Raw genomic sequence first — 144179 nt, 5'->3', positions numbered from 1 at the left:
TCATACATTTCTTTTATACAAAGGGGGGTCGACTGATAGATCCAGCACTGAGATTATTTAAGAGCAAAGTAGTCCCTCACTTCCTATATGGAGCTGAAGTGTGGGGTTGGAAGGAAGACATTCTAACCAGCCTTGAGGTAATCTAAAACCAGTTCTTGAGACGGATTTTGGCTTTACCCAAAGGCGTTCCTGCCGCCCTGATGAGGGCCAAAACAGGACCCCCCTCCCTTAGAGCGCGGGTACACCTTGCAGTTTTAAAATACTGGAAAAGGATCAAATTTTCCAGTTCTGACTCCTTAAGTTGCCAATTAGTAAATTACTTACTATCCAAAGACCCCACATGGCCTGGCTTTATATCCACCATTTGCCAAAGGTATACCATCCCAGATCACCTGTTAGGGGTCTCAGCCAACAACCTCCCACTTAAGGAGTGGATCTATAAGTCAGATGCAGTGATGGATTGGCTATCAATATCAAAATCTAAGGCAGCTCCTTGGTATAAACTAATCAAATTTGACCATTCAAGATCTCCCTTCCTAGCCGGTATTTCTCATTACAACCTCAGAGTGTCTTTCACTGCTCTGCACTTCCAGATGATGCAGACAGCTCTTTTGGCAGGGCATTATTCTCACACCCCTATGGAACATCGCACCTGCATTTGTGGATTACCTACAATGGAGAACCTTTCCCACTACCTACTTTATTGTCCATTATATAGTGTACCCAGAGCTAAATTTTTGGCTAGAATCATATCAGTGACAAACACATACTCTGAAATTGAGAAGATTGTGTTTTTGTTATCTGACACTGATAATCATGTGTCCTATAGAGTCTCCTAGTTCGCACTCACGGCCAAAAAGATAAGATCTAAGGTGGTACTGAATGAGGCTGCTTCGTGATCCCTGGGATAGCTTGGCAAACTGTATTGTTTTAAATAATTTTAGTAATTTATATAAACTGCGATAAGGGACTTAATTGGTTATTAGTCAATGTCTGGTGAATTGTGACGGCCTATGGCTATAGACAATAAACTCTTTTGACTATTAAGCTTAAGAACTATTTTGAAACCAATACACTTATAAAAACTCTGCACCCACAATGCTTATGTATTTATAAATAAATTCTACTTTTGTTTAAGAAAAAAAATCCCCTTTTTACCTCACAACTACTCTCATGCATTGACCTTTCTGTCAAACTACTATCTATAACAAAGCCAAAGGGAGCTCTGACTCTCAAAAATTCATACCCTGGAAATCTAGTTGGTCTTTAAGGTGCTACTGGAACCGAATCTTGCTCTTCTACTACAGACCAACATGGCTACCCGCCTGAAAGCCTTCCTGTATTTACCATTTATACTGAGGAAGTCTAAGGCAAAAGCCTTTGATGGCATCGGAAACCTTTTGAGGGAGTCAGAAATTATACAATCACAAAAGGGAACGTGTTTTGGAGGTAAAAGGCTGGGTAAAGTAGAGAACATCTGAAGCTCTGTGTGAGTGGGGATTTGTGGGGGGAAGAGTGTGACTAGGCCCTTCCTGAATATATAGTAACATAAGGAGGAACTGAAATGAAGGTTCAAATCAAAGATTTAAAAAGCTAAGTAAAAAATTTACATTACATTACAGAAGAACTCCAGGCCCCTCTTGGAGGTTGATAACTTTTAGGCCACACTTCAGCCTTCTCCTGCTGATGACCAAATTGACTGCTCTTCAAGTGTCATTCATCACTTGTAGCTTGGCCCTCTGACAGAGAACAGAGAGAAGGCAGAAGCGCTCAATGCCTATGTTGCCTCAGTATTCTCCCTGAAGGACAGGACAAGCCCACCTAGAGATGGTAGTAGGTAAGGCTTGGCATCAGGGTTGCTGGTTGACGTTAGCAGAGTTGTTGAGAAACATCTAGCTGCGCTGGAAGTGTACAAATCCTCTGGGCCAGATGGGGTACACCTCAAGAGTGCTTAAAGAACTTTCAAAAGACCTTGCAGACCCTTTGTAGATCATCTTCCAGGCCTCTTGGAGATCAGGTGATATGCAGGAAGAGGAGGGCAAAAAGTTATCCCAATCTTCAAGAAAGGGAAAAAAGGATGATCCGGGGATCTACAGGCCAGGCAGCCTGACCTCTGTCAGAGGGAAGATACTGAAGTAGATATTAAAGGCATCAATCTGCAAGTTTCTTACAGGGAAGTCAGCACAGATTTGTCCCCCAACAGGTCTGGCCAAATCAACTTCATCTCCTTCTACAACCAAGTGACAGGCTTACTGGATTGTGGGAATGCTGTTGTTGTAGTTTCTTTGGATTTCAGTAAAGCTTTTGACAAGGTTCCTTATGATGTTTTGATGAGCAAACTGGAGGATTGAGGACTGGAATCTAAGATGGACTGGACCCTCGCAGTTGATAACACAGGAGAAATTTTGCATCTGCTGATATTCCATGACCTTTTGCTTCCCAGGTAGAGATTATTAGAGCCATTTCACTAACTCTTAAACTTTGAACATAGAAATAAAACAACATTTCCCTTTGTCTCCCCCCCCACTCACACCTCACAGACTTAACCCATACATCATCTGAAACAAAACACATGACGTAATTGAGTAATATAGTTTATACAGTTACGCCCTTCTGAGCGCACTGATTTTAGTGAACTTGGAAGGGTGTAACTCTTTAAGATTCCTAATTTTATTATAACAGTTTTATTCTTCCAATAAGTTCCTTTGGGCATAGTTTCATGGAAAGTTGTATACATATCTTACAACTGAATATGTAAATAAAACAAATCATTCAGGACATTTTTTAAAAAGCTGTGTGAAGTATTAATATAGTTAAAGTACTGAAAAGAAACTTGGTTTTATGCAGGGGTCATTTCGTAGAAAAAGAGCTGGAGGAACTCATTAGTATATGCCATGTCCCTTGCCATCACCGGCAGTGTGTCATTAGCATAACTGATTTGCATATGCCATACCCCCTGATATCACCTATCCTGGCTGTTTTGGACCCAATCCTGGCCATTCAGGGCAGAAATTGGGCCCAAAATGGCAAAAAAGGGCTGAAAATGGCCGAAAAGGGGCCCCAAATGGTCAGGATCGGGCTGCTGCTGAGTGGAAGAGTGATCCACCACCCATCAGAGGCCTGATCCTGGCCGTTTTGGCCCCAATCCAGGCTGAAACAGGCCCAAAATAGCCGAGAGTCAGGTGGGTGGGGCCACCTGACATGTGACCTCTTTGGGGAACTGCCGGAACTGCGTTCCTGCACATTCCCCCTCGAAATGAGCCCTGCTTTTATGTACAAGTTATGTACAACTGCTTAAAGTCACACATAGAGGAGAGACCAGTGGGACCAAATTCTAGGAGTCTTTGTCAACCTAGGGAACCATGGAACAAATTAAGTCATGTGATTTATTTTCAGATGATGTTTGTTAGGTGTATGCGATGTGGAATAGGGAAGGGATGGGAATTATTATCTGGGGTCCTGTTAGGGTTGCTAACCTCCAAGTAGAGCCTGGAGTTCTCCCAAAATTAAAATGATTTCCAGACTGTAGAGATCCATTCCCCTAGAGGAAATGGCAGCTTCAGAGGGTGGACTGTGTTGTGAATCTGCCTGAGCTGGACTTGGGAGCAGATTCCTTGGATGATGACCAATAAGAGCCAGAACCCATCCTAAGGGATGACCAGGAAGCCCAGGCAACAGCCGACACAACAGGACCCTCTCCTGACCCAGAGCCTCTTCCAGACCCAGGGCACCTGGATCCTGAGACCTCATTCGAAGGATTTAGCCCTGGGGGGTTACCAGCTTGCCAGTGGAGATGGGGGATCCCCTGCTTCTAGCCTCTAGTCCTATACCTCCCACCTGGCTGGCGGGGGGCAGGGACAGGAATGAGCCTAGAACCTCCAGCATGCTCTAATGTCATTCCCAGTGCTATGTAAAAGCAACGGGTTGCTTGTGGGGCTGATTTGGTTTAAATGGCCTGCAATCTAGTATTTGGGGGTTGATACCAGAAAATACCTTACTGTGAGTATTCAGTTCCTCATGATATTCCTAAAAAACTTGTTGTGGGCCAGTCAGGGCACAGCAGTGTTGAGGGCTCCTCAAGAGAAGAGCAGCCTTGCGTACTAGCCCTGAACCAGGCACCAGGCACCAGAAAGCAAGCTGACGAGCTGCAGGCTTGTCAGGACCAACAGCCAGCAGCTGAGGCAGAGCCACCAATGCCCTCCCGCCCTGAGGCAACAGGTAAATCTGAGTTGCTCATTCCTAGCCCTCCAGCATCGCCCACACCTTTGGCGTGCCAGAGACAAAGGCAAAGAGCTAGCCTGCAGGAGAATATCAAAGCACACGCCTCCTGGCCAGATGCCAGCTGCTTGCTGATAGTGATGAGGAGTAGCCCCAGGATCACTCCCGAGCAGCTGGCTGCAAGCTTAGCCCTCTGGTGCCTGGCTATAAAACTCCCTGACTGTTGCATTGGAGCCTGCTGTAGGCCTGTAACATTCAGACTGTGCCCTGACTCTGCTTTCATCTAGCCTTTGAACTTGCCGGTAACTGACCTTTGGACCTCCTTACTCTGCATTTTGGACTGCCTCTTGGACCAAGCTACCACTGGCTTTTGGACTATATGCTTTGGACCTAGGACTGGACCTTGGCTACACTACAGGAACTAGCCCCTTGCCTGTGCCCTTCAAGTTCTGTGAACTTGGCCTGCACCGCCCGAGCTTGGAACCCTTTTGCTGGTTCAGTGAGGAACCAATTTGTTTCCGACTGGGGCTTCTTCATTACACACTTTGATCCTTCCTCCTGTCCAATGGTCAGGCCATATGCATGATCCAAACCATCAAACATGAGTTCAAAAAAATTTAATAGCTGGTTTGGCTTTACTTAGTTTGAGAAACACTCCTATTTCAGGTCTTGAATATGCCCCTGCACAGCGCCTGATGGGAAGGCTTTTTCCTCAATGCTCTGCCAGCTCATAAGCAACACTGACACCCAGATTACTAACAGATGTTCATCAGAAGTTCAAGAATCTCCAGTGTCAACAAAAGAACTACTATGATAAGCAAGCTGTGAGTCTTCTACCCCTACAAAAGGGGGAGAGTGTGTGAATGGAGACACATGCAGGATGGATATTACCATCAGTCACAGAAACAAGGGCTGAACCACATTTTTATATAGTAAAAAAACCAAACAGAAATGTATATAGCAGGAATAGGAGGCATCTGAGAAAATATTGTTTCCCAGTACCTGCGGAACCTGAGCAACACCAGGACAGGCCTCTGATGAATTTCATGACCAGCAAGAATATGAAGATGGCTACATTCCAGGTATGATTCCAAAACCTGTTGACACGCCCAGCTGAGGGAGTACAGGCAAATAGTGGGAGAGTGGTCAATTTGCCTACTGGGTTCAAGACTACGTGATGGGTTAGTAGTAGTAAAGGTGAACCCCATTGGTGAATCAAGTGCTAATAATCTCTGGCTCAATACTTGGTAATGTTTGAATTGTGCTGAGTCCATACCCCAAATTAAAGAAGGGGTGTATGGTGTATTTATTGTACACATTGCAATGGAACAGTCTGTTCTCCGTCTGATATTTGTATAAACTGGTTTAGTGTCATGCAGTGGAGTCCCTGCTGGTGAGTTCTTTTAGACTGCATAAGCTTCGTATCCTGAAATCAGAATATGTAACTTCTTGCTAATAAAGGGATGTTATTTAGAACACATTTAAACACATTTATATTCCACCTTTCATCTGAGTCACTCTGGTCAGCTTACACTGTACTCTTCCTCCCCTATTTTATTCTCCTAAGACTCCTGTACAGTAGCCTGAACTAAACAGTAGTGATTAGCTGTTCCTCAAATTTGTTAAAACATGCATTTTAGCAGATGGAATGCAGTCTCTTTAATAACTCATATTCTTTATGTCATTTTTGGCCAGCCAGATCTTTAAAGGAAAGACTTGAAAATATAGCCAAATAAATGAATTAAACCAGAGAAATCAGTTAAATGGAATCACATTTAGGAAATAACATTCAGTGCAATCCTAAGAAGAGTTACTTCCATTCAAACTGATTGATTTTAGTGGGCTTAGAGATTATCACCTCTTCTGTCTCACCAGGAACACTTTTTACATCGAACAGAGGCATTCAGACAATTATCTTCTTTACTTTAGACTGCAACCCTAAACAGATTTTCTAGGGAGTAGTATTTAGTGTATAGGTCTGCTTAGGATTGTCTGTAAGTACTGTTAAACTCAGTAGAACATTAATTAAAAATAAATAAGTATAACATCATACTGGATATGTGCTTACTTTGCTTGGGACCAGATCTATACTCATAAAATTAAATATAGAAATTACAGATGCTTTTGTTTTGCATAGATGTCAGAAATGATAGTTTTCAAGGTTATACTACTTTGCTAGAAAACCATCTATTTCTCAAAGCAATGACTTGGTCAAAAATATACATTACTGAAATACAGTTTTGGGGCTAGGAAACTCTTGGGTGTACTATTGGGCCACCTGATATTATGCCAAGAAGTGATAACTGGCAGTGAGGGTTTGCTATTAATACAAATATTGTAGAAAGAAATTCGGCAAAAATAAACATGTACAATCCTAAGAAGGATTTCAACCTTTTAAGCATATTGGCTTCAATCTACTTGTAAGCTACAGGTTTGCTTAGGATTGCACTGTAAATGCATTAAAGAGTATTTACTGATACACCTAACACCATTCAAGCTAATTTTTCGCCATCTCACAAAAATAGAAAAGGATTACCAGCACTCGAGGATAAATTGTGCAGGATTCTCTATGTATAATTTAATACTGCTCTCTGCTGGTCAGCTTCAGTTTTTCCAAATGGCTTTATTATAACTTGTCATTTTCAGCTATTTTATTTTTAGGTAATACATTTCCTAATAAATAAAACTATAGCATGTATTTATTTAAAATCACATAATATCAAGGGGGGGAAATTGGAGGTACAGTATATTTTTAAAAAATCATCAGAACTCATATATAACGTTGTACAGATTCCCACCAATTCTACCCTCCCTTTGCAGATCTCCAGTAGGCTGCTCCTGAAAGCCCACTCGCTCTTTCTCTGGCTGAGTGGGACAGGCCAGAGCCTGAGGATCAGGACATGGGACAGCAATCCCCCCCCCCCAAGTCCTGGTACTCAGTGAATACCATCTCAGAAAATGGCCTTCATGAGACTCATACAGGACACTGACATAACAGGTCTTTTTTCAAGCTGTAGTTAAGAAGCTAAAGTCCTAAACCTTTATTAGGCTATTGCTTAATGAGCTAGACTGCTACAGGTTGCCACTTTTCCTGTTGGGGTAAACAACACCTTAATTAGTTTAAACTATTCAAGAAGGATCATGTTAGAGCCTCCTATTTGGCTAATATCCTTTCCCACAACCATAGAATAGCCTTTACCTCAATTTGAATTCAAATGATGCCAGCAGCGCTGTTAACTAGACACTACTCTAAAACTCCTCAAGCCCTTAGCTATTGCATTTGTGGAACATGAGTCGTAGACAAAGCCGGCGCGCCCATTGAGGCCAGGTAGGCGGTGGCATCAGGCGCGGGGTGCCAGAGGGAGCGCCAGAGGCAGCACGGGGTGCGGGAGTGCGTGCCACAAAGCAGCAGCCTCCTATCCCTCCCGCCCCGCGCTGCTGCCAGCACAAGCCCCCAGCCAGGCGCAGCTGCCGTGGGCAGGCATCTGCGGCGGCGCAGGCAACCGAGCGGGAAAGCTCGGAGGCCGCCCGTCACAGCAATTGGGCCGGCGGCGGAGTGCGTGCTCCCGTGATGACGTCACACATGACATCATCATGCAGGCTGGTGCGCACATGCTTGCACGTGCACAGTGGGGGGCACCTGGCTGGCTGCGAGCGCTGCAAACCCTTGTGCCGCCCCTGGTTGTAGAAGATCTACCACACTACTTATTATCTTGTTCTCTTTATGTAGAGCCAAGGACTAAATTTCTTGCAGAGCTTTTATTGGATATAAACTTTTCTTCAGATTCAGAGAAGCTGCTTTTTCTCCTCACAGACACTGATCCATTTGTTTCTTAAAGAGTGTCACTTTTTGCTTCAACAGCCAAAAAAATTCAGTCTAGAGCTGTATCCAGAAAAACAATGCTTTTATTTAATCAGCAATTCCTGGTTAGATCATTTTAATTGTTGATATTTGTATATATGATTAATCATTGATACTTGTGTATATTATTCACCAATTTATGTCAGATTGTTTTATGTCTTTGAATTGTAACGGCCTTTGGCCATAGATAATAAACTCTATTACTACTAAACACCTTAATCATTAAACTAGCGTGCTGTTCAGTGTAAAGATACCGCTTGGAGAAAAGGATAGTATTAATGAGTCATCAACACTTTTCTCTTTGCTGCAGATTCTTTTTTGAGCAATCAGCTGAGCTCCTTCTGCCTAGAATCTCAAGCAGCTCCGTTTATAGGCAAGAGAAAGCTAGAAGCTGCTAACAGCAGCCAGGTGTAATTTTTGGATTTGAGAGCAACAGCAAAATACGGTTTTTGGAATCCACCTCAACTATTTATTGAGGTGAGAGATCTCTGTCTTTTGGTGCTACACCTCTGAAGATGCCAGCCACAGCTGCTGGCGAAACATCAGGAACTACAATACCAAGACCACGGCAATACAGCCCGGAAAACCCACAACAACCATCGTTCTCTGGCCGTGAAAGCCTTCGACAATACAACTATTTATTTGTTTGTTTAAAATAGATCTATCCCAAATTTCCACACTGCATGCTCAAGGTCCCCAAACTGCAGCTTAATAGTACAGTTTTGCATGGAAGTCCAGTTTGTAGTCCCTTAGTTTAGAGGGTGATACTCAGGAGCTACATGTAATTCTTTGACGCATCACCTGTCACTCCTCTGAGCATTGCTTCCCAGTGTGGCACCTGCCATATGTTCCAGGGAAGTGAGCAAGGTCAGTGCTCTGTAGGAGTTGTTGGCAGGTGGTTTCCACCTTGAAACAGATGCTGCAGGGACTGGAAGACCAGTAAGTTGCAAGCCTCCTGAACTCACATCCCAGCACCCGGGCTGCTGTCAAGGGGAGAGCAAGCTGGCCACGGTGTGGTGTTTTCTCTCTCCTTTTTCCCCAGCCACCCCTGCAGTCCTCTGGGAGCCTTGGAAATCTTAATGCTTTTACCAGAGCTGCTGAACATCATGCTGAAGAGAGACTGAGGGCGAAGCTACAAGTGATGAATGACACTTGAACGGCAAGTGTATTTCCCCCCGTTCACTTGCGCTCCACTCAATCCACTTGCCGTTCAAGTGTTATTCGTCACTTGTAGCTTGGCCCACAGAAGGCAGAGAGGAAAGCGCTACCCATCACTTCAGGTACACAAGAGCTGGCTAAGGATCAATGAGTGGTGGGGACAGCCTTACATGCCCAGAAGTACTTTGGCTGTTTAATAGATTATACTGCCATAGAGTCCACCCTCCAAAGCAACCATTTTCTCAAGGGGGACTGATTTCTAGTCTGCAGAGCAGTTGTAATTCCAGGAGATCCCCGGGCCCCACCTGGAGGTTGGTAACCCTTAACACATAACATCTTTAACAAGGGTGAGTAAAATATAAAGAAAACAATGCACAGTCCTTGCAAACTACCATCACCCAAACCTCATTCTTGAACTTTGGAGGAAAAATTCTGCAGTTTTGAAGTGTCCACAAAAAATAGCTTTTTGCCTAACCTTGCTGGGAGGGCTTCCTAAATGAATCCATTTCTTGATAGCATTATATGACAGAAAACTCCTTTTTAAAAAGTTTATATATTCAAGATATTTTTGTACCCACATTGTAGGAAGCAGATACCCCTGAACTCCTCCTCTGGGCACTGATAACAGCCACCACAGATCTACTAGGCACTAGGATGGTGCCTTTTCTGTTTATTTCTGAGACTTTTTAGTCTCCAGATTCATTCTGAGGTTGTACCCACGGGCAACTAGTAACTCCAGGCACAGGCTAGAACAAAATATCTTTTAGTTTATTGAATACAAATTATGAAGAGTGTTGCTGAGCATAAAGTATTCTAGTTCAGGCAATAGACAAGAAAAACAAACCTTTTCTATTGCTAGCTAACAGCCATCTGTCTAAAAACACTTTAAAGCTTCTCTGATGTAGCTGATAGGTTCTCACCATTAGATCTGGTAAAGGAGTCCATTTCCATGCCACGCAAGTTGATGCATATTGATGGCATAGAAGCATTCTTCTCTCACACATGATAGCAAAGGAATGATGCCTTAGAGAGGGGAACTGTGTGCAGCAGGGAGCCATCTTTTCAGGCCTGCTGATGTCACGTGTGGCAGAATAAGCATTAAATGCAAGGATTACCAACTGCTGCATCCAGAAAGAGGCAGGTAGAGGGTTAAAAACAATTGCCTGAAGGGAGAATAATTGGCATGCTGCTCCCCCCTCTCCGTGATTGGCCAGTGAGAAGGTAATGAATTGGAGCTGACAGGATTGTCAGAGGGAGATGAAGCTCGGAATCTGACCAGGGAGGATCAGACTGAGAGCAGAACTACAAGTGACAAAAGGCACAGATTGGACACTTGTCTGCTTCCCTCAAGTTTTGATGGGAAATGCAGGCATCCTAGTCCTGCAGCTTGGCTCCCTGACTGCTGTCCAGTGGACTTTTCAACTGTCACTTGTCCAACATTCCACCAAGCTGCCTACATTTCCCATCAAAACTTGAGGGAAGCTGACAAGTGTCCAATCTGTGCCTTTTGTCACTTGTGGTTCTGCTCTCAGATTCCTCTGTGTGAGGAAAGGAAGAGAAAAGTTAGCCCTTACTGTGACATCTTACGGTTGATAAAAAGCTGAAGAACTAAAATAGGAAAGCCAGCACTAATTTTAATGAGACAGGATAGAACTGGGAGTGTGTGGTTGGCAGAGGAAGTGGATAGTAAAAGGAGACTCCCCTTCAGCCAAAAGAACAGGGTTTGTATTTAGTGGAAGAATAATTCCTGCCCAGTGTCTGCAAAGGGGGTTTGGACTCTGGAGTAAAAGGAAAAGAGTGCTGAGTATGGAAGTCTGCACACCTAAGCTGTTAAGAGTCTCTTTCCACGAGACACCTCGGCACGTGTTCATCAAGTAGGGAGACACAATGTTAGCCAGGTAGAGTAGTTTAAAAAGACAGAACTAGTGGAGATGGCTCCTCAGAAGGTTTGTTAATTTCATCTTCTCCTCCCCAAAGACTCTGTCAATTTCACCTCTCCATTTTAAAATGGAGCTGTGGGATCACAACTAGAGGGTAGCAAGGAATGCAAATAGGCTGGAGCTGCCTTTCAGAGCCGGGCTTGGACCTGGAGAGGTTATAATGGGCTGAAGTTTCCCTTCTGGGTTTTACAGCCTCTTCACACAGCTCCAGTGAATAGCAAAGCCTTTGCCCTGCCGCCAGCTCTGTCTTTTTAAATGACCCTTCCCAGCTAACACTGCATCTCCCATCACGTTGTGTCAGATGTCTCATGTAGAGAGACTCTAAGTCAATGAAGGAACTTTGCTATAAGTAACTTAAGTCTGAAAACACCAACCTCTCACATCTAAGAACCGAAATATTTGAAACTATGCTTTAAAAAGACTATTGTGTTAGTGGTCAGACTTGCCTCCATAATATTAGAGGGTTTATGATTAAAATTATGCTATAAGCCCCTTCCCTGAACATGCTTCAAGCACTAAAACAACTGCCCAGCAGGCAGAAAACATGGGAGCCAGATCCCAGCCAGGATATGAAATGTGCAAACATGGGGAATGACAGGCAAGGCCAGCTCACTCCCTCCCATGTCCCGGAGGCATGCTAAGATGGTTTTTCGGCTTATTGTCCAATTTCGGAGAGAGTTCACCAGCTCTTTGTCTTAGTCCGGAGACAACTTCTCAATCCTTTGTCCTATCCCAGGGACAACCACTCTTTGTTTTTGAGGTAGGAGATGCAATCTTTCCCCTGGGTAGGATCCATGGTATAAAATAGACTGCCCCTCTGCTATAAGCTGTGTGCATGCTTTGGATCCAGCATCTACCCTCGTACTTCCGTTTGAGTCCTTCTGCCTTGAAACGCAGGCCGCTCAATGCTCCTCCTCTCTCCCAGATGTCTGGATGGTAAATATCACCCCATCCCTCAAACTCTATCCAACTTTCACCGCTGCTTTCTAGTTAGCTCTGAATGCGTGTTGTGTGTGTTTTGCATGGCATTGATCTTTGTTATTTTTAATAAAAAACCCTATTTGGTTGAAACATCTGTCTGGTTATTGAAGAGTTCTCTAGCTGGGACAATAGTTGTAGAAATTGGTAGAAATCCCCTGGTTACTCCCTCTCGCTGCCTTCTCCTTGCTGCTAATTCCCCCCAACTCGCAAGGAGACTTTCCCTTTGGGTAACAATTGTGCCTCATGCTAGTGAAGTATTCTGATCAACAAACAAACATTTACCTCAGTTTTCATTTTCCTATCTATCTTCATATCAACCCTGCTGTTGAATAAATCTGCTGTTATCTTTTTGAACTGGCCTTCAGTGCCATTTTATTTTAAAGGAGCATGGGCTTGTGCTCTTCCTCTACTTAAACTTGGGCTGGGTAATAATCCAACTCTCTCTCTCTTTCTCTTTCTCTCTCTCTCCCCCCCCCCCCACACATACTGGACACACACATACTGGAAGTATGGGTCAACAGGAACTCTAAGGGCCAAGCTACAAGTGACGAACAACACTTGAACGGCAAGTGGATTGAGTGGAGAGCAAGTGGAGGGCAAGAGAACAGGGAGGAATACACTTGCCATTCAAGTGTCATTCATCACTTGTAGTTTGGCTCTAAATTACACTCAAATACATGCTACCTAGACCTTTCCAGCCCTAGTAAACAGTCTTGCCGGTTTTGGAGGGAAAATCTACCTCACAGTGGGGAAGTGAGTGGGGCCTTTATGTTATATCACACTATCAATCAAGAGCCAATCAGGGCTCGTTTGCTTAATTGGCATTGCTTGCAGTGTGAAATTGGAGAGTGAAGAAAGGAAGGGTGAGAGCCAGTCTGTCAAGTCCAAATCTCTTGAGAACCATCAAAAGCCTACAGGTGTTGGAAATTAACAGGCAAGTACATTTTTTCTCAGATAGGCTGGAACCAGGCCTGCAACAGCTTACAGCCTGAACCAAAGTTCAGTGACATTAACCAAGATCTTAAATGTTGAATAGGCTTGTTCGTTACACAGTTCTCCAGCAAAATTCCCCCAAATGGCTCATACCAAAACACAAACATAAAATATAATGATAACGAGTTAAAATAAATAAATTAAATAGCTGCACAAAACCACATTGAAATATTTTAGTTTTGTCAGAGGTCAGTTAAACTACATTGATCAAAATAGCAACATGAAACTATTTTGGATAACTATCACTACAAATCCAAACAAATTATCTAAGCACCAAGGGCATAGAAATGGACTGTACCTACATTTGGTGACTTCCCTCATTTTCATTCTCTCTCTGACATACTATAGGAGTAAAACAAGAAACCTAAGTCAACATATGAAGGAAATCCACAAAAAGTATGGGACAGGATTTGATCTTCACCAAGACTTCCATAACTCAGCTTCAAGCCAGTAATGTTTATATCTTTTCCACAGAAATGAATGGATTGTACAACTTATGACTACTCAAAAGTAATTCCTGATAAATTCAATGGGAATAGTAGGATGATGGAAGGTTGCAATACACATAAAAAGCATGATCTAAAGTGAAGCATATTTAAGAAATGCAATTCTCTTTGGCCAGATTGTATCCTAAAGAAAGAGAGTCTATCAAAACAGACATAGGTTGATTCCACACACCTTGTATAATGCACTTTCAATGCACTTTAGCAATGGTTTGGAAGTGGATTTTTTGTTTCACACATGAAAAATTCAGTTCCAAATGATCTCTAAAGAGGATTGGAAGTGCGTTATCCAACGTGTGTGGAATCATTGGCTTGGAGTAATAGTCCAAATTTGTTCCTTGCACCTTGAGACAGATAAAGGAGTCTTAAACTCTTCTACTTACAGAGATATAGCAGAAAGTAGTAAACCTACTCTTCCAGTGTTCTGGCCAATTACAGCCAAGTTCTCAAAAGTACTGTTGGTGCACTGATTGAGAAGCATAAACAATTTAAAATTTATTTTTTAAAATTAATTTTAATATTATTCAATTAAATACATTTTTCTATGTATTTTACCCGTTTTACATTCTCTCTCTCTCTCTCTCTCACACACACACACATACATGCACACGCACACGCACACACACACATATTTTACTGAATATGTATTTTTTGGTTATAATTTACCAAAGCCCTTTGGAAAACCTAGTTTGATTATAAGTACAAATATACTGTTAATTTTTGTGGGTTTTACAAGAGAATCCTTTATGGTAGATAAGGATCCATTAGTAGTTTACGGAAAACATCTGAGTGGTTCATTAGCTGCATATATTGCTCTTGATCCAGACCTTGGAGTGTTCTTCAGAGATATGAGCAAGTGTGCTTCTAACTTAATGCAATGAAAGGGGAAGTTGGGTGGCCACGTATCCCTTTGCATTCATCAAATTTTATCTTCCACCCATTGAAGTTAATTGGTGGCACATTAGAATCCTCACGCTCACAAAGAATAACTAGACTTTGGTGCCTTGGTATTGACCATAACATTTGAAGGAAAATGAAAGTTTAGACTGACAGATTAGGCTGACAGTTAGCTCCTTCACAAATGGATGGCAGTCTTCCTTTGAAGAAGGTCTACGCATATGTGTAGAAATTAACTGTAACACTGTATTTAACAGGGATGTACATTTGGTTGAGACATAATATTTGGATACGGGTCGAGATGAGGTAAGAGCAAATCTAATATTTCAATATATTCAGATTTGAATCTGGTTCTTCCAGATACCATTCTGACATTTGAATCACTGCACCACATTTACATTATTATTTTATTTTCTGGATCAAATGGAAAAATAAGACCAAATTCACACAGTCTACCTAAAGCATTTTTCATCTTTTCTCTTGCACTTGGTGTGCAGATGTGAAAAACAGGAAGACAATTAAAAATGCACTTGTATGAGGTTTATAGATTAACTGACAATTGTGCAGAATAATGCTTTTAATCACATTTCATCTTTCATGTACTTTACTGTGGCTGAGCTATGTTGGCCTAACTTAATCTATTATATTTTTGTATGCAATATATGAACAGTAAAATAAGAATTTAGCTTTTACTTGCATCTGGGTCTTGTTTTTAACATTTTCAAAGCAAAATCTTTGGTTGTTATGGAATCAGAGAAGGTTCCTCCTCCCCAAATGGCCAAATGTATAAATACTATACTTTCATAAACTCAATTTTGTTCGACGTGAATGCTTTATTCCCACATTGTAACTCAGACGTGACAATCTGCCTTTTTTTTGGAAATAGACAGAATGGTTGCTAAGCATGTGAGCACTCTGGTGTCCACAAGATGGCGATATAGATCTTCTTACTGAACAAATGTGGGCGCATAATCTGTGGGCACATGAGTGTCATACAGTTCTTCCACTCTTACTCATTGCTGCCACTAAAATTTGTTAATTTTCCTTTGTTTGGATTGTGGCTGTTAATGTTGACAAGGGAACACCTGCAAAGGTAGTAGAAGCCAATTAATCTTTGTTCAGTTAGCAAAATAATAAGCTACTTGATGATTACCTAGGTTTTGCTGTTTTCCTACAACAAATTGGCTCTTCTCTGAAGCTGCTGAATTTTTATTTGTTTTTGCTTTGCATTTGGTTTGGACAAGAGTTGCAGAACTTGAGTCTCAGGATGCACATGCTGTTTAGATCTTAACAACCAACTGGGTTTACAGCAGCCAGTAAGTAGCTGGCAGTATTGCGGTAACAAAGGAAAGGGGGCGTCATTAAACACCAGGGTGCAAGGCCAAGCCCCAAAAAAGAGTGATGAAATGTTCCTATGGCATCCCCAGTTTTGTAAATGCATACTATAAAAATCCACAAAACACATTTTGAAAACTTCTCTGCTGTTATTAGTCAGAGAACCTACATGTGTTTTGATCTGAAAAATTCCTGGGAAGAAGGGTTTTTTTTTTAAAAAAAAAAATCCATTGGGGATTTTTTATAGCTCACGTTGGGAGGAGGCAAAGGATATTTCACAGTAAAAAATTTATTGTACCTTTTAGGACTTCATACATGTCAGATTCTTTGATGCTAAAGAGCTAGATGTGTTCTGTGTGATTTTTATCCAACCAAAACAAATGTCATTATTGGGGGAATGTTGTAGTATCCTCTAAGGTGTGATAAGTAGGGTGATCTTACCTATCTTGCACTAGATAGGATCTACCCTAAAAATATTTTGAAACACTGAGAAAAACACAGCATTCTTATCAGATTTCCAAGTGGGTGAAAATAAACCAGTATTGGCTGATATGGAGTACTGGTAAGCAGGTAGCCAAAGTGGTACCTCCCATCTTCTGCTTCAAGCCCCACCCCCACCCCTAGATCTGTAAGAAATTCAAATTAAATTTCAGTCCAATCCTACATTATAAAGCCTCGATGTCTGCCGCCTTGGGGACCCTATTTGGGTGGAAAGGCAGCATATAAATATTTTAAATAAATAAATAAAACATTTCACTTTGATATTGTATTGCCGTAACTACTGAAAATAAACAAAGTTGTTTCAGTATTAGATAACATCGATTTTATTTCATTTTTTATTTAAGAAGACTACAAATTTGGAAAAGGCACAGAAGAATTCTGCGTCTTTTATGCAGCAATGCTAATATCTTAAAGTAACAAATCAAAGCAAGTGCAGACAGAAAATTATGCTATTGTCCAGAATTTCAGATTCAAAATGATCCTTCTGGTGTGACTTCATAAAAGTCATTGGACTTTAGTTTAGTCATACCAGTAGGGTGCACTCCTGATCCTACAGAAGAATGATGATATTCATGCAGCAACCTGACCTGTCTAATCTGGAAACATGCAACACATGATATATATATATATCTGGCTGGCATCTGGATTATGAGTCAGCAGATGATACAGTCAGATATTTATGACACCTCCATTTACCACCCCTTGACAGAACAGTGCTAAATATCATATCGCTTGATCGAAAAGTCATTTGCAGTAAATTACTTTGAGCGGGTTACCTCTCAGTGTAACGTTTAGGCTATATGAGCAAAGCTTGCATAAGGGAGTGATTTACAGTAGGATTAAGGGGTTGTGTTTCCTTCACGTTGTCTCCAGAGTCGAAAGCTTCTTCACATGACTATTTGAGCCTGTGACTGCTGCAGTTTTGGGTTGATTTTTCATTGTGCTGCCCACAGAGCTAATCCATGCATGGGAAAGCTGCACACCACATGCTGAACCCATTGCAGATGGCTTTTTGCAAGCAGCCACAACTGCAGTTTTCTGAGAGGCTGTAAAGGTATGTGAGAAACTGGTTCAGTCTCCAGTCAGCCAACATTGAGCAGCAAAGGGTATTTTTTTGGTTTTGTATAACAATGCAGCTCTGGCAGCATGAATGGAAGTCAGCATGAAGTGACTACACACGTAAACTCTGATGGGCTCAAAGAGCCATGAAGCAGCCTTTATGCTCTCAACTGTGTTCCAGAATGGACTAACCATGCTAAGTAAGCTATAGACTAGACAGTACAGTGTTTCACAAAGGCACCACATGGTTAGAGCTTCAGATGGCAAACCGCATGGTGCAGGCACATTTTAACCACATGGAAGGCTGAGGTCTTGAAGGAAACTGCACCCCCCCACACACACACCCCACTTTCAATGGGGTCCAGCTGACATTCTTGGATTCATTTAAGAACTTAGAAGTTATACTGGACACTGCATTCTATCGTCTAGCTTGGAAGTTGACTTGGCTGATGTGGCCATGGTTAATTCAAGGCTAGATTACTATAATATACTCTACATGGGTCTTCCTGTGAAGTCAGCTCAGAAACTCCAATTGGTACAGACCATGGTAGGTTAGTTACTAGCAGGCGCCAGCCTAACTTGGATGTTACAACTATCCTGTAGTCACTCCATTAGCTACTGATCAGTTACCAGGCTCAATTCAAAGTACTGGTTATGACCTACAAGGCCCTTCATGGTCTAGGACTCACATATCTGTGGAACCACCTCACCTACTATACTGTGTCAGCTTCTTTCAATTAAACATAATCTTTTGAATGTTCCTCCATGCAAATTGGTAAAATAGGCAATGGAATTGAACTGTAATGTGACAGAATGGTCTAGAAGGGTGCTGCCATATGGAATTAGGGAGTAGACACTGCATTGCCTTGTAGCTTTCTAATCCCACAATTTGCATTGCTCACACTGTGCTGGCCTGGGCAGTTTGCTGTTCACATTGTCTTTTAATTTTGTATTCTTAATCCTAGTGCATTGCTATTGGCATTCAGTTTTGTATTCCTAGCTTTACTGCTTTGTTCATTCTACATCCTGTGTCTGCCTGTGCTCCACAGTATTTCACACTGTCTTTTTTGAGCTTGTTCACACTGTACTTTTAAACCAGTTTCAAAATGGTTTGTCATGTTTCCCATCAATGGAATCTTGGATCATACAGTTCTGTGAAGGAACTGGGAGAGCGCTTGAAGAATTTATCAGGGTCTACACATGGAACCTCATTTATAAATTTACACAAATGCAGTCACACTTTAAACATCATTAAACTAAGAGAACTCCTTTTAAACTCCAGCCTTTTTATGATGTCTTATTATGAGCGTTGAAAGTCCATTCCAAACATGAATATGTGTTATTCACTGAATATCTTATTCAGCTACAGTTATGCAATCACTTCCAAAAAAATCAACGATGCAGTATAAAATGACTTAAATAATATCTATTTTTTAAATTTTAGAATGATGTTAAATCCTAGGCTCCTGACTAGTATTTCCACTGGTGCAAGAATATCTGCTCATGGGAGTGCTATTTTCCTGCCATGGTAACCCAAAATTCTCCCCCAAATTTATTTAATTTATACTCCACTTTTCTCCCTAACGGTGACCCAAAGTTACTCACATCATTCTCTCTGCCGTTTTATCATCACAACAACCCTGTGAGGTAGGTTAGGCCGAGTGTGTGTGACTGGCCCAAGGTCACCCAGCGACCTACCACGGCAGACTGTGGATCTGAACCTGATTCTCTCAGATCCTAGTCCCATGCTCTAATCACACTGCACCATATTGTTCTGGTTGGGTCAAGCCAGCCTGCTTCTACTTCATCATTTCATTTATGGGCTCAGTTCAAGGGGTTAGTTTAAATTTCTGAGTAGCCTCAGTCTTAAGTACCTCAGCAAGTGTCTCCTCCTATATGAATCGCCCCATTGTTGAAGATTGACTAAGAAAGGCTTATTTTGTGTTCTGTAGTTCATGAACAAAACCAAAGCAGGGACTCTTCTGTAGTGTTCCTGGAGGTATGGAATGACCTTTCTCTTGGGAAATAAATTTTGTTTCTTTGGTTATCCTTTTGAAAGCCACTAAAAATGTCCTTTTTTTGATTTGTGCTGGAATTTTCAAATTTTCTAACTTTGTTGCTGTGCCTTCTGCTGATTCAGTTACTTCTTTATGATGTTTTGAAGCTGTTGGTTCTAATTTATATGATCTGAAGAGAAACCAGAGTATTGCTGCGTGCTGTATCTGAACAACCCCAGAGCAAATAACTGATACTCATTTGTAACTAAATGCCAGCATGTTCATCGGGGTGTTTACGAATGAAGTATATGCCACTATGTCCAGGTAAAAAGTCGTTTCTTCCTCACTGCTGAAAATGTAGTGTACACGTTTAAAAACGTATCTCCTACTGTACAGACATGGCTAAATGTTGTTCAAATATCTGTAAGAAGGTAAAGGCATTTTTTTTTCTTCTCACCAGACTGCTAGATTTCAGCTCTCACCTCATAACTATAAATAATAGCTCTGGGATTACTTTTGTTGGAGACAGAGAATGACAGGAAAGACAGGGATGAGGAAAATCCTTTAATTTTTTTCTCTTTTCTTGTGTCACTGGCAAATTACAGCTCTGTTGTGGTCAGTGGTAGGATGTGCAGAGTAGTGTTTGAGATTCCATAAGAGCCTGTTTTGGATTTGAAGCAGACTAGTATCATGTGTGGTTCAATGGACTATGAGGTTGGCAATGATGGCTACAAAACAAGTGGAACAATGGGGAAAATGATTTTGTCCTGTAATTAACAACATGCAGAAACTAACAACAGACCCACCCACAAACCTCTCTCAATGGTTTTAAAAATGTATGCTCATAGAGACATATAGATGACATCTGCGGGGGCAGAAGTCAAACGGTACGTCTTTCTCCCTACTCTCAAAAAGAACCACTGGATACATTTTGACTACAGAGAACTTTAGCTGCATAAAGGGTCTTTAAATGCTAATGTTTGTGGAGGGAATACAATACCACTGTGGCTTTTTCATAGCGTATTTGCAGAAAAGGACAAACAATAAAAAGGTTCCTATAGTAAAAAGAAGTTGGCCTGTATCTCAGGTTTTTTTTTTTTAAACTTGCCATTTCCTCCCTCCCCCTGTATAATCCCCATGTCTGTTTTTATTTATGGAACCTGGTAATATGTCCTTTTAAAAAGTAGAGTTTTACTCATCTGACTTCATTGCCCCAGTTTTGATCTTTTCAGAGGTGCAATGAGAATTCCAAAACCACATGATTCTCATACTATTGAGCCACGGTTTATTGTTTTTAAATTTTTTAAAAATATAATTTTATGAATTATGATATCCCATTATACAAGGTAGTCCTCACTTTATGCTTTGAATTGCAATGGAAACTAAGCATATGGAGTAACCAATGAACACCTACAATGCTGGGCCGATTCCAGACGACTAACCTTAAATCGCTCCATGCCGCCCTCTTCCGGATCGCGACGGGGAAAATGCGAAATATCGCGTTTCCTCGCGCGAGTTTTGCGCGACGACGCGCAAAACTCGCGCGAGGAAATGCGATATTTCGCATTTTCCCCGTCGCGATCCGGAAGAGGGCGGCATGGAGCGATTTAAGGTTAGTCGTCTGGAATCGGCCCTGCTCACATGGACAGGCATTTTTTTTTTTTTGCCTTGCAAAGACTATGCACTTGACAATTTTCATTGGCTGGAAATGCTAGAAATTCGACCCAGAGCCTTCTACATGCAAATCATGTGCATGATTTGCACGGAGCTACAACAGACATCTGTTCCAGGACTGGGGCAGCAGATGGCGAGAGAGTGTCAGTGGCAACAGGAAACTTCTGTTTGTGTAGTAGTTAAGGTTGCCAGTTCCAGGGTGAAAAATTCCTGAAGATTTGAGTGCAGAGCCTGGGGAGAATGGAGTTTGGGAAAGGAAGGGAACTGAGCAGGGATGGGATGCTGTAAACACCACAAAAACTGCCATTTTCTCCAGGTGATCTGATCTCTATAGTCTGGAGATCAGTTGTAATTCCAGGAGACCTTCAGGGCCCACCTAAAGACTGGAAGCCCTTGGGGTGGTGTGTGTGGAAATAAGTCCAGAGGCTGCAAAGAGTGACTGAACCAGTTCCTAACACTGTTGTGATGGACCAGACTGGCTCTAGCTTCTGCCTCTCATGAGAGTCAGCCAATGGGAGTGGGTGGAATGCTGGGCCAGGATTTGAGACGCTGCTAAAAGAGGCAGCAGAAAGAAAACTGCTGAAAACTGCAGAAAGAAAAGATACCAACATCTTTTCCACACTGTGACACTGAGAGATCTCTGTCTTTTGGTGCTACACCTCTGAATATGCCAGCCACAGCTGCTGGCGAAACGTCAGGAACTACAATGCCAAGACCACGGCAATACACCCCGGAAAATCCACAAGAACCAGAAAGACAACTGGCTCTTAACCTGTCCTTTTATATTGAAACCTTCCCTATTTAACCCCAGTATAGTTTTTAGTTTTAAAATCTGTTCATTCCTATGTTGCTTCGTGTTTTTGTTTTGTTTAGCCCTGGCTGGCTTGAGATCATTAGCTGAGGGGAAATATTTAACACACATTAAATGGGTCTAGTGAATTAAGGTGCCATCTTATGTATAGGGAAAGGATCCCCTGAGTTCCCTTTTCCCCAATAGCCCTGGGTTGCAGCTGAGTGAGGGGAACCGGCTACCTGTGTGGTAGAGCCTCTGAAAGAGGAGAGAGGAGACCCTGTGTGGATTTAGGTCAGGGATCTCTGCTTGCTGCAGTGGAGGCTAGAAAGGTGGCAGATGACAGTGGACTCCTGGCCTTTACTTGCCAGAGGAGCCCTACACCTGTGAAGGGAGGTTTGGGGTGGGTGGCAAGGAGTGTGGAAGACCTGTGTCTGTCTCATTGCCATTATCACTGTATTCCAGTTATAATGTATTTTTTCAGAGAAATGCTTACATTCTTCTATCTAATCAATATTAAAGAATATTCCACTTTCCCAGGTTTCTCTTTAATAGATTGTGAATTCCGCCTTATTCTCAATGTATCGACCCACAGAACACCAATGACCTGTATGTGCTTCTCATTCTCATTCCTGCCTAGTGTTACCAGATCCCTACACTCTCTCATCGGGAGGGACCTGGCACTTACCAGCACAACAATGTCACTTCTAGGAGTGATGTTGTCATGCTTGTTGGGAGTGTGCATGCAGCGCATGTTCCTGAGGGGGCCTGCTGATGGCAAGCAACCTCTGGGAGCTTGCCACTTTCCGTCTATCTTGGGCGATTGGCTGGCATGGGGGCAAAACCCCGGGAGTTTGCCTGCTACTGGTGGGCACCTGGGAACCCTAAGACCAAAAAGTACTAGCAGAAAGCTGACTGTAGTCTTCATTACAGATTTTATTTATTTATTTGATTTGATTTATATCCCGCCCTCCCCACGAATGGGCTCAGGGCGGCTCACATCATCATTAAAACACAATAAATTAATAGTCAACTTTAAAAACAGATTTAAAAACTTGTATTAAAATACTCCAGAACCATTATACATAGGCTACTTTGGATACTAATAAAAGACCTGCATAGGTCATAGCTGTGGGTAAAATGCATAGCATTTGAATTTGAAACTCTTTTCACATTCAGACAAATCTGGGGGACTTTAACTTACAGAAATATGCTAACCAACATTCACTCTAGGACTTCAATGAAGAGAACATCCATCTTACTACATATTTTATCAAGACAGATGAAGATACATAATTAAGACAAATAGGAGCTGAAATATCATGAGGCCTGTGCAGTCTTTTCTCATTTAACCCAAATTAGGCTATTCTCCTGAACAATATTAACTAAACTACATAACAGAAAAGAGTCCAGTAGCACCTTTAAGACTAACCAACTTTACTGTAACATAAGCTTTCGAGAACTACAGTTCTCTTCGTCAGATGCCTGGAGGGTATGAAGAAACTGGTCAGATATATATAGGTGGTGAGGGGAGGGGGGAGTAGGTGCAATCAGTAGCATCTGATAATCGGATCAGTTTGCTTCTGATAATGAAATCAGTTACTTCTGATAATGAGATAACCGTTCATAGTCTCTATTCAAGCCACGTCTGACTGAGTCAAATTTACATATGAATTCCAATTCAGCAGCTTCCTGTTGGATTTTGTTTTTGAAAGGTTTCTGTTGAACTACAGTGACAGTCCTTGATGGAATGTCCTGATAGATTGAAGTGTTCTCCCACTGTTTTCTGGATGTTGCCATTTTTGATGTCAGACTTGTGTCCATTTATTCTTTTGCGCAGAAGTTGGTTGGTTTGTCCAATGTACAGAACAGATGGACATTGTTGACACATGAGGGCATATATCACGTTGGAGGATGAGCAGCTGTAAGAGCCAGAGATAGTGTAGTTGATGCCATTGGGTCCTGTAATTGTATTCCCTGGGTAGATATAGGGGCAGAGCTGGCATCTGGGTCTGTTGCAGGGCCTGGTACCTGTGCTGGTGACTCTGCTGGCTGATTCATGATTGTGAGTGAGAAGTTGTTTAAGGTTGAGGGGCCGTCTGTAGGCAAGGAAAGGTCTTCCACCCAGGACTTCTGAGAGAGAGGCATCATTTTCCTGGATGGGTTGTAGATCACTGATGATACGTTGGATGGGTTTGAGCTGGGAACTATAGGTGACAACCAGTGGAGTTCTGTTGTTAGTTCCTTTAAGTTTGTCCTGGAGCAGGCTGTTTCTGGGTACAAGTCTGGCCCTGTCGATTTGTTTCCTCGCTTCATTTGGTGGGTACTGTAGCCCCAAAAACACTTGTTTTAAATCCCTTAAGTGGAAGTCCCGATCAAGAGCATTGGAGCAGATACAATTGTAACGTAAGGCTTGGCTGTAGACAATCAACCGAGAGGTATGTTTAGGGTGGTAGTTGGAGGCATGTAGATATGAGTATTGGTTGGTGGGTTTCTGGTATAAGGTGGTATTTATCTGTCCATTATGTAGTTGTACAGTGGTGTCCAGGAAGTGTACCTGTTGTGTAGAGTGGTCCAGGCTCAGGTTGATAGTTGGGTGAAAGTTGTTGAAGCCCTGATGAAATCTCTCAAGGGCTTCCTTCCCATGGGTCCAAATGATGAAGATGTCATCCAAGAATCTTAAGTACAGGAGTGGTTTCAGTGGATGGGAGCTGAGGAAGTGTTGCTCCAAATCTGTCATGAATATGTTAGCATATTGTGGTGCCATGCATGTGCCCATGGTTGTGCCATTAACCTGTAGATATAGATAGATATAAGAAGTAAGTGTGAGTAGGGGCAAAGTGGCAAAGTGGCATAGTTCTGGTCTCAAACTTGAATGTCTACAGACTGAAATCTTTCAGCTATTTTTGTTTTAATATTAGATTGCTGGTTGACTACAGTTTTTCTTTGTTTCTTTTTTCCCCACAGGAACCAAGAGCTGGTTATTTTGTGGAAAAATATAACACATATTTCCCATCCATGTGTTGTCAAGATGAATTTCAGATGAGAAATGCCCATTCAGTTTGTACAATGTCATTCCCGACTGGTTCATACTAATGACAAGAAAATGGTTTTCAAACACTTTCATATAGGATGGTTATAATTATTTGTCTGTGAAATGATGGATTCCAAATTTTTGAATAACTTTTTAGTATGCTGTTTTTAAAAATAATATACTTCTGAAGTGGTTAAATCAGGGGAAAACAACATACCCAGTCCATCAAGACTTTTCCTTTTGGCCTCCATGTGGTGACCCAACCACAAGCTGGTGTTTGCGAGGGGAAAGTTTTCTAAGGGAAAGGCCTTGGTGAGATAGATATTCTCTGCAGACATTACATTTTCTACTTGTGATGATTTGACACATACATTCTTCCTTCAACTAACTTGTTTTTTCATCAACGCATTACCTACACCATATGTATTATTTTGCATGTGATGCCAAAATCTCTCGAGAAATGTCACAATATATTCCAATTGTTTTATAATTGCTGTTAAATTATCTTCCTACCTCTTTCTTCACATCAACCTTCTTTTTCCTTTTCTATAAAGATAATTTCACATAAGAAAATATTGTAGAGAATCTCTTCCACCTGAGAGGTGGATGAGGGCAGGGGAGATGGGTTCTGTTGTCCAGAGAGACTTACCCCATACTCAGCTTGAAAAGCAGTGCTCTACCCGATATATATGAGACTGTTGCTTTTTATGGCAGTATGTATAATGCTGTTTGATACTTTATGCCATATTGTATTATTATATGATTTGTTCATAATGGATCCAAAGGTGTCCTTGCCACTCATGAAAGAACATTCCATTCACTGAAGGACTTGTTCTTCAACCCAGAAGAAGTCTTCTGTTACTGTAAGATATTTATCTATGAATGGGGTGAGCCCTTCCATGAACAGAAGACTCTGCCAGTTTGGTGTAGTGGTTAAGAGTGTGGGACTCGAATCTGGAGAACCGAGTTTGATTCCCCACTCCTTCACTTGAAATCAGCTGGGTGACCTTGGGTCAGTCACAGCTTCTAGGAGCTTTCTCAGCCCCACCCACTTCACAGGGTGATTGTTGTTGTGGGGATAATAATAGCATACTTTGTAAACTGCTCTGAGTGGGTGTTAAGCCAACCTGAAGGGCAGTATATAAATCAAATTTATATTGCTGTTGTTTTTGTTACCATGAACTGCAGTTATGTCTGTGAGTGGCATTCTGCTAAACGTGGAGCATTCCTCTGATACAAGGAGCCTTGTCCTGGTGCAAGGAATTATCCACTACCAGAGGACTCCTTGTTTTGAGGAAGGATCCACCTCAACCACACACGTGAAGCTGCCTTATACTGAATCAGACCATCGCTCTACCAAGGACAGTGTTGTCTATTCAATTAGGGGTATTTCACATCACTTACTGCCTAGTGCTTTTAACTGGAGATGCCAGGGGTTGAACCTGGGCCTTCTGCCCTCAAAGGAGGAGCTCTTCCACTGAGCCACAGCCCCTCCCCAATCAGAGACTTTGATCCAATATTTTGTAAGCCACACATGAAGAAAGCATCATATAAATTAATAAATAATAAAACATCAATCACAGACATTCTTTAAACTGTTCCCATGTTTTCTTAATTAAGGAAGGGTGTAACTGCTTAAAGTTGCCCTGTTAGAGCTTTTAAAATCACGTGCATACAGGCTCAGCTGTATGTGTCAGCAGCAGTTATAGAGGCATTGGCTGGGTGCAGTGCAGGAAGTATGTGTTAACCCTTTCATTCCATGCCAATTCCCCTATTCAATTTGTGTTCCTAGAGCTGCTGTTGCTCTGCAGGAGAAAAACATAGATGTGAGTATCCACCTGCTTATTTGTATATTTTCCCTCTCCAGGGCATACAGTAGCTCCCAGGGTGTTATATTGTGTATGTTCATGCGCAGGGCTCATTTGGAGCCGGAACACACAGGAACGGCGTTCCGGTAGGTCTAAAAAGAGGTCACGTGGGTTTTGGCCCCGCCCACGTGATTTCCTCTGAGTGCAGGCCGAGTGGTGCTGGGCTCCAAAGGAACAGTAAGCTGCTTGGATTCATTCTGCCCTGCTCTTTTACTTTCATTTGTGACTGGGGGGGGGGAGAGAGAGAAAGTGAATGCCGAGTGGTGCTGCGCTCCAAAGGAACGCAAGCTGCTTGGAATTCATGCTGCTTTATTTTCATTTGTGACTTGAGAGAGTGAGTGCGTGAGTGCAAGCAGGGCGGGCTCTCCAGAGGAGGGTAAGCTGCTTTGAGTTCATTCTGCTTTAAGGAAATACCTGGAGACTTTTGCAGAAAGGGGCCTGAGGGGTGGATGTTGCCTTCTGACACACTTCCGGTGATGTCAGGGGGTGTGGCATATGCTAATGAGTTATGCTAATGAGTTCCTGTAGTTCTTTTTATAGGAAATGACCCCTGTTCATGTGTACATGATTTGCATAGAGATGATAGTGCAGGGGAAATGGTTAAATCCTTATACCTCATGCTTATCCCAGGTGCCTGACCACAATTAACACTTCTTAATCAAGACACACAACATTAGAAGCAATCTTAAGTTATCAAATGCTAGAAATTAACAAATTAAGCCCCACAATTGCCCTTTGTCACCTATGTGTTATATCAGTCTGTGTTCCAGCTCAAATGACTCACACGACACCTGTCTTGGGTTAGAAAATGGCCACAACTTTATTGATTACAGCTAGATGGAGCACTGGCCTGGCATCTGGGCACGGATCCCCGTTGGCATTGGAAGGCCATCCTGCCGACCGATGCATCTTCCGCCAGTCCCGTGCTGGCCCAACACAGCAAGTGTCATCCCCCACCAGCACATACCAGGCGGCCTTCTCCTTCCAATCCGTCAGGGTGAGCAGACCCGTAGCCCACTCACCCTGTTGGGATCCGGCCCAATGCCACAAACCCGCCAAACCCATAAAGTTGTGACAGTCTTCACTCCCTTCCATTGAGCGGAGGGTGGGTGGGAAATGCACTGCTCCTGCCGAAGTCCTGGGAGGAATGGTGTCTACCACACCGCTGACCGGACGTGGGCTGGGCACTCCTCCCCATCCTGGGTGTGATGCCTCCACTGCATCCTTCCCCGACGGTGACAACTCTGCATGCTGGTGAGTCAGCGAGCTCCTTTTGTCACCTATGTGTTATATCAGTCTGCGTTCCGGCTCAAATGACTCACACGACACCTGTCTTGGGTTAGAAAATGGCCACAACTTTATCGATTACAGCTAGATGGAGCACTGGCCCGGCATCTGGGCACGGATCCCCGTTGGCATCGGAGGGCCATCCTGCCGACTGATGCATCTTCCGCCAGTCCCGTGCTGGCCCAACACAGCAAGTGTCATCCCCCGCCAGCACATGCCAGGAGGTCTTCTCCTTCCAATCCATCGGGGTGAGCAGACCCATGGCCCACTCACCCTGTTGGGATCCAGCCCAATGCCACAAACCCGCCAAACCCATAAAGTTGTGACAGTCTTCACTCCCTTCCATTGAGCGGAGGGTGGGTGGGAAATGCACTGCTCCTGCCGAAGTCCTGGGAGGAATGGTGTCTACCACGCTGCTGACCGGACATGGGCTGGGCACTCCTCCCCATCCTGGGTGTGATGCCTCCACTGCATCCTTCCCCGATGGTGACAACTCTGCATGCTGGTGAGTCAGCGAGCTCCTTTTGTCACCTATGTGTTATATCAGTCTGCGTTCCAGCTCAAATGACCTACACGACACCTGTCTTGGGTTAGAAAATGGCCACAACTTTATCGATTACAGCTAGATGGAGCACTGGCCTGGCATCTGGGCACGGATCCCCGTTGGCATTGGAAGGCCATCCTGCCGACCGATGCATCTTCCGCCAGTCCCGTGCTGGCCCAACACAGCAAGTGTCATCCCCCACCAGCACATACCAGGCGGCCTTCTCCTTCCAATCCGTCAGGGTGAGCAGACCCGTAGCCCACTCACCCTGTTGGGATCCGGCCCAATGCCACAAACCCGCCAAACCCATAAAGTTGTGACAGTCTTCACTCCCTTCCATTGAGCGGAGGGTGGGTGGGAAATGCACTGCTCCTGCCGAAGTCCTGGGAGGCGGTCTTCTCCTTCCAATCTGTCAGGGTGAGCAGACCCATGGCCCACTCACCCTGTTGGGATCCAGCCCAATGCCACAAACCCGCCACTGGAGGAGAGCTGGAGGCCCGACTCCCGCCAAAGCTCCAACTGCTGCAACCAACAAAGTTGGAGCCACTTCCTTCCCCTAGGGTCCCCGATGTAGATGACCAGAGGAAGGCAAAAATCCCAAGGGGCCCCGGCCAATCTGGCCCCTTGTAGGAAAAATTCCTTCCTGGCCCCCACAGGCGACCGGCTCAAATAGCCCTGGGAATCTCCACCAGGATGCCCAAGGGGGCCCACTGCCTCCCTCTGGCTCCAGGCTCACGCTGCGCTGCTCGTCCCGACGGCACCGTCTGTCCTTTCCCGTCACGCCCAGGGGGATGGCCCATCTTCGACTAGCATCCCAGTGCTGGTGCATTCATTCCTGATGGCAAAATCAAAAAGAGTCCAGTAGCACCTTTGAGACTAACCAACTTTATTGTAGCATAAGCTTTCGAGAATCACAGTTCTCTTCGTCAGATGCATGGAGGGCAAGAAGCAACTGGTCAGATATAGAGGAGGAGAGGGGAGGGGGGAGAGGGGAGGGCGGAGTAGATGCAAACAGCTCCTTCTGATATGGAGATCAGTTTGCTTCTGTAAAGGAAATCAGTTACCTTTGATAATGAGATAACCATTCATAGTCCCTATTCAGTCCCAGCGTGACAGAGTCAAATTTACATATGAATTCCAATTCAGCAGCTTCCTGTTGGATTTTGTTTTTGAAAGGTTTCTGTTGAACTACAGTGACCTTTAAGTCTTTGATGGAATGTCCTGGTAGATTGAAGTGTTCTCCCACCGGTTTCTGGATGTTGCCATTTCTAAAGTCAGATTTGTGTCCATTTATTCTTTTGCGTAGAGGTTGGCTGGTTTGTCCAATGTACAGAGCAGATGGACATTGTTGGCACATGAGGGCATATATCACATTGGAGGATGAGCAGCTGTAAGAGCCAGAGACCGTGTAGTTGACGCCGACTACGCCTGGGCAGCCCCTGGCCAATCGCTTCTGCAGTCTGCAAGTGACCCCGCTGCAGCTGCTGGTGCCATGCCTGCGTGTGGAACAAGCAGTGTTAATTAATTTACTTCTGGCATGACCCCCAAATGCTCAAAGGCCACCAGCACCCATGCTCAGGAGGCCACCGGCCAATTGCCGCTGTTGTCTGCAAGCCATCCCACCGCGGCCGCAGATGCCATGACTGCAAGTGGAACAAACAGCGTTAATGCATTTCCTTATGCCATGACTCCCAAGTGCTCAGGAAGTCACTGGCACTAATGCTCGGGAGACCGGCCCAGGTGCTCAGGAGGCCACCATGCCTGCAACTGGAACAAACTGCATTAGTGCATTCACTTTTGCCCTGCCCCATAAATGTTCCGGCGACCGCCTGCCACTCGCCACCGCTATCTTCAGGCAACCTGCCTTGGCTGCTGCTGCCATGCCTGCAACTGGAAGAAACAGCATTAGTGCCTTCACTTTTCACATAAGAAATACCCTTAAGGACTCAGAATGGTTGTCTGCAGATCTTAGTGTTTGCTGAAAGGCCAATTCACTCAGATTTTCTCATTCCCCGCCTGCCCCAAACAAAACTCGTATGCGTCTAGTTTACACCATGCATTCAGACTTCAGATTCTCATTGCCATACCTAGTTATTTCCTCCTGCTCCCCTGGTCTGATCTACTGAAAGTATCCCATTGTCAATCACACATGGTGCTTGTTAGCACTTCATTGCTCTTATTTACAAGGCTCGCTTTTTGGCTAGTTAGTTGAGTGTTGTCAATGAAAACAGTCTCTTGTTATATACAATGATGGAGTCACTTTCAGAAAAGATGCCACAGACAGAATACCAAAGACTCTGGCAGCAAATCATTTGAGTTGCAACTTGTTTTCAATGTGTCTACCACATTTTCTGTACCTGCTTTTGGTTTATTGTAAACCTGATTTTTTTTAGAACATGGTTTGAGTGCAATAGCGTCTTTGTGAGTCAAAGCTCACTTTGTCAGATAAGCATTAACTCACAAAACATTATATCCAGGAAAAATGTGTTGGTCTTGTTGCTATTGAACTCATATTTTGTTGTACAACTATGGACCAAAAAGGCTATCCACCTGAATCCATATTTTTAAAAACAGTGTTATACAATATACCTTCCCAGTATACTGACTGTGATTAGATTCTCACATTTAGGTCTTTTTAGATGACATTTTCTCACTCAATATATGCAACAGAGTATCAACAGTGAGAAAGATGGACTATAAATGAATAAATATATAATTAATCCAAAGCAGAGTTATACCTAAGGGTGCCAACTTCCAAGTACGGCCTGGAGATTTCCTTGACTTAGCTGATCTCCAGACTACAGAGATCAGTTCTCCAGGAGAAAATGGCCGTTTTGAAGGATGGACACTATGGCATTGCACTCGTTGAGATCCCTCCTCAGGCTCCACACTTAGATCTTCAGGAATTCCCAAATCTGGAGCTGGCAGTTCTAGTGATGCCCTTCTAAGTTCATTGCTGTCAATGGGCTTAGAAGAGTCTAACTGTGTTTTGTATTGTGCTATGTGTAGAAGTCACACTAAGAGCCATGGGTTAACAGACAAGGACCAAGAACTTTTTGATTCCTGCCCTTCAACTCATATCAAAGGTCAGGCCCAGGCTAAATCTATGATATCACAGGTGAATTAGAATTCACAACGTTCCTTAACCCATCCATTCATCTGCCACTTTGTGACCTTTTAATATTTTTAATGTCACAAAATAATAATAAAATAATACAAACAATACATTAATTTTAGCTTTTTAGAAACTTAATATCTCCACATACCACTAAAGATCCTATTGGACAACAGCAGAATTCATACAACTGCCCTTGCTTGTGCCTTTTTGAGGCATTTTTACATTTTTAAAGGCCAATTTATTATTTTTAATAATAAATTATTTCCTTGTTTAGCTTTTAGGGTAGGGTTGCCAGGTCCCCTGACCACCCCAGCAGGAGATTGGAGGCCTGGCACCTAGCTTGCCTTCTTCCCCTTCATGCATGTGTTCCTGGGCCCAGGAAGTGACATCATCATGCAGGCCAGGGCCACCCAAGGAGCACTCTTGCACTCCGCGGGGGGGGGGGGGGCGGACCCGATCCAGGCTGGATTGGGCCTGAAACAGCCTGGAATGAGCAGCTGCTGCATGGGGGAGCACTCTCCCGCCCGGCAGTGGCCTGGCTATTTTTGGCCATTTGGGGCCAAAAACAGGCCCCAAATGGCCAAGACGGTTCAGAAACAGCCACGATTGGGCCCAAATTGGCCTGGAATGGGCTGCTGCCACGCGGGGGAACCCCACCTGGCAGTGGCCTGATCCTGGCTGTTTTGAACATGAATTGGGCCGAAATGGGCTAGGGTTGCCAGTCCGCCACTGGGAGCAGGGGATCCCGTTCCCACCCCCCACCCCCACTTACCTGGCCGGCATGGGTGGCACGGGCCTCACTGGTGTGGTTGCTGTGCTTCCTCATTTTCTTATCCCCTATATCTGAAGGCTTCCTCTGTTCCATTTTTTTAACAGAAGTTTTACATAAGTGTATACATCTAATATGCAACTCCAGCAGAATTGCTGTATCCCATTGTCCCTGATTTGAGTTTCTCTTTCATCAATGCACTAAGACTGTTCCTTAGCGTGCCTGGATAGGGAAAAGGGCTCTATTCAAGTTAAACTGATACATGTGGGAATAAAGAGATGAAAAGTGGCCCACTGGCAGCAGGTGGCCCAGGCAGTTAAAGGGAATCACGCACCCCTTTGGCTGTTTGTTCATATGCCCACCTTCAGAAATATCCAGATTTTTCCAGCTGTCTGAATATCTTGCAGTTTAGTTATGAATCTTTCACAATGTCAGGTTACTTTCAGCACCAGAAGGGTTCAGCTTTTCTTTATAAGATGCAGGAAAGCCTTACAAGAGATGAAAGCAGTTGCAAGTGCACAGGCATGATAAACAAAGCACTGGAGAGCTGTCAGTTAGCTTTGAAACAGTCTTTGTAGGGTTCCATCCTTCCCCTACCCCCACTTTCCCATGCATTCACTTTAAAGGACACTTTTGCATGGACTGCAAGTCCCTCATTTGAGTGAAGCTTCCAATCTATTTCCCTGCCTTCCATCACATCATATGGCAGAACCATCATTGCAGTTTTGAAGGGGAGCTACATGTGCCTAATACTCCCAATAACCCATGGCCATGACTTCATTTAGTATCCCCACTCCTCCTGTCCCAGACTAGCTGCAGTGCAGGAAGCAACAATTCCAGGACCTCTTGGTTTTATTTCTGCACTTCTTGTTTAGTACAGAAGTTCTTAACCCAGCACTAGAGATGCTGCTGTCTGGATACATGCTTAAAATGCTCTTATTTTATTCCTTGATCTTCTCACTACATTTTATAATGCTAAGTTTTCTCATCAGTTTCTGCAGCCTGAAACAAAATGTCTCCAATTTTTTGTTGATTAAGGGTACTCAGTAAACTTGGGGCTATCAGAGGTTGCATCCAGATATCACAATAAAGGGGGCCCACTCCAACTTTCTAGCAAGCCATGTTGCAGCTGGGAGGCAAGGTGCAAGGCTGGATCCTTCAGTGGTGTGGCAGCCATCATTGTTGGAGGCTGGCTGTGGAGGCCTCTCAAGCTCTCTATTGACCACCCTATTGGGGCACACAGATGAAGGGTGGAGCCTGGCTGCTGGGCTCACAGCCTTCACCAGGTCTCATCACCATCCCACATTGGGTTTGGCAGCGAAACAGTCAACCGCCCTCCTATACTGTGGCGAGCTATGGCTGATGTTTGTATGTCACAACTTTGGGAGCATTAAGTAGGCATTGGGTCAGATCCACTGGAGTGAGTCTGCACCAGCTAGGTGGGATCCCTTTAAAGTATCTGGAGGGGAAGCTGAAGGCTATGTGCCTGGCTTGGTGGCCATTGTCAGGCTTCACCCTGAGTGGTAGGAAATTGCCAGGCAGTGCCCTGGGTGGGGTGCTACACCTCTTGCTGTCAGGCTATGGATGACAGGATACAGCAGATAGATCCCTGGACCATTGCAGCAAGACACAAGTTCTTGGTCAAATGGCTTTTATTCAGAAATCAGATCATTTCCATATACAGGTCCATAGGACTACTTAGAAGCAAAGTAGACATCTAAGCAGCAAGAGCAGAAGTTGATAGGAATGACATCATGTGAGAGAAACTTCTCTTTTAACATTTGAGTTTATTCCTTTCCCCCCTCCTAACCATAAACAAGACTTTGGTGCTCTCCTGGTGTGAGAACATTTCACATATTTGTGATATTAAGTTGAGTTACTAGGAAGCAAGACATAGTACCATCCGGGAATGCACACAAGGCCATAAACACTGGAAGCTGTTACAGTCCAACAGATAAACACCTGTGGAAGTCTGAGAAATAGTTATGATACTAGCAAAGTGATATTGAGTTACAGCAGGATACATTTTGCTCAGCACAATAGAATCAAAATTGGCATGGATGGGGCTCAGACATGACACCTGCTATCCCATATATGGTGCCCAGCAGGTAAGCTGGAGGTAGGGATCCCAGGTCCCCTAGTGGAGGCAGGGGATTACCTGCTCCCACCCTCCGCCCCCCACCATCACTCACCTGGCTGGCGGGGGGAGGCAGGTGTTACCAGAACTGCTATTTTATAGGGAAATTAGCACGCAGTCTGGATTAAGTTAGTGCGGATCTTAACCAATGTATACCAGAGTCCATACTTCCGGATTACTCATGCAATAAAGAGGCAAGGACTAATCAGTACAAACTGTGTTTACTAAGGTGTTGTGTAAGCCTACAATGGCACATACAAACAAGGTACATAGAAGGAATAGGAAATAAAGAGTAGAAAAATAGAGCCGGTTGCATTAGCAGGACGCCCACTTGAGATCAAAGAAGTGGGGCGATACGTTACCTGATCTTGGCGAGAAGCAGAGAAGCAGCAGCGAAGTGGGGTGATATCCAGTGCCTGCACTAGATATGCAGAGTGATGGTCGGGGGTCAGGAGAGGAATGGCACATGCCTCATGGCAGGGAGAGCCTGCTTAAGTACCCAAAAATGTACCCTGAGGTGAGGGCCTTCCATGTGGTTCTCAGGAGGGGAAACAAAAACTTAATGGTTCTATAACTATTGCTAATGGGCCACTTTAGGGTCTGAATGTATGAGTGTGACACCTTGGGAAGAGGGGACAAAAGAGGGGAGGGGAGTGCTGGGCGGGTTGATCAAGCCTGCCAGGAAGCTGGAGTTGTCTTGATGACATCTGCTCTGGAATGTGGTGGTTGTATTGAAACTCGTCCATTAGGTGTTCTGGACAGCCAGCACGTAGCTTCCATCTCAGGGTGGCTTCCAGCAATATGCATAGCAAGGTGAGGCTGGGCTCCGTGGAAGTGACAGGAGCCTGGTCTGGCGATGGCAGCCTCAGAGCAAACTGTCTTTGCTGCCTGGGAATATGGCTTCTTCCTTAGCACGTCTTGTGGGCTTGCTAGCAGGCTGCCTAGTGGCGAGGGTAGACCCAGTGACCATCCTACAAGGAAACTCCTGCGGGAAGTGACCAGAGGGTGCCTGGTCAGGCTCGTGGAGGGTCCCTCCAGCTGGCACTGTGCTGCTAGTGGCATGGCTCTGGGCCCAGGTGAGGTAGGTGTCCAAGGAGGCAGGAAACAGGCACAGGTAACAGTCCATAACAGCAGCGAGGCAGGAAGTAGGCATGGACAATGCTGTCCTTAACAGAGTCTTTTGGCAGAGCCTCAAACAGCAAGGCAGGAAACTGGCAGAGTTCAGAGTGGGCTCCATAACAGGAAAAAGGGGGGGGGGTCCCTGGCAACACAGGGGAATAAGCCTCCCTAGCATGTTGTTATGGCACCATGACGATGTCACTCCTGGGAATGATGTCATTGTGCCACCCCAGGAACACATCTGCCCTTCACAGTGGGCTGATTTAGGCTCCAAATAGGCTACATCTGTCCCATTTGGGGCCCAAATCAGCCTACTGTGAAGTGTGGGTGCACTCTTGGACCCTGTGCAATGTCATCACTTCCTCCGTGTGCGAAGATCTCACTTCCTGCAAGCATGAAGACAACAGCCATGGTGAGTGCTAGGTCCCCCCTGGTAACCCTAGCTGGGAGTATATCATTGAACGGCAGATGGGCCATTTGATTCTGTGGACCTGTGCTGTATGCTGCACCAATAGTCCAATGTCTGTAATCAATAAAATTGTGGCCAATTTTCTCCCAAAGTACATGAGTAAGTGTCTTATTTGTCTGCAGTGCTAGCTTCAGACATGCCAGTACAGCTGCTGATAAATTGTTATGTAGGTCCCAGAAACCTAACTAAAGGATTCCATGGTTGGGCCATTAGCAGAGTCTACCATTTGGCATAGGAAGCATGATTATAAGTGGTTGTGAGCTGGTTCTGCTGGTTGGTGTGCGTGCAGGAATGAAAATAATAAATCATATGCTTGCTTTATATTTAGAAAAGAAATGAGAGTTCTTTATTGTAGGAACTCCATACTCTGATAGGAAAAAAGGAGAGATAGATCCATGACTACCTATCTAGTCTAAGGATGGGCATGGATGGCAAGAGAAGGAGAGAGGTGTTGCCTGGAACAATGCCAGGAAGAGAAGAAGTGAGAGGAGCAGAAAATTCTTAGAATAGCAATCTATTTATTTATTTATTTAATCACATTTCTAGACTGCCCTCCCCGTCAGACAGGCTCAGGGCGGTTTAACAACAGCTTAAAACAGTAAAAACATTATAAAAACATTAAAACATCATATCAAAACAATTAAAATTGGCAGGTATAAAATATTAAAATACAGCATTGTCCTGCATGGGTGGTGGAAGGTCTTCAGTGGTATGGCCAGCGAGAGGACAGCCTAGCCCCCACCAAATGCCTGGGGGAACATCTCCGTCTTGCAGGCCCGGCGGAAAGATAACAAATCCTGCTGGGCCCTAGTTTCCTCAGACAGAGAGTTCCACCAGGTTGGAGCCAGAACGGAGAAGGCCCTGGCTCTGGTAGAGGCCAGGCAGACCTCCCTGGGGCCAGGGACCATCAGCAAGTTCTTAGTAGCTGATTGAAGTGACCTCCAGGGAACATATGGGGAGAGGCGGTCCCGAAGGTATGCTGGGCCCAGTCCACATAGGGCTTTATAGGTCAGCTCCAAAACCTTGAACCGGACCTGGTACTCAACCGGTAATCAGTGCAGCTGACGGAGGATAGGTGTTATATGAGCCATGACTGCTGCTCTGGCAACCACCTGCGCAGCTGCATTCTGAACCAGCCGCAGTTTCCGGATCAAGCCCAAGGGAAGCCCTGCGTAGAGTGAGTTGCAGTAGTCTAATCTGGAGGTGACCGTTGCCTGGATCACTGTTGTAAGGTCATGGGTCGATAGGTAAGGGACAAGTTGTCGAGCCTGTCTTAGATAGAAGAAAGAGCATCTACCAACCGCTGTGACCTGTGCCTCCATAGACAAGGAAGCATCCAGGACCACCCCCACCTCGAATCTCCACATCGGAAAGGTGGTGGACCAACAGGTCATGATCGACCGTGTTGAATGCTGCTGATAGATCTAACAATATCAGCAGCGCCGACCCACCTTGATCCAGCTGTCTACGAAGATCATCCATCAGGGCGACCAGCAATGTCTCCATCCCATGTCCCGGACGGAAGCCCGACTGGAAAGGATCTAGGGATGAGGAATCATTCAGGAAGACCTGCAGCTGCTCTACCACCACCCGCTCAATCACCTTACCCAGGAATGGGAGGTTCAAAACTGGGTGGTAACTGACCGGGTCGGTAGGGTCCAAAGATGTTTTTTTCAGGAGAGGCCTAACCACAGCTTCCTTCAACGCTTCCGAGAAGATCCCAGAGCTCAGAAACATGTTGACAATGGCCTCCAGGGCATCCTGTAGCTCATCTACACTGGCCTTCACCAGCCATGAAGGGCACGGGTCCAAGGAGCATGTGGTAGGCCTAACTGCTTACAGGATCCTGTCAATCTCATCCCCAGAGAGTGGACTGAAATGGTCTAATATCATCCCAGAAGGCAGCCAAGGGGCCTCCAGTTTGCACACTGTATCAATTGTGGCTGGGAGATCACGGCGGAGCGACAAGATTTTATCAGCAAAAATCCAGAGGAGTTAGCCGTGTTAGTCTGTAGTAGCAAAATCAAAAAGAGTCCAGTAGCACCTTTAAGACTAACCAATTTTATTATAGCATAAGCTTTCGAGAATCAAGTTCTCTTCGTCAGATGCCTGATCAAAACTGGGCAGATACAGAAGAGGAGGGGGAAAGAGAGGGAAGGAGGGGAGCATAAATCACAAGAAGGCAGAATGCAATTAGCATAGAGGCAATCAAAACATTCCTTTGCTTGGAAATGTAAACATTTCCTTTTGGTGTGCAGTCAGTTTGTAGCAGTGAAGGTATCCAATTCCTATGTAGTATAAGTCTTCGGTAACCACAGCTCTCCCTGCCAGTTGCATCTGACAAAGAGAACTGTGGTCCCCGAAAGCTCACACCAGGTGTCACTGGGCTCCCCCAGATCACGCCTCTGTAAAGAGAATCTGTTACCTGTGGTAATGTGATAACCATTCATAGTCTCTATTCAGTCCCCGCTTGACAGAGTCAAATTTGCATATGAATTCCAATTTAGCAGCCTCCCGTTGGATTTTGTTTTTGAAAGGTTTCTGTTGAACCACAGCGACCTTTAAGTCTTTGGTGGAATGTCCTGGTAGATTGAAATGTTCTCCCACTGGTTTTTGGACGTTTCCATTTCTAATGTCAGATTTGTGTCCATTTATTCTTTTGCGTAGAGGTTGGCTGGTTTGTCCAATGTACAGAGCAGAGGGACATTGTTGGCACATGAGGGCATATATCAGATTGGAGGATGAGCAGCTGTAAGAGCCAGAGACAGTGTAGTTGATGCCATTGGGTCCTGTAATTGTATTCCCTGGGTAGATATAGGGGCAGAGCTGGCATCTGGGTCTGTTGCAGGGCTTGGTACCTGTGCTGGTGACTCTGCTGGCCGACCTTTCCTTGCCTACAGACAGCCCCCCAATCTTAAACGACTTCTCACTTACAGTCATGAATCGGCCATGATCAGTCATGATTTTGTATCAGCAAAAAAACTCCCAAAAGCCTCACACCTAATATCCAAATTTGAATTTTGACGGTCCCCTCTTGATAAGGAGACCAAAGACCGAACCACATTGAACAGTTTTGCTGGGCGTGAGCTAGTAGATGCAGTGGAGGCTGCACAGAACTCTTTCTTTGTAGCCTTCACTGCTATCTCATAGGCCTTCATAAACGTCCTATAAGATGCTCTTGCCTCTTCGTCACAAGTTCGCCGCCACACTCGCTTTAGCTGTCTCAGCTCCTGCTTCTTCCGACATAGCTCCTCTGTATACCAGGGAGCTAGTTTGGTACAGGGGCGGAGAGGGCGACGGGGGGCAATTTCATTGATGGCTTGCCAGTCTTCCACCAGCTCGTCCAATGAGCCGCCAGGGAGCATCGGATCCCACAGAGCATTCTGGAAACCAATTGGATCCATAAGTCTCCGTGGGCGAGCATAAATAAGCTCACTGCCCTTGCAGGGGGGAGGTGGGATATCCAGCCGAGCCTTCAGGACCACGTGGTCTGACCATGGCACCAACTCAGTTGTTTCTAGCACCACATCCATCCCCATCCCAGCGTGTGGCCTTCTTGATGTGCAGGGGCCGAAACAATCTGGGAAAGTCCAAGTGCAGCCATGGAGGACACCAGGTTCACAGCCCGACTAGAGGCGTCATCGTCAGCATGGACGTTTAAGTCACCCAATACCAATAGTTTTGAGTGCTCCAAGGCCCATCCAGCCGCCACCTCTAGCAGATGTGGCAGGGCATCTGCTGGTGTGCTGGGCAGCCAGTACACCACACAGATGGCCAAACTTTCCTCGGCACCCCACACTAGACCCACACTGTCAATGCTGGAGATCTCTGGGATGGGGAGTGGCCTGAAGGAGAAAGACTCTCGGAAAAGAATCGCCACCCCTTCCCCCCCGGCCTCCTGTTCGGGACTGATGAAGGACTGAGAACCCAGGTGGGACTAGTTCATTCAGGGCAACCGTCTCACCCTCCCTCACCCAGGTCTCAGTCACGCATACCAGGTCCACATCATTTGCCACAAAATAATCGTGCAATGTTCTGGTCTTATTATTTATGGACCTGGCATTACACAACATCAGTGTTGAAGGGGGGCTATATTTCCTAGCTCCACACTCAACATGCCTCAGGATGGGACGCAGGTTAGAAGGACATCGAGCCTCACCATATCTCCGTGTCCTTCTCATCCTTCCCTGGGTCCCACCGCCATACCTCCCTCGTCCCCAGAGGACCGGGATCTCTGGCCCCATGCTGACCACTCTCCACGTCCACCACTCTGCTGCTCACACCGCTTGTCCAAGCTACTAGCTCTCTTCAATTGCAATGCTAATCACAGTATACAGTCATTAATCAGTGGGGAGTGCCCTATCAAAATTCAGACCAATGCTTCTCTGCCCATCAATTAATACTATTATGTCTGGGTTCTGAACCACAGCCACATTTAATTCTATGGGTGGAACTACAATACCCCCCAGCCAATATCCTTTCCCACCCAACAAGTTTTACATCAATTCAAATTCCCTACCCAATCATACCTACGACTATATTAATTTTTTTTTCTTTTATAAATTTGCAATATTAAATTAAGGCCGCTGTACAAGGAGTATGACCTATACTATATAAAGCAATCAGCAATTAGTTGCTGTGTGCCAGTGGCTTCCCAGCACTCAATAATTCTTCTTATAGATGGGTCTAAAACCTTAAACAGTTCAATAGCTCTGCAGCCCTCCCCCACCCCCAGTACTTCAACAAGTCTGATAATAAAGTGCTTTACACAGTCCCATTCATAGTTTCTCAACCCTCCCTCAATAACTCCTGCAGCTCTAACCCGTTCTTATTTTCTCCCAGAGAGAATGCCACCAGTATCTTTGTAGCTTTTGGGGGTCTCCGCACATTCCAGGGACTCTCAAGAGTCTCTTTTAGGGCTTCAGTGTCTCCAGCAACCTTCAGCGGCCTCGGCAGTCCCTGGATATTTCCTGGATGCCTTCGGCCCTCCTCGGCAGTCCTTGGGCACCTTCGATAACTCCAGGCCCTGCCCCCGCAGTCAGGCACTGTCAGCCACTCTGCAGGCCTCCCGATAGCAGGTAGTCGCTCTCTCTCCAGCCTCAGCCTACATATCAAAGGACAGTCAGAACAGTAAACAGAGTGCCCATCTGAATTTCCATCAGAAATCAATAAATAACAGTTTGGGAGGATTTCTTCAGAGGAATCATTTATGAAGCTGACATTCCTAAAGTACTGGAAAAAAACCTTACAGCTGTGGAATCTTGATCTATTTCCTTCCAGCAGAGAAGACCTTCCTTATACTCATATCTTCTTGGCTAAGCAGCTGCTAAAGTTGGGGGTGCTCATCAGAGCATGGTTTGTGAATTCAAACATCACATTAAATTGCAATGAGTACAAATCAGTCAGCTACAAACCTGTGAAGTTGTTTGGTGCCAATCAAAAATACCAAGTATTTTGGACCATCTGTATTCAGATCTCATAAATAACCAAGCTTTGATTAAGTTTGAAGTGATACCTGAATAGAGGCTGAGAATTCCTGGACTATTCCTAGTAGAGTGAAGGTACGGGTATTTGATAATGTGTCCTTGAGTATGGTAAACATTGAGCAAAGTTCCTGGGGCAATGGAGCACAGAGATGTAAGGGGAAGGTTCAGTTGCTCTCATCCAGGTGCCCCTTTTGATATTAAATTAGATTTCATTACTTCCCCCCAACACACTGGTTGCCCCATGCTGCCTCATTTGCTCCACAGATATGCCATGGTTGCATGTGGATTTTAGGCTTTGAAGCATACCAAGTGCACGTCTTCCCATTATCAATGCTAGTGCAGGTGTGTCCCGACTCTCTGGCAACAGGGATGCTGTCTAGTGCAACCCCTCTTTCTCTACCATGGCTTTTCCAGCAGCTTTTTGCAGGAAGTTTCAAAAAGAAAAAAAGAGCTATGCTATGCATGGCTATTCTGAGAGGGAATTTTGGCTCCAAGCACTTTTCTTCCTACTCCTTGCAATGACTCTTTATATCTAAGAGGGTAAAAGGCAGCAGGGGTGGAGGACATAGAGCTGTAGCTTAGTAGGCATATGATGTTTCATGACAGCATAGAATGGATTTCCCACTGAAATCAACAAATAACAGTTTGGGAGAATTTCTTCAGAAAAATCATTTGTGATGCTGACAGTTCAAAAGTTCTGGAAAAAAAACCTTACAGTCCTTACAGTCAATGAGCTCCAGTAAAAATAATGGGTTCTGGAAACTCTCTCATGGAGTGTCTGGACGAACCCTTAGAATAGCTCATTTATTTGATGATGTTAATTTATTAATCATATCAAATACTTTTGTTGAGTTTGCTTTGAAGCGCACCACAACTTTCTTTGAGTTTTCAGACAAAATATGGTCAAAGCACAATGTATCAGAAGCAAGGTTCTGTCTGTCTGTCTGTCTGTCTGTCTGTATTTATATTCTGCCCTTCTCACTGAGACTGAAGGCAGATTACATAGTGTGAGATTAGTACAATTAGTGGCAAGGACAAGGGCACGCATTTCCATAAACAATGTCATAGGGTAAATGAATACAGTTTCAAGAACATTTCCATAAACAATGTCATGGGGTAAAAGAATATAAGTTTACAAAGATATAGTATTAGCAAGGATCCAATATGGGGTTGAGGAGTTGCTGAAACAGAACATAATCTATTCTAGGATTTACATTGAACAACATAAAGCACAGGTAGGATATAGGAGTACATATTTAAAGCAACAGATAAGATATAAGGCAACATAATAGTGAAATCTATAGTTTCTAACTCATTAGTGAAACATCTGGGATACCTTTCCTACAATACCACCCTCTTAGCTGAGAAAAAAGGCATTTTGAATAATTCAGTTTTGCATTGTTTGTGGAATGCCAGGAGGGTGGGGGCTCTCCTGACCTCCTCAGGCAGGCAGTTCTATAGGGCAGGGGCCACCACAGAGAAAGCCCGTGTACGGGCTGCTGTTGATTTTGCCCATGTACAGGCTAGCACCTGCAAGAGACCCTGTTCAGATGAGTGAAATTGCCGTGGAGGGACATAGGGAAACAAGCAGTCCCATAGGTATGCTGGACCAAGGTCGTGAAGGGCTGTGTATGTAATAACCATTACCTTGAACTGAGCACGGTAACTGATAGGTAGCCAATGGCGTGTCTGTAAGATGGAAGTGATGTTCAAGCTCCTTCTCGCTCCTGATAATAGTCTAGCCGCAGCATTTTGCTCCAATTGAAGCCTCCTAGTTAACTTAGATGGGAGACCAATGTATAATGCATTACAATTGTCAAGTTTTGATGTTACCATAGCATGGATCCAGGTGGCCAGGTCAGCTGTGTCGAGATAAGAAGTCATTTTCCAGGCTAGAGTGAGGTTGTAGTAAGTGTTTTTTGCAACTTCGGTATTTTTAACTGAATACTGAATCTTAATTGCACATCTATAACTGGCATAGCATTCAAAGTTGCCAGGCACTCTCTAATCCAGGCACTGACTACTGTGGAGTTTGATGTGAGGAATACATATGGTAAGTTGTCCTTATGTTAAGTTTTATCTTCTGGGCATAAATAAATTTTCATAGCTGTTGTAGCTGGCAGTGAATAGTGTCCAATGGGCACAGAGTAAGATCTGATGTGTGATGTGTTCAGGTCATTAATTCAATAGTAATTTCCTTTGGTTTCAATAACAAGCACATACCTCCATCACCACCCTGGGGGGATGAAATTCTTGGGGATTGTATCACACATGCAAGAGAGTCTTCCTGTCTTCCAAATTGAAGCCCAATAAGACAAGCCTTTCTTTTCTAGATGCAGTGAAAGGTGCAACATATTTTCACCTCTAACATACCTACCATAAAACTGGAGTGAGGTTTTGGGCTTAGACTAAACATCTCTCCTCCCCACTATCTCCCATGCTGCCATTGGTGGCAAGAAAGCATTTCAGGATTGCTTTGTGGGCCCTGGAGATCTCATGAAATTACAACTGACCTCCAGACTACAGAGCCCAGTTCCCCTGAAGAAAATGGCTGCTTTGAAGGGTATGGCTGCTTTGGGCATGGCATTATAACTGAGGTCCCTCCCCTCCCCAAACTCCATCCTCAAGAGGCTCTACTCTTCAAATCCAAGTAATTTTCAAAAATGTGTTGGTAACTCTATGGTTTTTGCGCACCACATCAGGCTCATACCCAATATCTGCAGGTGCACCCAATAGCTGCATTGCAACAGGCAAGCAGCACTGCTGGTTATATAGAATGACAGCTTCCCCAAGTAAGCCGCAATGTGATTTGGAACAATGCTATGAATGAAAGTGCAGATCATGCATGGGACAACTTTGGTTATGTTTCCTGGTGTGTCAATGGGCCTAAAAGGCCTAATTACATGATACATTGACCTTGTAACCCCCCTCTTCAACCTCGTTGGCACTGGGAGTTCTATTAGGGTTGTCATATGTCATATGCACCACTACATCACTTCTCGGGAGCCAATCTACATCACTTCCAGGTTTTCGCCGGAAGTGACATGTCACCAACATGTTTTCTTTAATTCTCCCATTGCCCCTTGCAGTGGGCAAGGACAATGGTCCTGTTACAGCAGGAGGCCTTGTAGCCATTAGTCCTGTGCTCACTCAGAACTTGAGGACACTCTCCTCCTCCCCTCCTCCTAGTTATCACCACAACAAAAAGTTAACCTCTATCCCTCACCTAAATAAGCTTTGTACTCCTATCAAGAATCACCTAGAGGCACAATAAATGACTACTAAATCATTTCAATAAAATTTCTATCTGCCCTGGCACCTGAGAGTTGTTGAGCCCTGACTTAAGCCTTACCTCAGCACCATTTTCTGTACCTGAAATAACCATGGAAGTTGTTGGGGAAATTTGCATGTAGCTTATGAGTACACACATAGCCCCTCAGTGCTCACATGTTACTCCCAAAGAGCAAAGAGCTGTTTCAGATCAAAAAAGTGTACAGAAGCGGGGGTGGGGATGGGGGGGAGCAGGCTTAAGTTCCTCTCCTCACGTCCTGTGGTCTGAATCAGGACTAGAGATGGGCACGAATCCAATTATGACCCAAAAAAACCGCATGGACCAGGCCGGTTCAGGGTTTGTGAACCATGGCTCATGGAGGCTTCTTTCTATGAACTTCCACAAACTGGTTACTGGTTCAGGTTCATTTGGGTTGTATTGGGAAAGGGACAATTTAAATGGCCATTTCCATGAGGAAATGGCCATTTAAACTTTTCCTGCAGCTTCCAAGCGGCAGGTCCCTTTAAACGACCCACAAACTCCAGCCCCAGCCCCCCCAGCCTCAGCCCCACATTTACCTTGATGACTCCTGCAGCCCGCAGCCTCCTCCTCCCGTGAGGCGCGGCAAGGCCGATTTCAGTCTCCTCCACCCCTGCACAGGCCCGCAGAGGGATGGAGGAGGCCGAAAATGGCCTTGCTGCCCCTCAAATGGCTGCTGCGGGGAATTCAGTTCTGGTTATGGAAGTGCTAGTACCTGTCTGGTCAACAGGATCTAGGACAGACCTAAGAGGGGTACATGATGACAATGTATTGTGTACTAAAGCTCTTAGGAACATAGCTCCACCTTCACTGTCCCTTCTGCCCTCCCCGCTGCTCTGAGGAAACAGAAATGTATACAGGGCACAAGGAAATGTGATCTGCAAGCACAGTGCAGTGGCTAAGATTAGAAAATGGCCACAAAAACAATTAGCTTAGTCAGTTTAGATCCAAAGGTTGGAGAACATTTTATTCAGATTAGCTACCCTTTTTATTAATTACTTTCTGAATGCACACACATACTACTTGCACACAGCCACAGCAGCTGGATTCATTTGGATTGGGGCCATCAGTTGCAAATGTGTTATAAATGGTTCACTGTATCCATTTACACATAGCCAAAAAATGATGTTTATGAATAAGTATCAGTTTTACAAGTATTATTAGCAATAATAAGTATTATTATTTGACTGGTGGTCAAATTCCTTCTTGTATCTTTGGATGTGGAATGAAAGTAGTAGTAGTAGTAGTAGCAGCAGCAGCAGCAGCAGCAGCCAGTTTGGTGTAGTGGCTAAGAGTGCTAGGACTCTAATCTGGAGAACCAGGTTTGATTCTTAACTTCTCCACTTGAAGCCAGCTGGGTGACCTTGGGTCAGTCAGCTTCTCGGAGCTCTCTCAGCCCCACCTACCTCACAGGGTGATTGTTGTCAGGATAATAATAACACACTTTGTAAACCACTCTGAGTGGGCATTAAGTTGTCCTGAAGGGCGGTATATAAATTGAATGTTATTATAATAATATTATTATCAATAATAATAACAACCTTATTACTATTATTACTACTGCTGCTGCTGCTGCTGCTACTATTATTATATACTTATATGCTTATACACTGCTCTTCAGGACAGATTAGTGCTACACTCAGAGCGGTTAACAAGTCAATATTATTATGTGTGATCCTACTTTAAACATAAAGAATTTAAAGATATTTGTTTTTAAATTATGAAGCTGCTACTAAATCTAAGGCAGTAAATATTTCACAAATATGACTGCCTGGAAATATGATCTATTACGTTTTTAAAACATCCCAGACAAATATCTTTCAAACGGTTTAATTCCCACTCCTCATCCTTTTAATTGAGTGTTCCATACAGACTCTAGAATACATTTTCAATGGACTTCTAAAAACTCCTGAGTTCAGTCACATCTTCTCTTCATGAGATATTTTACTGCAACCATCTATGGCACGAAATGCAGGAGAATAATCAAAACTAGCAATGCCAAACTATCGCCTTTTGATTTATGCATGTTGAATGACTGAAATCTATAGATAATGTCCTAAATTAACTTTTTCAGAATCTTGAAACATTTGTTTTTCTTGATGGGCCCTTATAAAAATGATATCACTCATACCACACTCCTATGTGCCTTCCTTTATAATTCTTGGAGTTCAAGGAGGCTGTTTTACATCAGTTTTAAATTTCTTTTTATCTCTGTTTGCTGACATTTTAACTCCCTATGAAATGCTAGATAAAGCTGTGTTTGCAGAAGATTGGCAGCCTCAAGAGGAAGTTCAGTCTGCGGCATCTGCCCACCATCTTGCTGTGCAGATGCTAATTACCTTGACGTGCAAATTTGCCAGAAAGACGTTATTAAAGTATTTCCAAGGGCATGATCTATTTCCTTCCATAGCAATGTTGAAAATTATCTGACAGGCCTCTAGCTTTGAATGCATCTGGCTTATTTTTGAGTTATGCTCAACCAAACAGTGTTCCAAGTTATGAACCAAGCTTTGTTCGTTTGGCTTTGAAGCATCTGTAACATTCATGCAGCTAAGGACTGCTTCACACATGATTAAATTCACACATTGATCTCACTTTTGTGTATAAAATTGCATGACCTTGTGTGTACATCATTATGTTGGGTGAATGCACATACCACATGTATTGGCTGACAATAGGGACTTCCTGCTATATCCTCCCTCAAATGTTTGATGATATGCCTACAAAATTTATTAGAATGGCATGTGTCCAACCTTGCAATGGAGGATCCTTCATACTAAGGATCCTCCCTCGACTTTTGGGGTCTTCTGTTGGAGGAAGACTGTTTAGGAGGAAGGTTTCAAACCTTGCTCAATAGAATGGTAAGATACATGCCAATGAATGAAATACCTATGTAGGAATTTTGTCATGTGTGAGGTGATCATCAAGACTGGGTCTAATTCAGAAGTCTTATGTGATGCCATATGCTGTACAACAGGTATTACTGGATTAGAAAATGAATATTAATTGCTGGCTAGTATTACCATCATCTTTAAAACTTTTAAAGGAGTGCCCTTCCTTTTTTAAAAGTATTAATGAGGCCTGCAGAAACCAGAAAAATAAATGCAACATAGAAAATAAAACTCATATGTTTTCCTTTCAAGAAATCCAGTGCCGTGCTTTACCAATTTTAATATTTGTTTACCTGAATGTTGATACAGTTTACTAGACAATTTACCAAGCCACAAGGAAAGGTGGTGAATAAACATTTTACTTAATAAATAAGTATAATTGATAAATAAAAGTTTATATTACTGGCCAAGGAAGTTGCAAAATAAGGAAGTTACAATACAGGGTCATTGTAACTTCTTAATTTGTCTCACATTGTTTATCATGCATGAATATAACTAGACTCATTTATGACAATTTTTTCTTCAGAAATCTTTGTTTGAGTCAAGTTTCATCTCAGGAATCCTTCACTGAATTTCCCAGGCATTTGGGAGTGGGGTGGGGAATTGATTTGCCCAGTAATCTCAAAAAAGGACGTCCCCATACCTGCCAAGCCAATGGAATGCCAGCTGTGCATGAGTGCTTTTTTGATGTTGATGCTTTGATATTGCCATGGATACCTGCCAACATGGGAGCAGCGCAATGCTGCAAGATTATATCTGCTTGGTTGCAGGATTAATGATAACAAGTAGCTTCTGATATGTGCCCCTTTGCATGTGTGTATACATGTATATAAAACATCTTTTTTCTAGAACATTGAGAAAACCACATTGTTCAAACCTTACCTTGCACTGATAATTATAATGGCCCCTAGTCCTAACAATGACCTAACATTAACCCAAAGAATATCAGCGTACAACATTCTCTTGAGCCTACCAAACTATGCTCCCCAAACAAAACTCTGAGGTCCTATCTCTTTCAGTCAGACCTTTGCCCACAATCCATTACCAGAGATTTGAACAGTGTTAGGATCTACTTCCTGTAACATGTAGTTCTGCACTTAATTATTAAGAAGGAAAGGATAGAAGAAAAATTCTCTCATCAAAGTCCTAGAGTGAGAAGAAAGGTTGTGTGGTAGCTTTGCCAGTTGTGTGTCCATCAAAATCCCTGCACGTCTGGTTTAGAGATGGTATAATATTCGTGTTCATGGTTCTTCTTTGAAGGAATCTGTCATCCTTCCATCTCTTCTGTATAGTTCTTCAGTGTATTGTTTTCATATTTACTTTACTTTGTCCTGATCAGATAACTTTATCTCCATGTTGATCTTTCAGCATCGCTAACTGTGGTTTGAATTTCCCTTTGCTTTCCTGGATCTTGTGGAATAGATCTCTTGTTCTTCCTTTAACAAGTGTCATACAATTTTTTAAAAAAGGGTTCAGAGGGGATCCAGGAAGTTACAGGCCAGTTAGCCTAATGTCTGTTCCAGGAGCATCAGTAGAAACAGTTACTAAAAATTGGTTTATTAAGTACACAGGGAGGAACAAAGCCTGCTGAGGGAAAATGTACGTGGCTTCTGCAAAGGGAAGCCCTACTTCACCAAGCATTTGGAATTCTTTGAGCAGGTTAAAAGCATGTTGATAAGGATAATCCAGTATACATTTTATACTTGGACTTCCAAAAGGGTTCTTTGGTATTTTACCTAAGATTCCTGAATAAGCTTAGGAATCATGAGATCAGAGGATGGGTCCTCTCATGGAATAAAAAAGTTAAACAACAGGAAGCAGTAGGAAAAACTGGACAGTTCTCGCAATGGAGAGAAGTGAGCAGTTGAATCTCAAAAAGATCAGCATTAGTCTCAGTGCTATTTAATTTGTTCATAAATAATGTGGAATTGAAGGGGACCAGTGTAATGGCCATGCTTGTGGACACTGAGATTATTTAGGAGGGCGAATAGTAGTAGTAAAGAGGTCCAAGGATCTCACTAAATTGGCAACAATGTGGAAAATGAAGTTCAGTGCAGGTAGATGTAAAGTGATACACACTACTGCAACTGCCAAACATAAGATTATATTACGAAGCAATTTGTCTGACTTGGTTAAAAGACTGGATAACGCTAAAAGACCGTAAACTGCTGGCCTTGGAGGGACACAAAAAATTGTTTGGATGGCATGCCTATTTGTGGTATGATAAAGTTAAAGTGGACTCTATGTTTTTGCATCACTATATTAGAAGAAGCCTTTTCACAATCTGGAAGAAATATAAGAATTACATGGAAAGTGGCATCCCCTCATGGGTGGTACCATACAAAGTAATAGATCCGAGAGCTGTCTATAATGAACAACAATATTTAACTTATAAAGAGATAATGTCGATGGAACATAGAATACTAAAAATAAAGACACAAGAAGAGTTATCTCCTCACTATGGATAGTTTCAATATAGGCAAATCAGGGATCTTTACAACTCGGACTGTTAAAAGAGAGGAATAAGACTGAAAAACTCAGAGTTAGAAGAAGTGATTTTACAAGAAGGTAAAAAAGATATTTTGAAAATATACAAAATACTTTTAAAATGGTATACGGAAGACGAGACAGTTAAAGTCCAGATGGTGTAATGGGCAATAAACTTTCATAAAGAAATAACAATGGAATCATGGGAACACTTGTGGAAAAACACTTTGAAGATTTCAACTTGTACCAATATTAAAGAGAATGTATACAAAATTATGTATAGGTAGTATTTAATGCCTAAGAAGATTGCGCTTGGAAATACAAATATGTCAGACAAATGCTGGAAATGTAAAAAGCATGAAGGATCATTGTATCATATGTGGTGGACTTGTGAGGTAGCTAAGCAATACTGGGGAGATATAATAGAAATAATTAATGAGGTTTTGCAAACCCAAATAAATAAGAACCCAGAATTGCTGCTACTGAACTTGGGAATGGAAGATGTTCCAATGCAGTATAGAACATTGCTATTTTACATGACTACAGCAGCAAGACTTTTGTATGCGCAGAAATGGAAAGTGCAAGAAATACCAACTATAGAAGATTGGATTTACAAATTGTTGTACATGGCAGAAATGGATAAAATGACAAGAAAACTGAAAGATCTGGATCCAGGAGAATATTTTGCAGACTGGGGGAAACTGAAACAATATTTAGAAAAAAAATGGGATGTGAAAGGAGAACTGTGGCAGTTTGAAAATTATTAATTTGTGATTTTATAATGGGGAGAGGGAAGTAACTTTACCATTAATGGGGAAATTTAGTCATTAATTAATCTAAGCGAACACTATTATTAAGAAGATTGTATTAAAAATAGATAGGTTAAACAGTTAAGAATAGAATGGATATATTAGAGAATCTGAGATACAGAATAATTTGAACATGCTTAGAATAAGGGATACAATATATATAAGATTTAGAAGACTATAGTTAAAAATAATTTAAACGATAAGATGGGTTAAGGGTTGGAAAGCTGTTGGAAGTCAATAAGGAGGGGGGAAGGGTGGGGTTTGTTATAATTTAGGTAATATGGGGAATTTATGTAAAATTTATATACTCACCAATAAAAATAAAAAAAAAAGAAACTCAAGGCTTTACTTTAATGACAGGCTGATGGGAGTCTACACTGATCAAGACTGAGACAGAAAGAAATCTGAAGGTTGTACTGGATAGTTTAATGAAAATGGTCATTCATTGTATTGCAATGGTGAAAAATGACTTGTACTTTGTCCCCTGTGCCTGGTCTCAGGTTACAAAGGGGGATGTAATATAGAAAGGTAAGGAGTGGACATGTATACCCCACTTTTCTGCTCTACTAATGCGATCTCTTTGATCTGTAGATTGCTACTTTCAGGGAACTTCCTTCTGTTTTCTCTCCCACTTGCATACATGCATGCTCACACACATACTCCGACTTGCCACTATGGAGGATACGGGACTTGTCTCCTGCATCCACTGGCATCCTAGCTTAGATAAATATAGGCCGTTCCCACACGACTTACCTGAACCCGGAACACTGCGCAGCATACCAAAAAAACCGCGGAAGATCGCGTTTTCTCTCACGAGTTTTGTGCAACGTTGCGCAACATTGCGCAAAACTCGCGAGAGAAAACGCGATCTTCCGCATTTTTTTCGGCATGCTGCGTAGCGTTCCGGGTTCAGGTAAGCCGTGTGGGAATGGCCTAAATTAATTTTTATTTCTCCTCTTTCCTATCCTGAGAGGAATTCCTAGAATAAAAGGACCTTTATTTTCCTTACTAAAGCAAATGGGCTCTGTGTAAGTGTATTGCCTCATTAGCATGCATTCACCCACTAAACTGTGCTCATAAAGCTGCTCTGCTTCTAATCTGCTCTGCTTCCAAACTTCATATTGAGGATCATCAGGAAAGGAACTGAAAACAAAATGGCAAGTATTATGATGCTCCTATTGATCTATAGGAACCTCATTTGAGGGATTAGTGTATAAAGTTCTAGTTGTCATATTTCAAAAAGGGTGTTACAGAGGTGAAGAAAGCACAGAAGGATTGAAGTTCTTTTCCTATAACAAAAGGTTAAAGAGTTTTCTGCTTTTTAGTTTAGAAAAAATACCGAGCGAAGAAGTGATAAAGATTTATAAAATTATGCATGTAGTAGAGAAAGTGGATAAAGAGAATTTTTTTCTCCTTCTCCCAAATTACTAGAACTTATGGACACCCACTGAAGATGATGGACAACAGATTCAGGACAGCCAAAGGACATACTTCTTTACTTAATGAGTAAGTAAAATGTGGAATCTACTACCAGTGCATATAGTGATGGCTATGAGCACAGATGGCTTTAAAAGGGGTTAGACAGATTCAGGGAGAATAGGTCTATCAATGGCTACTAAATAGTAACTAAAGAGAACCTCCTTTGTCAAAGGTGGCAGAACTGAATATCCGTGCCAGAAGGCAACATTAGGGACTGTGGCTGCTATGTGAAATAGGTGGCTGAACTAGATAGTCTACTGGCCAGATTCAGAAGTGCTCTTTTGTGTTTCATGTTTTTACATTAATTCTTGTGTTGCAAAATATCTCCTTCAGCCCAATCTATCAGTAAAACAGAACTTATTCTATACAGTTGAAATGTGATCCCTTGGGTGAGAATACAACCTCTGATAAATTCATACCAACTGGATGGTGGAGAAAATGACATCTAGAAATGAATTTGCATTTAGTTGTGTATAATACTACAATCTTCCCCTCAAATGTAGCAAGCAGAATCCCATGACTGAAGTGTATAATTCCTGAGAAGTTCATCCCAATTAAATGGCAAACAAAAAGTTATATCTGGAAATGTGTTTCCCATTGAAATTAATGGAAAGAAAAAAACATAATGAAAATTAACACATATAATAATTAATAAATGAAAACAAACTATATTTCTTACAGGTTAAATAAAATAAATACAATCTAAGGAGAAAGGCAGGCATATAAATATTTTACATAACAAAATTGTACATTCCCTAGTGAATTATTTCTAACTATATGGCATGCCATGGTTCTGTGTCTCGTACTTTATATATGCAGTTCGGCATAATTTCAGCAATTTTAGCATATATGCTGAAAAATTATTTTTAAATACATTATTACTGTTGTTAAATCTGAGGGATTGTTTTTTCATTAGATCTCTACATACATGATGGAGTGAGTTTCACCCATGATTGCTTATGGCACAATTAATCTGATAAATGTTAAGGTGCTACAAGATTCTTTGTTATCATTAGATTTCATCATGAATGAAATACTGAAAATATATGCCACTATAAACAGCCTTAAACATGATGCTGTAGCTAATCTCAGTACAATTGGAGAAAATATATTACCAGCAATGTGTTTGATCTTTTCCTGTTCGACAAAGTTATTTCCCTTTTTTACAATTGAGAGCAGTGATTAATTATGAACAAAGTTCATCAGAAACCTGATGAGCTTTATTAGCCCACATCCTTCAGAAATATGAGTCAACCCCCCCCCCCTGTGTGCAATGTCCAGGAATCTCGGGTTTCATATTAAGGCAGAGTTACAGCTAATTAAACAAAAGCACATCATACATAGGATTCACTTGGCTTAAGAAAGGCTAGTCTGTGAGAATTTTCTAAATCCTGAAGTTAAACAATGACTGTATATTCCTTGAAGATAGTGTCAGGTGGGTAGCCATGTTGGACCATAGTACAAGAGCAAGGTTTGTGTCCAGTAGTACCTTAAAGACCAACCTATAGCTGATCTTTAAGGTGATACTGGACCCAAATCTTGCATTTTCCTTCCACCATAAGATTCAATCCTCAAAATGTTTTATTCCCTGGAAAAGCCAATCATCATAGTTTGAAGATTTAGTAATAACGTGAATGGATCATGCTAGTCACAAAAGCCCCCCAATCAGGCCACCACACACAGTAGAGGTTTCTACATCCTAAAGGGACTCCACAAATATGCAGGATAATATTAGTAAATCAAAAAAGAAGAAGAAGAAACTTCCAAAAATGGCCTGATAAGAGCTGAATATGCACTCTGATCCCTATATGCTTGATAAAGATTGCTCTTGAGAATTAGTGCCAGTCTACATGTTACAAAGTCCAGGTGTACCTAGACCTTAAGCTTTCCCCCACCCCACACACCTGGCCTTTAACTGGCCTGGAAGCTGCTATTTGCCCCAATGGGGCAAATGCCCGTTTTCCCCAATGGGACAAATAGCAAATAACTAGGGCTGTTTCAGATCAGGAAAATTATGTGGGCGGGGGGAGACTGAAGCCGTCTCTCTCTGCATGCCATGGATCCAATTTGAATGCCCCACCCCATGCCTGGAAATAAAGTTCCAAGCAAAGAACTCCCACTGGATGTCTGATTGAAAGTCCTCATGGCTGCCACATGGGGGAATACAAGGACTTTCTAATACCTGTACCATCCTTGAGTTAAAGGGACAGAAAGAAAGAAGGAAGGAAAGAAAGCGAATGGTGAAATCAACATTTGCAGTCTTAAGATGGACTCTTGGGGATGGGAAGGCCGAATACTCTCTTTCTTTGACAAGATCCTGTAGTATCTCTGAAGGAGAGGTTTCAGTTCTCAGAATTTTCCAGTTGCTTATCTCCCCTAGTTAGGCTCATGGTTGAGTGCCTATCACTGAGGCATCAAAATCATAGAAAGGATGCGCTTCTTCATATTCAAGGAAATTTCCTGATCTGAAAAAAACTATTACTATGTAAAAATTTTAATTTAATTTAATTTATTATATTTATATTAAAAGAAGAAAACTCTCCGTCAAATGGTCTGAGACGTAACGTACCATGGAATCTTGTTGAGGGCAGTTTGTAGTCAGTTAAAGGGGCGGGGAGAAGCAGAACAAGAGATGAGGACAAATAAGCCAATGTAAGCCTTAAAACTTTTAGAACTTGTAGGGGGAGATTAGAGTGAGTGGCATTATATCTCACAACCCTGTCCAGGCTGCTACAAGCAGCCACCAATCCAGGCTGCTACAAGTTTGTATGTATGTTTGAGAAATGGCTTCAGATTGTTTTGTTTGCTGTTTCTCCAATTTGTTTTCTTGATTACAATGGAATTCAAAATGACATACATGGAGTTCCCAGAAGGTCTTGCATCATTCCAGACACTGACCAAATCCAGCGAGGCTGCTGCTTCATATGCCCTCAGACCGTACTCCAAACTTCTTTTATTGCTGAGAGAGCCTTCTTTCATATTACATAGAAAAGAGGAGAGAGTATGATGAAGGACAGACTGTTGCTGACCCTGATGTTTTCCCCAGTGAAACACATCAGGCACTTGCTAAGGACTAGGCCAGGGTTCTTGATTTCATATGAATTTTATGAGCCTGCACTTGTGAGGGTGGAAAGTGCCTTCAAGTCATAGCTGACTTATGGCAACCCCTGGTGGGGTTTTCATGGCAAGAGACTAACAGAGGTGGTTTTCCAATGCCTGCATCTGCAACATTACTCTTTGTTGGAAATCTCCCATTCAATGAATAACCAAGGCTGACTCTGCTTATCTTCTGAGATCTGATGAGATCAGGCTTGCCTGGGCTATCCAGGTCAGGGTGAGCCTGCACTTACATGTATTATATTTTTTTCAGACATGCATGCAGCCAGTCCTTCTGATCTTTACCCCTTTGTTATAGGAGGAAGATGAGAAAGATTGTTGGTATACATATTTTAATGTATATGCATATATGCAAGAGCAAACATTACTTCAGATAAAAGAAAGGGGAAAACTGAGTGTTTCCATTGCTGGTATTCATTTACTAGCTTACCAGCCAGAAGTAGCATAAACACTCCCAATATATACTTGCTTCATCATTGCTTTATTTTTCCCTTTCAAATCTCTGTCTCAAATGATCAAAATGTAAGGCTTGGTATTAGGTGATATCCCATGTTAGAAGAGGTGTAAGATAGGAAAAACATCTTTGTATGTGTGTGTGTGGGAGGGGGGGTTAACTTTTTTAATGTTACTTTTAAAAAGCATCCAAAAAAGAGAAGTGCTAGCTGTATGCACTTCCACTGATAATGTGGAGAAGAGGTCTGATGTAGTAATTAAATAGTTCCTCCTCCCTTGCAAAGGTGTTAGAGAACCTCTCTTGTAGCAGTAGATGTTATATAGAATACAATAGATTTTCTTTCCACTTACAGTACATCAGTATTTAGATGTGTTGGGGTTGTTTATGTGTTGACAACCTGCGTCCACAAGTCATTAACAGAGCATGAGCATAACTGCCACATCTTTGAAAATGGAGAAGCAATTTTCAAAGATTAAAACCATATGATGGAAACAAATATGTGCTTAAGAAAACATTTGGAGACTGTTAGTTTTGAGAGCGCTTTTTTGCTTGTACTGAGTACATAAAGTTCCAATGTTCCAAACCCATCTGAGCAAAATAAGGATACCATATTTTTCTTTTCACTGCCAGGATCTCATCTTTATCTGATACAGAACTGACAAGGATTCTACCTTAATGAGCTGGAAAATAAATGATTTCATGCAGGCGTAGGCAGTTTAAGGCCTATAAACCTTGGCTCAGCAGCACTACCCCTCAGCTCATATGGCTCTTCATTTCAGAAGAAACTGGAAAGAAGAGGTTTGCCAGGGTGGGTGTGACTTGTGGGCCTTAAATTGCCAGCCCCTGATCTCATGGATTATCAAACCAATTCTGGCCAAATGTAATGATAAGAAACAATATTCAGACAGGAAGACTCTTAGGCATCTTAAAGTTTTCTTAAAATCTCTTTAATGACATGTATTTACCTTATTTTCCATTAGATGTACCTACACCACTTTTTCCAGGATCACAGAAACAGTAGTGTAATTATGTTTTCTCAGAAATATATTCTTCTTTAACTAAATTTTAAATGGCCTGGCATTTCCTCCCTAACTTAGGGTTGCCAGGTTGTAGAGTCCCTGGCACTTACCTTGTGGTGGGCTTGAAGTCCTTCTTTGTGCATGCACGCCCTGGGGCTGACACAATGACATCACTTCTGGAAGTGATGTCACCCCCCCCTTCAGCTGCATGAATGCTCCCGTACTCTGCATGGGGCCGATTTGGCCCATTTGGGGCCTAAATCACCCCCAAATGAAACACAGGAACACTTCCATGGCCGGCGCAACAATGTCACTTCTGGAAGTGAGATTGTCGCGCCTGTTGGGAGTGCGTGCATGATGCTCATTTCTGAGGTGCCTGCTGGTGATGAGTAACCTTCGGGAGCTTGCCATTTCCCACTGATCACTGGGCAATCAGCGGACAAGGGGGCAAATCCCCAGGAGTTTGCCTGTCACTGGCAGGCACCTGGGAGCCCTACCCTAACAATGTAATGCTGCAGAGCTACTTCAGTCTATGCCTGTTGATGTCAGTGGACCTAGACTAGAGGAACTATGCAAAGGATTCCAAGAAAATCTTGAAATTTCCATTTTGCAAATCTAGTATATGGGCCTAAGGGGTGCACTAATTTGTATTTTTTAAGCAGCCATTTCCAGTACCATAACTTACACTTAGGATGCGTCAGAGGTGGTGTTCATGAGAGTTTTTGAAAATAAAAATTAGAACAGAGGTTTCCAACATGGTGCCCATGAGACCATGGTGCCCACCAAAACCTTACTAGGTACCCACCAAGTGTTTTTAGAAAGTGGGCAGGGCCAGTTGCGCTTTTGTCCAGCAGGGCTTGATTGGCCATTGGAGATTTGATTGGATCTGTGTAGATTTTTTTAAAGTTGCTTCGGCACAGTACAAGGATCTTCACTGCATGACTGAAGGTAAAATAAGTGTATGCAAGAAAATATTTTAAACAGTATGTTTCTTTAAAAAGGCATCTTGTTAAACAGAGTGTCTGCCTGAAATGTTAAAGAGTTACTACTGGAGTTATGCTTGACTTCACTCTGGCTGGCTCTACCACTTGTGGCAGCCATTTTGTCATTGGCTCTGCCTCCTGCAGCACCCATTTTGTGGTTGAGCCCATCACCCTGAGTCAGAATTCCAAAGGTTCCCACAGGGTCAACAAGGTTGGGAACCTCTGAATTAGAACCTGTGTTTCTGTATAAACAACCTGCATAACTACTTCAAACAGCTTTATTCAAAGATCTTCACAACAGCAAAAACATCAAAGAGTTACTTTCTTCCTAAGAACAGAAACCTTCAGCAGCACAGTGATTCTGGATGTGAGCCTCAGTTGTTTGAATTTTATAAGGAATTCTATAGGAAAACCTATTTTGAAATTATTGTTAATATCAGTAGTAATTTACATAATCACTTTTTTGAAGACTTATGCCAATACATGAGCATAATTTAAAAGTCAGGTATAGGTGAGGATAACATATACACTGTATTGTCGAAGGCTTTCACGGCCGGAGAACGATGGCTGTTGTGGGTTTTCCGGGCTGTATTGCCGTGGTCTTGGCATTGTAGTTCCTGACGTTTCGCCAGCAGCTGTGGCTGGCATCTTCAGAGGTGTAGCACCAAAAGACAGAGATCTCTCAGTGTCACAGTGTGGAAAAGATGTAGGTCATTTGTATCTACTCAGGAGGGGTGGGGTTGAGCTGAGTCATCCTGTAAGAGTTTCCCAGGGTGTGGAATGCTAATGGCGGGAGGCTTCACTGTATCCTGAGGAGGTTCTTTTGCATATGGATTGGTACTTGATGTGCTAATCTTCTCTGCAGGGCTATTGTCGGGGATAGAATGTTGTGTTAGCCTGGTGTTTTTCAGAACTGGAAACCATGCTCTGTTCATTCTTAAGGTTTCTTCTTTCCTGTTGAAGTTTTGCTTATGCTTGTGAATTTCAATGGCTTCCCTGTGCAGTCTGACAAAGTAGTTGGAAGTGTTGTCCAGTATTTTGGTGTCCTGGAATAAGATACTGTGCCCTGTTTGCGTTAGGCTATGTTCAGCCACTGCTGATTTTTCAGGTTGTCCAAGTCTGCAGTGTCTTTCATGTTCTTTTATTCTTGTCTGGATGCTACGCTTTGTGGTCCCGATGTAAACCTGTCCACAGCTGTAGGGTATACGGTATACTCCTGCAGAGGTGAGGGGGTCTCTACTGTCTTTTGCTGATCGTAGCATCTGTTGTATTTTTCGGGTGGGTCTGAATACTGCTTGAAGGTTATGCTTTTTCATAAGCTTTCCCATCTGATCAGTAATTCCTTTGATATATGGCAAAAACACTTTTCCTGTAGGAGACTGTTTTTCCTTGAAAACATTTTGAAAAAACAGCTCTAGAATCAGCACCCCACAAACCTAGTGTATGGTTCTGGTTTGTGGATGATACATTTATCATTTGGAGCCATGGGGAGGGAGAATTGATGGGGTTTTTGAATCATCTCAACAACATCCACCTGAACATACAATTCACAATGGAGAAAGAAATCGAGGGAAAACTCCCATTCCTGGATACCTTGGTCATCCGCAAAGCAAACTTTCAGTTAGGTCACAAGGTCTACAGGAAACCAAGTCACACTGATCGGTACTTACACAAAAACTCCAATCACCACCCCCGACAGAAAAGAGGCATAATGAAAACATTAGTGGATTGTGCAAGACGGATATGTGAGCCGCACTTTCTCAATGAGGAAATTAATCATCTAAACCACGCACTTCAGGCAAATGGCTACTCCAGAAATGAAATCCGAAGAGCAATCAAACCCAGGATGAATCAAACAACCAAGGAAAAACAGTATTAAACAGCAGTGTTTAATACCGTATAGCCCACTCTCCAAATCTCTCTGTAGTATGGAGATCCATTATGATTCTGAGAGACCTCCAGATTCCAACTGGAGGTTAGCAACCCTACCAACTATACTCATTTCATTCTGTACATCAGAAAGGTTATTATTGTGCCTTTGTAAGATAAAGATCTTCTGTGGTCAAGTATGGAGCAAACAAGGCTCAAAAACATGGGCCTGTTCCACATGGGCTATCTGTTCAGGGTTCAATGCTTTGGGAAAGTGTGTTTTCTCCTGTTTACCCACAGCATTGTGGTGCATTTGTGCATCTCCAATGTTTCTCAAACCTGCTTTGCTGAGAAGTTTTGGGAAAGATTGTAGTAAAGCCTGAATGGCTGCCATGTGTGTAGGAAAGTCAGGATCTTTCTGCCCACATAGTTGCCATTTCCCCATCTGCACATTTCCCCACCTGCACAGCAGAGATTTACTCCCTCCACCATTGGGCAAATTTTGTTTTTACTGGCATTTTCAGGTTGTTTGGATCAATAAACTATTATACCAATAAATGTAACAGGTTCTGTGAATTTCCAGCTTTCATTTTTATAAAAGTAAATCTCTAGCCCCTTCCATTGCAGAGATATAAGAGGAAAGGCATATTTCCACAATGGAAGGGACTAGAGACTTACTTTTTTTTTAAAAATGAAATCCTGGAAATCCCAGAACCTGTTACATGTTGTTATAATGGTATATTGATATAACAATATAAAATTGCTAATTTAAAAATAAAAAAATTAAAAACCCCTTTTGACTGGGTAAGTGGATGGCCACTGCTGGAGAAATGAGGAAACTTTGAGGAAACCTGCCACAGCCCTGCACTGGCAACTGTACCACCAATGAGGAAATCATACAAGCCTGTCCCCAGTATGTAAACCCCTATGATTTTCCTACATGGACATAAACATATTTCTCAATAATTGAATCTTAATATTGCAGCTAAGGAGTTCATCCAAAGAGCCCCAATTAGAAGAAATACTTCCAGTGTGGAAAAATTCTAGTGCAATCTTAAAAACAATTTACTGAGCAAGATTCTAGTTTAGGATTGCTGCTTTAGGATTCTGCTTTAGGATTTCCATTGAGCAGGATTCTGCTTTAGGATTGCTGTCTAAATGTAGTTCTTCTTGTTTCTTTTTAATTGATATAAAATTTTATTCTTCATTATTTTATGAGGGCAGAAAGGGGGCTGTAAAAATCCTGTAAATAAATACATAGGATCAGCTGACAGTGCCCCCCTTGACTTTTCAGTCTCTTGCACCAGGGTCAGTCCACAAGGGTAGTTGGCGAATCCTGATGAGTGGCTGCCTTACATTTGAGAAGCTCTGCCATAGTTTGAACTGTAAGGATATTGTAGTTTAGGAATGTATCACATAATAAAGACAATGAAATAGGTCTTCTTGGGCCCACTTGGCCCATAATTTCTATGGCTGCATTAAGAAAAAAGTTATACAACAAAGAGAGATGAGACAATTAAACAAGAACACAGTGAACTTTGGTATGATGGAATTTCTTGAGCCACGGGTCACTGCCTAAAAGAAGATTGCCAGAAAGTGCAAAAAAGTTGGAAGCATCAAGCATTTGTTTACACGAAATCGTTTCATGTGGTTACAGAACATCATCTGGATTTTTTTGTGGCATGAGGAAGACTCACAAGGGAAATAGCGCATTTAATAGTGGTGTGATCACACATGACTTTGGGAAAAACAACAGGCAATATTGAAAGAGATACTGAAAAATTCACAAGACTGGGAAAATATGTGCATATAAACCTAGGTGTTACCTATTGCTATAATTCCTTTTCTCAGTACCAAACACATTTTTGCTGTCATGCACAGGACGGAGGAAAGAAAACCACACTAGTGACAGTTTTACTTGGCCTAATGCAATATGAAGCCTACCCTGAAACCACTATGGATGGAAGGGGTAGGCAACCTGTGAACATGTTAGTGTGGTGTATAGTATAGTATACTTAATCAAACATGCTGTGCCAGCTCCAGGTTGGGAAATTGCTGAAGATTTGGAGGTGAAGCCTGAAGAGGATGGGGTTTGGGGAGGGGAAGGACCTCAGCAGTATAATACCATAGAGTCCAAAGCAGCCATTTTCTGTGGCTTGGAGATCAACCACCTGGAGGTTGGCAACCCGAGCGTAAAACAAGCAGATGTGCTGCAGCACTACTAGAACCTTAGGGTTGTCTCAAATATAAGTGCATGTGTTATTTGTATAGATCAGTTGTGGCTTTTGTTTACAAATATGTTCAAATCATAAAGCAGAATTCAGCACCTTATAGCCTCTAGGCAAGATCAGGTTGTCCAAAGGCCCCCTCCCTATTTTACAATTCTAAACCAAAGACATTTTGCAGAAGAACCAGCCAGTCAATCACTTTGGCCCACTTATTCTCTCTCTAAAAACCACCCTCTTAATTTTCTGATGATGGTACTAAAGCCAGGGTATGAAAATTGGTCTCCTCCAGGAACAGAAGCTTGAACCACTGATGAACTGTTTTAATTGTCATTAAAATCAGTGGTATTTCCAAATACTAAAGACACATATGAGAGGAAGGCAGAACCAACATTGCTTCAGGGTGACACCAGGTCGCAAGCAAATACAGCTGAAGCTTTCCAGCTCTGTTGTAATGAGTCACCAGGGAGCAAACACCCAATTAGCTAGGCGGTTGGGCTTGAGACATTGCTGAGAGGCCAAAGGGATTCTGGGACAGACTAACGGATTCAATTCTTGTCCAAACAAAACTAACATAGGCAACACATCTGCTGATCATTAAAGAACTCTCAGTGTGGCTGAAAGACTTAATCATCTTTTTAAAAATTGTATGAACAAATTACCCTTGGCTTTTGGTTTTCCTTCAGGAGAGTGAATAACGAAGCTCTAGCCAAGCTCTAGCTGAGCCAATATTTCATTGAGGAAGGTAGAACTGACCTTCAGTGTCTTTCTAATTGAAGGCATATTTACTATCTCACCCAGGGTAGACATCAGGGTAGAGGATCCTGGCAAGGGGAAAGGGAGAGGTTTGTAATCATGTGTAATCTCCCATTTTAATAACTGGAGCCTAAAGATTCTCCACTAGGTGTCTAGACATTCCATCTTGTTATATGGAATTACTGTTTGAAGGAGAAAGATGAAAATTCAGTGAGGAAGATAATTCTCCCTTTCCTTTGGTGAATTGCTAAATCTACTCAATTAAGAGAAACAGCAGAAATGTCACAGAGACCACCAACAGCAAGCTCTCACTGGAACTTGATTTTGTAAAGCCAAAGTACACACTATATTGAAGATTAATTATGCAGAAGGTTCCCAAATGTGTGTTTTAGCCTTAAAATGCTGCGACATGAATGCTGGGGCGGGGACAGGGTTGGATAGGGACACTGTCTTGGGGAAAGGGACTAACTCCCTGCCTAATGCTATTTCCTTAACTGAAACATATACCCCAATTACTATTAGTTTGAGTAGAGGAATAAGACAGGCCAAGAGAATGTGTATTTTTCCCAGTACAGAGGAGAGGGGGAAAATTGACATCACCAACCCAAATTTGGATATTTCAAGACTGATTTCTAAGTCTATATCTGACCTGGATAGCCCAGGAGAGCCTGATCTTGTCAGATCTCAGAAGCTAAGCAGGGTCAATATGATGTAAGCCCCACTCACTCTCCCACTGTGAAGCAGATTTTCCCTCCAAAGTACTTAAGATTGCTTGCTGTGGCTGGGCAGCCTCTGATAGTGTGTCTCTGGGTGTTATTTAAAGGTCTTTTTGTCCCACACTTTAAGCTTATGTATTTATAGCTTATATCTCAGCCCAAATATTTGGCAGGGGAGAAGCAAAAGCGCACATCTTCCTCAAATGAAATGGCTCTAGAGGCTCAGTAAAGCTCAAAGAAAACAGTAGGTTTATTAAACAGGCAGGGTTGGTATATAGGTAGGCAGGGAAAGTAAAGCTGAGGTAAACTTTGATAGTAAAACAATAATTCACAAGCATTAGGCACAATAATCTTCTTAAAGATTTGTTTCAGTAGTTACAGATCGTTCAGACTTAGGTTGCATTAACAAGGTTCCTTTATAAATTATAGATTTCACTTTACAGCGTAGGTGTTCTTCTGACTTCAATACAGCGCTCATTCTCCTTTACACTAGACCCAGGGTCATCCTCAGAGTCAAAATCCCCTTTTTATACACTGGGCAGGAATTATTTTTCTCCAAAAGACATAATCCTGATCTCTTGGCTGAAGGGGAGTCTCCTTTCACTACCCACTTCCTCTGCCAACAACGCCCCCACCCCGTTCCTTCTTGTCTGGCTTTCATACTTAAATACTTTAAAAGTCTTCCATTAACCTAAAGCTATCCCAGTTAAGGAAAACTTTTGTTTCTCCACACACAGAAGGTTATTAGTCTGACCCTCCTTGTCAGACTCCAAACTTCAACTCCTTCAACAATTCTGCAAGCACCAAGTGTTACTGTTCAATCACATAGAGGAAGGACCAGCCTATTAATCATTTCCCCTTCAGGCAGTTTTTAAAACCCTTTCCCTTCCACTCTCTGGGTGCTGCACTTAGTAAACCTTTCATTTAAAAGCCCATTCCGTCGCAGTTGGCCCTGGTTAATAATTGGACAAAACCTCCAAAAAACCAGAGTTGCAGAGCCAGGCAAACTACCTCTATCAGTCTCTTGCCATGAAAACACCACCATGTCATGTCATAAGTCAACTATAATGATAACATTCGATTTATATACCGCCCTTCAGGACAACTTAATGCCCACTCAGAGCGGTTTACAAAGTATGTTATCCAGGGGTTATTTCGTAGAAAAAGAGCCGCAGGAACTCATTAGCATAACTCATTAGCATAACTCATTAGCACAACTCATTAGCATAAACCACACCCTTTGACATCACCAGAAGTGTATCAATAGCATAACTGATTTGCATATGCCACACCCTCTGATATCACCTATCCTGGCTGTTTTGGACCCAATCCTGGCCATTCAGGGACGAAATTGGGCCCAAAATGGCAAAAAGGGACTGAAAATGGCCGAAAAGGGCCCCAAAATGGTCACGATCAGGCTGCTGCTGAGTGAGTGATCCACCACCCGTCAGAGGCCTGATCTGGGCTGTTTTGGCCCCAATCCAGGCCAAAACAGGCCCAAATGGCTGAGAGTCAGGTGGGCAGGGCCACCTGACACTTGACCTCTTTGGGGAACTGCCAGAACTGCATTCCTGCACGTTCCCCCTCAAAATAAGCCCTGATGGTATCATTATCCCCACAACAAAACACCCTGTGAGGTGGGTGGGGCTGAGAGAGCTCCAGAGAACTGTGACTAGCCCAAGGTCACCCAGCTGGCTTCAAGTGGAGGAGTGGGGAATCAAACCCGGCTCTCCAGATTAGAGTCCCATGCTCATAACCACTACACCAAACTGGCTGTCTATGACTTGAGGGCAGGATTTTATTTCATTTTTCTAAGTCTATACTATATAGTTAGGCTTTGCCTGACTAACTGTACTGACAAAAATATATTAAGACCACACCAGAAGGAAAAGAGGGAGCACTTAAGAGCCTCCCCCCCACCCAGGAAGCCTATCAGTGCTTGAGAGCAAGGATTAAATATGAATTAGGCCTAAGGTTGAGATACAAATGCAACATATTTTCAATGTGTCTAAGGAAGTCTACTGTTTATGATCTTTCCTTCCCATCTACTGGAGATCTGCAGCACAAGGAAACCGCATGTTATCGGCAGTACCCAGGTACATTACATTGCATCTGGCACAGCAGCAGGACATCCAGCTGAAGGCAGGAAAGAAAGGGGAGGCTTCTGTAGAAGCCAGTGGTGGATATCCTCCATGGATACAGGAGGGGAAAGAACATGCTGTAGTGTTATACCCACTGAAATGATAGTACTTCCCCTGCATAATGAAGGAAGATAGCATGCTGCTCTTCACAATGAGGGCCATAATCACACTTGCAGCACAAAGTGTAGGAAAGCTGGGATGTGATGTGATTATAAACCCATCTTCCTGAACTGCCATCTGTTAATTTGGATACCTGAAACAAATTATGATGGAAAAGAAAGGATGTAAGTTTAACATAAATGGCAGAAAATTCAAAAACTGGGTAAGGGACTTTTTAATCTTTAAGGTGCCATGAGATGGCTTTTCTTTTATGAAAAGTGTTTTAACAGTGGGATCCTAAGCAGAGTTACATCCTTCTAAACCCATTAACTTCAGTGGATTTAGAAGACTGTAACTCTACATAGGATTGTAACTGGCATGTGTGGAATAAGTGTTTGGGGAGGCAGAAGGCAGAGATATGTGGGACTATAAGAGCAGATGCAATATAATGCTGAATAATAAAACATTGTAAAATGATGCTGAATAATAATTATCATAAAACATTGTGGTAAAATAATTATGTACAACAAAAGCATAGACTGGAAGGTAGATGTCTGGAGTCTGTAACAAAATGATGCACAGTCATGTAATTATTGTGCTAAAAACAGATGGCCGTGTAAGTCAAGAAAACATCAAGTTGTGGTTCCAAAAGTATACTTATGAGTGAAAGTTTGCTTAATACAGATTATTTGCTTCTTAACATTTTTAACTAGTCTGCTATATAATCAATGAATGAAAAGAACACTGAAGGGCATTGCATAAATTTATAGAAAGGACTGTTTCCAGGATTGCAGACCTATAATGGAAATTTCAGATGACCAGGCTATCAAATTCCAGCTGTGATCATCATTTGAAAATTATAGCAATGTGTCCATCAATAGCCAGCTGGCCTTTTCTACTTCCATCTTCTGAGGGAATCTGAGGGGGGGAAATGTGGTAGTAAAATACAGTATATTGAAAGGATTCTAAAGAAGTACTAAATAAAGTGTTGTTTATCAAAAGGAAATGAAATACAGAATCACAGAATCACAATTCAAGTGCATTGAATTGGGCTTAATGTCTCTCTTGAAAGATTTATTTGGAGATTAGAGTTTTGGCTTTTAGGCTTGGGAACTGGATAAAGGCAGCACTTCAGGAACTTCTTTTAAAAAATACCACAATTTATTCACATACAACTGTTTTGTCAAAACTACTTTGAAAATGTAGTTAATAAAAGTGAATGGTTTCTACTCTCAAACAGGACCTATGTAAAGTGAAATCCTGCTACAAAAGGTGTTTCATATTTTTTGAAAGAAAAAGAGGACAAAGTGAAGCCCTAATGCTGAAGCACCTGCAAAACATAGGTTGAAAACTGTGGCAAAAATACCTCATCTTGCTTTTCACTAGAAAGCAATAATTCCATTATTGAGGATGTCAACCGCCTTCAAGAAATGAGATCTTGTATTCATATCTGAATGAGAATATAAAACTTTCCTATTTACACAAACACCTTTGGTGGGTTGCCTTTTTGGAGCCCTGGACTCAGAGATGTACACTGAGAAAAATGTTGTTATAATTTTGGGTCCGGGATTTGGAGTGGGGGATTTTAGCAATGATTGTTTATTTCAAGGTAGTACTTCCTGTCCAGTAAAGAATCCCCCACATTTAAAGTGAATTGGACTGTGGGGGCCAAATTGTACAGGCACCTGAATAAGGTGCCCCTAGCCATCATACTTGCAAAGAACAAAAGAGTTCTAACCCCACAAAGGAGGGAGGGAAGGAGAACTGCGGCTCTCTGTAGCTTGTCTCCTAAGTAGAGATGGGCACGAACCTAAATATGACCCAAAAAACCCCATGAACCAAGCTAGTTCAGGGTTCGTGGACCAGGATTCATGAAAGCTCCTTTTCACGGAACGTCCATGAACCGTATACTGGTTCGTTGGGTTGTATTTACAGGGGCAGTTTATATGGCCATTTCCCTAGGGAAATGGTGCTTAAACTGCCCCTTTAAGGGACTTGCAAGGGCAGGTCCCTTTAAACTATCAGCTGGCAGGCGGCAGGGGCAGTGGAAGAGGCCAAAAACGGCCTTCCCGCCCCTTCCAGGAGGAGATGAAGGACGCCATGCTGCAGGGGAAGGTGAGTGTGGTGCTGGTGCTGGTGTGGGGGCTGGTGCTGGGGGGGTAGGGGGGCTGGGGTTTGGGCAGTTTAAAGAGGCCTGCCACCAGCAGGTCCCTTTAAACTATCAGCTGGCAGGCGATGAGGGGGAGATCCCTCCCTGCCACCTGCCAGCTGATAGTTTAAAAGAACCTGCCACTTGCAAGGTCCCTTTAAACTATTAAAGGCCCCTTTCCCCACTGTTAAGGCCAGAAAGGGGCATTTAAACCCCACAAACCATGAACTGGTTCATAACTGGTCCAGTTCCATGGTTCATGGTTCATGAAACCCACAAACCACGAACCTCCTGGTTCATTTTTTTTTTGTTCCTAATCTCTACTCCTAAAGTGTTCCTCCCTTGTAGGATCCAATTGGACAGGAGAAATGCCATTACCTGGGAAATTAGTGGAATCAATGAGAAACAAAAGCTTCTGCTGTAGTCAGCTAGCAGCACCCAAAGATGAAAACCAGAACGGATTGTTTATGGAGAGTTTTTTGGTAATACCTAAGAATTCCAGATTTGTGTTACCGATTCCGGAAAATCACAGTAACTCTTCTTAGGTGGGCACTGTAAAGGTTTTCATTTTGAAATATTCATAGTTCTTGAATTTCTCTCTTTGAATCTTTATGCCACTGACCTGCAGTTTCTACCCAGCACCTTCTAACTGCTCTCAAACATATAACTTAACCTCCAAGTAGGGGTGTGCAAAGGCACACTGTTTCGGGATTCTCGTTTTGGGTATACCCGAAACGAGAATCTGTTTCGGCAACAGCTAAATCCGAAACAGCAAGCCGATTCGGGTTTAGTGGTTCGGGTATCGTTTCGGGTTGTTTCGGGTTTCTTTTTGATGGGGAAATGCCTCCGTCTTCCCGGACGCCTGGGGGAGGCATTTTCCCACCGAATCAAGCCAAAATTGGTGGGGACCTTCCTCTAACGCCTCTCTAACAACCCCCCAAGTTTCAGACCGATTGAACTTTGGGGGGCCATGTTATGGCCCCCCAAACCAGGTCCCCCTATCCTCGCCTAAAAAAGGGAAACGTGAACGTATTTTTAGCTTGCTGCTGCTAATCTTCATTATTTCCTATGGGGGAAAAATGAAGAGGCAGGCTTGTCTTGCCAGGGGTGGCATTTTGCATGCAAAATGCCCCCCAACCCTCAAGGGCCCTTCTTCCACCTTTCCTCCCACCCCCCACCAAGGCTCAGCCTGCTCCCACTTGGGGGGGGCATTTCATGGCCTCCCCAAATAGGTGCTCTTTTCTCCACCAATTCCACCTGGGGGAGGCTTGTCTTGCCAGGGGTGGCATTTTGCATGCAAAATGCCCCCCAACCCTCTGGGGCCCTTCTCCCACCTCTACTCCCACTCCCCACCAAGGCTCAGCCTGCTGCCACTTGGGGGGGGCATTCCATGGCCTCCCCAAGTAGGTGCTCTCAGCCCCCAAAGTCCACCCCCCACAGCCCCACACAAACCCAATTCCCCCCCAGCAGCCACACACAGACTCAAATCCCGATGCCCCACATTAGCCCCTTACAGACCCAAATCCACCCCTAGCAGCCCCACACCCATAACCCCAGGAACAGGCTGGCAAAGGCCAGCCCTCCCCCTTTGTTCCCTATGCTGGGAACTTCTAAACTCTCTTTCCCAGGGCAATTCCGCACAGCCCAGGGGTGCCACAATGGTGGGCAAACTTCTGAGTGCCAACTTGTCCCTGGGAAAGAGCACCTGACCTGACACACAGACAACCACCCCCTGACACCCCCACCACCTACAGAAAAGCCTGGCCAGCCTGCCGTACTGTTTCCTATGATGGGAATCAACTGCACATCAAAGAATAAAACACGAACAACACAAAATATTTTTTTAAAAAAATTATTTTCTCACTTTCAAAGTACAAGTAGGCAAAGCATTATGACACATTACACCAGCAGTCCCCCACACAGAAAAATAACACGACTCACTTGACATCAGAGAATCACAAAAACACAATTCCTGTCAAAAACACTTTATTTCTTGAACAGCTTTAGGTTACACAGCATTGGGGCACACAAAAGGGTATGCCAGAAGTATCTTACACAAAAATAACACAACTCACTTCACATTAAAGAATCACCCAAAAACACAATTGCTTTCAAAAACACTTTATTTCTTTAACTGTTTTAGGTTACACAGTAGGAGGGCACAACACGGCATGAAAGCAGTGTACTACACAAAATAATACAGCCCACTTCACCTTTTTTGACAGCAATTGTGTTTGAGTGATTCTCTGATGTGAAGTGAGTTGTGTTATTTTTGTGTAGTAGACTGCTTTATTTCTGTTCAAGAAATAAAGTGTTTTTGACAGGAATTGTGTTTTTGTGATTCTCTGATCTTAAGTGAGTCATGTTATTTTTCTGTGTGGGGGACTGCTGGTGTAATGTGTCATAATGCTTTACCTACTTGTACTTTGAAAGTGAGAAATTTTAAAAAACTTTTGTGTTGTTCGTGTTTTATTCTTTGTTGTCCAGTTGGTTCCCATCATAGAGAACAATGGGGCTGGCTGGCCAGCCATCTCTGTAGGTAGTGGGGGAATTTGAGGGAGGGCGTCTGTGGTTCAGGTGCTCTTTCACAGGGACAAGCTGGCACTCAGAAGTGTGTCCACCATTGTGGCATCCCTGAGCTGTGCACATTTGCTCTGGAAAACAGAGTGTTATAGTTCACAGCATAGGAAACAAAGGGAGAAGGTTGGCCAGCCTGTTCCTGGGATTGTGTGGGGCTGCTGGGGTTGGATTTGGGCCTGTGAGGAGATACTGTGGGGATTTGGATCTGTGTGTGGCAGCTGGGGGAGAATTGGGTATGTGTGGGGCTCTAGGGGATGGACTTTGGGGGCTGAAGCACCTACTTTGGGAGGCCATGAAATGTCCCCCAAGTGGGAGCAGGCTGAGCCTTGGGGCTGAGCCTTGGTGGGGGGTGGGAGGAAAGGTAGGAGAAGGGCCCCTGAGGGTTGGAGGCATTTTGCATGCAAAATGCCACCCCTGGCAAGACAAGCCTCTGTTATTTCCCAGCTGTAAATAGTGGAGAAAGGGGAGGAAGAGCACCTACTTTGGGAGGCCCCCCAAGTGGGAGCAGGCTGAGCCTTGGTGGGGGGTGGGAGGAAAGGTAGGAGAAGGGCCCCTGAGGGTTGGGGGCATTTTGCATGCAAAATGCCCCCCCCTAGAAAGACAAGCCTGCCTCTTCATTTCCCCCCTATAGGAAACATGGAGATTAGCAGCAGCATGCACAACGTAAGAGATCAGCAGCAGCAAGCAAAAACCTTTCCCTTTTAGGCGAGGATAGGGGGGCCTGTTTTGGGGGGCCATAACTTGGCTCCCCAAAGTCCAATCTTTCTGAAACTTGGGGGGTTGTTAGAGGGGAGTTAGATGAAGGTCCCTACCAATGTTGGCTTGATTCGGTGGGAAAATGCCTCCCCCAGGCATCCGGGAAGCCTGGGGGAGGCTTTTTCCCTTTGAAAAGAAACACGAAACAACCCGAAACATTTCGGAAATCGCTGTTTCGGATTACCCGAAACGTTTCGGGTTTTCTGAAACGTTTCGGGAAAACCCGAAACAACCCAAAACAGGTTGTTTCCGGGGGTTTTCGGGTATCATATACCCGAATTGCACACCCCTACCTCCAAGCCATCATCAACTGTTTAGCCCTCAAGTTCCTGCAGTCAATTGTCTAAGCAGCATGCCATGTCACTCACCACTTCATGCTGCACCATAATGAGAGGACAACACAAATGGATTCCCAAACATACAGGTTCATCACAATCACTGTGATAAATGTGAGCAATAGCCATCACAGAATAAATACCATCCAAAGCTTACAGGGAATCCAAGACTTTACATTTGTGTTTACAACAAAGTTCAAGTCTGTTAGCACCTTAAAGATCAACATTTGCCAAGATATAAGTTTTAATGCGTCAAAGCTCAGTTCATCAGATATGTCCAGCTTATAACCTGGAAAATACTGTATTGTCGAAGGCTTTCACGGCCGGAGAACGATGGTTGTTGTGGGTTTTCCGGGCTGTATTGCCGTGGTCTTGGCATTGTAGTTCCTGACGTTTCGCCAGCAGCTGTGGCTGGCATCTTCAGAGGTGTAGCACCAAAAGACAGAGATCTCTCAGTGTCACAGTGTGGAAAAGATGTTGGCAGGTAACACCAACATCTTTTCCACACTGAGACTCTGAGAGATCTCTGTCTTTTGGTGCTACACCTCTGAAGATGCCAGCCACAGCTGCTGGCGAAACGTCAGGAACTACAATGCCAAGACCACGGCAATACAGCCCGGAAAACCCACAACAACCATCTGGAAAATATTGTTTGTCTTTAAAATGCTAACAGTCTCAACATTTGTTCTACTACTACAAACTAACATTGCTACTTACCTGAAATTGTGTTTACAACTAACTTCTGTGCTTTTCTTTGTTGGTGCAAATTGCGCACATGCACAAAATAAAGGCACAGGAGTGACAATGGCAAATATGATTATGTGGCCCTTCTTCCTGAAACAGGACTTATGGATGTGAACATACCCTAAGATGTTTATGCATTAGGGAGACAGTATATAAATGACTCCAGCTGAGTCAACTTAACTTATATTAGTTGCGACCACTTTTTAGAGATGTGTGCAAATGTACCTGAGGTTTGCCATTGTGAAGATAGAGAAACCTTAAGTTTGCTAAACTGCCTAAGAGCCTTGTGACATCTTGAAGACTAATTAATTTACTATGGCAAAAGCTTTCATTAGCCAGCATGCATATGAAGTATACGCAGAAAGATTAAGTTTACTGACATTCACACATTACCACATACGATGGTATCTGTAACCAAGGGATGGAAACAGATATTGGTCTTCAGTATCATGACCTCCAAGATGACAAGATCATTGGTTGATGAACCCATTAGTTAGCAAGTTTTAGAGGTGAGAAATATCCTTCTTCCAATTCTCCACTGCTTCCCTCACTTTTAAATGTATCACAAGAATAACTGGCATACATACAAAACCCCAATCCATTTGATGCAGTTGCCAAAGAAAGGGAGAAAGAAATCTTAAGACTGTATTATAAAGCAGTTAGGTTCTGAGATTATGAAATAGGTAGGTATAGTTTATGCAAACAATTTATCAGACAAAATCAACAAAGAGAACAGTGCAAAGATACAATGTTGCACATTCACAAAGAAAGAGATATTAGCCTGGAAGAAGGACAGAAAAAATCTTCTACATCAATCAACTTTTTTAACAGGAACCTTTAATAGCAGTTTGATCCTCAGCAAACTGCCAATGAATGTTTAGTCCTGTGCTAAGATTTATGTAACTTAAACCTCAGGAAAAGAAATCTCAGAAAGAGATCAATATGAAGAAGTGGTTAGATTTTCCCAAAGTTTGCACAGCAGTCTCCCTTGTGTGCCCATACAGTTGTTAACTTTTAAGCTGGCATCGCTACCAGTCCCTTTAATATCAGCTTCATCTGCAAAAATTTATCAGGCGATGTTACAGCTTCATAACATGAAAAGCTTCAATTGCCATTTTCTGCCTATTAAATGTCCAATAAAAGAAGAGGACTTTTGGGTGACCTTACATACCCATTGTGTGAAGTCCCATTGTGTGGATTTTTTGATCCACAATCTAGGGCAAGTTTCAGAATTAAATATACAGATTTTTTTTTCATCTGATATGCCACTGGCAACATCATGGGAATTGACAGAACAGCAAATGTAACTTACTAAATTCTCCTCTTTGTTTTATTTTTACAGTTTATTTAAGTGGTATTTCTCATTCAATCGCACACCAGAAGCATCAGAGTAACTAACAACTAACTGAGGTCTTATTTAGTTTGTCATGTTCAGACTTGTATTTGGTGATGGTATTTCATTCCATCCTTGAGGATCTTTGGTCCTTATGCCTCATTTCCCCCACTATTAATGGAGAAACTCTGTTTGTTTTAAATACATAAAATGCCTCATAACTCAGGACTCCCTTGCTAACAACAAAGCTGTATCTAGGTAGTCAGGCTTAGCATTATGATTGTATGGAATCTTAATAGCTGTATTACATTCTCTTAGCTGTGTTTTGGAGATTTTCTTTTTAAGAGTTTTTGTAGCCTAGCCTTCATGATTTACCTTACCATGAGGTTCAAGAAGAAAGCAGAGGAGAAAGAGAAAGAAAGTCAGGGTCTGTAGAATACTTTGAGGGGGGCAGACTACAAATGTCACACCATTTTGAATATTCCATTGTGGCTTTAACAACAGTTTGTTGCACACAAATCTCACTAGAAAAAATGTGGCAGCTAGGGGTGTGCGATTTGGTATTCCTATACTGAATAAATAGCCAAATAATAACTGACCAGTATTAGTCAGCTTTACTAAATGTAACAAGGTCAAACCAGATATACTTGACAATACTGAATACCAAATATGCCAAATAATAATAACTGTGCTTACATAATGCTCTTCTAGACAGATTAGTACTGTACTCAGACCTGTGAACAAGGTCCATGTTATTATTATCTCCACAATACAGCTGGGGAGCTGGGGCTGAGATGAACAGCTTATCTGAGGGCCAAGCTACAAGTGATGAATGATACAGGTTGGACACTTTTCAGCTTCCCTCAAGTTTTGATGGGAAATGTAGGCATCCTGGTCTTGCAGCTTGGCTCTCCAACTTCTGTCCAATGGACTTTTCAACTGTCACTTGTCCAACATTCCGCCAAGCTGCCTACATTTCCCATCAAAACTTGAGGGAAGCTGACAAGTGTCCAACCTGTGTCATTCATCACTTGTAGTTTGGCCCTAAGACCACCTGCTGAGCTCATGGCAGTAACCAGGAAAGGAGTCTCTGTACAATAACACTCTTGAACAAGGGAGAAATCTCCAAAGGATATTAAATCAAAGTTTTAGAACAAATACAACATAAGCAATATTAACAACAGTTTATATGAAAAGTGCAAGTGCTCATAGTGCAATTAACAAAAGTACATGTAAATTACCATTCAATATCCACGCAGGTACAAATCGTTCTAAATAATTATTGGTCACTTTAACAGGTTATCCAGTTATCTTATCCAGTTATCTTATCCCGACGTTTCAGGATATTCCCACGAAGCATTGGGATAAGATACCAGACTGACAGATTGCTACCAGTGCAACGTATGAATTTTTGTATGATTGAATAAGTATAATATTGGCCAATGATGATGATCCCTGAAACGGGCAATCGTAGTAGCTAGTAAGCACGTTGCCAACTTTCTACTGTTTGCCTGCTTTTCCATCTGGATCACATCTGTCAGGGTGAACATCCACTACGGCGTCTTCTGTTCTGCCAAGAGATTAAAAGGACTGAATTATTTAACTATTATATTGCATTTATTCAGCATTACCTTGCATTGGGTCAGACAGCACATTATCATGGACTGGATACCCTTTTCATTACCGCGACTCTCTCTTTTTGTTCTCTATGTTTGTTATGACACCCCTGAAGAGTTGAGCAGTTAGTCCTCTTGAAGGTCAGCTTGCTGTTCTTCAATTTACTGACTGTGGATTTTCAGAGTGAGTGAAGAGGGCACACTTCGTGCCTGCAGCCTCTGTCAGTCTGTGTTGGGAAGGCAGGGAAAAGCACACTTCCCAAAGTTAACATCGAAAACCAGCAGGGCACTTTATCCAGTCAGCACACGACATAAACTGCATGCTTCATCTCGGAATCTCGTTACCCCCAGCACTCCCCTCCCCCAAACCTAGCCCAGCCAGCACACTCCTTGAACCTTGGCACAATTCTGTGCAGAAAATTAAGAAAAGCAGCACCAAAAGTGTTCTCTTACCCCTGGAACAGGAAGATTCAGAAAGATGTCAGGGAAAGTAGAGGGACCACACTGCCAATGTTTTTAAACAAGCAGAAGCCAAATCCACAGACACCCAAAATGATGCTAGGGAATGCTGTTGTGTTGTTTTTGTGTTAACTAAACTTTCTTCTTTGCAGGGGTAGAAGGGAACAGAAGGGCCAGTGATGAAGGCCAGCTTCTGCAGCTCTGTCTCGAGGCTCCTCTGAGCCAGTGAGTGACAGTGTAGGCTGCAGACTGCAGAGAGAGTGGAACCTGGGTCACCCAAAATTACTCTCACTTTCTTAGGCTTTCCTTGGGAGAGAGATCCATCTTATACTAAGTTATTACTGTGTTTGCTTGCCATTTGCCATTGCTTGTGCCACATTGGTGGTTCTGCTGGATGGCTGATGTTGGTATTTGGTTTTGTTCTGTGGTATTCCCACATTGGCCCTGCGTTCTGCCTTGCATATTTATAGTATTCCTGATGCCTGGATCCAAATAATACTGATGTTTTTGTGTGTGTGTGCATACCCCTAAAGGCAGCCTTATTGAGTTTAGAAACAGTCTCTCCAGTGTTATGAGGCAGTTATTATCATCCACCAAAAGGCCTAGACTGTGCCTTGAGCAGCTACCTTGATGGAATGTCACATGTTCTTTTAATGATGCTGCCTGGTGGGTAAAGCAGAACCTGCTGAACATCTCTCACCTAATGTAAGCATTAGGAACAGCCCTTGTGACAAACTAGAACGCCAGGACTTCATCAGGAATGCCAGTCAAAATTATGATGGTCTATACTTTTCAATGATACAAGACATAATTTCATCTCCTGCCCTGTTTCTCCACTGATGGCTTTACCCACTATTGTTCCCTGCATGTTGCAACCATTGGGTTTTGCCTAGTGGTAGTTTGGGGAGGATGGTGGATACTGTTGGAGGAACTGGACAAGAGGTATAATGGATTTGTCTTGTCTTGGTGCTCTCAAGTTAATCCAGGTACATAAGAAGGGCATATCAAGCTCTTGCCCTGACCTGAATAGTCCAGGCAATCCTGATTTTGTCAGATTTTGGATGCTAAGCAGGCGCAGCCTTGATTAGTAATTGAATGGGAGACCTTCAAAGAAGACCAGAATTGCAGAGGTAGGCAATGGAAAACCACCTCTATTAGTCTCTTCCCATGAAAACTCTAGCAGAGATTGCCATAAGATAGATATGATTTGACGGCACTTTCCACCATTATCAAATTCTTAGGGTTGCCATGTCTGGGTTAGGAAATTCCCCATCTTTGGGTGGGGGGGCTACTTTGGGTGCCCTATCATTGGAGGTTAGAACAGATGGCAATATAAGAAAGGTCTTTCTCCATTGTAGTACTAAAGTGTGGCATTCTCCCTGCCAGAAATATTTGTCTATCCCCCTCTATGATTGTCTTCCGCCAATGGATGAAGACTTTTTTTCATATGACAATCCCTTACTGAACTTCCTTCCTGTTTATGTTTGTTTGTGTGTGTGTGTTTGTGTAAGTATTCTTTTTAAAACTTGTTTTTAATGACTTTCTAACTGTTTGCTGTCTTGAGGGTGGCAAAAGGGATAAAAATGTTTTAAATAATGCATACATTAAATAATAAATAAAAATCTGCAAGAGAAGATCTGGCAACCTTAGGTGTGCAACTTGGGCATGTCCAGAGGTGAGAGCCTTTGTATTTTACCCAAATTTGTCCCTTTCTCAGGGCTATCATGTGAAGAACATGATTCCAGGAAGAAATCATTTGAGTCTGTTGCATACAGAATGCCCAGCCTGGTACAATAGATCTTCCAAGGAAAGAAAGACGGACTAACAACAACAACAGCAACAAAATTTCCCCAAAACAGGGGTCAGGGACCACCAGAAGATGTTGATCAGCTGAACAAAGAACTCTCTGGGGAACATATGGTAAGAGGCGGTCCTGTAGGTAATGTAGCTTCCAGTCCATTTAGGGTTTTGAACATCATAGTCAATACCTTAAACTCGACCTGGAAGTCAACTGGAAGCCAGTGCAACTGGCACAAGATAAGTGTAATGTGTGTCCTAATGTGAGTCCCAGTGAGGATACGTGATGCTGCATTCTGGACCAGCTGTAACTTCCAGATAAACCTCAAGTGCAGTCCTGCATAGAGCAAGTTACAGTAGTCCCATCTTTATTTCTCTAAATTATATTTTTCTGTTTTTTATAAATCACGTTGAGACTCCAGTGAGAAGAAAAATAGGATATAAATTCCTAAACAAATACATACATTAAATAAAAAACTAACATGAATTCCATTCTACATCTCCACATGGCAGAAAGCTATACTTCTTGAATTGTAGCCTGTTGTGATAAAGACATTGAAGGACTATCAGGAAAAATAAAGGTGACCACTAGAGGTGGGCAAAATGAAACAAACAAGGTAGAAGTACACCAGAAAAACTACTGTTTTGTTTCATTAAAGCAGCCTCCATAATGGTGAACTAAATCAGGGAAACCAAATTGTAACAACACCCTCCCACCAAAAAGTTTCTGTGTTTCATTACAGTTTTTACCTCTCAACAGTGACAGCAGCAGGAAGGCACTAAGCCCATGCAGCAGCATCTGATTTTCCTTAACAGCATTCACCAATCAGATCTCAAGGGATCTGATTATTAATTAACTCTGTTGGTGGGAAGCAGAATATATGCAATATGCATGTGTACATTTCCCCCCATCACTACCCGGGCAATGGCATTGTCTCCTTGCCAATTAGGAAGACTCCTCCCTGCCTATCAGCTTTGGAAACATTTTGAAGGGAGGACGATGCAGTTTTCAATGATAGGCTGCAATTCTAAAGATACTTCCCTGGGAGTAGGCGCTATTGAATAACATGGGACTTATATCTGAGTAGACCTGTTTAGGATTTCCGTTTCCTAACTTCCCTTTCAAAAGCAATCCTGCCTGCCCATAGCAAAAATAATGTTTATGTTTAGGGGGTGTCAAATAATAATGCTGCCTGCCTGCCTGCACTTGGCCGATGGAGATTGGTGGCGATTAATGTGAGAACAACTCATTGTGGGAACAAAACTACAAAGCACAAGGAAACATGGCATCAACAGGCAACAGCAGGATGTAAAGGTAATAATTTGTTGGCACTATAGAAAAAAAAAATAAAGCAGAATTATTTTTAATGCCACCAGAACCCGCTATCCCTTTGCCAGTCAGTTTTCCACCAATACTCAATAGGGTCTATTGTGTGTGTAGTGTAACTGAGGAAAAACTCGGTGGATCGATAGTTTAGAGGATGGACTCTGTTCTGTGTGATTTTGATGCTGATAAGTGCAAAAACAGTTGCTTCAAAGAGCCTGGAAGCCCTTGTTGCAAAGAATGTGGTCCAAACTCATGATAACAATGCCCCCAGTGGATTAGATCTGAGCTGACAACACCTCATCTGGAAAAAAAAAATAACAGTGCATACATAGTTCCTTTAGAAACTCCAGATCTAGAACTGAAACAGAATTCTTTTCAGGGCACACCCCTAGTGGCTACCCTTATAAATTGTAGCCATCCATGAAAACAGGGTGCAATCCAAAGCATAATTATTAATGAATAAGTCTTACTGAATTCATTGGATATTTTTTTCTGCTGCTGAGGATTGTATTATAAGGAATTGATGACAATAATATCTCTCTTTCAATTTCTTGAATGAAGTGAAGTAAATGATAGCATATTAAACAAACTTTAAATATAGGTGCATAATAATGTAATACATAATGAGACCTGGAAAATTAACAGGGTTATGCTCCTGCACATTGAAGTGAGCCAATTTTGTGCAAGATAGCAGCAGATCCATCCATGCTGAGCAATTGTCTCTTGCAAAACAGTTAATTCTAACACACTCACCCACCCACTGGTGAGTTTCTTGTAAAATTTTAATACAACTTTATGTTTAAATTTATGAAGATGTCATCTAAAATACCATAGAATAAGTCTGAAACACTAAGAAATATTCAAACTAGATATGCTAAAGCTACAGAAATATGTCTCTAATAATCATCTGGCATTAAAAATATACAGTTAGAATCTCATTAAATCTAAATTGAAAGCTTACTTGGGAAGCAATTTAAAAATAGATATTGAAACCCAAGAATTCACACTCTTCCTTATTTGTTCTCATTACAATGCACACCTAAGAATTTGGTAATTTTTTCCAGGTGTTTGAAAATAAAATAATACTGGTTTACATTTGTAGCCAGTTTCAGATTTTAAAGTAAACAAGGTTCTTGAATTAAAGGACATGGTTTGTCCATGATATATCCCATCTGGGAATGTTTAATTTTAAACACATCATTAAAAAGCAGCCAGTTTAATGTTTTTTAAGAAATTTCCTACCATGGCAAAACATTTGGAGGAAATTTCCTTTGAGTTAGAAACACTAGGAGAAAACTTTTTCAACACTCTAGTTCAGTGACAGCCACAATGGGGTGAAAACACAGATGTAGTAAGTAAGAATTACTTTTCCTAAAGACAAAATAACAAGAGTAAAAGCAAAAAATCTACGAGGACAAGAATGTTTGGGCATGCTGAGGAAAGAGACGTGGGGGCAATCAAGACATAACTCTGAACTTGGTGTAGGTGAAGACTGTAGGGCAGAGCCACTTCACACATGAAAATTTTTCTTCACAGATAATGTTTCAATGTACCTCCATAGCTGTAACTTTTATAGCAGCTTGCTCTACAGACTTAGGCTGCATGCAGACATCAGCTTTAACCACAGTTAAGGGTAACTGTTTACAAACCAGTCTTCTTTCTGGGTTCCCTCTTGCCCCTCCCTTCTCACACTCAGCAGTGACACCAGGGTTTTCGGCACCTGCAGCCAGCCGGCCAGCCAAGCGCCCCCCCGTGCACGCACACGCACCGCCCTGCGTGATGACATCACGTGTGACATCATCATGAGCGCGCACGTGCCACCAGCCTGATTGCTGTGGCAGGCGGCTGGGACGGTGTGCAGGTGGCCTCCGAGCTCTCCTGCTCAGTTTCCCTGCGCCACCGCAGACGCCTGCCCGTCACTGCTGAGCCCAGTGGGGGGAGTGTTCTGGCCGCAGTGGCAGCTTGGGGAGGAAGGGCTAGGAGGCTGCAGGTCCGTGGCGCGTGCTCCCGCCCCCCGTGCCTCCTTCAGCGCCCCTTCCGGCACCTTGTGCCCTGAGGCCACCGCCTACCTGGCCTCAATGGGCGCGCCGACCCTGCTCACACTGAGAATCACAGTTAAACCCTAACTCTGGTTACCTTTGAAGTATGAATGCAGGTACACGGGTTAATTGGAACTATTCTTCACCCTGCTTACTGGGATCCTAAACCAGGGTTTAATACAGGCTTAGAATCCTTGCTAGGGGGAACAACAAACTCCAATTATTTCTTGCACTTGGATTTGTATGTCACAGCTAAATGAAGTTATTGTTTACCCATGCTTCTTGCTGCACAATCCTAATGGGTGGAGTGAAAGCGCTCAGGGAATGGACTAAGGTTTACGTCATTATAACTTGGACTTACATGGGTGTAACCCCCCCACTGCCAACAGCTGGGCAAGGTTCACCCCCACTATGGCCCAGCGGTGGCTGCCATGACAGGTGGCCAGACAGAGGAGTAAATGCAGCATAAATTCCTGTGTCGGTGCTGAAGGGGGTGGGTCAGGGTACAGGCCAGGAGTTAGTTGGCTCCCTAAGCTGTTCCGGGCCCGGGCATGCCCCCTGCAGCAGCAGAAAGTTACACCACAAAAAAAGGTGGCATAGCCCATAGGTGTCCATTGAACGGGAAAATCCAGCTCCCCCTCCCATGTCCCACCCCCCCATGAGGCTTGGTGGAGCACAGGATGGTGACTACCACAGGAACCAATCCATGTGCACTCTCATGGCAGGGCAAAAAACCCCTCCGCATGCCCAATCAACTCACAGGACACCATATATAACTTCCGAGTGAGGTGCCCATGAACCCAGGTAAGTTGGCAAGTGGCCAGAGGCTCTGCCCGGCAGCCCCCTGCCGCAGGGACTTAGAGCTGTGGGGACTTTGAGCACTTGGGGGACTTTGAGGAATCAGGGAGTACTTTGCACTCATTAAAAGGAAGAAGCGCCTAGTCTGGAATCTCATACTAACAAACTCCACCCAAATTTCCTTGCAGGTTATCTGACACCTGAGTCCCAGCTTGTGAAGAGGTGAGGGTGCTCTGACAGGTAAGAAGGAGCTGGTGTGGTGGTGCCCCGGCTTGCTCATCAGCACCAGCTTCCCCCCTCCCCTCACCCACACACCCCTGAACACCAGCCTCTGCAGGTGAGGTTCACCAGTGGGAGGACAGCGGCTGCTCCCGCTGGTCACGAAGGCAGTTGCCCAGGGAACCACCCTCAACACAGCCATTTTGGGGGGAGCTCCAGCTTCCCATTTGGGGGCTCTGTTCAGAACCCCCAGGTGGGTGCCCCCCTCAGCAGAGGAGGAAGTGCGGCTGCAGGTCAGGGTGACTGGGTTTTTGTAGCTTCCTGTTGGTGGTGGGTGCTCAGCCCCTCAACTGTCTCTCTCACAGGATCAGACCATCCTAATGCAGATGAAGAGTGATTTCTCACTGGAGGTGCATGTATCATCTGTCTATGGGTTGCACCTGTGACAATGGAGCTCTGCCGCCGCTCCTGCCCATGGACACCCTCTCAGAATGTGGCAGTCTGGGATGGGGCTTGCACAGGGCCAGATTCCTTGCCACACATGTGTTTGTTTCCCTTTCAGGCAGGTCGCAACTTGTCCAGGAGACCAAGGAGCATGACTGTTCCAGCCCCCAGTGATCCTCCACGAGTGCCATTTAGGTCGAGCCCAGGGAGCAGTTCCCCAAGGCAGCTCTCATCTCAACCTTGCCCCTGTGAGGGCAGGACGAGAAATGGATTTTGCAGCTCTGACTGCTGTGCAAACTGCCTTTGCTCCCTTTCCAGCCAAGGGACATTGGCAAGACACATGTCCAGAAAGCCTCTTTACCTTTTCCAGTCTAATAAAATGTGTTGAAAAACAACAAACTGCCTGTCTGTTTGCTTGCTTGCCTGACAATGACAGTTGTCCCCCCTCCAACTCCCCATAGGGATTTCTTTTCACATATCCTGGGGAATGATTCCCAGGGCTCAGAGCTGGGATGAATGGGAGTGCTCTGCTGCCAGAAGAATGGGGTGTCCAGTGGCACCTTGGGGCCCATCCAGCTTTCCTGCCCCATTCCCACATCAATGTAACTTCAGGCAGTGGGGTGGGAATTGTAGTGTGGCCTGTGTATGTCTGCTGGGGCGGGGAGGGGGGCGGTACCACTGAGGACTCATACTCTCTGACAGTCAGAGCTGCTGGCATCTGATGAGCCAGGAAGATGACTGCTGCATGCCAGGGAAGGGGTGGAGGTTTGATGCCAGGAGGTAGGGGATGTGGAGCAACATCTTGGGATCTCTGGGGCTCTTCCTCCAGGAGGCTAGACCACCCTCCTTTTCACTGTTTGTGGAGGCAGGGATGGACTTGTGAAATCTGGTGCGAGGGGGTGGACAATGGCCCCCAGCACAGTTTCTCTGGTCCGGTAAGCTGTCTGTCCACTCTGGGGGGTGTCACCCCAGGGCCGGAGGATGGTTTTTGAGGTCCAATCCACATTCTCCTCGCTTCTTTGTGATGCAGTGAAGTGTTCAAATGGCACTGCAGCAAGTCTGTGGGTGTTTGTTGCTCCCACCACCTCCAATGGGCATTCCTGTCATTCATTGAAGACCCCCCACCTCACCTGATTCTCCAGGACCTAGAGACTGATTCCAAGTGCTGCAGGCTGCAAGTGTGACCCTTGCCGGGTCCTGCCACTTTTCTGGTCCCACTTTTCAGGGAGGGGGAACCTATTTCTTGTGGCGGCGGTGGGGGGGATTTGCAGCTGCAGCCCCCAGCCTGGCCTTCATTGGAAATGGGGGTTGAACAGGCAAGAGGGTGGGTGCCCTGTCTGCACCGTCAGTGTTATCTCTTCCCCCCAGGGCTGGGATGCATGCTTCACGGCCTCCCCATTGGCTGCACCATTGATTGCCCTTTGCGTGCCTGTCAGGGGAGTGGTGCGGCCATTGACTGGTGTGGGTGGAGTTGTCAGGGGAACAGTGGGCAGGTGCTATTGGCAGTGGCTGTGCTTCACTTTGCCAAGCTCAGGTATTGGTGTGGCTCTCCTGCAAAAGTCTATAGGGAGTGGAGGAGCAGCTCTGCTTTTACGTCGCTACGTGGGTGCGGGCACTGGGCCAGGCCTTAGGATTGAACCACCCATATGAGAAGGGAGGGAGGCATAGGTTTGATTGTGATAACAAGCCAGGATCATGCACATTTCCTCTAAATCATTTCCCCTAAATCATAGTCAAACCGTGACATCCCAGTGCAACCATTAACAGGTGATAATGTCATGAAGGCCCTGACCTGGATAGCCCAGGTGAGCTTGATCTCTCAGAAATTAAGCAGGGTTGGCCTTGGTTAGTAATTGGATGGGAGACCTCCAACGAAGACCAGGATTGCAAGCAGGGTGACATGGACGGGGATGGCCTCTGCATGCCACTGCACTGAGAATCCCCACCAGGCCACAGGTCACAGTGTAACACACTCTAGTTAGAACATGTTCAAAACGTGGTTTTAGCTTGGATTGTGAGTGCCTCAGCATTGGTATGTGGCCGAGCATTCAGAAGGCAATTATAATGCAAAAATGAGCAACAGAACAGCCTCATACCATTGCTGCTCTATTGAATTGGCTGTGGTTGGATCTAAATCCGATGAGTGCTTACTTGTATCTTAACAAAGGTTGTAGCCTAGTCCTCTCAGTCCTCAGAAGCACTGTGTGCTATGCTAAAGTCTGGGCATTATAAGGAGCACAGAGACTGCAGTGTTATAGGCAATATGAAATATAGAAGCTGTAGCACAGAACCACATAGTACAGGGAGAGGTGAAACTACCTCTTTGATGTCTGGGATGGTTAGCCTGAAATGATAAAAGTAGAAACTTGTGTTTGATTTTGTACCTATTCTATAAGAAGGCGCAAAGATTAACTTTCAGGCACCTGTGAGCCATATGGTGGAAACAGACCTGGCAGCTAGCTTTGGAGCAAGCATTCTCAAATTTCTTTTTTTTAAAAGTCACACAGGAACCATAGCAGCTTTTGCAGATACACCACACAAACAATCTGGTGTAGTAGAAATTTGAAAGACCTGAGCATGCAAGCTCAAGCTTATTTTATATAGAAAACCCAGTGAAACAAATTAACTGGAGCTTAATTAGCAGTGAATATAGTTAGGAATGAGCGATCTAGTTTATGACCCTGATCGGTCCTGCTAAGCGCTAGCTTTCAGTAGCATAAGGGGTCTGCTTCAGAGTAGAATGTACAAGTTTATATCTCAACACATGATTAATGTATTGTCCTAAATGTAAAAGTGTGCTCAATTACTTATTGTGAAAACAAAATATTGACTATTCATAATTTTATTGAGATCAAATTAAGTAAGTGGCACTTTTAAATGTTTTAATGTGCTAAAAGAACGGAATCACACGATGGCATCCTGGAACATCTTAGATGTTTTCCACCTGCGTGACTGTAAAGCAGATGATTAAGTTTACATGCAATGTAGCTCTCACCATCACCTTTCTGACCCTTTGACATAGTACAGCTAACAGCGCATAAAAAATGTAATAGTGTTCGTCATGCAGACACCCAGAGATTCTTGCCGTCTAGTATTTTCACGTTCTGGGTCAGCTGTTACTGCTGTTTTTTCCTCTATTCTTATAGCCATTTGTTCCTTGTCAGGGAAAGGAGAATGATATTAGACCACAAAATATGGAGAATTTAACCAGTAGTTAAGCCTAAAATATGTCAGAGAGAAACCTCATTTCTAATAGATGGTTGCAGTCACAACAAACCAAAGGGTTATTTCACGTAAACAAAATAATCTGTTTTGCCATGTGTACACATTTTGGCAACTTACATACAGGTTGTTTGTCCTGGTTTGGATGCTGTTAGGAAGGGGAGTCTCCCTGCCACCACATCTTTACCTTAATGTTGTGGTGTTTCCAGGGTTTCTCCTATCTTTCCCATGATATTTCCCCAACCTGCATTGGCACCCCTGTAAACAGGAAAGTGAAACTCTGGATCTTCCAGGTCCAGCCTGTATATCTGCACCACGTTCCCATGGGGCTTCTGGTCAGCAGGTTTCTCTGCATTTTCCCTGACCTCAGTCTCCTAGCAATAGCCCCTGTCCCAGGACTTTTCATGGATTTTGAAATTGGCGATTGAATATTGTTATATTGTTATAATGTCATTCAAAATATGTGAGTTGGGTTCTCTGGATGTCCAGTTTCTATTCCCTTTCCATTGTGGAGTTTTAAGGGGAAAGCATACATTTGCAATGAAAGTGACTCTTTTTTGCTGAGCATTAAGAGAACCTTATTGACACACTATTGTAACGATATTCAGTTGCTGGTTCATGCCAGAAGTGGTATTGTGGCATCAGCACGATGCTGAATCACCCACTATTTCCCCCCAGTAACCTTGTTGAGCAATGGTGGGAAACAGGTGGGTCCAGGGTAGGAATTCCCCCAATGAACCCAGGAAATAGCAACTTTAGTGGTGCACAGCAGCAACAGTCCTGGCAGCCATGGTGGTTTCACTCGCAGTCACATGCACTATTCAGTGCTGCTGGGAAAAGGGGAAAGCAGGCAGTGTGGCCGTAAGGTTACCATCATCCTGGTGGGGCCTGGAGACCTCCCAGAATTGCAACTGACCTCCAAATTACAGAGATCAGTTCCCTTGGAGGCAATGGCAGCTTCAGTAGGTGGGCTCTTGGTTTCCCTGGATTTCTCATACTCTGCCCTCCTCAGGCATCACCCCAAATCTTCAGGAATTTTCCATGTGCATGGGCTGTGAGCAAAGGTGGTAGGGGGGCTTATGGAAGTGAGGTAGAGAATGAGAGGCCGACCAAACCCTAGAACGAACCCTATCTTCTGATATAGCTCTGTGGTTACAATAAAGTTATCTGTTGGTTTTGTGTCTTCTGCATAGCCTCCTCTTGCATAACATTGGCTATGAGGATAGGGTCCTTCTGAGGCACACACTGAGGTTCCTTATGGCCTTGAGACATGTTGCAGGAGCATAACCTGAGCAGTGTTCCAGGCTGTGTGTATCAATCTTGTAAGCAAAAGCATATCAAAGAATTTAGTCCTAAATGCCCCAGAAAGGAGGAAAACTTCTATAAGCATAACCAGGGCCCGATATAAAATGGATTGTTGAGGGTGATCCTCATCTTGCAAGTTTCATCACACATCAGGTGAAGATGAGAGATAAAACTGCTAGGAACATAGCCATCCATACACGAAATGAATTGCAAGAGATTTCATTTATGTCTTTGGTCATACATGCAGAGGAGTTGGCCATGTTAGTCTGTAGTAGCAAAATGAAAAAGAGTCCAGTAGCACCTTTAAGACTAACCAACTTTATTGTAGCATAAGCTACAGGTTGTCCTTAACTCTCACAACCTGTTAGTTAATCACTTGATTGCATCCATGCAATTCAAGGTCTGCCCACACATAACTGTAGTGACTTGGCCTCATAAACTAGAATAAACAATCATGTCACAGGTGAAAGTGGTTATATTGGGGAGCGTCTTTTTCTGAAGTAGGGAGTGTACCTATTGGAAATGGAGCAAATGAAGAGCAAGCAGATTTAAGTGAAAATGATAGTGTCAGGCTGGTGTCTGTGTGCAATTTTGCTGGGTAGAGATTATTTCCACAGTGCGCAGTCATTGTACTTGCCATTTCTCCCTATCTGTTTTTTTTCACTATTCATCTCTCCTGATTTCCAAACTCTTTTCTGCACCAAATGGCACTGTTTTCCCTGTCCTTTTCAATATTATTGCTCCCTGCTTTCTGATATTTACCTCTTTCTTCCATGGCTTCCCACTGTTTCTACACTTTGTCTCCCTCTGGGACACATGCCAATTGTCTTCTCCAGGCCCTTCCTTTGAACTGAGGTTCAAGTCTCAAGGTTGTAACTTCCTACTCAGGGTCTCCAAGGGAAAGTGTTAAATCCAAAGTACCTTTTTGTATATCTCTGTTCAAATTGTGTGTGGAGGGGGACTAGATAGCTATAATTTTGTATGAAAGTTTCTTTGAGTTCCAGGTATAGGAAAAAGTGGGGTATAAGTATTTAACTCAATCTCAGGGTGAGGGCCCCCTAAACCAGTTGACTTGAAAGGTTTTACTGTCCCATCCTATGTATGTACATCAGAATGCAACCCTGAAGCAACTCTGACCCCGCCCCCCCATCACTAAGCTTCCTGCCCACACCAGATTCTACCCCTTAATTTCCAGGTCCCATCCCTTAGGCTTTGAATTTTGATAATCTTTCCTGTCATCAGTCCTCTCTCAATTTCTCTCCCTTCTATTTTCCGTTCTGTTTATTCATTAGAACATTTTTTAAAAAAATTTGGTTATTTACTAGCTACCTACATGGAAATCCATAGAGCTAATGATAAAACCTATCCTTTGATTTCTGTGAGCCATAGATTTTCTATATTCTTGATTGTAAGAAATGAATGAACAAGTGGCAGCTGGCAGTCTTGCTGGTTAATATGAGCTGCCTTCTTCTTTTTCATTGGCTTTTGATTTGGAGGGCTTATTCATAAGCAGTAACATGAGAGTCTTCAGGGGATGGTTCATTCATTTCAATCTCTCTTCATCATTTTACACAAGGAGGATGCCACTGCACTGAAAGAAGTATCTAGTGTCAGAATGCCTTCTCAATTATTCAGAGGCTATCTAGAGGCTAAACAAGAATTTCTCTCCTGCTAAATTATTAACTGTAGTGTATTTTTGTGGCTAAAAGGACAGTGCCCTTAGGTATGTGTTATAAAGCTTAACAGATCAACTTGAACAAGGGCTCCTTGAAACAATGCTGATTTGGGTTTAATATTTTTCAAAGAACATATCTTGATCTTGAGGACAATTTTTCTGAACTGCCTATATCTAGGAATCAAGAGCAATGGTTGGAAAATGTGGACATTAAAACCTCAAGGAATGGTTGATGTTACAACAGGTAGTAATTTTGACTTTACCTGAGTAAGCCCACAATCCTGTTTGCGCTTATCTAAACTCAGTAGGAGTCAGTCATGCATAGGACTGGTCTGCATAGTGCTGTGAAACCACCAATTTAAAATTATCCAGGCCAGGTTGAACACTGCTCACCTAAACTGGTTTGCATGTGACAGTGATCACAAAGTAGCTGTTTCAAGTTCCTCCTGCGCTCACCTTGGTATAAATCCTTATCATGTGGATCTGATGATTTTTGCTTTGCTACCACAACCTCATTTGATGGCATCATGAATGTGATCTGGTTTTATGGTAAGATACAATACAAGAATGAGTCACCACAACATAAGAATTTCTTTTTTTGTTCCATCTGTGTCCTGCCCTTTCTCTACAAAGCATTTTATTCTCCCTGTAAAGGCAGGTTAGACTGAGAGGCAGTGGTGGATACTCAGTGGGCTTCATGGTGGAGCATTTTAGGCAGGCTTTGGGGTAAGGCTGATACTAATTTTTTGGACATTTGGCCAAATCTACTGGGGGGCATATTTTCAATTCCCTGCTATGGTGGCAGCACCAGGCCGGGGGTGATCGTGGGCAAAAATGGGGTTTACACACAGCCATTTTTGCTCCATTCATTGCTGCCATTATTCCAACCCTCATTCACCCCAGTTTTCTGAGTTGTGCAAAAGAACAGATACAACAGTGATTTAAGAGGCTTCCCTCTACTCACTAGGGGGGAAATTCCTCTGTTATTTGGGAGATACATTTTAATGAACAACTTAGCTGGAAAACTCATCTAAAGTTGGTTATATTTATGGTTTCATTAACAGTTCAGCACTTGGCCCCTCTTCTACCCACCGTGAGGCCTACACACATGCCATCTTGTAGAGTCCTTGCAAAATTATTTTAAAAGATTTATCTAAGTTTCTCCTGGAAAACTTCAAGCTATTTTGAGATCAGATACAGTTTTCACCTCTATTGAATCTAGAGTAAATACTGTAATCTAGAGTAAATACAGTAAATAAAAGGATGACTTGATAATGGTGCAGATTAAATCATATGGTGGTTACTAAACACATACTGGTATGAGCAACTGAGATTGGAGAGCTAGACCCCGATTTGCCAATATAAAGTGAGGCAATATACCTCAACAGGCAATTAATAATGGGCTTCAACAGAGTCTTCATAAACAGATCTATGAATTTCATATAAGGTTAGGAAGAAAAGTAATAATAACTAATCTTCTGATTGGTATGCAAATTATTTCCAGTTATTTACAGAATCTCTCTTTTCCAAATTTAACAGAAGGATTCAGAGAATTAAGTTCCTAACAAACATCTACAGCATACATGAAAGGCATGTGTCAGAGGCAACCCTATTAAAGATAGACTGTGTATATGTCAGAACAGTTGCACTGAAAATTTAGTTGTGTGGCCTATTGTATGAAATTTTTGGCGGTTCACGATTCTGATAGCCATTTTAATGAGCTGAACCAGCATTTTCCGGGTGTATTTTTGGCCCATTTGTTCCATTATACACACCTCTAATCAGTAGACTTACACAATGTGCCTGTTGGTGTACTACATCACTTCCAACTGAAAGTGGGGAACTGAATGTTTGAAAGCTCCCAGATTCTTAATGAAATCTCCCTGTGCGTACAAAAAGTGACAAGTTCTAATCCAACTTTTCCTTCAACATCCCAGTTTTGAATAGCACCTTTTTTCTCTAACTTTGATGCTCTGGTTGGCGTAGAATGTTCCTAGTGGTCACAGGCTTCCCCATTCCGTTATACAGATCCATGGAGGATAATATAACTAAAGGGAACCTCCATATTCAGAGGCAGCAAACTTCTGCATACCAATGCCTTGGCCTCTATGCCCTGTTAATTGCCTTCCTGGGGCGATGGGTTGGTCACCTTATGAAATTAGTCCAGAAACTTATTTCATGGCCCACTGCTCTGATCCAGCTGGGCTCTTCTTATGTTCTAACATGGGGGGTGGGGTGGGGATCAGCATGCATCATCCCTTCATTACATTCAAGAATCTCAGGTCTTGTCTGCGGCAAATGTGTTGAGAATTGGAGTCAGAGTCCCCCCTCCTCCACTTGAAGCCAGCTGGGTGACCCTGGGTCAGTCACCGCTCTCCCAGAGCTCTCTCAGCCCCACCCACCTCACAGAGTGATTGTTGTGGGGATAATAATAACATACTTTGTAAACTGCTCTGAGTTAAGTTGTCCTGAAGGGTGGTATATAAGTCGAATGCTGCTGCTGTTGTTGTTATAAACTTGTTTGGCTTCATATCAAGCCTGTGTGAAAGGTTGCTGTTATTCCCAAGTTTCTGTCTGCAAGCAAGCACTAGCTAAAGGACTTAATTCTTTTAATTCAAAAAAAATTGCACCATTATAGTAGCTTCATGACTTAATTAAGAGTGTTATATTTCTAGATTCGATTAAGGACGAAACCTGTCTTAAAAATAATTTTATTCCACTTTAATTACGTTTTTGCACCAGTACAGTGTAAGCATCCTTTCATATTCCTAAAAGCCAGAGCAGTTATTTTTGCATTTCAATAATAGTGCCTTTAACTAATTATAGCATGAAACAAGGTGTGACAAATGGACGAAGACTCGTGTGTTAGGCACCCAGAACCATTTCTTTCCTGCCACTTCCTTACAAGTAATATAAGCATTGTCTTATACATTGCTCTAGACACCAGAAGGGAGTTCAAAGGATCACAAAAATCCCTCACACAGCATTTAAGGTTCTGCTTCCAAAGTTAGGTATGTTGTCCCTTGTGTCACTGAACATGCCACTTCCAAAAATTAAAGTTTACTTAGGAAGAAATCTGTAATGTAGTAGAAGGAGCTATGGTTGGGGTCAGTGGAAGACTTCCAGTGGTGTCTGAAAAAAGCATCTTAAAAAAAGTTAAGGAACATGTGGAAAAGCAACACAACAATTAGTGTCCACATAAGCACACTGTTGCTTTTCTCTCCATTCTCCCAAGAGCCTTCTGGAATAAAGTTACTCTTCCTCAACAGAGTGGTACTGAAACTGAAAAACTAGGACTACATGAGTGTCAGAGTTCCCTTAAGCAGCATTTCCCCCTCCCCCCCCCCAATTTTTGCTCTGATTTTCTGGCATGGTTCCAGCTGTGCTCGTCCTGCCCCATTTCTCATTTGTACACAAAAACGGGGCTGGGACAACAAGATCAATAGCTACAGTGCCATGACAAGTCTTTTCTTTAGAGTGGGTGGGTATCCCCTCTATGCAATGCTGTTAGTGAACCAGAAACACAGTTGAAATCAATCAGTGAATTCCTCTCTCTAAGAGCCAAGCTACAGGTGACGCTGGACACAGCTTGGACACTTGTCACCTTCCCTCAAGTTTTGATGGGAAATGTAGGCGTCCTGGTCTTACAGCTTGGCTCTCCATTTAATTGAAGTTTACAGAACCGCCCCCCCCCCTCCACACACACCCAGCGGAGGGGAAGGGGGGCGCCCAGCGAGAGCCTGATGCCTGCACCCCCCTCCCGACCACATGTTCTCCCTCCCATAGACTGCCGCTCTGTAAACTTCAATTAAATGGAGAGCCAAGCTGCAAGACCAGGACACCTACATTTCCCATCAAAACTTGAGAGAAGCTGACAAGTGTCCAACCTGTGTCAGGCATCATTTGTAGCTTGGCTTAAGACTTTGTATACATATCTCTCAGATCTCAGTACACACTGGCATGTGAAACAGTGCATTCATATGTAGACACATGGCAGAGAAGGAACATGATGAGCAATGGATTACAGTCTGATTCTAAGGATGGATATGTATCTTGTTGGAGAATGTACTTTGTCATCATTGCCTTCCTTGATTTTCTTGTCCATACGGAAAAATTCAGGAGATGAATGATTCAATAGTGCAATATCTAGCAACAGGTGAATCCTGTCTAAAAAAACTACAACAGGCTCCCTGTTCTGAAGTAAATTCGGCAGTTTTTACTCATATGATTGACTAGGATAGGAACTGACTACCCTCATGAATATAGACTCATTTTTATGCTTAAGAAATACATGCAAAACATCTCAGGTAGCAGAACAGTTTTTTTAATTAACCAAACATTAACTATTTGGCACAAGTGTCAGCATTTTTGTATGTGAGAGAAAAAGGCTATACAAAGGTTCAGCTTGAGTCTCATCTTCCTAGTTATCAGCTTTTATCAACAAGATCAGAGAGACAAGAGGTGGCAGCCAGGCATACTTACATTGTGCCTCTGCCCAGACCTTAATGAGAACCTCTTTCACAAGTACAGTTTAAAATTATATTTTTCTCGTTACTTGTATTGCCTTTATATTATCTGAGCTGATTTGAGAGCTAATTTTGGTTGAAAGCATGCTAAAACTGAAATAAATAAAAGGGGAAACAGCTCATGGTCATTAGTTTTTCCCTCCATCAACTACAATATTTCATGTGTCATGGGTGTTTCCCCCTTGAATTATCATCTCAAAAACCTGTCCTCACCTGTGGCACACTTCTTCTGTATTCTCTAACACACGCTCCTTTCTCATTTCCTTTCTCTTCCTATATTCTTCCTGTTTCTATGTCAAACTCTTTGTTTCTTCACTGTCTTGCACATACACACACCATCATCATTTCCCATTTAATATTCCGGTTCCTATGAGTTTGGTTTATGCAAAATCTAGCCTTAAAATTTCAGACTTTTTCCCTGACTTTGTTTGATAAGGTGGAGACAATACTGGAAAGTTCAGGTCCGTATCTTTAGCTGTATGCTTAAGTTGGACATAGTTCCTTCTAACACTCCCACTGTTGAAAAATTCTTTGGATTTTTCTTTTGATTGCTTCACGCTTCTCACCATAAGTGTTTGCTGCTGGGTCAGGGGAAAAACTGGTGGTCTTGATCCACTGGTGCAAACTGGAAGGGAACCATTAGATTGTTGCTGTCCCATCCACGAGATTTTTTTAGTTAAGGAGTCCCTCAGAGCAACTTGTCTCAGCCTTGGTAAGAGCTGTGGTGTTTCCATCACCAAGACAGTATTGCTATCTTTTTCTTGGTATTGCCATGCTCGAACTGAAAGGCTTTCATCTGTTGTTTTGAAAAGATGTTTGACTCTTAAGTCTTGAAAAGCCAAAGGACTCTTGTTGACAATTCTGTTTTCAATTGCTGATCTTGGTGTTAGCTTACTCATACATGCCGCTGAGGACCTCTGAACCTGGTTGTTGGTGGAATATGCTGGGTTATTTTCTAAAGTAGAAGATGGTTTCTCAGTTAAATATAATTTTCTGGCTTCTGCAAAATCTTTAACATTTTCTTGAGGATTCAGCAACATGAGATTTAGAGGTTCACATGAACAAAATTTATCTGGCGATATAGGAGGCTCAAAATGAACCAATTCTCTCTCTGCAAACTTGGACACTAAATGGAACATAGAATATATGATATCAGTTCATTCAGAAAATATAACTGCAATAAAAAACTATAGAATGCGTTCCACTTCTGTTTGGAAACAAGAATTCAGTATGATCATAAGGTCTTGGAAGGTGCACTTCCAAAATGGGAATGCCAAGTAAATACTGGCACACTGTATAACTCCTGGCAAGTGCAATGATGTCACTTCCAGGAAGTGACATCATCACACGGCCACCCTGGAAGCACACTGTGCTCCAGAGGGGGGTCCAATTGGCCCAGATCATACCTGATTTGGCTGGATTCAGGCCAAATTGGCCCAGATTCGGCAGCTGTGGAGCACAGGAGCATTCCCGCACTCCTCAGTGGCCCAATTTGGCCTGTTTCCAGCCCATATCAGGTCAAATTGGGCCCAGATCAGGCCTGGATTGGCTTGAACTGAACCTCTGTGGAGCAGGGGAATGCTCCTGCACTCCACAGGGGCCTGATCTGGGCTGATTTGGCCCGGATTGGGCTGCTGCAGAGTGTGGGAATACTCCCATGCTCTGCAGCAGCCAAATCCGAGTCAAAATGGGCCTGAATCAGGAAGCTGCAGTGCACAGGAGTACACCACACCACCTGGGATCCCCCTCCACCAGCCAGGTAAGTGAGGGCAGGGGCTGGAGGGCGGGAGATACATCGCCCCCAGCAGGGGATTGGCAACCCTAACACACACAGGTCTACAAGCCTGATCAACTAATTGAATAACCCATTCAAATTTGGGAAACAACAACAAATAGCACCTCGCCCTAAAGCCTACTATATTTTAAGGGCATTTATTACAATTGTTTTAGTTTCTTATAGCTTATAAAAACTTTAACTGTGTTATCAGTACATAACTTCTTGTCTAGTGTGAACAGTACCCATAAAATTGGAAGTGTATCCCTTTAAAACAGAGAAATGTCACCCAAGAAAGGATCAGGTTTACACTTCCTCATGGTTTAAAATGACATGAACTTAATTTAACATATATGCATACTTCACGTTTTTCAAGAGGTTCAATTAAGGCGTATTTAGATATTCATACTCAGGTATAAGTGTAAAGCAAGGATTGCCTCTAAGGGGAAAACTAAGAGAACGGATCTCTCATCCCAGACAAATTAAAGCTGTGCAGCATCCTTATGTTCAGAGCTTACAAACAGCTCAGCTTTCCCATTCCCATTTTGCTGAGTTAAACCTGGAGGCCAGCATTCTTATTAGACTTTATAGAGCAAAGATGAATACCTGTCTTTTACCCTTCTGTTCTTGCAGAGAACCTGATTCCAATTTGCAAAACTATGTAGGTGTAAAAAGTTTAAATCCCATCTTCTTACCCCCATGTGGCCTAGATCCTACATGGTTGTAATTGACGTTAATAAGATGCCTGGATGGTCCAGAAAGGACTGCTGGTAAGGTCTATACAATACAGTCAGGAAACTATTCTTAGGATTGCACGGCCAGTCATGGATCTCATAGTGTTTCATCATTTCTGAGTTTACTTAATCTCTCTCTCTCTCTCTCTCTCTCTCTCTCTCTCTCTCTCTCTCTCTCTCTCTCTCTCTCTCTCTCATTCATTCATTCATTCTCATATGTGTGTGTGTGTTAATTGTGATAGCTAATTTTTTTTCTTTGTTTATGGCATTTATGTTTTTCAGCAATTCATGAGTTCAAGGTTGAGTAACAAATTTAATGTGGGAATAAACGCTTAGCCTATTTTGTCCTTCCTTTTCACCAGAGGCCTATTCACTTCAAGCATCATAAATGTATAATATTGTGTGATTAACAAGACAGGCAAGTGACAGGTAAGACAGGTAAGTGATTAACTTACCTTCAGGTAAGATTTCTTGGTTTTCCAAGGAAATGGCAATTTCATCTTCCTGGATTGCATATGGAATTTCTGAGTTCAGCACAAAAGGAAATGTTTCACTGTCTCGAGTTTTCAGATTTTCTGCAGCAACTTGTTCTATCTTCTGAGAAACTGGGATATCAGCATCTTGACTTAGGTTTATAAGTAGTTTCCCATCAAGCTTTTCTTTCTGCAAATGCACAGAGGTGATATAACCATAAACAAAAAGAGAAGTTAGATGATAAATGAAATATGGAAGGTTTGGGTAGCTGACTTTAGTCCTGTAAATACTGGCATTGTTATTGCTGAGTATGGAATTGGATATTCATGTTTTTGCAATGAATAATCTATATGCAATAAAGCCAGTAATATAAAAACTGGAGATATTGCAGGATAGAAAGATCCCATATCCACTGATGTTTTCACCCAGTTTCAATTGGCTTTGACCATGCAGGTCACATTTAGTTATGATGTCTAATACCTATTGATAGACAGAAAGAGATTTACACAATATGCCTTACTTATACAAGAACCTTATGGAATTTCACCATAAGGTAACTTTTGTAGGATTTAATACAAATCTAGAATTTGGTGATCGATCAATATGGATAGCCATGTTAGTCTGTCTGTAGCAATAGAAAAGAGCAAGAGTCCAGTGGCACCTATAAGACTAACAAAATTTATGGCAGGGTATGAGTTTTCATGAGCCACAGCTCACTTCTTCAGATATCTGAGGAATATATCTGAAGAATATCTGAAGAAGTGAACTGTGGCTCATAAAAGCTCATACCCTACCACAAATTTTGTTAGTCTTATAGGTGCTGCTGGACTCTTGCTCTTGCTCTTTTCTGCTAGCATTTGGTGTTCTCTAAAATGTGGTTGTAACATCCAATTAATGTCACTTTAGGTATGGGGCAAAGTCCAGAAAACTGTCAGGTTCCTACTGAAAACAGTGAAATCAGATACATTTTGACTATCCTGAAATGCATTGATTTCAGCTGGATCACACCAAAGGAGACCGGATTGTTTTCAGAGGAATTAGAATGCCATTCTAATCAGAGTGACACCCTTCAAAGTCCACCTAAGTCAATAGGCAGGGCTCATTTTGAGGGGGAATGCAGAGGAACACAGTTCTGGTAGTTCCCCAAAGAGGTCACATGTCAGGTGGCCCCGCCCACCTTACTCTTGGCCATTTTGGGCCTGTTTCGGCGTGGATTGGGGCCAAAATGGCCTGGATCGGGCCTCTGACAGGTGGTGGATCACTCTCCCACTCAGCAGCAGCCTGATCCTGACCATTTTGTGCCCCTTTTCAGCCATTTTCAGCCCCTTTTTGCCATTTTGGGCCCAATTTCGGGTCCAAAACAGCCAGGATAGGTGATGTCAGGGGGTGTGGCATATGCAAATCAGTTATGCCAATGGCACACTTCCGGTGATGTCAAGGGGCATGGCATATGCTAATGAGTTATGCTAACGAGTTCCTCCAGCTCTTTTTCTATGAAATGATCCCTGTCAATGGGTATTTAGAATACTGCTGTTGAAAGTGTAATCCACATTCCCCAAAAGCACTGGAAGACTGGCATCATTTATTGCCTTTTAAAAAGAGTTTATCATAATATCAAACAGGACATGTCTGGCGGGAAAAAGGCTGAAGAGAAAATTCCCTAAGGGCACGTCTAGCGTATACACATACATTGGTTTTATACCATTTTAACTCTCATGGCTTCCCCTAAAATATCCTAGGATTTGTAGTTTGGTGAGGATGCTCTGCATTATCTGTAGTAGTCCTCCCCATAAAATTACAGAATAGGGAAGAAAGAATGGCTCTTAAAACTGTTTAAATCAGTGACGTCCCAATAGTTAGCCTTATTTTGAACTCTGAAGCCAATGAGATGCCATACTAAACCTTGATGGCCATTATTTTTATAGCAAAGATATTCCTTGTAGGGCAAAAACAATGAAATGGTTCTTCAAAATAAATGCAAGTTTATAGGCTAACTGGCTCTCTCAGTGCTTAAATGTATTATAAGTTACAATTGAAAAAACCCCCACAGAAAAACAATCCTATAAATTATGTTTAAGGAATTTCTGTAAAGAGCACTCAATTTGTTTAAGTTTTTTAATAGTAGTACTGCTAAAACCATATACTACAATCAATGGGGAATACGAGATGACATTGAAATTTAGCCAAATACAATCAAAGCGTCTCTCAGGATTTACATATTCCTGGTTAAGAAAACAAGTTTTCATCTTGGAGTTTGCAAACTGTCACATTATATCCAGTGCATCAGCAAACGTGCTGTGGTTCAGTTTATAGCCAGGCCTCTTAAGAGCTAATTGGTTAAGCACCTGGGCAGGAAGCTTTTTGGCAGGAACACTCTTTCTGCAAGGCTTAACGATAAAGTTTTGGATGGCAAATTGTAATCATTAGGCTCTCTTTCCCACAACAGAACACATAAAATACATGTACGTTGCCTGAAGAATTCATAGTGTGTAAATCCAGTAATTTACAGCTCAAATCCGATCATGGGGAGAAAAAAACCCTGTTACCTGTAATTTAGAAACCAAATTTCCAGTAGGCTTCCATATGAAACCAAATAACTATCATACCTAAAATTAAATATTTTGTGACCAAGTATTTGCACTCAGGATTTTAGAAATTGAGAAGTTAAATTTTAATAAATTGAACCTTAAAAGTCTTTCCTGGTAAGTGTTTCATCAGTGAACCAAAGCACAGTTAATACTTAGATGATGAGAGGGAATCAGATATCTTCCTTGTTTCACCATGTCAATTGTGGGAAATCATATTTTTCACACTATGCAAATAACAGTATCTTGGCACCTGGAAAATGTGAAATACTCCCCCTCTTTCTACAGCACATGTACTAGACTATGTGGTGCTGTGTGTGATGTGTGATTATTTGAATGCCAGGGGCCTCTACAGAGTGTGCACAAAAATCCTGGATTTAGAAATAGGTTATATTTTGTTTTGAAAACTTAAATTAGTTTCTTGAATATCAGAAATAAAGCCAGTTTTATTTTGAAAGAAATCTCCTATTGGTTTCAGTAGGTTTCTAGATATAACTCCTCCCACTTAGCTGGAAGGCTGAACCCAGAAGATCCTCTCTTCTAAATTTCATGCAGATCGGAGAAAGAGGACCCAGTTTACAGTTAAAATATACAGAGTTATTCCTGTCTAAGTCCACTGAAACCAGTGCCCTTAGACTGTAGTAACTCTGTATAGAACAGCACTGTCAACATCAGTTACAGAGAATTAGGGATGGGCACTTTAAAAAAATCAGTTTTTCAGATTTGGGTATTGGGAATACATAAATATTGGTATTCTGGAGATTTGGGTCCAAAAGCACCAGTTTAGTATTCAGATTTCTTTTTTTTAGGAAACAATATATTTGGCTACATTATTCCCTATGGGGGATATATCCAGGGGGCTGGATGGGACATTTTTTCAAGAAAACTATACCAAAATTGGAGCAAATCTAGTCCTGCCTGTCCACTAAAGACCCTCAAAGTTTCAAGTCAATTGGGTCAAAGGGTCAAGGAGTCTATTTCTACAGGCCCCTGAACAAGGTATCCCCAGCCACTACTGTTTCCTATGAAGACATCTGGCACGAGAATACTCTAGTGTAGAGAGATGCAATGTTAGCTGGGAAGCATTGTTTAAAAAGATAGAGCCGAAGGCTGTCAATTTCACCTCTCTACAGAGCCTGCAAAGATCACTCCTCAGAGGGTTTGTTAATTTCCTCTTTACCTCCAGAAGGGGAGGTGAAATTGACAGAGCCTTGAGCATCCTTATGTAAGATGTCTTGCGTAGAGAGACTCTTACCCTTTTTGGTTTCCAGAAGGCTGGTACCCTCTTTCCAGTAACCAAACCCCTTCCCTTGAAACACCATTACTCATCTTGATTTTTTAACTGGCTCTTAAGATCTTAAGGTCTTAAGCAGTTTCTAACTACACCAGACCAGGGATCTCTTCACTCTTCAGAGCTAACTCCCTGTTTGACTGGATAGGGAAATTCTCTTCTCACTAGAAGATCTATCCCCTTTCTTTGCCCCAAATGGGAGTCTGTGCCATCTTCCCAAACTCCCTTGTCAACTTCCTCCAGTTCTCCTAACTGTGTTAAACTGCTCTCAGTCAGGGCTGAATCTTGAAGCTGTCAGTACTCAACTCCTCTCAGAGCTAGAGCTGTAATCAGACTCTCTTCTCCCCAGCATCCAGTTCATAAGTCTTTATCTGTTCAGTTCATGCTACTCAATCAGATTCCTTGGAGTAGCATGTCACTCAAAGCTCTCTGTTTCTGTGAAGCATTAACCCTTCACAATCACAACTGTTTGTTCAGCACTTCTAAAGCACTTCTAAGCTTTTAAAAAGTGCAGTCCATCACAGAAGCCTAAGAGCCTTAGTCACACAAAAGAGCAACCACAATGGCCAAAAACCTCCCAATGTGAAAAAAGCCAACAAAGTCCAACAGAACCACCATCAAACCAAAGAATCGTAATAGAACCTATGCCAAACCAGAGAATCCCAGCAAAACATACTGAAGCCAGGGCCACTGTTGCAAGCCCTGCAGAACCAGTGTCACTCACAGAACCCAGGCAGAAACCAGGACAAATATGACAAGCTGAACTGAACCAACATCAAACCAGAGAATCTCACCCAATACCAAGGCAGCTAGCCAAACCTGGTAATTGGGACACCAGCAACACTGAGACACACAGACACAGTAATTCCCCAACAAGAAGGTCTCAGAAAATGAGAAGGATGTTTTTTCAGCTACCCATCCACATTCTCATCTCTCTGCATCCTATAGTGTCATGGCTTGGATGAGCCTAGAGTTAGAGCTGTTCTCCTGCAATGATTTTACTTGTTTTCTATGATAATTCTGTTGAGTTTCTGCAGTGGCTATGTCTCCTTTTAAGAATTAGATAACCAGTTGGAGAACAGGTGAAGAGGCTATCAATTTAATTGATGTCAGGCTTTCACTGTTCACTCAGCCTCTTGCCTGAGCAGAATAAGTTTCTGATTCGTTATCCCTTGAGCAAATGCCATTGAGATGAGTACTCAAACTATGTATGGTTTTTCATTTCTGTATATTGTTGTTGGCCAGTGATATATTTTCTACTTGATATGATTCAGAATCTGTGATTGCTATGAAAAAGAACTTTTGGAAACAGGAAAAGGGATCTGGATGACCTGTGGTGATTCCACACACGTTGGATAATGCACTTCCAATCCTCTTTATAGATAATTTGGAACGGATTTTTTTGTGTGCGGAACAAAAAATTCACCTTAAACAATTGATAAAGTGCATTTAAAGTGCATTATGACTTCCGGCTTGGGGAATATGGAGGGCTGATGCAGCTCGGGGAGCTGAGCTGTCCGTGTTGCTGTTTGTGAGGGCTAGTGGGGTGCTGATCACCCGCAGCCCCCTGTTCTCAGGCGGAGAACAGGCAAGTATGCTTAAGACCCCGAGGGTGAGTTGATCTCGGCTGTGGGGGGGGGGGATCTACGCAACGATAACCCACCCAGCCTTGAGGTCCTGCTCGTAGATGGGTGGCAAGGATCTCTGCAGCAGCTCTGGAGTCAAGTTTTTGGCTTAAGACCTCCGTACCCAAGCTTCAGCATCAAATTGGGAAGATTGGATTATTTTAATTACTGAAAAAGTGATTACAACCCGTAAAGAAGGACTAATAAGGTAAAGATTGCTATCTCTCTTTCTGAGAAGAAAATTTGTAAAAAAACTGAATTAAAGTAGAAGATAAAAATTGCAAAAGATTTAAAACTTTACTGTGAATGTTCCGGCAAAGTAATTGAGAGAAAAGAACTTTGTAGAGAAGAGCTAACGCAGAAAATAGATTATTGTTTACATACCTGCGGCTTGAAAGAGATAGCGAAGTGTGAGAAAGCTGAAAAATCGCGAGAAACACTGAGGCGAGAAGAGGAACCGGAAGTGCGTCAGTGCAAAAGAGAGACTGGCTGGAAGCGGCCTTTGAAGAACCAGAAGAGGAAGAATGCCATTTTGGAGAAGGGAAAGGGCTTGACCTCAAATTGGGCGGAAGTAGGACATTTTGGATAAGGGAAAGGGCATAAACTTCAAGAAAAACCATAGAGAAAAGATGCCCAACATTTTGGACACTAAGATCGCTAATTTTTAAAAGATTTTGTTAAAACTTGACATTTATACTGAGAAAAGTAAATCAGCCACGCCACGGAGCTAAGGAAAAGAGCAGACTCGTGGGAGCGAGGCAAAGCAAGCCCCAAGATGTCGAAGAAAGAATGGCAAACAGCGCTGGACAGTCTTGATAAAAAAGTTGCAGAGGGGAGTAGGGAGATCAAAGATATGATGCAAGAGATTGTGAAGGACATTAAGGAGCTCAAAGAGACTTTTAAATCAGAGATGGTGGAGCTGGTCAAAAATATTGATGAGGTCAAGAAAGAATTACAATCGACACAGCAGAAAGTTAAAACAGTGGAAGATGAAACTGACAAATCGGCTGTATCACACAAGATAGAAACCAAGGGTTTGAAAGGAAGAATGGCCATGGTGGAATGTAAACATATGGAAAAACAACTTAGATTTCGCGGAGTCCCGGAAGTGAAAGGGAAATCGACCCAAGAGCAGATTTCAGAAATACTAGCAGAACTTTTGAACAAAGAAGTGGACGAGGTGGCAGCCTTTCTAGATGTGACATACAGAATCAACTCAAAATATGCAGCACAAAAAAATTTACCAAGAGATATAATAGTCCAATTTACAACAAAGAGAATAAGAGAAGAGATTGTGAGTAAGCAATTTCAAAACCCTCTGGAAATTGATGGAAAAAGAGTGAGAATAATGAAGGAACTGCCTAGGGGGGTTTTGTTGGAGAGGAAGAAATACAGAGAACTAGTACAAATGTTGAAAGAACTGAACATTAGATATAGATGGGAAATACCAGAAGGACTGAGCTTTGAATTTCGTGAGATTAAAAGAACACTCAGATCTGGACATGAGATGGAAATGTTCATAAAGGATTATGAAAAAGACTTACCCAAAAGATCTAAAATTTGACTATGGAGTGTAAAATCATATCTTGGAATGTAAATGGACTAAACTCACCTTCTAAACGTAAAACCACTTTCCACTGCTATCTAAACAACATTGTAATATAATTTGTCTGCGGGAGACACATATTAGGAAACAAGATGTGAAATACTTAAAATTTGCTAAACTGGGGAAAGAATTTGCAGCTGCGTCAAATCAGAAAAAAAGAGGAGTTGTTTTATATATTAAAGATGAGCTGCAACCGAAAATGATCTTAAATGATGTGGAAGCTAGATATATAGCAGTGGAAATAATTTGGAATACAAAGAAAATACTGTTGATTGGGATTTATGCACCTAATGGTGCTAAAGAGAATTTTTTTAAAGATTTACAGAACCAACTGGATGGGCTAACATATGCTCAAATTATTCTGGCAGGTGACTTTAATGGAATAACAAATTTGGACGATGATAAAAAAACGAAGGGTGCTCACAAAAAAAGAGGACTTTTGCCAAAATCTTTTTTTGAAATTCAATATCAGGAAAATTTGGAAGATGTATGGAGAAGAAGTAATTCTAAAACAAAACAATACACGTTCTATTCTACGAGACACTCGACATTATCAAGAATTGATATGATCTGGGCCTCCAAAGATTTGGCAGTATGGACTAAAGATGTGGAAATAATGCCTAAAGTAGGCTCAGATCGTAATCCAGTAATGTGGAAATTTGGGAAAGGCACCAAAAGACGAGGATAGAGGATAAATGAAGATTTGCTGCAATTAGAAGATAACATATTGCTACTACAAAGAGAGACCAAATTCTTTATATAATATAATCTAAATAAAGATGTTTCAATTAACAAAGTTTGGGACACCTACAAAGCAGTGATTAGAGGAACTGTAATGGATTTAAATGCAAGAGACAAGAGGAGAAAAGAAGAAAAAAGGCAAGAAATTATGGAAAAGATAAAGGCCAAGGAGTTAAAGAAAAGACCAGGGAAGAAGAAGCTGTATCAAGAAATAAAAATTTTGCAAGAACAGCTGAGAGTAATGAATAATAAAGAATTAGAGTGGGAACTGAAAAAACTGAATCAAAAGTCATTTGAAGGTGCTAATAAACCTGGGAAATATTTAGCGTGGCAGCTGAAAAAGAAAAGGGAGAAAAAAGTAATAACCAAGATTCAAGAAGATGGTAAGACGTTAACAGATCAATTGGCTATTAGTAGAGCTTTTTCAAGTATTATGCAAAACTGTATCAAAGAAAAGAAGTGAATCTGGACACTATTGATCAATATTTGAACAAGATCAATTTACCGATATTATCAGGAAAATGGAAGGAAACGCTGAATGCAGAAATAACCGAGATGGAAATAAAAGAGGCTATTCGGACAACTAAGTTAGGGAAGGCACCAGGCCCAGATGGAATTACGGCTAGGTTCTACAAATTATTGGAAAATGAACTGGCACCTTTTTTGAAAGTGGTAATGAATGAAATTTTAAAAGAATTATTAGAATGGGTTTCTTTTTATTGGAAGAGATGGAATCTTTACCATATGGAGTGAAGTATTAGCTAATTGTTAGCTTAAATTTAAGTGGATTTGGAGTTAATGGATATTGGTAAAATTAATAAAGTAGATATTTTATTTAATTGTTAAGCTTAAATTTAAATATATCTGAAGTTAACAGATAGTAATAGGTAACAGATTTTAAGTTAATAATAATAGATCTGAAGCTAACAGATAGAGCTTATCTTAACAAAGCAGAATGTAAACACGATATAATGAGTTATAGAAAAAGGGGATAGATTAGGAATAGATTAAGATATAGGGTTGGAAAGCTGTTGGAAGTCCTGAAAAAGGGGGGAGGGAAAGGGTGGGGGGAAATGATATTGAGATGTTATTTGAAAGTTGTATGTATTAATATTCTCACCTAATAAATTTTTTTCAAAAGAAAGTGCGTTATCCAACGTGTGCGGAATCAGCCCTGTTGTGATCACAGCGGAATCTACTCCATTTAAGAAAAGTATTTCTGACTAACTGATATTGCCACTGCACCAACAGGAATAATGATCACAGTAACTACTGGATATTCATAAATGGACTAACTTTATGAATGATTTATATGCACATGACACTTTACTGTTATTCCTGCTTTATAAATTGCTTTATAAATTATAAATTGTTTTTTTGGTGAAAGCTTTATTATGGTATATAGCACAATTAAGAAACAATGGTTCACTTTGTTTCTTAGTTTTCATGATTATGTGTTGCTGTATGCTCAGAGGGCACAATAGGAGCCTCTGAGCCACAAGAGGTGGCCAGACCACCTCTTTCATGGCCCAGTAGCTCAGAAGATTGGTAGTCCCTGGCCGCTGTGTCCACTGAAGCCTCATGCACCCAGAGGGGCTGACTGCCTCCCTGATGACTTCCATCTCCAAGGACATCTGGGAAGCAGCTGCAAGGGAACCCAGCCAAGAACTGGAGGCATGGGGAGAACCCGTAGAGCTGCTCCCCCCACTCTGCTGGCAGCATGTCCATTGTGGTCTGTATACTCTCCACCTACCGAGAGAATATGTCTCTCCAGCAAACGAACTGGCCAGCCCTCTCAGCAAAAATATCCTTCATGCACGAGTCATTCACAGTTGCCAATATGTATAACTTTGTTTGGTGAGAGGTTCAAGGTGAGACTTGATGCCCGCTTGGATTCTTCACACCAGAACATGCCCCACTGGAACAAGGTCCTGTGCATGGATCCAAGAAGGCGGACATTTTCCTTTGAAATGTTTTTTTTTTTTTTTGTAAAATTTTTATTGGGTTAGAACATTAATATTTTTACATTACATTGCATTCAATTATCCCCTAATTTTTCGTTTCTAACCCCCTCCCTTTCCCCCCCTTTTGTTGACTTCCAACAGCTTTCCCACCCTCTGTCCCTTTTCCCTTACTTCTATTAATTTCCTCTATCTAAAACAAATATATATTCTCCATTATATTAAGCAGTACATCTTTAACTCTTTTACTTACTAAACATCCAAACTATACTTCTTTAGATAAACAATTTATCCCATTTTCCAGTTTTGAATATTTCTGTATGTCATAAACCATAAAAATTTCCCACATTTAAATCAAACAATTTGATTTGTTCTCTCTATATTAATCATTTCTTCTTTTTATAGTATTTCTATATAACTCATCACATAGTCAGTCATTTTAACTCTTCTATACATTCAGTTTGGTGCATATAAGTCTTATCAAGTAAAAAAAAATATTGTTAATTACTCAATCCTCATGTTTAAACCGTTAATTATTCTCTATCAATATTCTATCAATTAACCTTTACATATCTATATATATCTCAATCAATTAATTAATCTAACTGCTTATAAATTCACATTTCTCTTCCTCCCCCGGTAAAGTCACCCCTCTCTTTTATACTTTTATTGTACTTCAGTAGTTCTCAAACTGCCACAGTTTTCCTCCCACCTCCCACTTCTTCTCCAGATATTGTTTCAGCTTCTCCCAGTCTGTGTTAAACTGCCCTGAGTCCAGATCTCTCAGTTTTCTTGTCATCTTGTCCATTTCAGCCATATACAGCAATTTGTAGATCCAATCTTCAATAGTTGGCACTTCTTGTACTTTCCATTTCTGCGCATACAAAAGTCTAGCTGCTGCAGTCATATAAAATATCAACGTCCTGTGGTGGGCTGGGATTCCCTCCATTCCCAAGTTTAGCAGCAGGAGTTCTGGGTTCTTATTTATTTGAAACTGTAAAATTTCACTCATTTCTCTTATTATTTCCCCCCAGAACTGCCTAGCTACCTCACACGACCACCACATATGATAGAGGGAGCCCTCATGCTTTCTACATTTCCAGCATTTATTAGAAGTGTTCAAGTTTCCTAGCGCAATCTTCTTTGGTGTCATGTACCAACGATAGATCATTTTGAAAATGTTCTCTTTAATATTAATACATGTCGTTGTCTTCATTGTAGTTTTCCACAAGTATTCCCATGCCTCCATTGTTATTTCTTTATTAAAATTTATAGCCCATTTCACCATTTGTGTTTTAACTGTCTCATCCTCGGTATACCATTTCAACAGTACTTGGTATACCTTGGATATTCTTTTCTTGTCCTCTTTAAAAAGGGTCTGCTCTAGTTCCGAATTCTCTGTTCGTATACCTCCCTTTACAGAGTCCGAGTTATACAAATCTCTGATCTGTCTATACTGGAACCAATCGTAGTTCGGTGATAGTTCCTCTTGCGTCTTTATTCTAAGTTTAGACACTTCAGTTTTAGTTATTTCTTTGTACGTTAAACATTGTTGTTCATTATCAACAGCTCTCGGATCTATCACCTCGTATGGAACCACCCACAAAGGGGTTCCTTCTTGTAGGTAAATTCTGTACTTCTTCCAGATTGTATATAAACTTCTCCTTACAAAATGATGCAGGAACATCGAGTTGACCTTTACTTTGTCATGCCATAGGTATGCGTGCCATCCAAAAAATTTTTTATATCCCTCTAGGGCTAATAGTTTCTTATTCCTTAATGTCATCCACTCTTTTAACCAAACTAGGCAGATTGCATCATGGTAAAGTCTCAGGTTGGGCAGTTGCATTCCGCCTCTTTCCTTTGCATCTTGTAGAACTTTTACTTTCACTCGAGGCTTCTTGCCTGCCCAAACAAAATCTGATATTTTCCTCTGCCATTTTTCAAATTGTTTAGAGTCTCTGATGATTGGTATTGTCTGTAGCAAAACATCTTGGTAACACATTCATCTTAACTGCTGCAATCCTGCCCAACCATGACAAATTCAGTCTATTCCATTTGATCAAGTCTCTCTCTATCTGAGTCCATAATTTTTCATAATTATTCTTGAACAAATCTATATTTTTTGCAGTCAGCTCAACTCCCAAATATTTCACCTTACTAGTTACTTCACAGTCCGTTGTTTCCATTAACAATTGTTGTTTCTGCTTAGTCATGTTTTTACATAATATCTTTGACTTCTTTTTGTTAATGAAGAAACCTGCCAAGTCACCAAACTCCTTGATCTTGTCTATCACTTTTGGCATGTTCTCCAATGGATCTTCTACAATTAACATTATGTCATCTGCAAATGCTCTAACCTTGTATGAATAGTCCTTTATTTTTATTCCTCGTATTTCCTCGTCTTGTCGTATTTGTATCATCAGAATCTCCAATACTAAAATGAACAACAATGGAGATAACGGGCAACCTTGTCTTGTTCCTTTACTAATCGTCAATTTCTTGGTCAGTTCATCATTCACTACAATTGCTGCAGTCTGGTCTCTATAAATTTCTTTAATTGCTCTGATGAATCTTTCTCCCAATTGTAGCTTTTCCATAGTGGCAAACAAAAAATCCCAGTTTAAATTGTCAAACGCTTTTTCAGCGTCTACAAAGAAGAAACCAACCTCTTTGTCACAACGCTTATCATAATATTCAATAGCATTGATCACTGTCCTTAAATTGTCTCTTATTTGTCTGTCTGGCAAAAAGCCTGCTTGTTCCTCCTCTATGACTTCCGAGAGCCACCCCTTCAGTCTCTCCGCCAATATCTTCGTAAAAATTTTATAATCATTGTTAAGTAGTGATATAGGTCTGTAATTTTTCACGTTAGTCAAATCTTGGCCCTCTTTTGGGATCAATGATATATTCGCTTCGCTCCAAGTGTCTGGAATTCTTTGATCCCTAAAAACTCCGTTCATCACCTCTTTTAGGAATGGTGCCAGTTCGTTGGCCATTGTCTTATAAAATTTAGCCGTAAGTCCATCTGGCCCTGGCGCCTTTCCTAGATTTGCAGATTGTATTGCCTTACTTATTTCCTCATCAGTTACTTCACTATTCAACTTATTTCTCCAAGCTTCCGAGATCTCTGGAAGTTTGGTTTTCTCCAAATATGATGCTATTGATTCTTTGGTTACTTCTTTTTTATTATACAGCTTAGCATAAAATTTATAAAAGGCTCTACTAATGGTAGTCTGCTCCAGGTACGTTTTATTTTCTTCACAGATTTTATTTATTATTTTCTTTTCCCTTTTCTTCTTCAATTGCCATGCCAAATATTTCCCAGGTTTATTAGCACCCTCAAAAGCTTTTTGATTCAGTCTTTTAAGGTTCCACTCCAATTCTTTATTACTCATTGCTGTTAACTGTTCTTGAAGAATTTTAATTTCCTGATGTATTTTCTTTTTCCCTGGTCTCTTTTTTAACTGTATTTCTTTGGCCTTTATTTTCTCCTCAATCTCTTGTCTTTTCTCCTCTTTCTTTTTCCTTGCTCTGCCATTTAAGTCCATTAGTATGCCCCTTACAACCGCCTTGTACGCGTCCCAAACTTTACTGGTTGGTACTTCTTTATTCACGTTATATTGTATAAAAAACTTTGTCTCTCTTCTCAATATTTCCATATTTTCACTTTCGTGTAGCAAGTCCTCATTTATTCTCCAGGCTTTCCTTTTTCTCCTTTTTCCAAATTTCCACATAATTGGATTGTGATCTGAGCCTACCATCGGCATTATTTCTACCTCCTTAGTCCATAACGCTAAGTCCTTTGAGGCCCAGATCATATCAATTCTTGATAATGTAAGATGCCTTGCAGAATAAAAAGTAAACTGTTTGGTTTTAGAATATTCTCTCCTCCATACATCTTCGAGAGTCTCTTGTTGAATCAACTCAAAAAAAAGCTTTGGCAATAGTCCTCTTTTCTTTTGTGTTGTTGTAGTCTTTTTATCTAGTTCCAAATCTGTCACTCCATTAAAATCTCCAGCAAGAATTATCTGGTCATATACAAGATCGTCTAAATGCTTCCTTAAATCCTCAAAGAAGCTTTCCTTTACACCGTTAGGTGCATAAAGTCCGACTACCAACACTCTCTTTAAATTCCAATTACATTCCACCGCTACAAATCTAGCTTCCACATCTCTCATAACAAATTTTGGCTGCAGCTCCTCTTTTATGTACAACACCACTCCTCTTTTTTTCTTGTTAGAGGCCGCTACAAATTCTTTGCCCAATTTTCCAGATTTTAAATATTTTACATCCTGTTTTCTAATATGGGTCTCCTGCAAACAAACAATATCACATTTTTGTTTTAGTAGCCAATGAAAAATATTTTTCCTCTTATTCGGTGAGTTTAGTCCATTTACATTCCAAGATAATACATTACACTCCATATTCATGGTTTTGTTGGTAAGTCTTTTTCATTGTCCTTGATAAATCTCTCCATCTCCCGCTCAGATCTGATGCGTTTTTTTGCCCCTCCAAACTCAAAGGACACTCCTTCCGGTAACTCCCATCTGTATCTGATATTCATGTCCTTCAAAGTTTGAATTAGCACTCTATATTTTTTCCTGTCCAGTAACACTGATCTGGGCAGTTCCTTCATTATGATAATCGTCTTGCCATCAATCTCCAATGGATCTTGAAATTGTTTTGTCACAATCCTCTCTTTCATGTTTCTAGTTGTAAACTGCACAATCACATCCCTTGGTAGTTTCCTCTGGGTTGCAATTCTCGAGTTCACACGGTACGCCACATCTAGGATAGCCATAATTTCCTCCTCCTCCTTCCCCAGGTAATCAGCCAACACCTCAGTCATCTGTTCTTGCGCTGACTTCCCTTCCACTTCTGGCAGACCACGAAAACGAAGCTGCTTCTCCATGTGTTTAGTTTCTGCAACTGACATCCTCCCCTTCACCAGTCTCATCTCTGTTTGTTGCGTTTCTATTAAATTCTCCATCGCGTCTTCTACTGTTTTAACTCTCTGCTGCGTTCCTTGTAATTCACTACTAATCGTTTCCACGCCTTTTTTCACTTCTGACAGCTCCGACTTTACTGTCTGTGTAACTTCTTTGACCTCTTTAATAAGCTCCAATTTCGTGTCCTTAAGTTCTTTCATCATGTCTATAAGCTTTTTGTCCAAATTTTCTATTGCCGATTGCCACTCTTTTTTCGACATCGTGGGGCTTGCTTTAGCTCGCTCCCACGAATCTGCTCTCTTCCTTAGCTCCGTGGTGTATGTTTAAACGTTTTCCTTTTTTTCAAATGTCCCAATCTTTGCCAAAATTAATTTTTTGTATCCAAAATGTCGGGCGTCTTTTCTCTATGGTTTCTCTATGTTATTGTAATCCAAGATGGCCTACTTCCTCTTCCGCTGAAGCCGCGACCCTTCCCTTTTCAAAAATGGCGATTCCCTACTTCCTGTCCGTCGGCAAGGGCCGCTTCCCTCCAGCCACTCTATTGTTGTTACGCACTTCCTGTCTCCCGTCTTCCCACAGCAGGTCTCGCGATGGTGTCTTTTTCCCACAGCTCCAAAACCACAGGTATTCAAAACAATAGTCCGATTTTTGCAATAACTTCTTTAAATTTAGTCTCTTTTAAAATACAACTCCTGCCAAGTCTTCACCTCCTTTTCACTAGTCTGTTGCAGTTTAAAAATCTACTTTCTTTCCTCTCTGTTTTTATCAATCTGTCCCGTTTCAAGAGATAGCGATCTTTACCTTCTCTTCAACTTTCTCGGGTTGTAATCGCTGTTTCGATCTTAAATTCTCCTCTCGACTTCCCTCCCCGATCGAAGCTTGGGTATGTAGGTATTATGCCAGCCGAATTGGCCCCAGAACTGCCGCAGAGATTATAGCCGACCCGTCGCAAGGTGGGACCTCAAGGATTGGGGGGGAGACTCCTTGAGTAGAGCCCCCCCTCATCCGAGATCTAGCTCACCCTAGGGTCTTGAGCGTTCTTTGCCTGCTCCCCGCCTGAGAGCAGTCGGCCGCGGGTTATTTTCACCCCTCCGGCCGGTTAAAACGGCAGTCCGGTCAGCTCCGCAAATGGAGCTGCGTTAGACCTCCATGAATCCCAAACCGGAAGTCTGAAATGTTTAAATAAAGAGAATGACTAGACTCAGGCTTAAAATGTCAGAGCATCATGGTAGGGTCCTTAAAGGGCTTAAGGACCTCCACCATATGAGAGATCATTAGCTAGTCCTCTGGGCTGAGCTGTCTATCCCCACCTCGCAATGTCACTCTCCAAGAGACACATTGTGAGGGCGCTTTTTTGCTCTGCCAAATGCTCAAGCATGGCATGGGTGGATCTCCAGTGAGTGCTGATGTTGCTGATTAAGTGGTGCTACAGCATTCTTGTCAGCACTTGCTTCTGGCACAGCCTTCGTGCTTTGCGAGAAGTGACTCATGAGATGCTGGCATTTCTGGATGAGACACTGGAACTTGGGAGTCGCAGCATCCAGTTTGGCATGCTTTGGAGAACCCAAACTCTAGACTTCCTTTACCATGAGGTGAAGGAGGTGGGTCATACCATAAATGCTTCTGTGGGCCATAGTCTGTCCCACTGTCTACAAGGATTGCTACAAGGATTGCTTTTAAAAAATAAAGGAGAACCCAAATGGGCCTGGAACACTGCCACAAAGAGAGGAAGAGCTCCTACCCCCCCCCTTTGGAAACAGTCCTTGGGGAAGTTATTTTCCCACTTGTGTTGTACCACATACACCAAATACTCCCTATGAAGCAACAAAAATGGGGAAATAACTCCCCAAGTACTTTCACGTATAGAAAAATGGTGTGGGGGTGGAGGCAGAAGCCCCTCCGTCCTTCTTCTGAACCTGTTTGGGTTCTCCTTTACTTCTGAAAAGAACCAGTTTGGTGAAGTGATTAAGAGCGATGAGACTCTAATCTGGAGAACTGGGTTTGATTCCCCACTCCTCTGCTTGAAGCCAGCTGGGTGACCTTGGGTCGGTCACAGCTCTCAGGAGCTCTCTCAGCTCCATCTACCTCACAGGGTGATTGTTGTGGGGATAATAACATAATGACATACTTTGTAAACTGCTGAGTGGGTGTTAAGTTGTCCTGAAGGGGGGTATATAAATCGAATGTTGTTTTTTTTGTTGTTGTTGTTATTAAAAGACATTTCCCACAGTTGCTCTGTGGCTGTGAAAAGCCTGGACCCAAAGCATTAAAAACCCAAACATACAGTATGTCCCTCTGTACTGCCTCAACTGCCCCCATACATTAATCCAATTTAAAATAATCGGTAGCCTCTATGGGGCCAATTTTTCCTTTCTGGTGTCCACAGTTGGTGTGATGTAAGTTTTTGGCTAAAATTTCTATCTAACCCTTAACTTACAAAAGCTCACTAGCACACAATTTGGGAACCTTTAGCAAGTTTGTTGTACTGATTCACAGAGCCATAAATTTTCACTTATCTCATAAAATTTGATCATATATATTTACAGTGCACTCCTAAAACAGTTATGCCCTTCTAAATCAGTTGAAGTTAATGGGCTTAAAAGAGTGTAACTCTGTTTAGAACTGCCCTGTAAATGTCTTCCAGCCGCATTTATGAATATATTGGGTGGTTCAAAGTAGGGTACTTCTCATACCATATGGAGGATATCCACATTTTCTGTAGATTTCCCACTTGAGCTGCAGCCCTCGCACGTCTTCCCCATGCTATTCCAGGTAATCCCCTAACCGTCAAGAGCAGCATTTCAAATGGTACAAAGTGAAGTAGCAAAAATTAGTCTTCAGATTCTACATTCATTATGCAGTGAACATATACGCAAAACTGCCTTTAGTCTTTGTTATAAGGATGTGTATATTGCCAATAAACAAAAGACTAGGGGCAAAATAAGATTGCTTGTATTGATTCTAAAAGTCAAAGTGATGGAGAAAGTATCAATGAAAATGTAAAGAAGTCAACCTTAGAATGATGGAAGATTAATATCAAAAGTATCCACAGAGGAGAGACTTTTTTTGTGCGCAAATGGAGTTAAAACAGTCATAATTTTAAAATGTTTTAGTCTTCACTAAGCACTGTTTAAGGGACAGTAGAGAATAGATCTGCAGTACCCATGATATGGACAAGATGAAGATAATACAAGATTTTAGTCTTCCACTTATAAAATTCTGTTTTATAAATCTGATACAAATGCAAGTCAATGGATACTTAAGTTGTTCTGTATTGTTCCCACTGGAGTATTAAGATGTGCCTTGTTTAAATTCATATTGCATTTTATTTTACAACCCAAAGAGGGACCCAGTGAAAATATATGGGTTTCTCTCTTTTCCATACAAGAAAATAAATTGCCATGGATATGTAAAGGATATCTAATTTCAAGCCAAGCATTTATGAAATTCAATCTAGAAGAAAACATATGACTTCGGTAGAAGAATTTTCTGGAAAGACTCCTTAGCTTATATGAGGCTTTCAGTTATTCATTCAATAAGATTTTATTGAAAATTACATATTTATTTGGACATTTCTAAAATTTCAAGGGGTTAATTGGTCCCCCAAACTGCAAAATATATAGAATATGAAGCAGAGATTACATTAGCACTAACCTGTGGCCAAAATTCTATCTAATTCAACCTAGTGCTTGAACTGCTAAAATCTCTTCCAAAAATTGTCATAGAAATACTGATCTCTAACATGCTTTCAATTAACGTGCTGGACTAAGATGTTTTCACTAGTATCCTGTTTAGATTGCTGAACATTAGGTGTTCTCATATTGGTGACAAACAAGCCACATTTTTCACTAAACCATCTTCTATATTCATGTTAAATCTCACCATACCATTGTCCCATAATACCAGCTGTAGCTTAGGTTGAACTACGCTTGCAAAAAATTATGCAGCTTTAAAACTGAAAACTTCCTACACCCTGTACTATCTAAATTGTTTATGGAGTCTTATAGCTAGAAACCTCATGATGTATTATATGCCAGTCAAAACTATACACATAAAAACATCCAGGACCTTAACCGAATTGAATAACTAAAAATATTGAAGGTATGGCAATACAAACTGAATGATCCGGGATCTCAGTAGATTGATTTTTCTGCAGAAATCTCTTGCTTGATGCCCTGCATTGAAAGCAGAAATCCTCTGCACGTCATATCATATGAGCCTTGGTTGTATTGAGCAGGCAGTTAACAAGCAGGGGACAAAAATACAATGGAACTTGTATTATTGCTGTTTGTCTGAAAGCTTCACCTGGAACCTCAGGATGAATCAACTCTAAAAGCCCTAACTGGACCATTGTCAGAACAATCTGAGGCTCGGGGAAAAGTGCCCTGGAAGCCAACGAGGGTTATGTTGGCATATCCTGGACTTACGCTGTAACACCCTCTATAACAGCTTAGCGGCCGACACCAATCCACCCAGGGCCTGCACCGGCGCCCGACCATGGCAACTGGGCGCAGGTATAACCAAGGCATAAGTCCCTGCACCAGCAGGCTGGAGGACAGGACAGGGGATGGGGCATAAGTTAGCCAGCTCCATGACTAACTCCCCCAGCGGTGGCGGAAAGTTATGCTACAAAAAATGATGGCATAGCCCATAGGCACCCATTGTGCGAGAAAAGTTGATCCCCCCTATGCCTGGCCCTGCCCAAGTGACCCAGCAGAGCATAGGATGCCGACTACTGCAGAGACCAATTTGCTTGTGCCCCCACAGCAGCCAAGCCCCCTCCCCTGTGCCCAATCAGCTCCCCTGACATAACCTCCAACCAGGGTGCCCATGACCCCAGGTAAGTGGGGAGGCAGCTGGAAACTGTACCTGGGAGCCCTCTGCTCTGGGAACTTAGAGTGTGAAGCAGGAGACATTGCTCATGGTTATGGGGTAAGAGTGCATAGGGGGAACTTAGTGACATTTGGGGCACAACTTGCAGTCACATGTAGGGTGAGAGCCATGTACAGAATATCTAACAACTACCACCCAAGTTCCATTGCATGTTGTCCGTCTTCTGAGTCCTGGCTCGGGTAAGGGAGGCAAAGCCCCACTGACAGTTAAGAGGGAGCTGGGGAGGTGGCCACCCCTGCTTGCTTGTTCACAATAGCCTCCCCTCTCCCCTCACCATGCCACCCCAAATGCTGGTCTCTGCTGTTGAGGCTCATCAGCAGGGTGTGTGTGCCACATTCCTGTCAAAAAGGCAGTCACCCAGGGAGCGATGCTTGATGCAGCTGTTTGGGGAGGGAGGGCTCTAAGCAGTGCATGCCAGGCCTCTGCTCAGACCCCATTGGCCAGGCCCCCCTTCAGGCGGAAGAGAGGGTGCAGTCCTGGGCTTTGGTGACTGGGTATTGCTCTGGTAACTCCCCCATGATAGTGGACAATTGACCCCTTGACCATCTCCCTCACAAAATCAGAGCTGCCATGGGAGCAGAACATATAGATGCAGATGCTAAGTACTTTCCCACTGGAGGGGCGGCCATCATCTGATTGCTGGTAGCACCTGGGACAACGGAGCCACTGCCACTGCCCTCAGCCATGGACACCCTCCCAGGATGTGGCAGACCTGACTATGGCTTGTGCGAGGCCCACCACACGTGTGTCTGTTTCTCCTTCAGGCAGGTCCTGACCTGTCAGGGAAGTCAAGGAGCATGGCTGTTCCAAGCTCTGTGATCCTTCCCAGATGATGTCTGAGCCCAGCCCACAGAGCCATTCCCTAGACAACCCATGACCCAACCCCGCTCCTGAGAAGGCAGCATGAGAATGGCTCTCATGGCTCCAATGGAAGTGCAAACAGGTACAACTCCTGTTCTAGCCTCATGGAATACCAGTCCAAGAGGAGGGAGCTCGTGTGTGGTGGTGCAAGCACGTGCCAGCTTGCCAGCAGTACTCTCAGGGTTAACAGTCTCAACTGGACCAGCCCAGGTAGCCTGTATATTTTATCTTCTGTTGTGACCCACCCAGAGCCCACTTGCGGGGAGGACGGGATATAAATATAACTAATAATAATAATAATAAAAGAGAGCCTTTGCAGCAGTGGAGAGTTGGGGCAGGGAGTGGACCACCCCCTTGTGCCCACGTGTGTGTGGCCAGATGGGAAGGCCAGCCCTGTCCAGCAGGCCCTGCAATACCAGTATGGGAGGGTGTTGCAGGACTGCAGGTGCTGTTGCCAGGGCACGTTCCCCTGCACAGTGAGGTCCCGCTTCCCAGGCCATGTGGGGTGGCTAGGTGCCACCAGCAGAGCCAAGGGGACTGCAGGTCTCTGACCTGCCAGGACAGTTGTGGGGCCCACCATCTCAAAGCTAGAGCTCCCCCTATGGATGGCTCCCCCCCACCTGTGCATCTCCATGTGGGTGCCATGACCGTGGGGGCATGTGTCCCCAGCTGCCTGCTCTCTGGCGGGGTGGGAAGAAGGTGTCAAAGAGCAGCAAAGATTGTGGCCCATGCATTGTCTGTGCCCTTGCTTGCCACTCATTTGCCTATCGTGGGGGTGGCATGGCCATTTGGAGATGCTGGTGGGGTTGTCAGGGTACCAGCGGGGCATGCATTCCTGGCTGCAGCTCACCACACCTTGCTGGGCTCAGCTGCTGGTGTAGCTCTCCCTTGAAAGTCCTCCATGAATGGACGAGCGGTGCTGCAGGTACCTGGGTGCATGGGTGCTGGAGGCATGGCGGGCCTCAGGATTGCGCTGCCTGCCACCTCGCATACATAGTATTTCTCATATTAAAAAGCCCAAGGTTTTTTTTAGAGGATAGAAACTCTTTTACAATCTTTGTTACAAAAATATTCTTGTGAATTGATTTTATGTTTTTCTCAGTACAATTTAAAAGATATCTGAACTATCTGGGATAGTTCAGAATTGGCAGATTATGAATGAGTACTTCATAGCAATGCCCTGAAATTGAGCACAAAGCTATAATTTCAAGATTCAAACTTATCTGAACCTAACATTAAATACAGTTTGTCATCCCCCACCCCTAGATTTAATAACCAAAATATATTCCCATATCTAATAAATATCTGTCTGCTTAAAGGAAACCACTTAAGGCTTCCTTGTTAGTCCCTTATTAGCAGAGGTTACAAACATTGTATTTGTATGTGTATAAGGGAGTGATTTGGCTTTAAGAAAGTTTTGCTGTAATCCATCATATATTTTTAAAATTTACCCCTTTTCTCGGAGTTATAAAGTTGTACAAATAATATGAAGCACAGATGGAGATCTTGAAATTTTGTGTGGAAGTGAAGAAGGACAATATTTTATAATATTTCATGTTCCCATTGTAAGATTTCCCTCCAAATATGACACTGAGAAAACTTTGATGAAGTGGGGAACTAGAAAGTACAATCTAGGTAATCTGAAACAAAACTTTATCTACCAAACAGAAAACTTCCTTGCCAAGCAACAGTGAAATTTACCCTTGCACTATATTTCTTTCCAAATTTGAATTTATGTGCAAAGCATGTTAAGAAGTCACCTGGGAAAGAGCTGAAGTAAATTGCTTCCTATAATGATGCCCCCCAGCTACAAGTATTATTGTGTTTCTTGAGAAAGTTCACGTAAATCACTTTTGTGACCCAGCTTTTGAGTATTTGCATACTTACTGCTATATATTACAGACAATGTAATTTCTAAATCTCCTCACTTTGCTCATGCAACTACAGAAAAGGTATGTTCACAACCCCAGAAGGCCAGAAGTTTCCTCTATTCCCTGGAATAAATGGCCACAATATTAATTCATGTCTCACCTTCATTGTCCTGCGTTCCTTTTGATATTTAATAAATTTCTTCAACAGCAAGTAATACATAGCCATTATAGAAGATGGCTTATTATTTATCAACACATTTACAACATTTGAAAGGTTGAGCTCCATTGTTTCTTTCATGTAATTCAAAACAATAGGATTCAGGTCATCAGGACGAAGTCTGGAAAAGATAATGCATTTATGTTAACCCTACTGCAAAAGGTAGCATTTCCCCAATCCACTACTCAGGCACATGTGGAAGATCAATTCTGTGCATGTTTGGTGGGTGTATGTATAAAGGGGTGCTCTCCCTCCTTTGAAATGGGAAATCTTCTATCCATTCAGTGGAGGGTTCTTCCACAGTATACACAAAATGTATCTTGTGAGAAATAACAGGGAAACCACAGTATACACAAAATGTATCTTGTGAGAAATAACAGGGAAACCACAGTATACACAAAATGTATCTTGTGAGAAATAATAGGGAAACCTCTGTGCATGTGAAGCTCATAAGGCTGACCTTATAATTAAGCAATGTGAACAGATATTCCAGGTAACAGATTCCATTGAAGGATTTAATTCCTCAGCTCTCTGTTTCTGTGCCCTAATTGTCACTGTTGGTAAACCTGTAGCTGGTTGCCCCACTTTTTGGTGAAAGAAACTCACATGACTGAATACCCCCTTTAAAAAACCTTCTACACAGAAGTCTAGATGTCAGAGAGAAGCATATGTGAAAACCCTTCCCCCTTGCATCTACTTTCTTTTGAGGGAAGGATTTTTTTTATTGCTGTGTAGGAGGGTTCAGTCATTTGAAACCTGTAGTCTTCGTGTGGTGAAGTCCAGATAGTTAGGCCTGTCTGTCATTATAAAAAGGGAATTACAGTTCAAACTTGAGTGAGGTGATATACATTTTATTTTTCTCATTGGGTGGATGATGTTTAAGGCTGCCTTTCAGTGAAGTAATGTGAATCAATTTATTATTTGTTTATTATTGGGATTTCCACCCCCTCCTCATTTCTTCACTAAAGAACAGAGCAACTTTAGTGGATCTAGATCATTACCACTAAGAGAGATCAGAAAATTTTAAAGGTTTGTTGCTTTGGCTCAAACTTACCTGACGTGCATAGGGTAAAAAGCAACCACTCAACAGGTTGGACTCATAGACCAACAGGAAAACAGATGTTAGTATTTATGCCTGTTGCTCATGGCTTTGGGCTTATACATAGCTTTTTTCCCTAACATACTGCTATTTTTACTGTTATTTATGTTAATTACAGAGAATATTTGACTGATCTTTCACAACTGGTATTAATTGTTATGAGAAATTATTCATTTCTCTGGTCACTAAGGTAAGGTTTTGTGTTTATTTATTGCCTGGAAGTTCAGTAAGAGAAGCAATTCAATATTTTAGAATAGGTTTTTTTTTAATCGCTTTTCAGTCTGCTTGGGATTGTCTTTATTCCTAAATTATTTGTTGCCATCTGCATTTTTTGTTTCCTTAGTGTCTCCAAACCATTTACAAAAAAGTAACTAGCACTTTTCTCAATGCAAATATTTGAAGCTTCCTTTATTTACTTGCCTCAACTGAAAAATTACCACCACCACCACCACAACATTCAATTTATATACCACCCTTCTGGACAAAATGCCCACTCAGAGCGGTTTACAAAGTATGTCGTTATTATCCCCACAACAAAACACCCTGTGAGGTGGGTGGGGATGAGAGAGCTCCAGAGAACTGTGACTAGCCCAAGGTCACCCAGCTGGCTTCAAGCGGAGGAGTGGGGAATCAAACCCGGTTCTCCAGATTAGAGTCCCGCACTCCTAACCACTATACCAAACTGGTTCTCTTCTAGATTCTGCTCTGCTTCTGGACTGATTAATCGATTTCTAATTTGGAAGTCATTATCATGTCATCCCAGAATTGATCAGATGCCTTTGATAAGAGGTTATTTGGGCTTCACTGTCTCTGTAGAATTCTCTGAACAGTCAGCAAGAATGGCACCTGTTGTTCAAATTAAAAAGTGGCTTTTCATTAAATTACAACTCTGCTGACCCTCCCCACTTCTATATATTGTTAGAATGCCATTTGATGTTTCAATTGTTTGGCAAAGTTCTAAACAGATTTTTGGAAGGAATTTCGGCAGGAAGAATTTGGGCTCTTTGCACAAAGGAGAGCCCTAAAAGAACTGAAAGTTGGCAGCTCTGCCATCTGTACAATTAAAGCCGATTTGATGCAAGATTTTTCTTAAACAGTAAATATTAACATTAATTATAATAACATAGGTACATTTTCATATGTCACGGAGCTGCAAAATAAAAACTTGTTTGAAGCTGATATGATGAGATTAATAGCATTTTGAAATTAAAGAAAATAAGAAATTGTACACAAATCTGTGATAACATTTTTTTATCAGCAGTAAGATCCTTTATTATCTTTAACATTCACTTATTTGTATTTGCCTTCTTTGGTTTTTCTTTGCTTGTAATGTTTTATTAAGGTATGAAATAATAATTTAAAAAATTAAATTAATTTTTAACTGACCTGAAACTTAGGAACTATGATACTCAAGATGAAAATGAGTGGAGATGAAGCTTAAAACAAATTACCTATTTTTATGTGTAAGTGAATTCAGTGGTTTTCTGATATTACCATCAATCAGCCATTTGTCTTTCATTGCCTCTTTAATTGCAGGTCGCTTAGCTGGATCAGGTTCAAGGAAGGAGTATATGAAATGAACAGCTCCTGTGCAGAAATTCCAGCAAAATATTATTAGCAAAAGTCATTCATTGAATTCCCTTTCTTAACAGTCTGGGGTACATTCTACTAGAATACTTACATAATATCCATCAACTCACTTAATGTTCCTTCAAGGATGTAGTAAATTCAAACATTAACAAATGAATGGACTACATAGTGAGGATGCCAGATCTCCTGTTATGGAAACAGACCTCCTGCTGGCAATCACTGCTTCTCGCCACTGGCCATTAACCAGCAGGAGAAAAATTAATGGAAAAAAAACCCCACTGTCAGCATGACACCATTTCTAGGAAAAACTCAAAAGAAACGTCACATCATTCCAGGAATTACCAGAAGCTATGGTATGGACCGCTTACATACCACCTCCTACTGGAAACCTCCCTTCACAGGTCTGGGGGCAACACAGGCAGCTAAGGGCAGGCAGTTAAGGACAGTCTGCTGACCTGTAATTTTCAGGCAGAGAGCCCTGACCCAAATCCACACCAGGTCCCAACTCTCCTTTTTTCGGAGGCTCTACCAGTCTATTCCTTATATTTACTTCTCCTCACACAGCTACTGCCCGGGGCTATTGGAGAAAGGAAACTCAGTGTTTACTTCCCATATATGCTCTGCCAGCATATACTTAAACTTGGTCCATTGGTCATGACCAGAGTGTTTGAGGTTTGTATGTGTGTCTTATTTCCCCTCAGCCAACAACTTCAGGCCCGCCAGGGTTAAACAGAAACAAAAAAAGAACTTCTATTTACAAAATAGAACATAGGATTGAGTGTTTCCAAAACTTATATATATTGCAGGCAAACAGAGAAGGATTACTATGTTACACAGAACAGATTAATAGTCTGCTATCTTTCTGTTGCTTCCCTTAGCAGCTTCCAAAACCCTTTCTCCCTCTAACTCCTTTGCAATGGATCCCAGCTGTCACTGGACCAGCATTCTGCCTGCTGTCATTGGCTGTTTCTGAGGAGAGGCAGAGCTGAGACCATCTGTCACTTATGGTTTTACCAAAGAATTCCCATGATTCCCAGAGAGGCATGACATCACGTCCGGGTTCCCCCTTGGAAGTGACATCATGCCATTGAGTTAACAGTATTCTGTCCCATGTCCCTGCCCACGACTCCTATTAGGATGAAGCCAGGGCGACTCCCATCAGAATGAAGCTGAACTGGGCTGCTTTTTTTACTTTATGGACAACTCTCATTAATCTCACCTTATTGAAGTATTTGTAGATCAGGGTAAGAATGTCTGTAGATAGTTTTACAGTACTGTTACCTGGCCTGATACATATCTGAAATTTATGGCATAAGCCTTTGTTCTGTACATAGAACAAAGGCTTGGAAAGAAAAACTGGCACTCTGGTGTAAGTATAATCATGAAACATGGGGAGTTTTTATAACCCATCCAAGGCTTAACCCAAGAGCTCTGTCACCTGGCTTAGAGTATAGTCAATTGAGATACTTAGGACAGCAATGCTAAAGCCTCTGCATCTCCTTTGAAGGCCTAAGGAAATAGTGGAATAAAGCATCCGCCCCTGTGACAGTATGACATTTCTAGGTCAGCCAGGTCTGGAACAAAACTGAGTGAGGCTGGCCTCATGCCCTGACTTAGTCAACAGTCCCTTCTGTCTTCTGTCCTTCAGGCTCCTGCTCAAGCCCCCAGCTCTAGTTCCAGTAACTGACCTCAGTGGCCCTGAGCTGGAAAAGTGCCCCCCCCCCCGGTCTGTGTTTGTACTTGAATGGCCCTTGCCCAGCACAGGCAGCTGTGGAGTTGCTGGGTGACAGAACTCATGATCTCTGTGTTACTCAGTCTGACCTGGGCTGTGTGGTAATATGAGAGGTGTTGGAGAGCAGTGACACAGAGATGCCTTGGCACATCACTACACTGCTTTCACTAGAAATGGGTGACCTAACTATACATTTGGCAAGGCAGATTGAGAGTGCTGTGAATTTAAGCCACCCCAGAACAAATACGTCAGCTATTTCCATTAATAACTGAGCTGAGTTGAGAGGAGGCCATTATAAATGGTGCACAAATTCCCTTGCCATGTTGCATAGCAACTACCTCACATCTCTGAAGGTGTATCTGAAAAATCCCAACTGTATGCTCACAATGATGATGTGATGATGGTTTTTAAAAACTAACTTACAGTGCAATCCTATGGAGAGTTACTCCAGTCTAATCCCATTGACTTCAATAGGCTTAGACTGGAGTAACTCTCCATAGGGTTGCACTGTTAATGGATCCATCAAACAGAACTTCCAGATGGGCCCAGAAAAGCGCACTTGGCTCCTCACTATTCAGGCTTCTCAGTTTGATGCTGTGCATGTCCAATTTGGGCTTTATGCTGTGACCAGACTGAACCAATGCCTACACAAAACACAGATTCATAATGTAGATAATAAATAAATTTTATTTTGGGCCTCCAAAGAATGAGATGGGGTGGGAGAAGAATCCCAAATTCTTCCCAATGCATGACTGGGAAAGGATCAGGCCTCAGATTTTCTTGCCAAGTGTCATCATTTATAAACAAGGGAACTACTAATAAATGATGCTGCATATATTTTTGTACTTGGGAACTGGCCTTGGGAAACAAAAGGGAGCTAGTGCTGCCAGTCCACTAAAGAACCCTCAAGTTTCAAGCAACTTGGACCAATGGGTCCAATCCTACAGGCCCCTGAACAAGGTGCTCCCAGCCAGTCTATTTGCAGAGGACAAAACAGACTTGCTCCCACAAAAGAGGGATGGAAAGGAAAGGAGTAAGCTAGAACAGCAGTTCTGCTGGTCCCTCTGCCCGGCTTGCACTGGCCAAGGGCTGCCTACCCCAGGCCACTGCGTAGGAAATTCAAAGGATCAGAGAAAAACAAGACACCTGTTGCTGCTCCTGAGAGTAAGCACCCAAACACAAAAAGCTACGTGGATTTGGGAGTGGGGGGAGTGTTTTGCTTAATGTCTAAGAATCCCAGATTTGTGTAACTGTTCTGGAAAATCACAGCAACAACCCAAAAGAGTGATTTTTGTGTATTTGGGGGGTTTGGGAATTCCAGAATGCACACCCTTAGTTACCATGGTGTGTGAACTTGGGTGATGTAAGTTTTGTATGTACATATCACTTGGGTATGTGTGAACAAGTACTCTGTAAAATCTACTGATCAGTTTGCACTTACCAAGCACATGGAAAACATACATGTCACTTTTCAGACAACATAGTAACTACACACAACATCTCTATTCATATAGGTTATAAAAAGCTACAAAAAGCAACAAACAATACAACAGTAGCGGAATTAACTAGCAAAGGCGTAAGAAACCCCAATACATCCATTTCAAACATTTAAAAAGATATAGTGGCTATTTCAATTTCAGAACAATTAACAACAATTAGGTAGATATGTGCTTGAGTACCAGAGAGGATGAGTATACAACTCTTCCAGGTGAGGAAATGAAAAGGATGATTGAAAAGCAACTAAGCATAGGCAGGTGATTACCTATGAAGGGGGGAAGGATAGTTTTGCCGTGATGTTATAGGCAGTATCCAAATAAACATGCACGCCACTAGCATGGTTTCTATCCACTGTAAAGCATGCAGAATAGTTCTTGTTGGATCCAAGCACTGCTGTTTCCCAATACCTGGTTTTTGTCATCTAAATGCATGGAAATTCTGATTTCATTTACCATGGGAGTGTTTGCCATGACAGGGTCATCCAGGAAGATTTTTGATAGCTGTGCACCCTGCCAAAGGGAAAGGCCTGGAAAGATCTCCAAGTGTTTCTTGCAGCAAACAAAAGCCATGGTTTTCAAAAGAAAAGCAAGACAGTATGAAGGCATAGGCAATTGTTTTTGCCTTCCAGAGCCAGTCACAGCTCTCTAGCGCTCTCTCAGCCCCACCCACCTCACAGGGTGATTGTTGTGGGGATAATAATGACATACTTTGTAAACTGCTCTGATTGGGCATTAAGCTGTCCTGAAGGGCAGTATATAAATTGAATGTTGATGTTGTTAACCAGTATGGGTACAATCAGGTCAACAGTCAACACTTTTAAGTCCTGTTGATTTCAGTGAAAACACGTACCCAAATCCTTCTCAATGAAATGTTCATCCCGTTCTTCCTCAAATGAGCTCAAGGAGGAAAAATATATAGTTCTCCACTGGGAATGATGCCTGTCAACTGGAGATCAGTTGCAATGCCAGGAGATCTCCAGGCCCTACCTGTAGGTTGACAACCCTCTACTTCTCCATGTTATACTTAGAACAATCCTGTGATGTAGGATAGGCTGACAGAGACTGATTGGCCAAGAGTCACTCAGTGAGCTCTATAGCATAGCAGATGTGGGTGTCTGCCTGCTCTCCAATCAGGAGACAAAACCCTGGGCAACCATAGAGTTTCATAACAACAGTACCTGGCAGGCAAGTTCAGCAGTCAGGTCCAAAGAGTCCAGAGGGCACAAGTGACTATTAGACCCAGACAAGTTGATCCCACACTGGCTCCAGCCTCACTGTAAGGCTTATAAAGGGAGTTTCCCTGCAGGTCTAGTGTTAGGCACATCTGACCAGCTGAGTCCAGCTCCTCTACTCATGAGGAATAGCAGGGCCAAGATCCTGTGGTGAAGGGGAGGCTTCGAGCTGCCAGGTGTACTCTTCGCTTTCTCCACTTCTGAGGTCCAGGGAGAGACTGTGGCAGGTCTGGGGGGGGGGGTGTTTCATGATAGGGCCTCCTGGTATGAGGGCCCTGTTGGTTCTGGGAGCAGATTCCAGTGCTGGCAACAGTTCCCTTCAGGGACACACTGAGACATCAACCTCGCAGGGAATGCCAGCCAGGGCAGGGCTCAGAGGCAGGCCCTCCTCCTCCAGTGAGGACTCATCCCTCCACATTAACTTGGAGCAGTCCATGGCAGTGTCCCTGAACTCTGATTGGCCATGCTGGCTCTCAAGGCCAGCACTTAACTTTTGCTGGATTATATCCCATATGTACAATATAATATTCCAGTAATGGGTTACCTGTGGAAATGTCAGGTGGGATGGGATTAATTTCACCATTAATCATCTTCAGATGAAGTTGTTTGATATTGAATGGTTCGACAGTGAAGGGCAGCGTGCCAGTTAGCATGGCAAACATGCTAACTCCTCTGTCAGAAAAAACAGATGACATGTCATGGCTCTGAATACAATATGATACAGTGCTCTCTTACTATGACCATAACGAAGATCATGACCATCCAGCAAGCTGATAGCTATTTCCTGTGGGGGACTATAATTAATACCATGTGCAAGTTACAATATCATAGAAATGTAGAAACATATTGCTGGAAGGGAACGCAAGTGTCATCTAATCCAACCCCAGGCACAGTGCAGGAAATTCACAGCTACTACACCCGCTCTCCAAGTGGCAGCTGCTCTATGCCCACAGGAAGGCAAAAAGAAAAAGAAAAAAGCCCAGGATCTCTGGCCAATCTGGCCTAGAGGAAAATTCCTTCCTGACTCCAAAATGGAGATCAGCATTACCCTGGGCGTATAAGAAAGGACCACGAGAGCCTAACATCAGCTCATCCTTTCCTGCCCTCCCTCTCCCAATCTGTGTACATTTATATTGAGTCATAGAATCATAATTGCTGTCACGTGGCCATCTAGCCTCTTCTTAAATACCTCCAGGGAAGGAGAGCCCACAACTAGACATGGGCACGAACCAAAAAAATTTAATGAACCAGTGGTTCATGGTTCAGTGCCACCAACAAACCCAAACTAACAAACTGAAATGAACATTTCCCGCTGACGAACTGGTTCAAGGTTCGTGGGCGTCAGAACGGCCCCTGTTGGACTTTGAGAGCCCATATTCCCAGGGAGTGTTTAGCAGGCTCTCCTCCAGCCAGGACCCAAGTTTGGTCAAGATTAAAATAGGGATCTTGGAGTTATACCCTCTCCAATCCAAGGCCCCCAGGAAACTCCCATTCGATACAATTAGAGCCTCCAGTTGACGTTGGCCCAGTGTACAAGGGGTTGGACGTCAGAACTGCCTATCAGGGTTTGCAGGGATGAGATTGGAGTGCCCATGGCTACAGAACACCCCCCTTCCCCCTCCCTCCTCCTGGGTGTCTTTTCCTATGTAACCAATTTGCAGCTCCATGGTTGGAAGAAAGACCAGCCAATCAAGGTAAGCTGGGCTTCGATTCAGGTTTCCAGAGTGACAGAAGGAGTGCAGACAGAGTTCAGGCATTCCCCCAGCTCCGTTTCCAAGGGAATTGATTGATGGTGCCTGACTGTCTGGCTTCACAAACCACGGGCAAACGCAACAAACTGGGCTTTCCAATGAACGCTGGTTTGTTGGGCATGGACCCTCACAAACTGCCGGTTCATGAACAGACGATCAGGCATTCGTGGGGTTTTTTGGTTCGTAATGTGGTTCATGCCCAAGGAAACCTGTTCCACTGAGAAATCACTCTAACTGTCAGGAAGCTTAGCTAAATGTTTAGCTAAAAACTCTTTTGATTTAACTTTAACTCTTTGGTTCTGATCCGACCCTCTAGGACAACAGAAAACAACTCTGCTCCGTCCTCTACTTGCCATCCACCCACTGTTACACCACTCGGCTTGCACTCATTTTCTCTCCCCCCCCCCCAGTCACAAATGGAAGTAAAAGAGCAGGGCAGAATGAATCCAAGCAGCTTGCGTTCCTTTGGAGCCCACCACCATTAGGCTTGCACACATTTTCTCCCCCCCCCCCACAATGAAAGTAAAAGAGCAGAAGGAATCCAAGCAGCTTACTGTTCCTTTGGAGCCCAGCACCACTCGGCCTGCACTCAGAGGAAATCACGTGGGTGGGGCCAAAACCCACGTGACCTCTTTTTAGACCTACCGGAACGCCGTTCCTGTGCGTTCTGGCTCCAAATGAGCCCTGGCCTCAGGGTGTGCACTTTGAATGAGCTGCTGAAGACGCAAATCTTTCTTCCGGGCACACCCAAAGACCGTTCCGGGGTGGGCTGCTGCTGCTCTCTCTCAGGGCGCCCTTGTGTCAGGGTGGGGAGGGGGGCTTGTGCCTGGAAGAAGGATTTGCATCTTCAGCAGCTCATTCAAAGCGCACATCCTGAGGCACAGCTGTTTCTCTAGGTTCTTCCCGCTTTCTTCTTTCCCTTCCCCTTTGCTTTCTTCTGTCATTATTCCGTCCCATCCCCCCCAACTCCCCCCAAAGAAACTTATCACTTTTCCTCTGCTTCTTTCCAGTTTGTGAGGAAACAGGCAGGAGATTGGGGGGGAATGCTTTGGGTCTCCACCCCCCCACACACGTTCAGAGAGGGCAGTGTGCAGTGGTAGAGAGGGGAAGGCATGTCCTACATTTCCCAAGAAAACTTGTACGACCCTCTTCTCGTTTGGTGCGGCTCTAAATTGCCCTGTGCTGCTGCCGCCGCCGCTAACACACAGCTGCGGGCCAGGCGCAGCAGGTGGCTGGGGTGGATCTGGGGCAACTGAGCAGTCTGGGTGTATGTGCATGCATGCGCATGGTGGTGGCAACAGCCCTGAAGCTGCCCCCGGCCTCAAGTGCCAGAAACTCTGGCACCGGCCCTGGATAAAAGAGAGGGAGTTGTCATCATAGAGAAATTGGACTATATACAGGAACTCTCCAGTACCCCATTTTACAAAGAACTATCCTCAGACCTGACAAAAGAATATCAGAAACATCAACACAGGTTTATGAAGGAATTACTGGCACATCTACAGGAACAAATCTGTATGAGTACACCCCAGGAACCTTGGCTAGACACTTTACTACCCAAAACACACAAGCCTGGCAGCCCAGGATGCTCCATTTCTGTAGGCACTGGCACAATCACTTTAGGGATGTCAGCAGCACCCCCAGTTAATTGTATGATACCATTGACTTCCTGAGGAAACTACAGTTCATAGACTGTCTGTCAGGAAATATTATTTTGTCCACTATCGATATTGAATCTGTATATGCACCAACATCTCCCACTAAGTATACTACAAGCCATCAGGAACATTATCCCTGACAATGCCACAGAAAACCTTGCCACCATTGACATTTTCATCGCTGAACACATGTGAAGGACACTCTTAAGAGATTCCACCAGAATTTCAGCATATTTGACCCCAACATCAATCTGAGAATGGATCACTCCAAAAAACAGGCACATTTTCTGGATAATACTGTGCAACTATACAATGTACACATAAGCACTACCATGTACTGGAAACCTACTGACCGCTATACATATCTGTATGCCATCCAGAGCATACCAAACAACGGATTGGCAGCAGCCAAACACTGTGTTACAACCACATTCGCTCCAATCTTTCAGACAGAAACTGAAGGATTTACCACAGTTTTAAGATTATAATACCCACCTAATGAAGTAAAGAAATAGATTGAAAAAAACAGAATGGTACCCAGAAACAGCGTACTACAAGAGAGGCACAAAACTGATAACAGAACACTAGTAGCTGTCACCTACAGCTTGCAGCTCAAAACCATCCAATGCATCATCACTGACATGCAGCCTAATTTGAATAATGACGAGTTGGACCCATTGGTATTCCTGGCTGTGTCCCACGCACCCACAACTATTTTCAATCCTGGGAAACTTTATTCTTGGGGTCATGGGAGTAACAGCCACATGGATTGGGAAGGGGAAGGAAGCAAGTGGAATCTCTTCCACCAGAGGAACTCTGGTTACATAAAAGGCAGGAAGTAGTAATTTAGCCTCAATGCAAATAAGCACTGCAGCCCCATGCGGCTATTACTCCAAATAAGCCACAGCAAAAAACTTTCCCAGGATTAGAAAAGAGAAGATCCAGAACAAACCAGGAAGAAAGTCAGGAAGATCAGTGCCTTCCAGTGACAGATTGCAGGATCCAACCTGATCATTTCTCTCTAACGGGCCATGGTAGCAGGTCTTCCCTTGCTTACAGACAGTCCTCTAACAAAAAGTAGCTTCTCACCAACAATAGTGGGCCACCTAATACAGACTCAGGAACCAGGCCCTGCAACCAAACCTAGTTGCCAGCATATATAATTGTTGCCAGCCGTCTCCATTTTTACTTGCACCCCCACTCCCAACCTGAATGTACTTTTGATATATCAGTTAATCCCTAAAGAAATGAATAAATAGATGCAAATTTGACATTAAAATTCACAATACTCTGAAACCAATGGATAAACATGGCATGCTGTTGCCCATCTAAGTCAATATTCTCCTATAAAAAACTTCAAAGAGAGTATACATATGTCTGCCTAATGGCTGAACAATTCAAGCGTCTGATAATCATGCTCTGACTCACAGAAGTTTAGGCTGGAAGGTCTTAAAGGTGCCACAAGATTCCTGCTTTATTTTGCTGTTACAGACGAACAGAGCCACTCATCTGGAATTACTATATAATGTGGCATAGTTACTGTGTGTGTGCGTATTCAGTAACTATTAGTTACCCTGTTTTGTCACATAAGAGGCACATTTCCTTTTGTCATGTTTCTCCAACTTTTTGAGGGTTTAGATTAATTTTTAGGATTTTTTTACATCTATGGAGGCTCTGTGTTCTATGCTAGAACTCCTACACAGCAATATACATCTGGAAATACTGTTCTTTAAAAGGATACGTGCTTGTAGCAGTGCCTATTCCATCTCTGTAAATTTTTATTTCCTCACTTCCTCCCTTCCTCATTTTTAATCATTTTGGTAGATTTATGTGCCTCCCTGTTGTGTTACTTCTGTGTGGCAATACAGCTCTGAATAGATTTATTTTAAAATGGTCCACACCAGCACAGCTATTAGATATCCTCAAACACCTGCTGGTTTAGTCTGTTTGCCAATTCTGAACAGGGAACTGAATTTTCATCAAATAGTTTGACTACCCACAAACAGTTCAGACCAATTTGTTTGGTTACTTTTCTTGTATTCAACAGCACAGTACATTTGGCAGTGTCTCATAGATAACCATTCTCAGCCCAGTAGAAGTGCTGTTTTCCTCCTTTTTCATAGACCTGTTGTCACTGCATACCACTTCATATCCAGCCAGAAAAATAAACAGTGAGATTTACCTACCGAAGTCTGTGTTACTGGCGTTATTTCATCCATGTGCCATTTTGCACAGCCTTGTGGGAGGCATAGTTTCCCCCTCACATCATTTAATTACCTGACCTGACCTTTTATGACCCTACGTAGAATAATCTTGTCTAGTTGCAGATGCAAAATCCCCTACAATGTAAGGAAATGAAGAGCCGCCACCACAACTACCCTTCAGCTGCAAGGCTGCTCAACAGTCATTCAAGGCAGACAGTAGGAAGGTGAACAGACTAGGCATTCTGCACACAGGTGATAGCAGCTCTTAAACACGTTCACCTATTAAATGTGTTCACCACAAATTTCATGGCATTCCTTATGGCTCTTCTCCATAGAAAAAAATTCAATAACAAGGTGTAATTCCTCCCATCTGTTATAAGTGAATAAGAGTGCTATTGCACTATTATATTGTATTATTAACATTGAAAACAACCATTGTGGGTGTGTTATATCATTAAAGATGCTTTTGTGGCATATTCAAGGATGGTGTGGAAAATCCTAAAAGTACTGCCAGGTGGGGGTGGGGTGGGGCTTGCTGTTTCATTAAAACACAAAAGCCTGAGTCTAGCAAGTATGAGCTATGTGAGGATTCAGGCTTCCTTACATGGAAGTAACATGGCTATAGATCCAAAGACACATTCACATTGAGATACTTACGTAGCCTTATTGAACTGGCTGGGTTTGCAGATAGAGTTGTACATCTCTTTCCAGTAACACTAACTGTATGTGACTAATTGAATGCAACTGGAACTGATCGTGGCTAAAGAGTTTTCCTGCCCTAAAATTATATTGTTCTAGCAAACAAATCAGAATAAAACACAGTGCCATTGTGATTTCTCAAAGGAATCTGAAGCATAATTTTTGTCCATCACATCTTAAGACACTTCGGAGACCTGTAATGTGATTAGTTTTCATCCATCAGCTGAATGTATCAAACACCCATTTTGTTCCAAGAAGGCCACACGTTTTAGTGGGATAGAAGAGATGTAGTGGGTTACAGCTAATAAATTTTTGAGTTTAGCATCTCATCTGTTCCCAGCCACAATTAAACGTTAAACATATTTGTCATTTTTGCGATTACAGCTTGTATGTTATTTCTCATGCACATTCTAAGACTGGAATCCTCTCCTGCCCCCAGAATTTCCATGCTTTGATAATTCCACATTCCAGGAGGGTGATGAAAAGATCTATTGGTTGTCATAAAATCACCACTCCCACAGATCACCATCAGCAAATGATTTAGTGTATATGGTAAAAATGTATTTAATGCTATGTTGATACTAGAAATCAGCTGTTATTTTTATACTTGGTGAAGCATTCAAGGAGCCTGCTTGTTCAGCTCCAGCTCCAAGGTACACTGAAATTTTGTACCACACACAGCCACACACACATTTAAAATACTACTTAAGTTTCATATGATCTTCCTCCAAAGTATTTCTTTCTGAGACCTTTTGGGAAAATACGATGTTTAGGGACAGAAAAGACTGGCAGCAAATGTAGTTGGGAAAAGCCAACTGATTAGCATATGGATTGATATTGTTCTCACTTCCTGTTTACCTATACTTAAGCCCAGGTTGGGCCAAATGTGACAGCCCTGGGGTATGAGCCAAAGGGCCGAAAGATTCTTGACCTTTGGCCCTTAGCATGCAGCTTGCAGCCCAGGGCCTACAATAGCCCTCCTAGGGAATGAGCACTTGCCCAGACTGCTTTTGTTTATTTAAATTATATTGTTTAAATTATTTTTGAAATTTGTGTAAGTCAATTTGGTCCCTTAGAAGAGAAAAGCTGCAGAAAAATGCCTAGGTAAATAAAATTTATAATAATAGATAATATAATTGATGTCATTCTTCAATGTATTAAAAGCACTTTGTATCTATTGTCTCAGTAATAATTCATAACAACTCTGTAATTAGGGCTACCAACTTCCATGTGGGGCCTGGAGATCTCCTGGAATTACAACTGATCTCTAGATTACAGTGATCAGTTATCCGGAAGGAAATGGTACCTTTGGAAGGTGGACTTTATTGCATTATATGATGAGCCACTCCTCTCCCCGAACTTTATTCTCCCTAGGTCTTGCTCCCAAATCTCCAGGATTTCCCCAAGCTGGTGTTGGCAACCCTACCTATCAGTAATTTTACTGCCTCTCCCTACGTTGATTATAGAATGTTGCCTCCGAGAAGGGAGCCAATGGTATGAGAAAGTATTTCATGGGATGTCTAGAACTTGGCATCAAGTGCTCTGTTGGCTGTGGGCAATAAAAGATCTTTCCCTTCTACAGCTGACAACGGGAGAGAGGAGCCCTTTGCAGATAATCAGTTTAATCAATGCATAAACTGGTGTGGGCACGAGTGCACTGGCCCCAGCCCTGCATCTGTGTGATCATCAACAATGGCTCCTACATGTAGCGAAAGTCTATAGTGTAAACTTTCTCCCCAAGATCAAGAACATTACAAAAGCAGTATTGCCAATCCTGGGGATGGTGCCTATGCATGTATACCTCCTCTATGTGTAGAAGCTGACTCATGTGCTTATGGTTAAGCAGGGGTAGGACAAGAGCACTTATGCCCGTTTCTGATCTTCACATAATTTACTGAATGTTTCAACAGATGCTCTGTAGAGGTTGCTTGCAATGTTTAATATTCACATTTTTAGCTCTTTGAAAAAATATTAGGTGTTTCTAGCCTATATGTCCCTGGTTTGTCCAAAACACAGAAATGTTTTCAAAGATTTTCTGTTGAAATTATTATTGCCGTTCCATTTTCAATTCCTCTGATGCACTGGCTAGGACAGACACTGTACTGTACAGTGCTATGGCAGTGGTCCATGGATCAGGGTACTCAGACAGGGATGCACCACAATTCCTGGGTTGCAAACTCTTTTGTGTTTTGAAAGGAACTGCTGCTGGGATCCAGAGAACCTTATATCCTTGCTGAAATGATTCAACATGCACACTGGGGCTTCGGCTGAATCCACATGTCCCGGCGTCGCGGTAAATGTTCACTAAACTTCTGGAAATATAGCATCTTTCTAGCGTGATGCCGGGATGCACCAGGACATCTGGATTTGCCCTTCTTTTCTAACAACATTTCTTTGTATTATATTGAAGGCCTCTCTGGAATGTCCCCCAATTTCCAAGAGTACCTTTCAGGTACTAGAGCTACAAGAAGCGCAACCAGATAAATCATGAGGTTCTTTAGATCTGAGCCACGTCATCAAATCTCTCTTTAGACATAGACTTGCAAGGTGGTTTGGGGCACATCTAAGCCCCATGTGTAAAATAAGAAGGGAAGTAATTTATCTCACAGGTTTATTGAATGGAGGAACAAGATAAATTTAGGAAAGAATAATGCAACTTAAAAATGCTGTTGGAGATATTCATTATCTACTTACATAGACCAGACATCTACTTTTGGCCCATATTTTTTATGAGCCAGGAGTTCTGGGGCTGCGTAGGCTGGACTACCACACTGCGTATTTAGCAATTCTTGAGAAAGGCCTTCAAATTTCATTACATTGCTCAGTCCAAAATCTGGAAAAAAAAAATGAAGCATTTCCATTTCTATTTGGGGCTTGCTTATTTTTTTGTACTTGGATAAAGAGAGTTTAAAAAACACCACTACAATACAGTTCACTGCAGTAAACAATATTCTAAATGGAACTGCTGTCAATCATATATGAACATGAGGGGTATCATCTTGAATGTGCTCTATTTGTGCAGGTAAGGGCTGGTTCGCATAGGGTTGCCTGGCCTCAAGTTCTGGGGCTCATTCTCAGGGCCTCAGGGTCATTGTCAATAGCCTATGAATTTCTCTGTGCTCTCAACATTATCCAATGTGTTTGAGCCTATAAAAAAGCTTTGGAGTTTTAACCATTAGACGAACTTGTCAGTGCACACTTGAAGACAGCTTTTCCTGAAGCACAATTAAAAAGCCATTCTGAAATTCTAACTTAACAGCCATTCTTTCCTGACTGATTTCAGGGAAGTCATCATTTTACTTAGGGGCTCCATGATTCAGGAGAAGGCTTTGAAAACATGACACCAGAGTAATGCCTGCCTGAGACGTACAGCACAGAACAATGGCTAGGAGGTGCTGTCTTGCTTCTTTTGGCGAGGCCCTTCTCTGATCATAATGGTGACGACATTTGAAAAGTGATCCTAAGTCAGCATTTTTCTGTTCAAAGCATGTGAAAAAAAAAGAGGAAGTATTGCATTATAAAAATTAGTCTTTTAAAAAAGTGTGCACATGAAGAAGAGGAGAAGGAAGGAAAGAATAAATGGAATTGGATTTTTAAAAATAAAATTTAGCTGATGGTTTCATTTTCCCAGCATGTCTAACATTTGTGAAAAATAAAAGCTAACATAACACATATGGTGTTTCTATAAATTTAGACAGGGTTTGTCCAAAGGGTTTTTATTAATAAGAACATATTTTCTTGGCTTTGAGCCTATTCCACACAATTAAATCAAACATGAAGAAAAAATGTGTGGTAGAAAATCATATTGGGAATGAGAGGAGATGAGTAACGTAAGCAAGAACATGTTGAAAGGGTTTCATTCAGGGTGTGAAAGCCATAGCAGAGTCTCTGGCTGTCCGTTTACGGTGCAGAATAGTGATGTCATCACTTGGTATAATCCCAGTCTGGAATTAGGATATCCCTGTTTTCCTGAGGAAAGTAATTTGTTTACTTTACAGAGTATTGAGGGAGTGGGTGTCACTGTTATTTTGATTTTCCCAGTGTAGAACAAGAATCATATTTATCACATGCTAAGTAAACTTCATGGAAACAGCTAAATCATGCAAGAGAGTAATAGACTGAACCCACAACCCCAGCTATTTGCCCCACAGCAATTTATTCAGCCATTGGTTGCCATTTTCCTAAGCAATAAAATATATGTTGACAAAAAAGGAACACTTCAGAGCAGAAAGTTTACAAATGGCATACACCTACCAACAATTTTGATGCTATTGTTTTCATCTAGAAGAAAATTTTCAATCTTCAGATCTCTAAACAAATCATGAGAGAAATTCGATGTGAAGATAGTTTGTCTTGAAAACTACCAACAGTTTGCACTGCATTCTTAGTTACAGATTGTTGGAGTCTGCTTAACAGGAGCTATTAAAAACAAATATTTCAGTTTTGAAAGACTTCTTGGTTCATAATAAAATATGACAGGTCTTGACAAGTCATGTGCCATATTCTATCTCCCTTGTATGGTGGTTAAAAAAGGGCTAATTAAACCCAGGGCCAGCGCGTCCATTGAGGTGGAGCCAGCAGCCGCCTCGAGCGCAGCTCTCTGAAGGAGGTGCTGTGGCCCATACCTGCTCCTGATGACCCCCTGGCCCGACCCGGCACCAGTGCCGTGGGCTGTGCAGCGCAGAAGCAACCAGGCTGTGCCTGTTGCTTCACGTGCTTGCGCCCCTGGCCCGACCTGGAGGCAGCACCACAGGACACACGATGCAGAAGCAATCAGGCTGTAGCTTTGTTTGCTTGCGGCCCGGTCCGACTCGGCGGCAGAACCATGGGATGCGGGACGCAGAAGCAATCAGACTGTTGCTTTGTGCGCTTGGTGGGTCAATCAGGCTGCACCTATTGCACTTGGTGGGTATTGGACATTGAGAAGGTCAGTTTGTAGCCCCTCAAAGTAGCTTCCAGAAGACACTCCAATTTTTGCCACTGTCCCTGCCAATTAGAGAGCTCCTATTCTGGCCCATCCAGTCAGTAAAAGGGCCAGCCTCTCAAAGTAGCTGCCGCAGACACTCCTGTTTTTGCCACTGTGAAGAGAAAATGACAGGAAAGGGAGGGACCCATGGATCATGCCTTTCCCGGGGTGCAATCTCTCTGAAACTTGGGGGGTATCTAGAGGACAGTGAGGACTATGTCCCCTGCAAATTTGGTGGGTATTGGACATTGGGAAGGTCAGTTTGTGATTTAAGTTTTGTGATTTTCATTTTTCCTACATTTCTGTTTTTTAAAATTGGTTGGGGCGGGGGGGAGGGCGCAAGTAGGGATCTTGCCTCAGGCACCAGAAACCCTGGCACCAGCCCTGATTTCGCTGCTTGCCTGGGCTACCAAAAGAACAAGGTTGTAAAACAACTGATAGGCCACAAAGCATGGTTGATGGGTTGCATTCAACTTGCTGGATTATAAAATATGCAAGTGTAACTCCCATGAGCTAGTTGGTTTAGCCCAGCAGGGCGAAATGGGGGTCTGAAGCTGAGCAGCCGAGAAGGCTGTTTGCTGGGGAATTTATGAGCTCTTATCACACTGAATAAGGTAACTAGAAAGAATAGGGTCAAGGCAGATTTGATGGAGAACTCTTTTCTTCTGTAAAAGATAAATTACAGGCACACAAACCTACAGGTTCAATTGGCCTACATGAAGAAGGGGACAATCATCAATCTTCCATAATCTTCATTATGCCTTTTTTGAACCTTAAACTTCTTCTCTGTGGTAAGGATTACCCATTATCTTGTCATTGCCACTGGAAGTGCAGAATCAGGCACATGCTGCTCTCCCGGAATTCCCCCCCCCCCCCAAAAAAAACTTTTTCCTGTTCTTTTTCATACTGCAAAGGTGACAGAATGGCTGTCAGGCAGAAACAGGCCACCAGTAATTCTCCACCAAAAGATGGCGCTGAGCACAGCCCTGAGCAAATCTGCCTGCCAACAGAATAACTGTCAGGCAGAGACAGGCCCTCTTTTATGGCCCACAAAAATATAGGCTTAGGTGCTGCTTTACCAGTAAGCCAAAGTGAGGAACACCGGCTCTGTTTTTTAAGTTACTTTATTTTACTTCTTGCCGGGGGGGGGGGGGAGGCTAAATGGAAACAAACAGGCTTATGGCAGGAAGAGGGGTTTATGTGTGAGTGGGGTGGGGGAGAGGGCTCTCACCACCCACTCTCTCCAAGACAACTATTAAGGGGAGTGACCACACCCAAGTTGGGCCAAAGTCCCTCTGATACAGCCTAGCTGCCCGCCACCCCAGTGCCCCACCAGCCTGCTCCATTAAACTGCTCAATTACTCTAGCCCCAACAGGCCCTGAAGCCCTGGCCTGTATTGTGCACTGCAGCCGCCTCCTGCCTCTCCGAGCACTCGAAAAGACTGAGGCTGGGAACGGGCGGAGCAGCCAGTAACAGCTCCTGGCTCCGCCCCCCCAGCAAAGCCCCGTATGCCCGGGAAGGGAGACTGTCTCCTTTCCTCCGGGCGGGGCTTCAAAGGACGGCTCCCAGCTTGAGCGGCGTTCAGCCGCGCTGGGAGAGCCGCATTATCTTGTCATTGCCACTGGAAGTGCAGAATCAGGCACATGCTGCTCTCCCGGAATTCCCCCCCCCCCCCCAACTTTTTCCTGTGCTTTTTCATACCGCAAAGGTGGGATAAATAGATTCAGCAAAAACCTGATGAAAAATCAGGAGAGCAATGTCAGGCAAACGATAGTGTATGTAAGGGAAGGGGGGAAATGATGCAGTTAAGAGGCCGAGCCAGGGCAAAAACTTGTGGAAAAGGGACACCAAGAAACAAAACCCCAAATGGGACTAGGCAGAAGGAAGCAGGCTTGATTCCTATTTACTGTAAACAACAGGAGCTGGAAGCAAACTTCACTCCCTCAGAGTACATCTCTTTGCTTTCTAAGAGAACAGTTGCCATTCAACCTGTAGTATGGAAAAATTAAATTGCTGAACTTGGGGACATTCTCCACTCCACTCTGCTTTTTGGATGACCTCATGACCTCTCTCCCTCCACTGCAGCAAAGCGCAATACTCTGCCTTTACATGAAACCTGATATCATAATGATGCTACTTTTCTTAATAAATATCTTTTTAATAAACCACACAGCTGAATCCTGCCTTCCAAATGTTGCTTTTATAAAACCACAGTTTTTATGTTAACACTAATTTTGCTTGTTGGCATGTGTGCATGTGTGTGCATGCACACACATACTGGGCTGGCCTAAGACATTTTACTTCTTGAAACAGAAAGCCCAAGTGGTCCCTCCTCCTCAGCAGTAAGGATATTGCCATAACTTAAGTCTCTGAGAACGTGCCAGGTTTTAATGCCCCCTCCCCGCTCCTGAGAGGTCCATCTCAGTCTTATGGTAGGACTAGAATTGCCACACATTTAGGAAAAGATTTCACTGACTAACCAACCTGATCATTTCTCAAGTATATAAATGATTTAAGCATCTGATAAATTTCACTGCTTTCAATATAGGGTTGCATTTTTAAAGAAAAATGCTTTATATAGTATTTTATTATATCCCTTCTATTTTAAAGAGAAAACACATTTTGTACCTGTGGACAATCCCATGACGATGCAAGTGTTCAACTGCAGACATGATCTGCCAGGCGTATTTCTTGACTTCCCTTTCTTCCAGTTTCTTTTTCTCGCATATTCTGTCCATGAGGTCTCCCCCCAGACACAGTTCCATCACCATGTAATAGGAGTTCTCTGTCTCCAGGGTCTCATAGAGCTGAACAATATTTGGATGCTTAATCATCTGATGTATCCGGGGCTCTCTCTTCATGTTTTTTAAAACATAGGAGTCCTGCTTGGCTTTTTTCTTGTCAATAACTTTAATGGCTACCTAAATCATAGAAATGTTATAAATATATATTTTATAGTATGGGCATCACCCATCTCAATTTTAACAGCACAGACCTCTTTTCAAAATGTCCAGTGGGTGGGGGAACACTTCATAAACTTTTGCAAGGATGGCACCAGGATAGCATTTTTTTTCTTCCACTGGCCAAAAACCAATAGAACATAATTGCCAATACAGGTGGCATTATAAACTCTCTGATCTCAGTTAATATATAGTACTATGTTTAATTTAGTATTACACAGTTTGTCCTGGCAAAATCCTCTTTAAACGGTACATAGTGGAATATCTGCTCATATGGACTTTTGCCAAATGCCCCCTCAAATTCTTAATGTCTTTTAATGCCAATGGTAAATAGGCAATGTATTTGTTAATGCATCCTCAAAGATGTAGATTCAAAACCCCTTGAAACCTCTATTATTACCTTTTGTGTAATTATAGCATAACTGAATTAGCATAATTAGAATCAATGGGGGGTGAGTGTAAAGTTTAGGAGAATTCTGGTTATTATATATTTTGCATATATACTGCCCTGAGCTGGATGGCCCAGGCTAGCCTGATCTCATCAGATCTTGAAAGCTAAATACGGTCGGCCCTGATGAGTACTTGCATGGGAGACCACTAAGAAAGTCCAGGGTTGCTACACAGAGGCAGGCAATGACAAACCACCTCTTTTCCTCTCTTGCCTTGAAGACTATAGGATCACCATAAATCTTGACGGTACTTTCCACCACCACACATATACAGCATACAGTAAAATTAGCAACAGTTTCAAAGGTCTGGCTGTTTATTTCAGAACACTTTAGCAAGCAAATGAATGACTATTGTAGCTTCTTCTGCCTGATTACTGTTATTTTAGCCAAATGCCCGTTCAACACCCTCAATATTTAGATTTGTAGAAGAAGAATCAAGATTCTAAATTTCCTCTGCTCATGCTGCTATGAGATCCATGACAATTTTACTTTCTCTGTTATGCTCAATTTACCTTCTCTCCCGTGGGGATATGTAGCCCCTCCATCACTTTGGCAAAGGAGCCCTTGTTGATCATTCTGCCTACAAGATAGTTGCCAACTTGTTTGGTATGCGGGAAATTCTTCCTAGATTCTTGGGTCATCTTGCTGAAACAAGCAGGTAGTTGTACATCCGTATTGTTTTTCTCTCCATCTGGTAATATCCTTTCCGGGTTTGCTTTATCTGTTGCTCTGCCATCTGGAGCTGCTCTGATTGCTGCAGGCATCCTTGAAAGGGTCAGATTGGCTGACAACCCAGCCTCCAGGTGAGTGAGTGCTACTTTTGCACATGCAGCTTGGAATGGCTAATAGATTCTAAGTCTTCCCATCCCAAGGCAGAAGCACCAAATCATTGGCCGTGCCATATTTAACCATCTTGTCCCAGAGGCTACCTTTTCATCACTGATCTCTGTTTGCAGACATGCAGATCTGCTCAAGCAGAACCAGGCTGGAGATTATTAACTTAACCTGATACATGATGTCAATTAATGCCCCAGAACTGACAGCTCCAGTGTCACATAATCTCATGGAACAGACCACTCCCATTTAAAGAGTCCAACATTAGCATCAAGAAAACCGTTCATCAGCAGCTAACACCAATGAACTAAATTAGACTGCCTCTCTCTTTTCCTGTATTTCAGAGACAATAGTGCTGCCATTCTATTGCAAAGGTATCAGAACAGCTTGAATGAACAAAGAGTTTATTTAAGCCAAGTAGCAGTAGCATATGCTCAGAATGATTAACTTAACCCTGGTTTGCACCTGTCTTCTGACCTCATACTCCACATACCCTGCAGTTTTTTGGAGGACACGAACTTATCTTGCACTGGCTGAGTGACCCACACCATTGTTGGCCTTTCCTGGTATTCTGTAAAAGAGAGGATATTGTAGTGGGCCCCATTATTGACCTCAGAACTTCTATAGGTATCTGATCATATAAGACTGTTAACACTTTCTATCCCTGTGTGACCAGTAACATCATCTATCATTGAGAATATACTGCCTCTGAACATGGAGGTTCCATTTAGCTATCATTTAGCTATGCTGAGAATGCTATCTTCTCAGAATTTGTCAAAACCCTTTTAAATACATCATCCTAGGGCCAAACTACACATTTGAAGGAAAGCCTGAAGCCACATGAAGGAAAGCCACATGAAGCCAGAGAAAAGGGGCACAAAGCACCCCCCACCAGCCTTTCTGCTGGTTAAAGCAGGGTGGGAGAGAAAACGGAAGCTCCTCCCTGCCTCTTGCAGAGCTCCATAGGAGCACCAAGGAAAAGAGGGCTTTTAAAAGTGAGTTCCTCCAATGTATGACTGCTAGTCCAGTCACTCACCAGTGACCTGATGCATGACAAGCATATCGTTAATCAAGATGTCCATCAGTCTAGAGGAGACACATGGAAGATAGGGCTAGCAATGGCTCATTAGTGACAATTCAGGTTTTGTTCAGAACAACTAATTTAACCCCAACGTACACACATCTTCTAATGTCACATAGCCCAGAGTTTTCTGGGGGAACCCAGGATCTTCATGAACAGGTTATTCATTATTTTGCATCTGCATTTCAAATATATTTGTTGTTCTGGCACCTAGGCATGTATTGGCATTCATCATCTTGACATATGCTCAGACTTACTGGACCAAAAGCAGTTCCCAAACAAGTACATGAAAAGTATTTGCCATTCAGTTTGCTGCACAAACATGCTTGGCTTGGGAACCAGGAGGGTAAAACGGGCAAGGCTGGAACGTTATGGAGACAAACCAAACAGTTCCACTGCACACATTAGCATTAATACTATTGATAGAATCTCATTTGTAATTGACTTCTGTTTTACTTAGGTGAGTTGTATGGATGGTGAATGAGGGTAGGCATAGCCATGGGAAAGCAATGCAAGAACATGCATGCACAAACCACTTGAAAGAAATTGAATAAACATTATCAAACATCAGATTTCACCTTCTAAGTGAACCCCCCCCCCCTTTGGCATCTTCAAGAATGCTGCTCACAATTTTGCAATCAAATTGCAATTTAAACAGAGAACTCCTTGTCCATCACTGACTATTAGGCTTCATAACTAAATGTCTGGAGATCAGGGGGCGGGGCCACCAGCCTTGTGACCTTTTTCTCTGAGGGCAACCCACTGAGTTCCACCACGTCTTTTCCCAGAAAAAAAGCCCTGTGTGTACCCATATATACACCCAGACATGGAAAGAAATTGACCACTTTGGTCAAAAGAGTTAGGTCTGCTCTAACCAGAGTCTTTGAGAATTTGGGTAAATTATATTATGCTGAAAGTATTTTCCAAGAACCTGCTTTGAAACACAGGAATTGTTAATGAGAGCTTTGCAAGGTTTGGGAGTCAAGGCCTGGGGGGCTTGAAAGTGGAGGACAGGGGGACACACACCTGGAGGACTCATCTTTACGTGCAAGTGCACAGGAACATGCTGGCCAGGTAAGAGGTGGCAGAGGGTGGAGGCTGTGAGCGGGGGATCCCCCACCCCTACCAGAGGAATGGAATCCCTAAGCAAAGACCAACCCACACAATTAATAGGCTTATCTAGCCCCAGCTGTGGTTCCCAGGAGCAGAGCGGTAGGTGCACATTGCAGGGCTATGTGAAGTGACGTAGCTTCAGAATGTTACCTCATGTACTAAACACTAATTCGTCACTAAGATCTTCCCTAGTTGCTGGGCCTTTGGGCATGAAAACGTCAGTATGGCTTTTGCTCTTAGCTGTTGCACAAAGCATTTCCTTTTAGTCACGCCTTGTATTGTGGTTCTTCTTTCAGGCCCATTTGCATTAT

At 42.7% G+C, this 144179-nt stretch overlaps 1 protein-coding gene across 1 annotated transcript; it reads right to left on the bottom strand.

The window, feature by feature from the left end:
- Positions 1 to 93798: 93798 nt before the first annotated feature.
- On the bottom strand, positions 93799 to 141604 carry LOC129324246 (hormonally up-regulated neu tumor-associated kinase homolog A-like). The gene is made up of 9 exons (XM_054971400.1): positions 141353 to 141604; positions 140060 to 140352; positions 136719 to 136774; positions 135159 to 135297; positions 126697 to 126824; positions 121554 to 121689; positions 118947 to 119124; positions 96382 to 96589; positions 93799 to 94544 (listed from the first exon to the last, which is right to left on the bottom strand). The coding sequence occupies exons 1-9, from the start codon at positions 141602 to 141604 to the stop codon at positions 93799 to 93801; spliced, it is 2136 nt and encodes a 711-aa protein (XP_054827375.1).
- Between the last annotated feature and the right edge of the window lie 2575 nt (positions 141605 to 144179).

The sequence above is a fragment of the Eublepharis macularius genome, chromosome 1, assembly GCF_028583425.1.
Source record: "Eublepharis macularius isolate TG4126 chromosome 1, MPM_Emac_v1.0, whole genome shotgun sequence".
Taxonomy (NCBI): Eukaryota; Metazoa; Chordata; class Lepidosauria; order Squamata; family Eublepharidae; genus Eublepharis; species Eublepharis macularius.
Note: the sequence above shows the minus strand (reverse complement) of the source record. Positions and strands in the feature narration are given on the sequence as shown.

Excerpts from the sequence above, each read along its gene's own strand:
- LOC129324246 (XM_054971400.1), bottom strand. The coding sequence starts at position 141,604 with ATGCCTGCAGCAATCAGAGCAGCTCCAGATGGCAGAGCAACAGATAAA. Across the intron at positions 136,775-140,059 it reads CGTCATGGGATTGTCCACAG|AGATCTGAAGATTGAAAATT; the intron begins GTACAAAATGTG and ends TGATTTGTTTAG. Across the intron at positions 135,298-136,718 it reads CAATAGCATCAAAATTGTTG|ATTTTGGACTGAGCAATGTA; the intron begins GTAGGTGTATGC and ends TTTTTTTTCCAG.